Source organism: Helianthus annuus, chromosome 4 (genome assembly GCF_002127325.2).
Source record: "Helianthus annuus cultivar XRQ/B chromosome 4, HanXRQr2.0-SUNRISE, whole genome shotgun sequence".
In the NCBI taxonomy this organism is placed as follows: Eukaryota; Viridiplantae; Streptophyta; class Magnoliopsida; order Asterales; family Asteraceae; genus Helianthus; species Helianthus annuus.
Window position 1 is genome coordinate 20,618,051 of NC_035436.2, and position 144,179 is coordinate 20,762,229.

The 144,179-nt window shown below is 38.9% G+C and overlaps 8 protein-coding genes and 1 long non-coding RNA gene across 25 annotated transcripts in view; 6 read left to right on the top strand and 3 right to left on the bottom strand.

Annotated features, from left to right (window-relative positions):
* The window catches only part of LOC110868167, a 17,802-nt gene extending 8,274 nt beyond the window's left edge, over nt 1-9,528 (top strand). For 3 of the 8 annotated variants that reach the window (XR_004891758.1, XR_004891755.1, XR_004891759.1), the window contains exons 8-11: nt 6,197-6,286; nt 7,367-7,546; nt 7,632-7,682; nt 7,780-8,239. This is a non-coding gene — a long non-coding RNA (uncharacterized LOC110868167). Of the gene's footprint in view, nt 1-6,163; nt 6,287-7,366; nt 7,547-7,631; nt 7,683-7,779; nt 8,240-9,196 lie in introns of those variants that run through there. The other 5 variants (XR_002552260.2, XR_004891756.1, XR_002552262.2 and 2 more) reach the window with 5 other exon arrangements.
* A 20,160-nt stretch (nt 9,529-29,688) lies between these two features.
* On the top strand, nt 29,689-32,549 carry LOC110868166. 4 transcript variants are annotated; one of them, XM_022117273.2, is made up of 4 exons: nt 29,689-29,840; nt 29,946-30,413; nt 30,929-30,979; nt 31,385-32,549. In XM_022117273.2, the coding sequence occupies exons 2-4, from the start codon at nt 30,303-30,305 to the stop codon at nt 31,769-31,771; spliced, it is 549 nt and encodes a 182-aa protein (XP_021972965.1). In that variant the 5' UTR covers nt 29,689-29,840; nt 29,946-30,302; the 3' UTR covers nt 31,772-32,549. The 4 variants fall into 3 exon arrangements, with proteins under 4 accessions (XP_021972965.1, XP_035845508.1, XP_035845509.1 ...); XM_035989615.1 differs by lacking the exon at nt 29,946-30,413; XM_035989614.1 differs by having other exon boundaries at nt 29,689-30,979.
* A 5,724-nt stretch (nt 32,550-38,273) lies between these two features.
* LOC110868165 lies at nt 38,274-70,926 on the top strand. Of its 7 annotated transcripts, none has more exons than XM_022117271.2 (6): nt 38,274-38,676; nt 38,758-39,123; nt 40,807-40,888; nt 69,921-70,099; nt 70,410-70,473; nt 70,659-70,926. In XM_022117271.2, exons 2-6 carry the CDS (start codon nt 38,838-38,840, stop codon nt 70,705-70,707), a joined length of 660 nt encoding a protein of 219 aa, XP_021972963.1. In that variant the 5' UTR covers nt 38,274-38,676; nt 38,758-38,837; the 3' UTR covers nt 70,708-70,926. The 7 variants fall into 7 exon arrangements, 4 of the variants coding, with proteins under 4 accessions (XP_021972963.1, XP_021972962.1, XP_021972961.1 ...); XM_022117270.2 differs by having other exon boundaries at nt 38,276-38,676; nt 38,765-39,123; XM_022117269.2 differs by having other exon boundaries at nt 38,282-38,676; nt 38,773-39,123.
* A 16,062-nt stretch (nt 70,927-86,988) lies between these two features.
* LOC110866731 (zinc finger MYM-type protein 1-like) lies at nt 86,989-88,131 on the bottom strand. Its single transcript, XM_022115876.1, has one exon. It carries the CDS (start codon nt 88,129-88,131, stop codon nt 86,989-86,991), a length of 1,143 nt encoding a protein of 380 aa, XP_021971568.1.
* Nucleotides 88,132-88,209: 78 nt separating this feature from the next.
* Nucleotides 88,210-89,526, bottom strand: LOC110866730 (zinc finger MYM-type protein 1-like). The gene has a single exon (XM_022115875.1). It carries the CDS (start codon nt 89,524-89,526, stop codon nt 88,210-88,212), a length of 1,317 nt encoding a protein of 438 aa, XP_021971567.1.
* A 5,562-nt stretch (nt 89,527-95,088) lies between these two features.
* On the top strand, nt 95,089-99,989 carry LOC110868164. Its single transcript, XM_022117268.2, has 6 exons — nt 95,089-95,288; nt 96,527-96,572; nt 96,815-96,944; nt 97,065-97,129; nt 98,130-98,230; nt 99,658-99,989. Exons 1-6 carry the CDS (start codon nt 95,181-95,183, stop codon nt 99,724-99,726), a joined length of 519 nt encoding a protein of 172 aa, XP_021972960.1. The 5' UTR covers nt 95,089-95,180; the 3' UTR covers nt 99,727-99,989.
* A 1,469-nt stretch (nt 99,990-101,458) lies between these two features.
* Nucleotides 101,459-116,642, bottom strand: LOC110866729. Its single transcript, XM_022115874.1, has 2 exons — nt 116,271-116,642; nt 101,459-101,992 (listed from the first exon to the last, which is right to left on the bottom strand). Exons 1-2 carry the CDS (start codon nt 116,640-116,642, stop codon nt 101,459-101,461), a joined length of 906 nt encoding a protein of 301 aa, XP_021971566.1.
* A 5,090-nt stretch (nt 116,643-121,732) lies between these two features.
* On the top strand, nt 121,733-124,261 carry LOC110866728. Its single transcript, XM_022115873.1, has 3 exons — nt 121,733-122,298; nt 122,357-123,784; nt 123,895-124,261. The coding sequence occupies exons 1-3, from the start codon at nt 121,733-121,735 to the stop codon at nt 124,259-124,261; spliced, it is 2,361 nt and encodes a 786-aa protein (XP_021971565.1).
* A 93-nt stretch (nt 124,262-124,354) lies between these two features.
* Nucleotides 124,355-125,974, top strand: LOC110866727. Its single transcript, XM_022115872.1, has 2 exons — nt 124,355-124,444; nt 124,553-125,974. Exons 1-2 carry the CDS (start codon nt 124,355-124,357, stop codon nt 125,972-125,974), a joined length of 1,512 nt encoding a protein of 503 aa, XP_021971564.1.
* The last annotated feature ends 18,205 nt before the right edge of the window (nt 125,975-144,179 follow it).

The window sequence follows — 144,179 nt, forward strand, 5'->3', positions numbered from 1 at the left end:
CAACAATCCATGAATCCATCTGTATTTGGGGTTGGCTGGATCATGTTATGATGAATCGAACATCAAAACTTAAAACGAACCTGTTACACAGATTGTAGTAGATCTGTAGTCTTAACTATCCTAATAGCAATTTTACTAAGTGTGAATGAAAGCAATTTTAGGGCTTTCCTACAATTGCTTGCATAACAAGAAAATGATAGGAAAAAGACAAAAAGCAATAAATTGTCGTTTGTAACGGTGGTAACGCGGACGGTGGTAACGAGCCTTGGATGCAAATCATTCCCCCTGATGAAAATGATAATGGAGAACAAGAACCACCAGAAGAACCTGGAGGAGTACAATACCCACCACCACAGGATATTTTTTTCCACAACTCAACGCAGAAGATATAGGTGCTGTTTGTTTTTTTGCCAGAAGCACTTCTGGCCACTTATGTCTGCGTCGCGCAGACACACGCAGATCTTTGGGTCCTGCAGCTTGTTTGTTTTCCAGAAGCACTTCTCACCTTTTACCTCTTCCCCACGCAGACATAAGCCTACCTCTTATCTCTTTCAAAACATAGACATTCTCAACATCTCTGCATCACCACTCTCCACCGCCACTCTCTGCATCCCTGCCACCACCTCCACCACTACATCTCTCCCACCACCTACACCCCCACATCTCCGCCACCACCTGTACCATCACATCGGCGGTGATGGGCTTGATGTTCTTCATCTTCAAACAAAACCCCCAAATCGAACGACGACGGCGGTGGTGGGTTTTGATGTTCTTGGCGGTGGTGGAACAACGAAGGCGGTGGTGGTGGTGGTTGCGACGAGGGTGGGTTCTTGGAGTGGGGGCTAGGGTTTGCGGTGGTGCTTGGTTTCGCGGCAGGAGACAGGGGGCGGTGGTGCTTGACGGTGGTTGTTGGTTGTGGTGGTGGCAGGTGGACGGTGGAGGAGGTGATGGCGGATGGTTGTGGTGGTGGTGGTAGATGAGGGCAGAGAGAGAGGAGTGTTCTGTGTGTGTTGTGAAGTGGTTTTTGTAGAAGTAAAAAAACAAACCCTCTTCTCCTTGCAGACTGCAGACCTTTGGTCCACCTCTTCTTCTGCAGATGCCTGCAGATGTGGTCCGCAGACTGCAGACCTTTTGCATCTGAAAAAACTAACACCACCATAGAGTTTATGAATGACTTCTTTGGGGAGCATGGTAAAAACGAGGAAGACAGTGGTAATGCGGGCGGTGGTAACGTGGGTGAGCCACCACTACCACCGCCATTAGTACATTTACACCCGAGGAGGCTTGCTTCAATCATATGTTATCAAGAAGCGTTAACAAGGATCTGTGAAAACATTGCTACAGTGAATGATCACATAAATGCAGGAAAATTGGATTTCGATTTATGGGGCCATTCAAGTTTCAAATGCCAATGCTTTTGAAGATTTGCAAAATGCAGTGCTTCTTATGCAATGGACACCAAATACGCGAAAGTATCTCAATGACAGAGAACATTTATCAGATTATTTTGGGTTGACCCAACCGCAAGTTAGATTACATACAAGAAATAAGACTTTTTTTAGGGTTGCTAGACGAGTCGTATTAGCGGGTTTAACCCGACCTGAATTTTGGTTAATCAGGTCAACCCCGACGGGTTCAGCCCGAACTCCACCCGTTTTGCTAAACGGGTTCAACCTAAAACTGACCGAACCCAATTAGACGAACCCCAAATTTGCAAATTTCGTATTACGTTCGTGTTGGGTTTTCAGGCCGTTAGATCGAACCAGTACCAATGCCGAAAAATTCTGTATTAGAAAAATTCGGTACCGGTACCCGGTACCAAATGCTCGTCCCTATTCTATACTCCGTTCGGTTTTTATGGTGTAACCAACTTTTTTTATTGTTACAGTTTTTTTAAAAGGTGTTGAAAGCGAGACACGTGCAGTTTGGGTTTAACGTGTGGCCTGCACCAGGAAATGCACACACAATGATAGTTGTCATGTACTATGTGCAAGGTTTTAGAGTGGTGTTTCACATAGATAGGCAAGCCACATTCCACCAAATTTGAACTCGGCTGGAACAAGAGTGTAACTTGAATCTCAATACCTATTAAATGGCGTATACGTTTCAAAGGATTTTTGTGAATCTTGTTGATGCGAATGGTTGAGCGGAGTGTATGCAGATGTTTGTAGAGGATCAGATGGTGAGGATTTAGCTATATGTGACAAGGTTGGTGTAAGGTAATTAGTTAATGTATGGTTATTAGAAGTTATTAGCTTTTAAAGAGACTTAATTTATATAAATAGAATTCATTAGATTTGACTAGGGCACATTCTTAGCGCATATTTGACTAGCGTACCTTGTTAGATCATTTTAGGATCCTAGAACGTTTGACGTTTACCTTGTTAACGCGTTTTTGAAAACAACACATAGCTTTTAGAATGTTTGATTTTGACTTAATTGATTATGATAGTCAAACTGGATTTAACTATTCATGTTTGCTGGTATACAGCAACATATAGCTTCTAGAAGGTTTGAATTTGACTTAGTTGATTATGATAGTCAAACTGGTTTTGACTTAATTCATATTTGCTGGCAACAAATAGCTTCTAAAAGGTTTGACTATTGGATTGCTACATTTTATTTTTATTTAATTTAATAAGGTCCTTAAAAGATGACAACAAAAGACTAGGTTTGCATAATTGAGTCACGATCATCTTTTGAAAAGCAAACAATATTCAGACCAGTTTATTTATTCTGCTAGTCCCCATGGGTCATTGTGCTTGTTAAATACGTTGCAGTCATGCATGATCTGCGCTTGATACACACTAACTTGAAGCCTGAGAACATTTTTCTTGTGTCCCCAAAATATATCAAAGTGCCTGATTACAAGGTTGGAATATTCTTTTTGCTATTTAGAGGTGTAACAAAATGGGCTGTAGGTAATGAGTCAAACTGGGTCCATGTTAAAATGGTTATTTTCACGAGTGGGTTAACCCCGAAGCATGGTTTTGGAAGTTCATTTTTTTTGTTGATAATGTACTTTTTTATTAAAATGGTTTATGGGATTTTATGCTATCAAAAACACACTTCAGGTGAGTTTTGACTATTTCACCCATTTGATATTCAAGCCCGGATCAGCCCTTTTTAGTTTATATCATGAATATAACAATTTTTATTTCCAATATGTTGTTTTAGGGTTCATCTAGGTCACCCAAGGATAGTTCTAAAAGCAATTAAGGTTTTACTGAATGAATAATTACATTGGTGAGGATTATATTTATAGATCCAAATAATAAGAAACCCTAATACAAAACAAGGAAAGAAGTATCTCTAGAACATATAACAATATCAATGTCTAAAGAATATACATATGCGCTAATAAGATATGTATATGCGCTAAGACACCCCCTCAGTTTGAGCGGGCGGAGGACAAACGCTCAAGCTGGACCGAAACGATTGGAATAGCTCACGAGATAATCCCTTAGTAAATATATTCGCGTACTGCATAGAGGATGGGACATGAAGAACTTTAATGTGCCCAAGACGAACCTTCTCCATACGAAATGTATGTCAATCTCGATGTGTTTTGTCCATTGATGTTGAACTGGATTATTGGACAAATAGACTGCTGAAACATTGTCACAAAATACAACTGATGCGCGCGTTAAAGGATTGTGAAGTTCGAACATCAAATTCTGAATCCACGTTGTTTCAGTGACTGCATTCGCAACTCCCCTATATTCAGCTTCCGCACTGGATCGGGATACAGTAGGCTGACGTTTAGCTGACCAGGATATGAGGTTGTCACCAAGGAAAACACAATAACCCGATGTGGAGCGTCTCGAATCTGGGCAGCCACCCCAATCAGCGTCAGAATAGGCGACCAAGTCAGAAGAAGCTGATCGCAGGATCCGTATGCCATAGTCAATTGTACCTTGCAGATAACGGATATTACGTTTCATAAATGCGAAGTGAGGATCGCGAGGCTCATGCATGAAAAGACACACCTGCTGAACCGCATACGACAAATCCGGACGAGTAAAAGTTAAATATTGCAATGCACCTGCCAGACTCCGATATAGTGCCGGATCCGAGAACAAAGCCCCATCAGTATCTCTTAACTTAGACGAAAGATCAACCGGTGTTGAACACGGTTTACACGACGACATCGAAGCACGGGCAATTATGTCCTTTGCATATTGAGCCCGAGACAAGAAAATACCATTCTTCTGCTGAGTAACCTTGATCCCCAAAAAATGATGTAACCTGCCCAAATCAGTCATGGCAAACTCCCGAGAGAGTGTGCTAATAATGTTGTTTAAGAGACGATCATTAGAAGCTGTGAGAACTATATCATCCACAGATAACAATAAATATGCAACATTAGACGGGTTCTGTTGATAAACAAATAAGGACTAATCACAAGTGCTGCTACGAAACCCTTTAGAAGTGATAAAATTAGCAAACCGGGTGTACCAGGCCCGTGGTGCCTGTTTAAGACCATAAAGTGATTTCTTCAAACGACAAACGTGATTAGGAAATCGTCTATCATAAAAACCCAGTGGTTGATGCATAAATACCGTCTCATGTAGTTCCCCGTGTAAAAACGCATTCTTAACATCAAGTTGATGAATAGACCAAGCCCGAGATACTGCAAGAGACAAAACTTTGCGAATAGTGGCCGGTTTGACCACAGGGCTAAATGTCTCATCACAATCAATACCAACCGTAGCTATTATTACATTTGCCCCAAAGGAGGATTGCTACAATCATATATTATCAAGAAGCGTTAAAAAGGATCGGTGAAAACATTGCTACAGTGCATTATCACATAAATGCTGGAAATTTGGATTTCGATTTAGGGGGCCATTCAAGTTTCAAAGGCCCATGCTTTTGAAGTTTTGTGAAACACAGTGCTTCTTATGCAATGGACACCAAATACGCGGAATCATCTCAATGACAGAGAACATTTATCAACATTTATCAGATTATTTTGGGTTGATGCAACCGCAAGTTAGATTATATACAAGAAGTAAGACTTTTTTTAGGGTTGCTAAATGAGTCGTGTTAGCAGGTTTAACCCGACTCAAATTTTTGTTAATCGGGTCAACCTGCTAACCCGACGGGTTCAGCCTGAACCCAACCTGTTTTGCTAAACGGGTTCATTCTGAAACTGACCGAATCCAATTAGATGAACCTCAGACCTGCAAATTTCGTGATACGTTCGTGTTGGGTTTTCAGGTCGTTAGAACCGAACCGGTACTAATGCCGAAAAAATTGGTACGAGAAAAATTTGGTACCGGTACAGTTTCTCAAAAGGTGTTGAAAGCGAGACAAGTGCAGTTTGGGTTTAACGTGTGGCATGCACCAGGAAATGCACATACAATGATGGTTGTCGTGTACTATGCGCAAGGTTTTAGAGTGATGTTTCACATAGATAGGCAAGCCACATTCGACCAACTTCGAATTCGACTGGAACAATAGCGTAACTTGAATCCCAATACATATCAAATGGCGTATGCGTTTCAAAGGATGTATGTGAATCTTGTTGATGCGAATGGTTGGGCGTAGTGTATGCAGAGGTTTGTGGAGGATCAGATGGTAAGGATTGAGCTATGTGTGACAGGGTTGGTGTAAGGTAACTAGTTAATGTATGGTTATTAGAGGTTATTAGCTTTTAAAGAGACTTTATTTATTTAAATAGAATTTATTAGATTTGACCAGCGCACATTGTTAGCGCATATTTGACTAACGTACATTGTTAACGCATTTTAGGATTCTAGAACGTTTGACTTTTGCCTTGTTAACGTGTTTTGAAAACAAAACATAGCTTCTAGAACGTTTGACTTTGACTTAATTGATTATGATAGTTAAACAGGATTTGACTTGATTCATGTTTGCTGGTATACGACAACATATAGCTTCTAGATGGTTTAAATTTGACTTAGTTGATTATGATAGTCAAACTGGTTTTGACTTGATTCATATTGTTGGCAACATATAGCTTCTAGAAGCTTTGACCATTGGATTGCTACATTTTATTTTTATTTTAATTTAATAAGGTCTTTAAAAGATAACAACAAAAGAGTAATTTTGCATAATTGAGTCACGATCATCTTTTGAAAAGCCAACAATATTTAGACCAGTTTATTTATTCTGCATTTTTTTTTCTTCTTCTTAGCTGATCATTTCATGGACTTCACAACCATGGCAGGACCAAGCTCTTCCGGCAGAGGGGCAACTGTAAGAAACTTTGTGGTTGATAGCTTCAGTAAACTTGAAATCTGGCTGGCGGATAACTTAGGTAAACTAGAAATTTGGCTGGCTGGAAAGAAAAATATAGTTCCACCTCTGGTTCGCCGATCCGTGCACTTGTCTCTTTCGCCTTTCAATACCGCTCTTGTGTTGTGTTCCACTGTTGTTCGAAACCTCTTCCAGGAGGGCGTCGGCGACGATGTCCCCTTTTCTTGGTTTCTGTTTTTTCCATTTCTCGCACTCGGTTGACCCGTTTTCCATCCCGATGCTCCGTATAGCTCTCGAATAGCTCCTTAAACTCTATTAGACCTGCAAAACACAATTCCAACCAAAAGTAGGTTGTTCGAAACTAAAAGTTATATAAAAACATCAACTTAAACATACTAGAACACCGGTTTTCGACCACGCATCATATCCCAACACTTGTTTTTTTGCTTGCCCTCAAGAAAATCTGTTTTTCACATTCACGCGGGTCGGATGAAAAACACACTTCCCATTCTCGAGACATAAGTTAAGGTCTAATGTCATACCTAGTTCATGATTTTTTTTACAATTTTCGAGATTTTTTGTGGGAAAACGATTAATCGCATAAAGATGGTTACCCAAGATTAACCCGCCCTTAAAAACTGGCACATCATACACATCCCTCACAATGTTCTCTCCACTCGGTTTAAAATTGGCTAATAAATGATGCATTAGCGCTTTTGAAGTAATCACTCAAACCGATTAGAACACGTACCCGCATAGGCCAACAACTCAATCATTCTCCACCACTGAACACGACTACAAAGCACAAGTCAAAAGGTCTTTAAAGGATTGTAATGGGGCTAGGCTAAGGGTATTGAATATGATTTTTTGAAAGTGGCTAAGGTGATGAAAACTCGATTTTTATTACAAAACAACTACACTAAACACGACTAACTACAAACATCAAACTAGAAGGTAACAATTCTTCGCCTTTTATTCAACAGCTATAAACACATATTTTTTTGTTTTTCTCAACAATTTTATACTTTTTTTGTGTTTTTCTCAACAATTTTCAACAACTAAGTGGGTTGGTCAAACAAATTGTTGCTTACTTGTATTTGTATTTGTATTCTGATTATAAAGGATTTGAATAATTAAACAGATCCTGAGCCAATTTCCAGAGGTAGTTCTGGATTTTAGGGCTCACGGGGGGACTCCATTGCTTTGGAATGTGAGCTAACTTGTTTTATGATGCTGCTTGCGTTTTCTTTTACTCACTGCGTTGGTGTCATTGTAAGATATCCTTGTCATCTTCTACAAATTTACCAAGAGTTGCAAACTGGTAGGTGTGTTAGATAATTTACCATGATTCTTACGGTTATCATTGATAAAAGGTTTTATATTACTTGTGTTTTGTTTGTCTGCAGAGGGAGGGTTTGAATATCATTCCTCCACAACGACTTTTGCTGCCTTGCGAGGTAATTATTATTAAATAAATAATGTTTCTAACCGGATAGAACAGTATGACTGACTATGTATGATTTCTCATTTAAATAATTTTCTCTCTTTAAACAGGCTACTACCGGGGATTTCCGACTTGTCGAGAGAGAAATTGAAAAGGCATTACAAGTGGCTGTTGAATCACATGCTATAACTCTTGGTCAAGTTTGGGTCACTTTTGAGAATCTTCATCGTAAGAAGAGACGGCGTTATTAGGCAAACTTAAATCTCATTTTGTTGCTAGTCCCCATGGGTCGTTGTTTGTTAAATAGGTTGCAGTCATGCATGATCTGCGCTTGATACACACCGACTTGAAGCCAGAGGAGAACATTCTTCTAGTGTCCCTAGAATATATCAAAGTGCCTGATTACAAGGTTGGAACATTCTTCATGCTATTTAGAGCTAACAAAATGGACTGTTGGGTAATGGGTCAAAGTGGGCCCATGTTAAAATTGTTATTTTCACGAGTGGGTAGACCCCGAAGCATGGTTTTGGAAGTTCATTTTTTTGTTGATAATGTACTTTTTTATTAAAACTAGAACTACGACCCGCCGCAATGCGGCGGGGATTCTTTAGTTATAACTAAATCGATTTATGACGCGCACGTTATGTTGAACCTGTCAAACGGGAAAAAATAAACGAAACGTAAAAACGTTAAACTAAAGACGCACGTTGCGATGTGTTAAGTCACAAAATTTAGAACGAAGCATAAAGCGGAAAATTTGCGGAAAACAAAAGCTATAAAGGACCAAAGCTGAAAGTAAAAAAAAAAGTTGTGAGGATAGATTGCAAAAAATAAAAAGTTTTGTGTTAAAAGTAAAAAAAAAACAAATAGTTTTGGGTTAAAAGTAATTTATGAAATACTTTTGGGTGAAAAGTAAAAAAATCATTTTTAAAAAAAAAACCCCCAAAAGCGAACGTTTTAACAACCATATGCATAACCATTTTTTGTTTGAAAAACCCCTAAAGCCAAGATTACCACACATAAGTAAAAAAAATCAAAGTGGTTCAATTGCAAAAGATGAAAACTTTTGAATTAGAAGTAAAAAATAAATTTATCAAAGGGGTTAAATCGTATAAGATAGAAACTTTTGAATTAGAAGGGAAAAATTAAATTAATCAAAAGGGTTAAATTACCAAAGATTAAAACTTTAAACTTAAATTATCAAAGATTAAAAGTTTAGGGTTAAAAAGGAAACAAAGATTAAACTTAAAACTTAAATTGTTAGAGATTAAAAGTTGAAGGTTAAAAAGGAAAATTCTATTTTTTTTTTTGAAAAACTCCCTAAGCATATGTTACAACACATATATGCATATTAAACTTGCTTCTTTATAAGAATAAAATAAAATGGTTTATGGGGTTTTATGCTATCAAGAACACACTTCAAGTGAGTTTTGACTATTTCACCCGTTTGATATTCAAGCCCCTTTTTAGTTTATATCATGAAGATGCAGATGGCTAACAGTTTTTGTTTCCAATATGTTGTTTTAGGGTTCATCTAGGTCACCCAAGGATAGTTCATACTCCAAAAGAATACCAAGATGCAATGCTGTTTTGACATTTTTATCTTTGCATTGTAAGGAGACGAATCATTTTAAGAGGAAGTTAACGTTTAAAAATAAGGTTTTTTTTTACTGGTATGTGAAGCTTTGTTCCAAACACATGGGAATCTTGAACATCTTGCTATGATGGAAATGGTATTTAGATTTTTACCTCGGCACATGTTGAGGAAAGGAGTGAGTATTTTCTCCGTTTATATGACAACATTTTTATGTAATTCTTAGGCAAAACAAGTGGGTTGGATATCAATACATTTTACAAATTTAGAGATGCTTATTTTTGTAATAATCATGATTGCAAATAACATATCACTTAAAATAAACTAGTTAGAAGATTGTATGATGATTTTTGATCTATGTGGCTCATTTGACATGTTTCATTGGTAGTTTTTTTTTTTCTATTATTTTGCTCCTTTAAACATACAAATTGGCCGAGAAGTGAACTTTTCTTTTTGATTTTTTTTTCATTACTTAAGTATGACATTTAATTGCACAATGTAAAAAAAAAAGAGTCGTGATTTTACACTAGTAGAGTAATTACATGTTTTTTTTTTTACTTTTTGCAATTAAATGTCATACTCAAGTAGATGAAAAAAAATTTAAAGAAAACTTCCTTCACTTCACATGTGAAGACCATTTTGTATGTTAAGATCCATTTGTAATTGATCTTTACACTAAATAATAAAATCACAACTTGAATTGGCATCTAAAAAGCGGATCTTAATTAGCATTTTCAACCCATTTTTTGACCTGCCTGTCTTTATCATCTGTAATGTTGTATGCAACTAGCATTCTTAATCCCGCTTCGATTCGGTGGGTAATCGAATACACTCCTACTTGATCCCGTATGCGTTTCTTCACGATTTGGTGGGTGATTTATTTTCTTTCTTTGACACACATTTTTCATACAATCACTAGACTCACCACCCTTCCCCTCAATTGACTCATAACTAATCACTCTAGTTTGAACATCAAAGGACAATTTACGGTTCTTTTCGGTCATGGTAATAATCCCGTCTTTACAATTAATTTGAGCATTTGCTGTGTATAGAAACGGTCGACCTAAGATTACCCTTTGTTGTGCTGCCATTTTGGTAGAAGCATAGTCTAGAGCTAGAAAATCCACCGGGTATTCAAACTCTCCCAACTGAATCTTAACATTCCTAACCATTCCCCGTGGACGCCTCCAACTTTCATCCGCCAAGCTCACATGGTGTCTACATCTTGCAGCGGGCCAAAGTCATACATGTCATACAACTCGCCTGATAGCATGCTCATGCCCGCCCCATAGCCCAACAATGCATGAGGAATTTTTAGTTTTCCCACTCGGATAGGCACAAGTGGTACTCCATGCTCTGTCATTTTCAACCTCGACATCTTTTCCCATACCTGCACTCACTTGACAAGAAGAAGTTAGAAATGTTTCATTAAATTCACTATTAGGAACGGTACTTACCACATTGATATTAACACTTGTAATGTTTTTGGAATTTGTCACCGCGTCACTTTGTAGTTGACCTTTTCCTTTCTTCAAGATTGCCACTTCACTTGCAAGTTGACCCATTTGAGTGGTCAAAGATTGGATAGCTTTATCACGGATTTCATCTTTTTGCATGCGAACATCGTCCATTTAATTTCTTCGCTGCATCTCTAGTTGCATTGCTTTGAGCATCTCCGTAACTTCATTCCCACTTGATGAAACAATGATTGTCTAATCAAAAGTCTCATCAGATGGTCATTAAAAGTGAGGAGTTACATTTTTCGTCAGGGTCTACCGTAAGCTACGGTAGCTACCGTATCTTACGGTAGCTTTCAAGTGGCTACGATGGGTCTCTACTGCCTTATGGTGGATGAAAAATGCTGGGGGCTACCGTAATTTACGGTAGCTACCGTAATTTACAGTAGCTACCGTAAGCTACGGTAGGCTTCAACATGCAATTTTGTTTTCTTCGTAACTTTCTCGTTTCAACTCCGTTTTCTTCACCGTTTTCGCATACGTTCTCGTAATTTCATCCTCTATCATGTTATCTTCTTAATTCTTCAATTCTAAAATTTTATTTTTTTTCATTTATTCTCCGTCTTTCAATCTCCAATCCAGTCGTGTCTATTCGAAGCTTTATTTCCATACTTTTAAGCTCCAAATGTACCTGAAACACAAGCAACCATAGTTATCTAATTCAAGACAATTACATGATCAAATGAGGGATTAACTCGTCTTTTAACACACTTAAGGGTTGTCCCATGGACCACCCGTCAATCTCTGGTTTTACCTCTCCTAAGAGCAATTTTACTAAGTGAGAATGAGAGCAATTTTAGGGCTTTCCTAAAATTGCTTGCATGACAAGAAAAGGATAGGAAAAAGAAAAAAAGCAATAAATTACCGTTTTAGTCCCTGTAATTAGTTTTTTGTCATTTTTGTTCTACCCACTAACTTTGTCTAAAAAACGGGGAGTAGTGCCCCCAAGAGACAGCCTTGCCCAACGAGTCATTAACTCATAGTTATTTTGGTCTGATTACAGATATATTTTATTTTTGTCATTTTCATTCAAAACCCTTTTTTGTGTTTACCTTTTTTAATCATATATATTTATCTTTTACATTTTCTTTTATCATGGAAGCTCCAATTTTCGATCAAATGAGCCTGTTGGCTTTTCCTTCGATTGATCCACAGATGGATTTTGATTGATTGTTAACGGGATACTACATTTTACATATGGATTCTGATGACGAGTTAAATGAGCCTTGGATGCAAATCAATCCCCCTGATGAAGATGATAATGGAGAACAAGAACCACCGAGGAGTATAAGAACCACCACCACTACCACAAGATATTCTTTTTCCATAACTCAATGCAGAAGATATAGAGTTCATGAATGACTTCTTTGGGGAGCATTTTTTCCACAACTCAACGCAGAAGATATAGAGTTTATGAATAACTTCTTTGGGGAGCATGGTAACAACGGGGAAGATAGTGGTAACACGGGCGGTGGTAACGCGAGCGAGCCACCACTACTGCCCCCATTAGTACCTTTGCACCCGAGGATGCTTGCTTCAATCATATATTATCAAGTAGGGCTGTAAACGAGCCGAGCCGAGTCGAGCCGAGCTAGACCCAGCTCGAGCTTGGCTCGAACTCGGTTCGAGCTGGCTCGGCTCGAGCTCGAATTTCAAATCGAGCTGAGATTTGAGGCTCGAGCTCGACTCGATTAGAATTCGAGCTAGCTCAGCTCGGCTCGATCTAGCTCGAACTAACAAAGAACCGCAAAATTTACTACTTAAAAATGAATTTCTTCATAGACTAAGGGTCATAATTGCCATTTGATTTAACCATATGGCTAAATATGCAAATATAAATAGTTAATTCACTTTGTACATTGTCTTTACCTTCTTTTATAGGGGAGATCCTCCCTTAGTTTTTGTTTTCTAAGCGATGTGGGACAAAAAAATGAAGAATGTAAACCTTATCAAGCCAGCTCACGAGCTCACGAGCCGAGCCAGGCCAAGCTCGAGCTCGGCTCGTTTACAAATCGAGCCGAGCCGAGCTGGCTCGTTTACAACCGAGCCAATTTCGAGTCGAGCTTTTTTCGAGCGAGCTGCGATCCACGAGTTTTTTGAACACCCCTATTATCAAGAAGCGTTAACAAGGATCGGTGAAAACATTGCTACAATGCATGATCACATAAATGCAGGAAATTTGGATTTTGATTGAGGGGGCCATTCAAGTTTCAAATGCCCATGCTTTTGAAGATTTGCGAAATGCAGTGCTTCTTATGCAATGTACACCAAATACGCGGAAGCATCTCAATGACAGGGAACATTTACCCAATTATTTTGGGTTGACGCAACCGTAAGTCAGATTACATACAAGAAGACTTTTTTAGGGTTGCTAAATGGGTCGTGTTAGCGGGTTTAACCCGACCCGAAATTTCGTTAATCGGGTCAACCCGCCAACCTGACGGGTTCAGCCCGAACTTAACTCGTTTTGCTAAACGGGTTCGCGGGTTCATTCTGAAACTGACCGAACCCAATTAGACGAACCCCAAACCTGCACATTTCGTGTTACGTTCGTGTTGGGTTTTCAGGTCGTTAGACCGAACCGGTATTCATGCCGAAAAATTTGGTACGAGAAAATTTTGGTATCGGTACCTAGTACCAAATACTCATCCTTATTCTATACTCTGTTCGGTTTTTCAAAAGGTGTTGAAAGCGAGACACATGCAGTTTGGTGTCACACCCCGATTTCCACGTGTCTCACCGGTGGGCCCGGTTGGGGATTATCGTGACGTAGTTGGCAACAATATAGTCAAACCACACAATATATGAATGCACAGCGGAAGCACAAAGATAATTATATTTCAACCATTGTCTGTAATATCAAATGTATTACGAATAGTCGTAAAGTATCCACAGGGGATCAAATAAAAATATAAGTATTGTTCAACAGACGTAGGCATCTTAAGCTTGCGAGACTCTTTATGATGCTAAGGAGAAATATCCAGCCAATTACGCATAGTACCTGCATTTAGTCTTTTTGGGAAAATACGTCAGTTTACACTGGTAATACATTCAACCGACACTTTTGTAAAAATGTTTATTAAAATTGATTTGAATGCACAAGGCACAAACTCTTTTATAACTTGGGAGAATTATTTAAATTTATAATCTTGTGAACGGATTACATGTTCCTTATGCGTTCAGTAGCCCGGATCAAGTCCGGGTTAAAGATCAATAGACACACCATATCGACTATTTATGCACTGACGAGTGTACGCCTACACTCCGCGCTTAGGTCGTGGCCATTTCGTAAAATGATGCCAGGGATATCCGGGACATGGTCATTAACCCCCCAAAGGCTTTTAAGTAACAAGAATGTTTAAACGAGCCGATCAAATTTATTCAATTACCCACTCAGCGGTGGAGAATTTGATGCTCGATCAAGCAGTATGCTATATACCGTAACCCAAGCCCGTATAACGGAAAATAAGTTAAAAGTATTTACCTTTGCAAGTATAAATCCTTAATCGAATCAATTGAAAATAGCTTTTACTGGTCTCCTATTCTGGAACGAAGGTTTAAAATAACCTATTAGAATCCTAACGGGTCTTTAATTTAGCCGTAGCTTAGACCGGTCAGTTTCAACGAATAGTTACGGTTTGATCGCGTGAAAGGCGAAAACCGGGAATGGAATGTGATTTTGACCCAACAAGTTTGAAGACTTGTTTTATATGGGTATAATAACCACACTCTGGATTTTGGGGTCAAAACAATATGGTTTGACCTGTCTCAGCTAGTTTATGTAAACTAGTTACAAAAGCCGAACCGTGCGCGCAAAAGGCGTAAGGGTAACCGTAAGAGTCCTACACTGGTTTCCTAAGTCAATATGCTTCAAATAGGTTGTGGTATCTGTAGGATACCTTCCATAATGCCCGTAACGAGTTTAAATCCATTTTATGCCCGGTAGGGGTATTTTGGCCATTTTAAAGATTATAAAAGAGGTTTCTGAGTTCTACAGGAAATCTGGGTTTCCCGAACAGTTTATAAAGTCTAAAATACTTTATTTATTATTTAAAATCAGTAGCAACTGGAATCGGGTCAAAAGACCTTGTAGAACTCAAGTTATGTCCGAAAAGGGTATATTCGGTATTTACCGAACCGTTGCCATAACCGCAGGTTATGAGCAGGTTAAAAATAATTAAAAATCTTTAAAAATCCCAAAATATTATCTTACATCAGTGTGTAAAAGGTTTGGTGTCGAAATCCGGGTTTTGATAGGCGTTATGCTAATTGCGCTATTAAATTACTAAAGTTTCCGTAATTTGCGCTATTTAGCATAACTCCTATTCTGGACCTCGGATTGACGTGAAATTTTAGGGACATGCTTAGAAATTAGTAACAAATGTTACGGTCCTTTCACATGTCCGAAATTCTCGTTTTAAATTAAAAAGGGCGTTACGGTCAACTTTTAAGCATTTAACGGAAATGTGTAAGAGACTCGGACAAACAACGAACCGGTCACAGAGGGTTATACCACCATGTAACCTGGTCCTAAGAGAGTCCTAAGGCATATCTAAATCATACTTTAATGGGTCAGAACTGAAGTCAATGCAAAAGTCAAAGCTTTGCGACTTTCGGCTCCGAACCGGGTCAAAACAGTAAATGGTCGGATCAAACAAGCTTAGACTAGTTAATATACTTATTATCATGTTTTATGAGTGTTTAAACAGGTTACACACCATCTACATTACTGATTATGCATTAAATCGCAAAATAGCATTTCTGTTGACTTTTTCTAAGTACGTTTGACTCGACATTCGGACTAGTTAGAGTGGGAATCAGAGGGTGTCCTTTTAGGGGTTTAAAGCCCACATGATTACCAACATATAACTATCCTTGACTCGACAAATCACTGGACCATTTGTGATTTATCGCAAAGTCAATCGTTAATTACGACGGATTGACTTTTAAGCTAAACTATGCATAAACTAAGCCACAAAAGGGTAGGCACACTTACAGAAGCTTGGTGCACAACTAAGGATGTTAGAAGAATGCTTTAGAGCTCCAGAGATGAACTAGAATGCATATTTGAGGTGTGTTTCAATTGTGTGCAAGGCCTTGCCTTTTATAGTGAATTATGGTGCACAAGATCATTACAACTCACTCTAGGATTGCTCATGGATGATCAGCAGGTGTCCCTGAGTGCTAGGGGGCATGTAGAGGGCGCCCATGCTTCAATTAATGCACACAAGATCGTTTACAAGCTCAAACATTGAATCTGTCCAAGAATTCTGCATCTGGGACTCGTACGCGGCCCGCTTTAGGATTCAGGCCACTTGGACGCGGGCCGCCTGAATCCATAAGTCAGTAAACGAATCCTCAACTGGCGCGCGACCCGCGTTAGCTCACTCGTTTCCTTAACGCGGCCCGCCTGAGGGTTGATTTCCAAGATTTTCAAATCTTTTGTAATCATTAACCTGACCCTTCGGTTTCGAAGGGGTGACTTTGCGATTTGGCCCTCGATTATTTACAATTAAGGGCCTCGTGACTTTTACCCGCATTGTTAAGTCCCCGGTTAGTTTAATTACTATCCAAAAAGCCTTAACTTTTATTGTTGACGCTTTTAACCCCTCGTATACGAATTTGATCATAACTTTCTCGTTTTAAAACGGAACTTCGCGGAATTTATATCGTATATTCTAGTGAGCGTATTTTACTGTTACAAAGCCTCGGGTTCGTCAAAGGGTCACTCAGAGGTAGAAATTAAACATGTTGACACAATTAACCCCTGTAGCTTGTAATCTCTCACTTTCTCCCGCGTTTCGCTCTGTACGATCCATGATTTATTCGTTTGAAGGTACGAGCATCATTTAGGGTTACTATACAGTATATTTACCCCTCGTTGACATTTTTAACCCTCGAATTTACATACTTTCAAGGTTTGTCAACTTTAGTCCTTTATTTAGTATTTAATACCACGTGTAAACTCATGACACGTGTCAACACATTATTGGACACAAAATTTCGAGGTGTTACATCCTCACCCCCTTAAAATAAATCTCGACCCGAGATTTACTGAAACAAATAAGGGTATTTTTCTTTCATCGTGGATTCAACCTCCCACGTGAATTCGGGACCTCTACGGGCATCCCATTTGACCTTAACAATAGGTACATGCTTCCTTCGAAGCTTCTTTACCCGTCGATCTTCAATCGACAAAGGTTTTTCCACAAATTTTAAGCTCTCATCTATGTGCACATCTGTATGGGGTATTACCAGTGATTCATCAGCGAAGCACTTCTTCAGATTGCAGATGTGGAACACATTGTGAATTCCATTGAGCTCCTCCGGTAAGTTTAGCTTTTAGGCAACTGACCCGACACGTTCGATAACCTCGAAAGGTCCTATGTATCTCGGGCTTAGTTTGCCTTTCTTACCGAAACGCATCACCCCCTTCCAGGGTGATACTTTAAGTAACACTTTTTCACCTACTTCGAAGTGAAAATCTTTACGCTTTGGATCTGCGTAACTTTTCTGCCTATCTCGGGCAGCTTTGAGACGGTCTCGAATCTGGACAATCTTGTCCGTTGTCTCGAAGACTATCTCTAGTCCTGATAATTGGACATCTCCAACTTCCGCCCAACAAACAGGCGATCTACACTTTCTACCGTATAATGCCTCGAAAGGCGCAGCCTTAATGCTGGTATGGTAGCTATTGTTGTAGGAGAATTCGATTAATGGTAGGTTCTTATCCCACCTACCACCCAAATCGATAGCACATGCACGTAGCATGTCTTCCAACGTCTGAATAGTACGCTCACTCTGACCGTCTGTCTGAGGATGGTAAGCCGTACTAAAATTCAAACGTGTGCCCAAAGATTGCTGGAAGCTTTTCCAGAAATGAGACATGTATCTAGTATCTCTGTCGGAGATAATAGACACAGGTATGCCATGTAAGGCTACAATCTTATCAACGTATAACTGGGCTAACATGTCGGAGCTATAAGTCTCCTTGATGGGTAAGAAATGTGCTGACTTAGTCAGTCTATCAACTATAACCCATATTGTATCATTTCCTTTCCTCGTCTTGGGTAACTTGGTAATAAAATCCATAGTTACACATTCCCACTACCATTCGGGAAGTTCAGGCTGTTGTAGCAAGCCTGGCGGCTTTTGATGCTCAGCTTTGACTTGCGCACAAGTTAAGCATTTTGCTACATAAGCGGCTACAGACTTTTTCAAGCCTATCCACCAATAATTTGCCTTTAGATCCTGATACCTCTTATCAGCTCCCGGGTGAACAGAATATTTGGAACTATGGGCTTCCTGGAGGATAACATCTCGTAGTCCTCCATAAATTAGAACCCATATTCGTCCATTTAATCGTAAAATTCCGTCCTTGCTAAGAGTTAACTGCTCCTCAGTTACTCCTAGCTTTTCTTTAGGGTAGTTAGCTTCCAACACAGCTTCTCTCTGTGCAGCTAACAACCTTTCAATCAAATTATTCTTCACTTCAATGCTCTTGGCATTGATTCGGATGGGTTTCACCCTTTCCTGTCGACTTAAGGCATCAGCGAATACATTCGCCTTGCCGGGATGATATCTGATTTCACAATCATAATCATTTATAGTCTCCATCCAACGGCGTTGCCTCATGTTTAATTCCTTCTGATTAAACAGATGTTGAAGGCTCTTATGATCCGAATAGATCACAAACTTGATACCATACAGATAATGCCTCCACAGTTTTAGTGCGAACACAACGGCACCCAGCTCCAAGTCATGGGTGGTGTAATTCTTCTCATGCACCTTTAACTGTCTCGAAGCATAGGCAATAACCTTGCCTTTCTGCATGAGCACACATCCCATGCCAGTGTGTGATGCGTCACAGTAAACTACGAACTCTTCGGTACCTTCAGGTAATGTCAGCACAGGAGCGTTGCTCAACTTTTGCTTCAGAATATCAAAGGACTCTTGCTGCTTAGGGCCCCAAACAAACTTTACCTTCTTCTTGGTCAGGGAAGTTAAGGGCGCAGCAATCCTTGAAAAATTTTCAATGAAACGCCTGTAATATCCTGCTAACCCCAGAAAACTATGAATCTCTGTAGGCGTCTTTGGCTCTTGCCAATTCATGACAGCTTCTACTTTAGCGGGATCCACTTGGATACCACGCTCGCTGACAACATGTCCAAGGAATTGGACTTCTCGAAGCCAGAATTCGCACTTAGAGAATTTGGCATAGAGTTTCTCATGATGCAGGAGTTTGAGAATACAGCGAAGGTGTTTCTCATGGTCAGCTCGGTTCTTCGAGTAGATAAGAATATCGTCGATGAAAACGATGACGAATTTGTCTAAGTATGGCTTGCAAACGCGATTCATGAGATCCATGAATGCGGTCGGTGCATTAGTGAGCCCAAAAGGCATTACTAGGAACTCATAGTGACCATAACGAGTCCTAAATGCGGTTTTATGCACGTCTTCATCTCTGACTTTCAGTTGATGGTAGCCTGACCTCAAGTCAATCTTCGAAAAATAACTTACCCCTTGTAACTGATCGAACAAATCGTCGATCCTCGGCAAAGGATACCTATTCTTTATCGTGACTTTATTAAGCTCGCGATAATCGATGCACAGACGCATCGATCCGTCCTTCTTCTTGACAAACAGGACAGGTGCTCCCCAGGGAGACGAACTAGGTTTGATGAAACCTTTAGCTAGCAGTTCATCCAGTTGGGTCCTCAACTCCTTCATTTCGGTTGGTGCTAACCTGTACGGTGCTCTAGCAACAGGTGCTGCTCCAGGGATGATATCAATCCTGAATTCCACTTGCCTATCTGGTGGCAAACCAGGTAGATCTTCAGGGAAAACTTCTGGGTATTCCGAAATGACGGGAATGTCTTCTATCTTCGGTTTAGGCTCATCAAAAATCACCTGTTCCATGTAGATGACACAACCCTTCTTTAGACATTTTGAATCCTTGAGCATAGTCACTTGCTCAGGCAATCCATATTGGGTATCTCCCCGAATGGTAAGCGAGTCACCAGACGGAGTCTTTATCACCACTTGCTTTCTGTTGCAGACGATTTGGGCCTGGTTGTGAGATAACCAGTCCATACCCAATACTATGTCAAAACCGGCCAATTTAAAGGGAAGTAGAGATAGAGGAAAAGAGTGGTTCTTAATGGATATCACACATCCATCTAACACAGTGGAGACGGTTTCTATGGTGCCATCTGCTAGCTCTACCTCATAATTCACGTTTAAGGTTTTGACAGGCATATTCAGCAATTTGCAAAATTTATGATCTACGAAAGACTCATCAGCACCCGAATCAAAAAGTACTCTTGCAAAGATATCATTTACGAGAAAAGTACCTGTGATCACGTTATCGTCTAGCACTGCTTCTTTCGCATCCATCCTGAAGACTCTCGCATTGGTCTTCTTGGCCTCTTCAGGCTTCTTGGCGTTTTTAGGGCAGTTGGTTCTAATGTGCCCCTTCTCGTTGCAACTGTAGCAAGTTGCATTCTTTATCTTTTTGCAATCCAAGGTCTTGTGGTCCTTGGACTTGCATAACCCGCAAGCAAATGACTTCGACTGAGTCTGCGAGTTTGATTCGAGTCTACACTTTCCAAAGTGATGTCTCTTGCAATTCTTGCACTTGGGCTTCTCACCAGACTGTTGCCCATCCTTCCTTGACTCAGACCCTCTCATGTTGTCACCGTTTTCACGGTGCTTCTTGCTCGACCTTCGTGAAGTATCATCTTCACGCTTTCTCTTCTCAGCCTCTTTGTTCCTCAGCGATCTTTGTTTGACCGCATCCAGAGTGAGGGACAAAGATATGTCGGCTACAGATCTAAAGGTCGCTGGCCGAGCGGCCTTTACGCTTGCCTTTATCTCGGGGGCTAACCCACCGATAAAACGAGCTATTCTCTTTGGCTCCGGGGTTACCAGATACGGAACCAACCGGGACACTGTGTTGAAGCTCGTGAGGTAAGCTTGACAGTCAAGGTTCGTCATAACCAACGATAGGAAGTCGGACTCGATCTTTTCAACCTCATGTTGAGGGCAGTAATTTTCCTTGATGAGAGAAATGAATTCTTCCCATGTCATGCTGTATAAAACAGCCTTCCCCGAGGCCTGAACCAAAGATCTCCACCAAGCCAGGGCCTCGCCCTTGAATGATTGTGAAACAAACTTCACCACATCTTTCTCTGCACAACCGCTGATGTCCACCACGGTGTCCATCTCGTCTAACCACGTCATACAATCTACCGCGCCCTTCTCCCCATTGAAATCTCGGGGTTTACAAGATACAAAATACTTGTAGGTGCAGCCCCTGGCGCGAGATGCATCAGTATACACTTTTTCTGGACGGACACTGTTTTCATTGGATGAGTGTTTATCATCGTCCTTTTTAGGCTTAGACGGTGGTTTGCTGTGAGATTTTGAGTGGGTTTTTGGCTTTGAATGTGGTTTAGATATGGTTCTGCTTCGGGACTCAGTGTACTCTTCGTATTGTCGATCCAAGGCTGCCTTGACAGCACCGTCGACAAGAGCTTTTAATTCAGCGCCCGTCAAATGAACCTGGGCGTTATCATATTCATCTCCTTTCGAATGACTATTCTCCTCATTTGGATCAGACATCGTAGCTTGAATCTGCTACAGAAGATAACGAAAAAGTTTTATTTAGGAGTTTATTATGGAATTGTCTTTTATGGCAATTCATTAACCATGGTAAACAGAGACCATATCTGGTTAATTTGTTACTCACTTTTATTTAGGATTTGAATATAACTTATCCTAATTACAAACAATATTGTTAGTGGCATAATAGCCTAGTCACAAGGACGTTTTATAATATAAGCCGGGATTACAGATAATCAAGGCATGAAGGTTCGAACCGTAGTCCTTTTACCTTTTCTGACAGGGAGTCATAGACTACCACTGCCTTTTGTCTTATATGACAATAATTATGGCCCGTAGGCACTACATCACTAATGGATGTTTATAAGTTTGGCCCGTAGGCACTACATCGCTAATGGATGTTTAATAAGTTTGGCCCGTAGGCATTACATCACTAATGGATGTTTAATAAGTTTGGCCCGTAGGCACTACATCACAAATGGATGTTTAATAGTTGGTCATCTTCATTGACGATTTAACCCATGATTTATAAATCATTAATTTGGGCTTTGAAATCCTTAGAAGGATTCTTATATAAGAATGACGCGTGTGATTTTAACGAATCACATCTGCCATGAACGTTAACATGTTTACAGAGGTTAACTGGGAATCTGAATCTTTTAATCAGGTCCTACCATCTTGGCCGGGTCTTATAATGACACCTGGCTAGGTTTCACTCTTAAGATTCTTTATTTAGGCAGATTTAATTTAAAAGGAATGATTTTTGATTTATTTCATATATAATAATAACAAAAATGAAATTTATAACATAACATTCCATAAATTTCAAATATGATTACACGCTGCCCTAAACGGGACTTTTTAAATAAATAAATACCTACGCAGAGGTTTATAGAAAAACAAGTCCACGCAGGGACCAATTACAAGATAGATGTCCGCGCAGGGACTAAAAGATAAGTCCACGTAGGGACTGAAATACGATAAATGGCCACGCAGGGACTAAATTGCAAATACAACAATACATAAGGAGACTAATGGTCTCGTTTCTTCCTCCCTTTTAGTAGGTTTGCTAGGCCCTTGAGGAATCCACGATTACTCTTACGTTCTTGTTCGAAGTCTCGTTCCACATGGTTTAAACGGTGGAGTATTTCTTCTTGCTCCGGTGGAGAAAAACGTGGTTGCTGCGACGGTTGCTGAACCGGAGGTCTAGGAGGTATTGGATACCCATGAGCTGAGTAATCTGGTCTCCAAGAGGTTCCGTGGAAAGCATTGTAATTAGCTGCTACCACGTATGGATCGGCATCATAGTTATAGTTGTAGTGCGTGTGAGTCGGCTGCTCAAACGGATTATATGCGGTGGAACCGCCATATGCTGGTATAGGTTATCATAGCCGAAAGGTGGCGGAGGTGGTGCAACTGGTGCAGAATTCACCTCTGCAGGGTGACCCGAAGGTTCACCTAATTGTGGTTCTTCTTCAGGCACTGATGGAAAGTGACTCGCACTCGAGTGGCGAGGGGTGCTGAAATGGAATTCCCCTCCTCGGGTGGACATCCGCGCGCCTGATCTTCTACGCCTTGGCGGATCTGGAATTACTGGTTGAACCGGTGGCGGTGGCGGTGGCGTAACTGCCACGAACCGCGAATCCTCAGAAGGATCCTGTTGCTGCTGTTGGTCATGAGGCGAGAAATGATGTGAAGGTGTGAAGTACCAATTACATTGGTTAAACCTCGCCTGATAACTGTCGGGACCTTGATAGGGTGTTCCATGGAAGGATGACCCATCAGAGATCTCGATTGGGTGGTTGGGAGTACCCGTTGCAGGCTCGACAGGGTTTGTATCCTCGTCCATATCCACTGCATTGTCTTCAGAAAAGTGATCCTCTGGTCCTAAAGGGTTATACCTTATCGGCTCCTGGACATAATCCGTCGGGTTAAACTGTCCTACGAAGAAAGATGAAGGATCGCCATAAGAACGGTGCGAAGCAGATCGCTGGAGATGTATAAATGATGGTTGAGGGTTATTGGGGTCATTTTCTGAGTTTGGTTCGAAAGAATGACGGTACGAAGGTGTTGAACTATGCGAGGTAGAATGTCTCACAGGTTCAAAGAGGTTTCTTCTTCGTCTCTGTGGTTCCTCACTTCTTGTACTGGAATGAGCTCGCATGTTCGAAGGTCCAGCCTCGTGATCATTGTGAGTAATGATCGGCCCTTTGCCTCTTCCTCCTCTTCCTCGTCTAATTGCTGGTGGCATATTTCCTGCTTTCAAATCTTTAAATAACAATAAACAATAAAAAGGCAAACTGGAATAACAATTCGAATTTGTCCTATGTTCTTGTCTAGACTTAAGTATGTGCAATTGTGTCATTGAGATTAAACACTTAAGGATAGTGTTTAATTCAGTCAACGTTGGCTCTGATACCAACTGTCACACCCCGATTTCCACGTGTCTCACCGGTGGGCCCGGTGGGGGATTATCGTGACGTAGTTGGCAACAATATAGTCAAACCACACAATATATGAATGCACAGCGGAAGCACAAAGATAATTATATTTCAACCATTGTTTGTAATATCAAATGTATTACGAATAGTCGAAAAGTATCCACAGGGGATCAAATAAAAATATAAGTATTGTTCAACAGACGTAGGCATCTTAAGCTTGCGAGACTCTTTATGATGCTAAGGAGAAATATCCAGCCAATTACGCATAGTACCTGCATTTAGTCTTTTGGGAAAATACGTTAGTTTACACTGGTAAATACATTCAACCGACACTTTTGCAAAAATGTTTATTAAAATTGATTTGAATGCACAAGGCACAAACTCTTTTATAACTTGGGAGAATTATTTAAATTTATAATCTTGTGAACGGATTACATGTTCCTTATGCGTTCAGTAGCCCGGATCAAGTCCGGGTTAAAGATCAATAGACACACCATATCGACTATTTATGCACTGACGAGTGTACGCCTACACTCCGCGCTTAGGTCGTGGCAATTTCGTAAAATGATGCCAGGGATATCCGGGACATGGTCATTAACCCCCCAAAGGCTTTTAAGTAACAAGACTGTTTAAACGAGCCGATCAAATTTATTCAATTACCCACTCAATGGTGGAGAATTTGATGCTCGATCAAGAGGTATGCTATATACCGTAACCCAAGCCCGTATAACGGAAAATAAGTTAAAAATATTTACCTTTGCAAGTATAAATCCTTAATCGAATAAATTGCAAATAGCTTTTACTGGTCTCCTATTCTAGAATCTACGGGCCAGGAGACTTATGATTTATGCGAATGTTGTCTAAGTGGCAAGATGACGAAGGCCCCTTTTACCGGAACTAGTGAAAGGGCCAAAGACCTGTTAAAACTCATACATACTGATGTATGTGGTCCATTCAGGACTATGTCAAGGAACGGGGAAAGATACTTCGTTACATTTACTGATGATTATAGTAGATATGGATATGTTTATCTTATGAAGTTTAAACATGAAACCTTTGAAAAGTTCAAAGAATTCCAAAATGAAGTACAGAATCAACTAGGGAAAACGATTAAGGCACTTCGATCTGATCGAGGTGGTGAATACATTAATCAAGAGTTTGATGAACATCTCAAGAAATGTGGGATTATATCCCAACTAACTCCACCCGGAACACCACAACTTAATGGTGTGTCTGAGAGGAGAAATCGAACCTTATTAGATATGGTTCGATCAATGATGTGTCGTACAAACTTACCACACTCCTTTTGGAGTTATGCTCTTGAAACTGCTACACGTCTTGTGAATATTGCTCCTACTAAAAAGGTAGAAAAGACACCATATGAGATGTGGCATGGTAAACCACCTAAAGTCTCTTACCTTCGCATATGGGGATGTAACGCTTATGTTACCAGTGAGTCTTCGGACAAACTTGATCCTCGCGGTGAAAAAGTTCTTTTCATTGGATATGCATATCCGGTTGGTTATTATTTCTATAATCCTGCTGAAAATAGAGTTTTCACTAAGCGTCGAGGAACATTCCTAGTGGATGAGCTTATGGCGCGAGGAATTGGAGATAATCTTGTGGATCTTGAGGAAATTCGAGAACCACAAATTGATCAACCAATAGTCGAATCTGCCTCTCAACAAAATACTGTTGAACCTGAACCTGAGAGGATTCAGGAATCTGATGTAACACTAGGCGTCCGCAGAAGTATGAGGGATCGTCATGGACCTGATAGGTATTCACCTGATAGGTACATCTTGATAATTGATCAAGAAGAGCCCTCAACCTACAAAGCTGCGATTTCAGGTAACGAATCTGAAAAATGGCTCGAAGCCATGGGCGTCGAGATGCAATCCATGTATGACAACCAAGTCTGGGATTTGGTTGAACTTCCTCCCGAATGTCGGACTGTAGGAAGTAAATGGGTTTTCAAGTTGAAAACAGACATGGATGGAAATGTGCAAACCTATAAGGCTCGGTTGGTTGCTAAAGGTTTTACTCAGACTCAAGGAGTTGATTATGAGGAAACCTTCTCGCCAGTAGCCATGCTTAAGTCTATTAGGATTTTACTTGCCATAGCCGCATATTATGACTACGAGATATGGCAAATGGATGTCAAAACCGCGTTCCTAAATGGACACCTTACAGAAGATGTCTATATGGAGCAGCCTGAAGGTTTTGTAGATCCTAAGAAAGTTTGCAAGTTGAATAAATCCATTTATGGATTGAAACAAGCATCTCGAACCTGGAATCTTCGTTTTGATCAGAAAATCAAACAATTTGGTTTTATCAAAAATGAAGATGAGCCGTGTGTTTACAAGAAGGCAAGTGGGAGTTCTATTACTTTTCTAATCCTGTATGTAGATGACATACTTCTCATTGGAAACAATATCCCGATGCTGCAGGACGTTAAATCCTGGCTTGGTAAATGTTTCTCAATGAAGGATCTTGGAGAAGCTGCTTATATTCTAGGAATAAAGATTTATAGAGATAGATCTAAGCGGCTACTTGGACTTAGTCAAAGTACATATATTGATAAGGTCATTCGACGTTTTTCAATGCAAGATTCCAAGAAGGGTCTCTTGCTAATGGCAAGTGGAACCGTACTGAATAGTCATCAGTGTCCCAAATTGGACAAAGATAAAGAGGATATGAAAAAGGTTCCATATGCCTCTGTTATCGGTTCCATCATGTATGCCATGTTATGTACTAGACCGGACGTATCGTTTGCTCTGAGCTTGACTAGCAGATATCAACAGAATCCTGGTAAAAGTCACTGGATTGCTGTGAAAAATATCCTAAAGTACTTAAAAAGAACTAAGGATATGTTCCTGATATTTGGCGGTTTGGAAGAAGAGATGAAAGTAAAGTGTTACACTGACGCAAGCTTCCAAACGGATCGCGATGATTCACGATCTCAGACAGGCGATGTTTTTTACTTTAAATGGTGGAGCTATAACTTGGAAGAGTTCTAAGCAAAACGTGGTGGCCCAGTCGACCACCGAATCAGAATATATAGCGGCTTCAGAAGCTGCTAAGGAGGCTGTTTAGATGAAAAAGTTCATTGCTGATCTCGAAGTTATACCAAGCATACAGAAGCCTATCGAGATATTTTGCAACAATACAGGTGCAATTGCTCAGGCAAAGGAACCAATGTCGCATCACAGCACGAAGCATATTCTCAGAAAATTCCATTACATACGGGAAGTTTTGGAAAGAGGAGACATCGTAGTAGAGAAAATTGATACTGATCAGAATCTAGCGGACCCGTTTACTAAGCCTATACCTCAAGTAAGACACGAGAAGCATGCTGATTGTATAGGTCTTAGATATGCTAGACAGTGGGTCTGATTTTGTAATTTAGTAATTTGGTGCATTTTGAACTGTAAACAGTATTTTATGTTTATTTGAATTTAATGGTTGAATGTCTTTTAAACTATTATATCTGTGTTCAAATATTAGTACGTTAAGTATCTATGAATATTGTATTCTAAAATGTCCGTAGTCTATCAGATTCGTGAGAACCAATCTGGTAAAAGACTATTGTGAATTAGATGGTTGATCCATATAATGGATACTCAAAGTGTTGAGAACCATATTCACTGATATGATTAGTTGAATCATATTGGGCGTAACTCGTTTCAAAATGATCTTCATGGATCTTAGTCATAAGACATTTTGAATAGGTACGATCATTGTATCCTTAGACCTGCGGTACATACTAGAACTAACTTAAATGAATGGTTGCTCTTTGATTCTATCTAACACTGTACGTAACTGGCAGTAATAAGGATAGTTTTGGGAATGATCTGAAGTTTAGTGGGAGTTGTTTGTAGCCAAAGGGATCTGTGCTTCTATACTTAGGAGAGGAACACTCTGGCGCCTTTCGTTGGTTTGAACTGGTGTTAACGCGTGGCCACGCTCGAACTAGTAGTAGTTTGATAAACCACTTCAAATCAGGAACGAAATTAGAAATGGTTGAATAATATATGAGAATGAATTGGATCCATGTCTCATGTTCAACAAGTGTTCAATACAGAGGGATAAATGAGTCGATAACCAGGGCTATAGTATTTGCATAACCAAAGGTTTGATTAGTGCAAAGAATTAGTTGACATAAATTTGTCATACCTTGCCGGGGGCAATATGATGCAGCTAGGCACCCACTATTGTCTACATTGAAACTTAATCGGCCAATCGACCAAGTGGGAGATTGTTGGATATAATGTTCAATTGTCGATTATAATTAAATGTTGCCGTCAAGGTACGACCCAAAGAGTTACACTTTGGGCAACGAACATTTAACGGTGTTTTAATCGTTAATAACCGGATCACGAAATAATAAGCGTAATAAAAGAAACGTGTAATTATTTAGAATAATTACGTAGAGCTGGAAAAATATTATAATTAATTTGTTAATTATAATAAAAAGAGATAATTGTTATAATTATAAGATAATTATGTGGAGTTGTGATTAGATTACAATTCTAATATTGGTTTTAAAATAAAAGATATATATATATATATATATCTTTAATTACTTCCAATTTAATCTCATATGTATCCATATAAAAAGGGATATGCAAAGGGAGTTAAATAGATCTCGAATACTGGTTACTATCGTCGAAAAAAAAGGAACAAAAGGTTTTGTAGTTGGCTGTGGTTTTTTTTTTCGATCAAGAAAAAGAAAATCACAAGGAAAAATTCAAGCTGTTACTTTTTGCATCAAAGGAAGTATAACCGGAGATCCCAGATTTCGGTAGCGAGTACAAGTGAACCTGTTTGTTTTTTTTTTTTCAATTACGCAAAAAGGTAAGTAAAGTTTTTGAACTTTATTTTTCTTTAGTTTAATGGTTTCGTTTGAAATCGTTTCAAACGAACAAATATGATTTCGTGGTCAACGATCATCTAGCGAGATCGTTCGTTGAACCAAGGTGTCTTTCTTGGATGTCACGATTCTTTATTTTATTTTAACCTATTTTGATTGTAACGAGATCACTGGTGGAATCGGTTTAGAACCGAACCTCGTGTACATGCTTTCCGCTGCGCTCAGTTTGTTTGACAAATTGAGTAAAAATTATTTTCTAAAAGTTACACGAAATTTCCAATATATTGTAGATATATGTTTTAAATAAAACTACATAGAACATTGAATAAATAAATACAAAATGGTAAATAGAATTAATACTTACAAAACTAAATGTAAAAATAATTCATAACTCTCTAAATATTTATTTGTATATAACATTTGTTGTTTTAGTTATCAATTGTCACCCTACCATCTCTATCTAATGTTAGTAGTTTAACGTCGTCGCTGCTTTTAACTCTTGACAACACCACATACATGGTAAATATTCCATTCTCTAGTCAATTCCATTACCATGTCCATTCCATTAACCCATACCAAACATAAACTTAATGTCCGACGGTTTCGGTATTGGAAGTACATTAACGTTGGTTTCAAGATGAAGGATTCACTTTCCACATATTCTGATTTTTGCCAAGTGGGGCTAGCTCACTTGGTAGAGGCTCTTGCCTCTTAGTGGGAGGTCTTGGGTTCAATCCCAATCAAGGGTGAGTTATTTGTAAATATAGTAGTTTCGAAGAGTAACGTTAGCCATTCAAAAAAAAAAAAAACATATTCTGACTTATACAAAATAAACCCTATGATTTATAAACTCTTTTTAATCCAACATATTTTGTTATTAATCTGTCTTTTTTTTTTCTTTCGATACACCAATTATAATTAAACGATACTACTTATGTTGTCATTTAATTAATTCACCTAAATCGGACATAGCAAATTCAATATTTCTTTATATTAGGGTTTCCAAAATTCTGTATATTACAACTTCTTCTGAACACACATTCGAATTCGAAGATGGGGGAGTACTGGCCAGAAATCTATCCTCAGAGAAAGGCGTTTTGTCGCCATGGTAGTCGTGGACCCGGTAATAAATTGTTGTTTCCTTGTATTTGTATTATTTGTATTTGTATTCTGATTCTGATCATAATAATAATAATCAAGCATAAGGACGATTTGAATAATTGAACAGATCCGGTGAACAATAAGATACTGTCTGCTTTTCGAAACGTAAAATCATTTCCTTTAGAGAGGATAATCATGCAGTTTTGGCGACTAGTGAAAACCTCTAGCGGCACTAGACTTTTATCTACTTTTAACCCTTATGCCTATTCGTGTTCAAACCATCGTCTCCGGAAATATAGGTCGTCTTGTTGTCAGTATTCCTATGCTCTTAGTGACCGGGTTGTAGTAGATGACGACGCTATGATCATATACGGTGCCATCCACTGCAATCCTGAACCAATTTCCAGAGGTGGTTCTGGATCTTAGGGCTCACCGGGGGACTCCATTGGTGGATCTTGCTTTGGAATGTGAGCTAACTTGTTTTATGATGCTGCCTGCGTTTTCTTTTACTCACTGCGTTGGTGTCATTGAAGTTTCTGTAAGATATCCTTGTCATCTTCTACAAATTTACCAAGAGTTGCAACGTGAACTACTGGTAGGTGCATGTGTTACTTAAGTTACCTACATGATTCTTAGAGCACCTCTAGCGGGGCGCTATATGCCCCAAAAAGCCAAACATAGCGCCCAATGGCTACGACAAACATGATTCTTAGAGCACCTCTAGCGGGGCGCTTAAGTTACAAACATGATTCTTAGAGCACCTCTAGCGGGGAACTACACCGCAACGAGGGGCTTTATCAGACAAAAAAAGATGGCAGCGCCATGACCTTCGCGGCGCTATGGGGGTTGTTTTCAAAAAATGGACCAATAAAAAATAGTTAGTGTTTTTTTAATTAATTAATAAAATTGAAAATTAATATTTAGGTAATGGTTGGTAGGGGCTTTATGACTACGAGCTCTAGTGATATAACGCCCCATAAAGCCCATGTGTGACGTGGCACGACACGTGTTGCATAACACCCACAAAGGGGCTTTATGACTACGGATGGCCTTACAATTATATATCTTTGATAAAATGTTTTATATTACTTGTGTTTTGTTTGTCTGCAGAGGGAGGGTTTGTATATCATTCCTCCATTACGACTTTTGATGCCTTGCGAGGTAATTATTAAGAACCTTCACATTGGAGCCCTCACCTCCATCTATATAAAAACACATATTTCTTTAGATTTTGGTACTTTTTCTAAAACATCTCATATCCAAATCTCTATCTCTATCTATCATTTACTCGGAAAAACTTATTTTATTATTTTTTCTCTTTCCTACACACTCACAATTACAATATAGAGGGTTGAATATGACCCTCTAAATATAAAGTTGTACTTTATTTAAATTTTTCTCTATTCTAGATATTCCAAAGTGATAGTGTTTTTGTTGTTTCCTCTATATAATATAGAATAGAGGCTCCAATGTGAATGCTTTAAATAAATAATTTTTCCAACCGGGTAGAACAGTATGACTGACTATGTATGATTTCTCATTTAATACTTTTCTCTCTTTAAACAGGCTACTACCGGGGATTTCCTACTTGCCGCGAGAGAAATTGAAAAGGCATTACAAGTGGCTGTTGAATCACATGCTATAACTCTTGGTCAAGTTTGGGTCACTTATGAGAATTCTCATCGTAAGAAGAGACGAGCGTTATTAGGCAAACTTAAATCTCATTGTGTTGCTAGTCCCCATGGCGATGATCACATGTCTTTTCTTAAGCATTTCTATCAACAGCTTTTTGTTCTTCCTTTGGAAAAGGCGGAGCGCGGTCTAGTTGCGAGGACACTTGAAACTCGTCAGGTGCACACCTGTGTAGAAACATCTTTAAGTTTAGTGATAACAAGGGGGTCTTGGAGGTACTCTCTGCCGGTGCAAAATGTACTTCTTTTGCTATATGCTTGAAGAGTTCTCACATGGGAGAGTGTGACTACGTGTTTGAGTTTTTTTGGCCCCTAAGTCATAACCCCTTGCCCTTGATGGAGGCTTTGATACTGACACTAAGGGAGTATTTGCCAAGTTTCAGGTATGCTGCTTCTGGGGCACAACTTGGTGATGAATTACTTGTTGTCGATGTTGAGAATTCTTCTTCTGGGAGTGGGAGAAACCCAGCCAAGATTTTCATAAAAACCGAAGTATCCGAAACACCTAAAGCATTAGAAAAAACAAGGCCATTGGTGGGAATGAAGAGAAAGTTCACTACAGATCAAAGTGAGTTGAATGAAGCATATCAATATCCCTTGACCAACGTCAACGATCCAAAAGGTGAGGATGACGAAGACGATGATCTAGTCATTCTAGCAGTTTATAAAGTTGATCACAGTTTATTCTTTCTCCCAAGCTCAACTACATTTGAAAGTTTAATGGAGAAAATTAACCTGGAGTTTAAGTTGAATCCATCTGGTACCTACAAGATCAAGTACCAAGTTCTTCCTAGAGAATGGTATAGTCTAACTGATGGCACATGCTTAAAGAGCTGCATTTCATCATATCGGACATCAAAGAACATTGATCACATTAAGTTATTGGTGCTACCAGTGGAGAAGTAATAGTTAATTTTCATATTATGGTATGGTATTAGTTGAAGAAAAAACTTATTATGTATTTCATGTTTTTAAGACGATGTATGTATCCTGCAATATGCAGTTTTGCAAGTAGTTGAGTCCATAACCCATCAAACCAGATACCCAACTTCTTCAAAATTTCTAAATCTAACTTCCAGAAACACAAAAGTGTAAAAGATAATTAAGGTAGTCGAATAATAACAGACAGATTTTCACCGCTAAACATAACTCCTAGCGTTTCCAGCAAGCGACCATCCATTCCGGCAGTCCGTTACTCCAACAGGACCATCGATCATGTTCCTTTTTTTCACAACTGAACGCAGGACGGCCATCACATAGGGGGAAGGTGCATATGCAGCCACATAGAAGTTCACTTGTCCTGTACTCCAACTAGTTGGCTTGGCCATTAGAAAAAAAAAAGTGTGTAAGCATCCCAACGCGTGGGAACGACCACCATTCCGGACTTAAGGCTGCGATGTGAGGTGGAATCGACCGGTCCGTTCTAGCGGGCTGGTTTGGAGTTGTATGGTATTAGAGCTATATGTTTCAGCGAATTAGGTTTCTATAGAGATACCTAGGCTCTAACCTCACTTTCCTCTGGGGATTTAGATTATTAAGACTTTGGATACATACAGAACGCCTAGGATTCGAATATGGGTTCCAACCGTTGCCGAGAAGAATGAGTCAATTGTTTTGGTTTTAAACATACACACGCCTAGGATTTGAATATGGGTTCCAGCCGTTGCCGAGAACAATGAGTCAATTGTTTTGGTTTTAAACATACACAAGTGTTGTGTTTGATACACGGTACACGAAACAATTACACGCAGAAAGCAAACTTTGAGAGTTTTGGTAACATGCATTTAGGACCTTTGGAAAACTTACGTCGAAATTCATTAAAGGTCCTCACGTAGGAGCCGCGACTATTAACTCGGGCACACACCATTATATTATGTCGTCTATGCTATTTTAATTACCCGAGCAGGTAACCTACGTGGAACGAAACGCTATTGCGCAACTATACGTGAAACTTAAACTATACGTCAGTGGACGTCGAAGTACATCACACACGACTTTCGAGGCGAGGCCTTGGGGAAACACAATTGGGCACGACAACAACGATGCTAATCCCGTCAGCAGGAGAATTACTGATCGAAATGCGGCAATTTGCCACGTGATACTGCAAATGACACGAATCACGCTGAGGTACGTTAAAACAAGATTTCATAACAGCCGGGTGCTTAGTCTAATGAGACTCACAAATATTGGCGCTGCAAAAGAAGTCACATGTCTTCGCATTCCCCCCTACTTCATTAATGGCGATTACACTATGTTCGATATTCTATGGTAATGTCACCTAACAACCGGCCATCACACGAAATTCCAGGTAAAGTCCTTAAATTTCTTTTATTGAAATTCTGACTTTTGCATATAGTGAGTAGATTTTCACACTTCTACTCCCCCTAATGGTCCTTGTATCACGAGGATTTCTTTCATAATAGCAAACACTCATTTGTTTCTTTCTTGTCAAATTCATACGTTACGCATGCCTTGTTTGTTGCACATGTGGTTAGTTTGATTCGTAAAGACCACCAGGGGTTCACTCTAAATTGTTGTTTTATCAACGTTCAGTATTGTCTCGCTATGTGCGAGTTTTGCATTGTGATTTGGATGACTGTATTATTGCAAAGTGTTAACTCCTTGATATCAAGTCAACGAACTCGTTGAAACTCCTTTTCTTTTCAAGCTACATGTGACAACCGGTAATTCCGTACAATCTGATCACTATTTTTATTACATAATCTCATGCATTTTATCATAATTTAAATACGTAAGTGAGTCGTACGATATATAATAGTGATAGGACAAGTTAAACATACTATAACATATATTGGTTTTCGTCACGTCACCAAACAAAACAAACAATGTTCTAAAAGTGTTGGTAGAAAGTGCTGGGCACACTATTCACGGTTACACTATCCATGCCAGCAAAGTTGTTGAAACGAAACAAAATTATGAGAAACGACATACGAAAGACATATTTAAGTCCATATAAACGCAAAAACACTAATTTGGGAACCTTACTTGCAATAATACATAACTTTCAGGTTATAACGCTCGAATCGCAAAATTGTCCGTTTCGGCTATAAAAGTAACAATTTTAATTCGTCCGCAATATTAATTTAGCATTTCTAGGACTCCAGAATTATAACAGAATATGACAAGCACCTTAAAACATTATGAGGATATCAAAAATACATAAAAGACACCGCTTCCGGTATTACGACAAACAATGCACAACTTGATCGGAAAGCGTCCGATTGCCGAACCGACGAAGATTTCACCACCCGATAGCCTCATACAATAATCTAGCGAGCTATTTAAGTTTTATTCGGGATCCGTAACCCCTTCATACATCTCATGGTTGCGGAAATATGACTTGCAGAAATATTTGTCGATAGAATATAAAAATGTCGTTATTGAACCGACAACTAAACGGAAGCCGTTTATGCTATCAAAATACAACTTATACTAGTTTAGTGAACTAGTTAATACCAATTAACATCTTAAACCCCTAATTACCCCCTTAAAGATGCAAGACAACCCCAAAACAACATATTTAATTTAATCCCCTATATATCTAAATAATTAAGACTTTTTCTATAAAAAAATTACATTTACCCCCCCCCCCCCCCCCGCGCCATTTACGGTCAACAAGTGGACCCCACCCACTTGATCTTGGTTGAAAAATTGTTGATCTAAAGTATGGTAGCAAGATATAAGTGATGGCATGAATATTGCAATAATATAACCTAACATCACCACCATATCTTCAACATTTTCACATCAAAAAAAAAAAAAAAAAAATCACCACCACACCTCTTTCTTCTCTCTAAATCTCGGCAGCCCTAAACCCCATATGAACACCATTTTTTCACTTCATAAACACCTAAATTAAGCTATTCCAAGTCATTACAAGATCACCTAAGGAGCTTGCAACATGGAGCATCATTAAGGCCTTCTTTGGAGCTTAATTGTCTTCTTAATCTTCTTCTAATCTTGTGCAAACTTGTAAGGCAATCTTTTAACATTTTTAAGCACATTATTATGTGTAGATTAAGGAAGTACATGTTAATCATCTTGAATTTAAAGAAAAATCAAATTAAAACCCTATTCTCACTTTAATAATCTACTAAATATAACTTATTATGTGTAGAATATATGTATTAGTGTTAACTAGTTAGTATGATTATGTTGATTATGTTAAAGTAAGTTGTTTAAGTATGTGATTTGTGATGATCTAGTTGTTTATTTAGTGTAGTATCTTACATGGGTGATGATGTTACTATAATAAGCTTAAAAATGTGATTAAACAAGTATATGTTTAAATCAATGTTTTCAGAAATAAGTGACATCTATATATTGGTTAGAGTAAATTGCAATTTTACCCCCTAGGGTTTAGGCCAATTGGCACTCTGACCCTCTCTAACGAAATAATTGCAATTTTACCCCACAACGTTGATGTTATGTCGCAATTTTACCCCCTACCGTTAGTCAACAGTTATTTGACTGTTATAAGTAGGGGTATTTTGGTAATCTTACCCTATATTTATTATTATTATTATTATTATTATTATTATTATTATTATTTATTATAAAATCAAATTATCATCATCATCTTCAAATAACCCAGATCCATCATCATCATCTTCAAATAACCTCACAACATACACCAGAATTCAAGATTCATATTCCATATTTCCCTAAATAAGCTCACAGATCCATATTCCATATTCAATTTTCCCCAAAATTCAAGATCCATACACCAGAATTCAATCATGATCTGCGCTTGATACACACCGACTTGAAGCCTGAGGAGAACATTCTTCTAGTGTCCCCAGAATATATCAAAGTGCCTGATTACAAGGTTGGAACATTCTTTTTGCTATTTAGAGGTAACAAAACGGGTTGTTGGGTAATGGGTCAAAATGGGCGCATGTTAAAATTGTTATTTTCACGAGCGGGTTGACCGCGAAGCATGGTTTTGGTAGTTCATTTTTTTTGTTGATAATGTACTTTTTTATTAAAATGGTTTATGGGGTTTTATGCTATCAAAAACACACTTCAGGTGAGTTATTACTATTTCACCCATTTGACCCGTTTGATATTCAAGCCCGGATCAGCCCTTTTTAGTTTATATCATGAAGATGAAGATGGCTAACAGTTTTTGTTTCCAATATGTTGTTTTAGGGTTCATCTAGGTCACCAAAGGATAGTTCATACTCCAAAAGAATACCAAGATGCAGTGCTATCAAAGTGATTGATTTTGGTTGGTTGCACAACGTATGATCGTCCGGACCAGAACTACATAGTGTCAACACGCCATTATCGGGAACCAGAAGTTATATTAGGTATTTTCTTTGTCTAGTTTATTAAAGTAGTTTAATCTTCTTAACTCATTTGTGGATAATGTATGTGGAAGCCATTCAAATATTCTTCTCATCATATTAAAGGCAACCCATACATTGAAGCTACTTTGTAGGCCACTAAAGTATGTTTAGTTTACTGTATTAAATGAAAATGGATAACATACTTGGGTGGTTTATAAGATAGTTTCAGTATATGTTGTGACAACCGATGATTTACGGCTCCTAATTACGTGCAAAACAAGCATTAAGACAATAATAAATAGTGTTTAAAACGCAAATTACCTTAATTAGGTCTTTGGAGTGTCTAGGAACGTTTATCCAGCTTTACAGTACGCAAATGGTGATTTACGGGAAAACTGCTGAACGTTAAACGGTAACGAACTGACTCCGAACGAAATTCTTTCAACTGGGGGAGACTGTAATATCCCCCAAATTTCAGGTCCTTATTTCGATAAACACTATACACACAACATTATTTGATATCATAAATTACTTAGTGTGAATTAGATATAAAAAATCATATCACGAACCACTATCTTACCTGGCCAACTTAAAACCCATTTACACATGACTAAAAAAAAATAATAAACAAATAAAAATCTGGATTCTCCAAGCTTCATTTGGACCAAAATTCATCTTATTTTTCATGTTCACAATACTAGATATAAAAGGCATCATGATAATATTTAAGTCCACAAAATAACACAATGTTCTTTTTTTTTCCTTTTCTTCTTCTTACCTTTCCAACGTAACCCAATCCTTCACACTACAATTGCTTATTTTTTTTCATTTATTTTAACCTCCTAGCACATGCATGCTTTGACCATAGTAATATGCATGCAAGACATGGTTATAATATGAAAGGACGATTATATATTACAAAGAGTTAATTACTGTTTTCGTCCCTATGATTTGTCAAAAATCACTATTTCAGTCCATTAGTTTAAAAATTGCAATTTCAATCCCTGTGGTTTCACTTTCGTAACCATTTCAGTCCACCTCGTAACCATTTCAGTCCCTGTACTTAACAGAATAATGGATTGAAATGGTTACGAAAGTGAAACCACAGGGACTGAAATGGGTACGAAAGTGAAACCACAGGGACTGAAATCGCAATTTTTAAACTAATAGACTGAAATAGTGATTTTTGACAAAACACAGGGACGAAAACAATAATTAACTCTATTACAAAAATCAACTATCATATTTACTACTCAATTGCCTAACAACATCTATGCTCAGCTAGTAGGAAACACCCATGCTTTTCTTTTTGCATCTTGGTTTGATTAGTCAAAAGAAAACAATAAAATAATAAAACAAACACTGTTGACAACTCATATGAATTAATGGATTCTGCCACTTGAGATTGACAAAACAAATATCACATATACATGTTAAGCATGCGTGAAACATTCACCCTTCCCCATATATATTTTTTTCATTATTATAATACATGAACAAAACATGAAAGCTAGTCATAAACTTTTACTCCCATACTCCTGTCATAAACCAAGCCCCATACTTTTCTTTTTCTCTACCAAGATTTATCAAACACACCTGTAGAACCCTATCTACCCCACCCCCACTCACTCGTTCCCCTCTCCCTCACTCTATGATGTTCAGCCGGCCACCACGGTTGGTGGCGGCGCTTGATGGTGGCGGCGACGGGACCAGGGTGAGAGACGGAGAAAGAGCCAATGAGAGAGAAAACGGAGAGAGATAGAGATCCGCGGAGGAGAGGCGACGACATCGCCGTCTGCAGCGGCGGTGGGTCTCGCCGGAGTTAACAGTGGCGGTGGCGACGATGTCTTTTCCGGTAACCCATCAAATCCCTTCATTTTTTTTTCTTCTCATTTTCTGTTGGATCTTCTTAAGAACCGAGTGTTTAAGGTCGTAGCCGGTAGTTTTTCAGGATGGTGGTGGTGATCTAGGTAGTGTTGTTAGTTTTCTGATGGCTCGGGTTAACTTGGTCAGAAGATGGGTTCGAGATTTGGTTCGGTTCGTTTCGAGGGTTCAGGTTTTGGTCAACAGAAGTCAACGGTTCGGGAGTCAACGGGTCAAAGTTTCGGGTTGGTCAATGTTGGTCAAAGTCAGCAGGTTCGGGTCAGATCCAGAGTTGTTCGGGTCAAGCTTCGGCTCAGATTCAGTTTTAGCACGGTTCGGTCGACTCGGTCAAACCGAGTCAATGTGGTCAAACCAGTCAACCAGTCAGCTTTGGTCAACACCGGTCAACTGAGGTTAAACTCAGTCAACACGAGATGCGGTAAAATTTAACAAACACGTTATATTTTTTTTATAGTTAGATTAATGTTAGTTTTACTCGCGAAACCGAGCTCGAACCATCGTAAACGCAGTTTATAAATAGTGACTATTTATGTTTTGGCACTTGACGAATAGAAAAGATTTGATATATTGTGATTGAATATTGTTGCGTTTTGACAAAATAACGACAACTTGTGTTGTCGGGGTTATTCCAAAAACAGAGGAAACTCTGCGCGATTTTCGTAAAAAATATATATATATATATGTGTATATATATATATATATAGGACAAAGATCCGTTAGGAACCACCCTTTATTGCGAGAACCGCGAGAACCAGTGTGAACACAAACAGTAATAGCTAAAAAAATCTAAAAAACACCCAAAAAATTTTTTTTTTATTTTTTTACTATTTTTTATATAAAAATCGCTACTTTTAGTATCCAAAAAAAAAAAAAATTTTTTTTTTTTAAAAAATTTTTTTTTAAAAAAAAAAAAAAAAATTTTTTTTTTTTTGGCTACAAAAGTAGCGATTTGAACATAAAAAATAGTAAAAAAATAAAAAAAAATTTTAGATTTTTTTTAGATTTTTTTTAGATTTTTTTAGATTTTTTAGGTTTTTTGGGGGTTTAGTTTTTAGCATTTTAGCTTGGGGGGGGGGGGGGGGGTGGGGGGGGGGGTTTAGGTTTTTGGGTGGTGGGGGAGGGGGGTTTAGGTTTTTGGGGGGGGGGGGTGGGGGGGGTGGGGGGGGGTTAGGTTTTTTTTAGGTTTTTTGAGGGTTTTAGTTTTTAGCATTTAGCTTGGGGGGGGGGGGGGTTAGGTTTTTTTTGGGGGGGGGGTTAGGTTTTTTTTTGGGGGGGGGGGGGGTGGGGGGTTTAGGTTTTTGGGGGGTGGGGGGGGTGGGGGTTAGGTTTTTTTTTAGGTTTTTTGAGGGTTTTAGTTTTTAGCATTTAGCTTGGGGGGGGGGGGGGTTAGGTTTTGGGGGGGGGGTTAGGTCTTTTTTTGGGGGGGGGGGTGGGGGGTTTAGGTTTTTGGGGGGTGGGGGGGTGGGGGTTAGGTTTTTTTTAGGGTTTTTTTAGCTATTTTAGCTTGTGTTCACATTGGTTCTCGCGGTTCTCGCAATAAAGGTGGTTCTCGCATGAACCTTACCCTATATATATATAGAGAGAGAGAGAGAGAGTATAATGTACTTCAGGGCTTAACCTACATTAACATACATGACAAAAAATATAACGTGCGTTATTATCATAGAACGTGTGTGATTATAGTCCCATGCGTGATTATGTGGTCCCATGCGTGATTATACTCCTGATCCAACGGTTACTATTGTCTCCTACGTGATGTATGATAAGGCTTTTTGTATGTTAACCTTACTCTATATATATATATATATATATATTATAGTCGCAATGCTAACGAAAACGTATCGTGACTCAAATGAAGTTTATAAAATAAATATGATAGTATATTTATTTTTGCGACGTTCAATGAATTACAAAACAAAGTTATAACGTCTTGACAAAAACACAAGCTACTAGTTTACGAAATTCGTATACATTTATAAAATAAATATAATTATTTTATAGTTATTTTAAACGTCTTTAGCGGGCTCCACATGCATTATATCTTCTTATGTTACTTTCTATGCATAGTAGTATCACATATTATTTGCTAAATGACATTCAGACCTGTGTTTCTTACAGGATAGGGATGGAGTTAACGTTGTGACATATGGAGTGTTGGTTGTATCCTTATGGAGTTATGCTCGGTATGTACTGAGTTTCATCTTTCTCTGTATGCTGTTTTGACATTTTTATCTTTGCATCATAAGGAGATGAATCATCTTGAGAGGAAGTTAACGTTTAAAAATAAGGTTTGTTTTGACTAGTACACTTGTAAATAGTAAATGAAAAAAAAATCGTGATTTTACACTAGTAGAGTGATTATGTAATTACTTTAGAGTAATTACAATTACTCTACTAGTGTAAAATCACGATTTTTTTTTTACTTTTTACAATTAAATGTCATACTTAAGTAAATGAAAAAAAAAATAAAAAAAAAAACTTTCTTCACTTCTCATGTTAAGATCATTTTGTATGTTAAGACCCGTTTGTACTTGATCTTTACACTTGAATTGGCATCTAAAAAGCAGATTTTAATTAGCAGTTTCAACCCATATTTTTTGACTCGCCTGTCTTTATTACCTGTATCTAGCTGTAATGCTGTATGCAACTAGCATTCTTACTCACCATATAAGATCACCCGTAGCTGTAATGTACTTAATATAACCTAATCCCCACCCACGTTCATTATACGCCGCCTCCTACCCCTATCTCCATTGTTTTCATCCGACAACACAAGAACATTAACTCTATGCCGAGTTTTGCTTCGTCTAATCGATTAGTTCTTTAATGTGGGTTGATTTTCCACAATGGAGACGAGTTCAGATCCGATTTTGGTTCGAATCGAGGTAAGAACTCGTTCCTTTTTTACTGAATTGGTTCGATTTTGGCCCATTATGATCCGATTTTGACCTCATATTTGACCGACTAGGTTCTTTTTTTTGCGTTTTTGAGCTATTACACTCTATGTCCTTTATCATTTAAATATGACATGTGCTTTGCACATGAGAGTTGGTTAGTAATTCTTCCTATTTCATATTAATTAACAATATATATATATATATATATATATATATATATATATATATATATATATATATATATAGGGTTAGTTTAATGTACAAATGCCCTTATCGTACATTACGTACGCTACAATCTCAGCTGTCCGATCATCTTCTTGCGTTAAATTCGCATGTTGTTTTTTTGTAACAATTTCACATGTTGGTTTTTTAACATGCGATTTCATCAAAATTACCACATGCGAAATTGTTACAAAAAAACATGCTATTTTATCAAAATTATCACATGCGAAATTGGTACAAAAAACAACATGCGAATTCATCAAAAATTATCACATGCGAAATTGTTATAAAAAAACAACATGCTATTTCATCAAAATTATCACATACGAAATTGGTACAAAAAAACATGTGAATTCATCAAAAATTTATCTCATGCGAAATTATTTATCACATGCGAAATTGTTATAAAAAAAACATGCGATTTTAAAATGCGGGAAGATTATCTAACGGCTGAGATTAAAGCGTACGTAATGTAACTTAAGCAATATTGTACAGTATTCTTTACCTATATATATATATATATATATATATATATATACACGAAACATAAACCTAAACTGTCTCTCTCAACATCCACCTTCTCTCTCTCTACACTCCTCCCAACAGCTTGTAAACCTTAACGCCTCACCAGTCACTACCACCACTCCCACCACCACCACTTCAACCCATGAAACCCTGCCTCAGATCTGAAACCCTTGTAGATTCAAGCCAGATCTATGATTCACCATGACCGTCTAACGGTCATAACTTGAACGTTGGATTGAGGGTCACCGGAACCCTAGCCAGCACATGCAAACATAAGATTTTGTTTAGAACATGGGATTTCAGGGGTGTTTCGGAGTTTAAGAGATCAGGGATGCACGGATTTTCCAACCCGATTGGACAAAATAGGTGGTGAGTTTGATCTCATCTGCTCCTATATGATCCTATCTAAATCTTTTTGAGCCAATTTCATATCAAGAGTCCAGTGGCCTTGGGCTCCCAGTTGTGTGATTGAACAAAGGGAGCTGAAGCAGTTATCAGGTGACTTACAAAATTACACATTCGGAGCTGAAGAAGACAAGTGGACTTGGTCGCTGGAATCATGAGGGTTTTCTCTGCCCGAAGTATGAGGAGTCATGTCCAGTGTTGCAGAAATCGCACCTAGATGGCGCCTAGGCGGTCATTAGTCGCTCATCGGAGGTCCGTCGCCTAGATTTTGCCAAATCGCTCAGTCAAGGCGGTCAATGTCCAATTAGGTCAAAGTTTGAAAAAATCGGTCAAAAGTCGCCTATAATCTGACCAAGTCGGGCAAAACTAGATCAGATGCTACTCAAAATTTGACCAAATTGGTTAAGTGAAACGAATTGTTACTCCATGATTTTGAGCCATTGTAGAGATAACTGGGTGCGATATTCTGATGAAGGAGATAGGGAGCGGGAAAAGGCGTATGATGAAAGTGGGGATGATTAGGGTTATTTTAGTTTGGGACTTTTAACATATAACCACCCTCCATCTTCATTAGTTTATATTTAGTCCTCATACTTGTGAATTTATATGTGTGGGACTTTTGCTCCTCTCTTGCGGTATGCGCATATAATGTATATATGTGTGGGTGCTCGGGGGGTAAAAGTGAAAGTGCACTAATTTTAACGTTATTTTACTAATTTCGTGAAAATAATGTTAAAAGAGATGGATGGTTAATCATGCATCATGTCGTGGCATTGATAGCCGAAAGACAAAGGAGTACATACACTAATTGGCCTGTCTTAATTGTCGAGTGTTATGTGTCTTATGTCCAAGGCTTGATGCAAAACTACCCGAGGGTCTCATTGGAAGCAGTCTGTCTATTCCTACAGGGTAGAGGTACGGCTGTCTACATCTTACTCTCCTCAGACCCTGCCTTAGCTTTGTTATGGGTGAGATTTACTGAGTATGATGATGATGACGACTTGTGAATTTATATATAAAAGATATAAAATTAATGGTATATGTATATAAATTCATAAAATTATACACATAAAGTCCATTACGATTAATCCCGATTAATCTCTATTAATCCCGATTAATCCCTAGGCGGTAGCTCACCGCCCGACTAGCGCCTAACGCTTTCTGCCATTGGTCATGTCCGAAGTCATATGTTTACAAATTTGAGAATTGGCTTTAGCTGGAACTGTTGGACACCCTTTTAAGGTGAATTTTTTGGCTTGGCGGATGGCTATGGATCGGGTGTCGTTTACTGTGAATCTTCTGTGGACGTTGCGCAAGATATCTGGAATTGTGTCTCAGTGGTGCAGGTTAAGTTCATTTTTTATACTTGAACTTGAAGACCTGGTCAATTTTCATGGCCATATCAGGGGAGATGGCAAGTGGCGGAAAACGGTGTACACGATAATGCAAACGACAATTTGGTGCTTGTGGAAAAGTAGAAACAACGTGATTTTCAACAAGAAGCAAGTATGCGTGGCGAGGATCTAGGATGAGATTAAAACGCTTGGGTTCTTGTAGTTCAAGAATAGATCACGATATCGAGCTATCACTTGGGCGGATTGGTGTGATACTTGTATAAATGTCGTTACATCTATTTTTTTGTTCGGTTTGAATGTCCTGTCGCAACGTGCGAGTTCTAAAAACTCGTTATATTTTAAAATGCAAGTAGTTATATACTTGTATATATATATTTTGAGCTTTATGTTCAAGTTACTTGAGCATTGTTTTCACTTTTGGCCTTGTTGGGTTTCCTTTACACATGCCCCTCTCTACACTAAATTAGTGTATGCTGATTCACCCACTCCCATTATCCCTGCCTTCCACGTTGCCTCCTTCGAAATCTATTGTCACCTTTTCTAGAAAGTGCATTAAACAAACATAACTCACATATTAAAAACAACTTGAAATCGATCATGTCCAACTAAGGAGAAAGAACAAGACGTATGAGCGAGAGAATCTTGTCGGTTCTCAAAATATGGCAACTCATTTCGAGTCACTCTCCGTCAAGACTCCGATGATCAACCAGTAGTGCCGAGCCATGTGTGGTTCAGCCGATGGAGTGGACAATCAAAGTGAGGCTGAAGATTAATACAAAGGGCCTTCGCTCGAAGAGGTTTCAACAAGAGTGGAACACAACGCGAGAGCGGTATTGAAAGGCGAAAGAGACGAGTGCACGGATTAGCGAACCAGAGGTGGAACTATATTTTGGTTTCCAGCCGGCCAAATTTCCAGTTTACTGAAATTATCAGCCAACCAAATTTTCAGTTTACCGAAGCTATCAACCATAAAGTTTCTGACATTTGCCCCTCTGCCGGAAGAGCGGCGGTCCTGCCGTTGTTGTGAAGTCCATGAAATGATCAGCTAAGAAGAACCAAAATGCAGAATATATAAACTGGTCTGAATATTGTTGGCTTTTCAAAAGATGATCGTGACTCAATTATGCAAACCTACTCTTTTGTTGTTATCTTTTATGGACCTTATTAAATACAAATAAAACACATACCAGCAAACATGAATCAAGTCAAATCCAGTTTGACTATTATAATCAATTAAGTCAAAGTTAAACGTTGTAGAAGCTATTTTTTGTTTTTCCAAAGCGCGTTAACAAGGTACAAGTCAAACATTATAGGATCCTAACATGCGCTAATAAGGTACCCTAGTCAAATATGCGCTAACAATGTGCGCTAGCGAAATCTAATAACTTTTATTTAATAAAATAAAGTCTCTTTAAAAGCTAATAACCTCTAATAACCATACTTTAACTAGTTACCTTGCACCAACCCTGTCACACATAGCTCAAGCCTAGCCATCTGATCCTCCACAAACCTCTGCATACACTCCGCCCAACCATTCGCATCAACAAGATTCACATACATCCTTTGAAACGCATACGCCATTTGATAGGTATTGTGATTCAAGTTACACTCTTGTTTCAGCTGAGTTCGAAGTTGCTCGAATGTGGCTTGCCTATCTATGTGAAACACCACCCTAAAACCTTGCACATAGTACACGACAACCATCATTGTGTGTGCATTTCCTGGTGCAGCCCACACGTTAAACCCAAACTGCACGCGTCTCGCTTTCAACACCTTTTGAGAAAATGTAACAATAAAAAAGTTTGTTACACCGTAAAAAAACCGAACGAAGTATCCAATAGTGATGAGCATGCCGGTATCGAATTTTTCCCATACCGGTACCAAATTTTTCTCGTACCGAATTTTTCAGCATTGGTACCGGTTCGGTCTAACGGCCTGAAAACCGAACACGAATGTAACACGAATTTTGCAGGTTTGGGGTTCGTGTAATTGGGCTCGGTTAGTTTCGGATTGAACCCGCGTAGTCGTTTAGCTAAACGGGTCGGGTTCGGGCTGAATCCATCGGGTTGGTGGTTGACTCGATTAACCAATTTTCGGGTCGGGTTAAACCCGCTAACACGACTCGTTTAGCAACCATAAAAAAGTCTTACTTTTTGTATGTAATCCGACTTGCGGCTGCGTCAACCCAAAATAATATGATAAATGTTCCCTGTCATTGAGATGCTTCTGCAAATTTGGTGTACATTGCTTAAGCAGCACTGCATTTCGCAAATCTTCAAAAGCATGAGCATTTGAAACTTGAATAGCCTCTAAATCAAAATCCAAATTTCCTGCATTTATGTGATCATGCACTGTAGCAATGTTTTTACTGATCCTTGTTAACGCTTCTTGATAATATATGATTGAAGCAAGCATCCTCGGGTGCAAAGGTACTAATGGTGGTGGTAGTGGTGGCTTGTCCACGTTACTATCGCCCGCGTTACCACCCTCCGCGTTACCACTGCCCGCGCCACCACCCTTACCACCGTCCGCGTTAATCATATATGTTTATCGTTTACATTTTCTTTTATCACAGAAGCTCCAATTTTCGATCAAATGAGCCTGTTGGCTTCCTTCGATTGATCCAGCCAACCCCAAATACAGATGGTTTCTGATAGATTGTTGATGGGATAGTACGTTTTACAAATGGATTCTGATGATGAGTTAAATGAGTCTTGGATGCAAATCAATCCCCCTGATGAAGATGATAATGGGGAACAAGAACCACCAGAAGAAGAAGAACCTAGAGGAGTACAAGAACCACCACCACCACAAGATTTTTTTTTCCCACAACTCTAACGCAGAAGATATAGAGTTTATGAATGACTTCTTGGGGGAGCATTTTTTCCACAACTCAACGCAGAAGACATAAAGTTTATGAATAACTTCTTTAGGGAGCATGGTAAGAATGGGGAAGACATTGGTAACGCGATAGGTGGTGACGGGGGCGGTGGTAACGCGGGCGAGCCACCACTATCGCAGCTATTAGTACCTTTGCCCCCATGGAGGCTTGCTTTAATCATATATTATCAAGAAGCGTTAACAAGAATCGGTGAAGACATTGCTACAGTGCATGATCACATAAATGCAGGAAATTTGGATTTCGATTTAGGGGGCCATTCAAGTTTCAAAGGCCCATGCTTTTGAAGATTTGCGAAACGCAGTGCTTCTTATGCAATGGACACCAAATACGCGGAAGCATCTCAATAACATGGAACATTTATCAGTTTATTTTGGGTTGACGCAACCGCAAGTAAGATTATATACAAGAAGTAAGACGTTTTTAGGGTTGCTAAACGGGTCGTGTTAGCGGGTTTAACCCGACCCGAAATTTGGTTAATCGGGTTAACCTGCCAACCCGACGGGTTCAGCACGAACCCGACCCGTTTTGCTAAACGGGTTCGTGGGTTCACTCTGAAACTAACCGAACCCAATTAACGAACCCCAAACCTGCAAATTTCGTGTTACGTTCGTGTTGGGTTTTCAGGTCGTTAGACCGAACTGGTACTAATGCCGAAAAATTTGGTAAGAGAAAAATCGGTACCAGTACAGTTTCTCAAAAGGTGTTGAAAGCGAGACACGTGCAGTTTGGGTTTAACGTGTGGCCTGCAACAGGAAATGCACACACAATGATGATTGTCGTGTACTATGTGCAAGGTTTTAGAGTGGTGTTTCACATAGATAGGCAAGCCACATTCGACCAACTTCGAGTTCGACTGGAACAATAGCGTAACTTGAATCCCAATACGTATCAAATGGCGTATGCGTTTCAAAGGATTTATGTGAATCTTGTTAATGCGAATAAACTTAATAAACTTCCTATCAAGAGTCTCGCGCGAGATACACCAATTTCTGCTCTACGTCGCGCGAGGTCCCGCCCACAAGATGTTCTGATATCAACACTTAGCATACTAAAAGAGAACATGGGCATACTAACCCGCGCGGGGTTAGTTAGATACTCAACAGGAACCGCATAGGAAGGTAGCGCAAGGCTACCTCCAGTGGTACACAAGGTACAAGTGGCAGTGAAAAGAGCCAATGAGCGTCCAGCAGGCTCTGGTCAATCGTGCGCCACGATCGTCTGACGAGAAGTACGTAAGGACGCCTACGTGGCACCAATCAGGGGACGGAGACATCTGTCCCACGATCTCCACTTGTCTGCTGATGGCGGAAGAGCAGAAGGGCCGACAACAACGACACGCGGCTCCAATCAAGGTGCGCCAGCACCGAAGAACTTCTAGAAGCCACTAAACGGTCGACACTAGTGAGACAAAGAGCACATCCGCTGTGTTGTCCTTTCCGGCCCAAGGCCCGTCAGCCCATATCCTCTTACATCTCTCCGGCTATAAATAGAGACCTCATTCCACAGGTTAAACATTCTATTCCCTCTACTCTCACTCTTAACACTTGATTATCCTCCCAAAGCAGTTGCTTATTCTCACGCCGGAGCCTGGTTAAGAGGGAAACCCCCACATTCCCCTCTTAACGAGTAACGGTGTTTCGTTTTGCAGGATTGAACCTCAAGTCGGAGCTCAAATATTTACAAGAAGATTAACCATTATGGTAGAAACATAAACCAAACTGATTAGTCCTCATAATTAGTTCAGTGTTTCTTCAGTACCGGTACAGTTTCTCAAAAGGTGTTCAAAGCGAGATAAGTGCAGTTTGGGTTTAACGTGTGGCCTGCACCAGGAAATGCACACACAATGATGGTTTTCGTGTACTATGTGCAAGGTTTTAGAGTGATGTTTCACATAGATAGGCAAGCCACATTCGACCAACTTCGAATTCGACTGGAACAATAGCGTAACTTGAATCCCAATACATATCAAATGACGTATGCGTTTCAAAGGATGTATGTGAATCTTGTTGATGCGAATGGTTGGGCGCAGTGTATGCAGAGGTTTGTGGAGGATCAGATGGTAAGGATTGAGCTATATGTGACAGGGTTGGTGTAAGGTACTAGTTAATGTATGGTTATTAGAGGTTATTAGCTTTTAAAGGGACTTTATTTATTTAAATAGAATTTATTAGATTTGACCAGCGCACATTGTTAGCGCATATTTGACTAACGTACATTGTTAACGCATTTTAGGATTCTAGAACGTTTGACTTTGACTTAATTGATTATGATAGTCAAACAGGATTTGACTTGATTGATTCATGTTTGCTGGTATACAACAACATATAGCTTCTAGAAGGCTTGAATTTGACTTAGTTGATTATGATAGTCAAACTTGTTTTGACTTATTCATATTTGTTGGCAACATATAGCTTCTAGAAGCTTTGACCATTGGTTTGCTACATTTTTTTTTAATTTACTAAGTTCCTTAAAACATAATAACAAAAGAGTAGGTTTTTGCATAATTGAGTCACGATCATCTTTTGAAAACCAACAATATTCAGACCAGTTTATTTATCCTGCATTTTTTTTTCTTCTTCTTAGCTGATCATTTCATGGACTTCACAACCATGGTAGGACCGACGCTCTTCCGGCAGAGGGGCAGCTGTTAGAAACTTTGTGGTTGATAGCTTCGGTAAACTTGAAATTTTGCTGGCTGATAACTTCGGTAAACTAGAAATTTGGCCGGTTGGAAAGCAAAATATAGTTCCACCTCTGGTTCACCGATCCGTGCACTTGTCTCTTTTGCCTTTCAATACCGTTCTCGTGTTGTGTTCCACTGTTGTTCGAAACCTCTTCCAGGAGGGCGTCGGCGACGATGTCCCCTTTTCTTGGTTTGTGTTTTTTCCATTTCTCGCACTCGGTTGACCCGTTTTCTATCCCGATGCTCCGTATAGCTCTCGAATAGCTCCTTAAACTCTGTTAGACCTGCAAAACACAATTCCAACCAAAAGTATGCTATTCGAAACTAAAAGTTATGTAAAAACATCAACTTAAACAAACTGAACACCGGTATTCGACCACGCATCATATCCCAACACTTGTTTTTTGCTTACCCTCAAGAAAATCTGTTTTTCACATTCTCGCAGGTCGAAAGAAAGGATATTTTGAAAGTGGCTAAGGTGATGAAATAGGATAAGGGTATGGAAATAAGATATTTTGAAAGTGGCTAAGGTGATGAAAACTCGATTTTTATTGTACAAAACAACTACGCTAAACACGACTAACTACAAACATCAAACTAGAAGGTAACAATTCTTCGCTTTTTATTCAACAACTATCAACAAATATTTTTTTGTTTTTCTCAACAATTTTATACTCTTTTTGTGCTTTTCTCAACAATTTTCAACAACTAAATGGGTTGGTCAAACAAATTGTTGCTTATTTGTATTTGTATTCTGATTATAAAGGATTTGAATAATTAAACAGATCCTGAGCCAATTTCCAGAGGTAGTTCTGGATGTTAGGGCTCACTTGGCGGCGAGGGGGGGGGGGACTCCATTGCGTTGGAATGTGAGCTAACTTGTTTTATGATGCTGCCTGCGTTTTCTTTTACTCACTGTGTTGGTGTCATTGTAAGATATCCTTGTCATCTTCTACAAATTTACCAAAGAGTTGCAAATTGGTAGGTGTGTTAGTTAATTTACCATGATTCTTACTTTTATCATTGATAAAAGGTTTTATATTTTATTTTAAACAACTATGTTGTTAATTACAACAATAATGATTAATTAGAAATTTACATCGAGATAGTTGGTAAACGGGCAACAAGCTGCGCCGCTACCCCTTTTTGAATAGCAAAACTAAGCCTTTTAAAAACTACGTCCATAGATCTCGGGGTCATAATATTACTATGCATGACCCTTTGAACTCGACTAAGTAGGTCCACAGCCTCTGGCGCCTGAAAACCAAAAGTATCAAAAGCAAATGGGATAAACACGTGCTGGTTGTCAAGGCACGCTTTCTCATGCTTGATCACTTTACCCGAAGCAGCCTTTAAAGCAGCCTGGCCCACTTTGAAAGCACTACTCCCTAAGTCCACCAGTAGGGAAACCCGAGTTAAATCCACACAGGCGTGTTTTCCTCCTACCCATCCAAAGACCAGAATGTCGGCGGGTTGAAGGGTAGATCTCCCTTCCAACGGGTCCGTTAAGAAATTAACGGGTGCCTCTTTCTTAGCCGAAATACCAGGGCATCTGAATATGTCAAAAAGGACATCCCTAACCAAATCATGTCATGTCGATATTTGAACCCCGGGAGCTCGCTGCAATGAACTGCATGCTCACCAAAAGAATCCAAACACGCCTTATGACAAACTGGGCATACCTCATCAAATGGGAATAAAGGAATCATGAGCCGATACTTAAGGATAGTACGGTACTCCACCGGCGACATATGCTGGCCTCACCCATCTATAGGTATAGCAAGAAGAAAATCTTGTGCATGTGGTGCTCGGAGACACTCAAAAACAGCTTTTTGTCTAACGGTCAAGTCAAACTGCACTTCGATTTCGTGGACAATTTTACTAAAAAGAGCACTCGCCAATGCCTGTTGGGCTTTAGGGGGGCGGTGTCCTTATTAGTGAAACCGCTGAAGTCAAAGCTTGGAATCGTATCACGAAGACAAGCCAAAGCACAAACATAATCAGAATCCATACCGCATATGCCACTGTCTCTTAAGATGTGGTCCTGTAGCACCCACGATTGGGCCCTAGAGGCCACAAAAGCATAGGATGAAGCCTCTACATCTGAATACAACCCCAAACCTCCAAACCTAATTGGTAGTGAAGCAAGTCGCCACTGGAGGTCTCCAAAGAAAGGACCTCCACAAACCACGAATTCGTCAATCGCCTCACGCAAACCTTTGTCAAAAAACAACGCTGTATCTTCCATGTTTGAAAGGCGAAAGAGACAAGTGCATGGATCGGCGAAGATGTTAATACAAAGGGCCTTCGCTCGAAGAGGTTTCAACAAGAGTTGGAACACAACACGAGAGCGATATTGAAAGGCGAAAGAGACAAGTGCACGGATTGGCGAACCAAAGGTGGAACTGTATTTTGGTTTCTAGCCGGCCAATTTTCCAGTTTACTGAAATTATCAGCTGACCAAATTTCCAGTTTACCGAAGCTATCAATCACAAAGTTTCTAACATTTGCCCCTCTGCCGGAAGAGCGGCGGTCCTGCCGTTGTTGTGAAGTCCATGAAATGATCAGCTAAGAAGAACCGTAATGCAGAATATATAAACTGGTCTGTATATGGTTGGCTTTTCAAAAGATGATCGTGACTCAATTATGCAAACCTACTCTTTTGTTGTTATCTTTTAAGGACCTTATTAAATACAAATAAAAATAAAATGTAGCAATCCAATAGTCAAACCTTCTGGAAGCTATATGTTGCCAACAAATATGAATTAAGTCAGAAACCAGTTTGACTATCATAATCAACTAAGTCAAAGTCAAACCTTCTAGAAGCTATATGTTGCCGTATACCACCAAACATGAATCAAGTCAAATCCAGTTTGACTATCATAATCAATTAAGTCAAAGTCAAGCGTTATAGAAGCTATGATTTGTTTTTTTCAAAACGCGTTAACAAGGTACAAGTCAAACATTCTAGGATCCTAACATGCGCTAATAAGGTACCCTAGTCAAATATGCGCTAACAATGTGCGCTAGCGAAATCTAATAACTTCTATTTAATAAAATAAAGTCTTTTTAAAAGCTAATAACCTCTAATAACCATACTTTAACTAGTTACCTTGCACCAACCCTGTCACACATAGCTCAAGCCTCATCATCTGATCCTCCACAGACCTCTGCATACACTCCGCCCAACCATTCGCATCAACAAGATTCACTTACATCATTTGAAACGCATACGCCATTTGATAGGTATTGGGATTCAAGTTACATTTGTTCTAGCTGAGTTCGAAGTTGGTCGAATGTGGCTTGCCTATCTATGTGAAACACCACTTTAAAACCTTACACATACTACACGACAACCATCTTTGTGTGTGCATTTCCTGGTGCAGGCCACACGTTAAACCCAAACTGCACGCGTCTCGCTTTCAAAACCTTTTGAGAAACTGTAACAATAAAAAGTTTGTTACACCGTAAAAAAATCGAACGAAGTATAGAATAAGGATGAGCATACCGGTACCGAATTTTTCCCGTACCGGTACCAATCTGTTCTCGTACCGAATTTTTCAGCGTCGGTACCGGTTCGGTCTAACGGCCTGAAAACCCAACACGAATGTAACACGAAATTTGCAGGTTTGAGGTTCGTCTAATTGGGCTCGGTTAGTTTCGGATTGAACCCGCGTACCCGTTTAGCTAAACGGGCCGGTTTCGGGCTGAGCCCATCGGGTTGGCGGGTTTGCCCGATTAACCAATTTTCGGGTCGGGTTAAACCTGCTAACACGACCTGTTTAGCAACCCTAAAAAGTCGTACTTTTTGTATGTAATCTGACTTGCGGCTGCGTCAACCTAAAATAATCTGATAAATGTTCCCTGTCATTGAGATGCTTCCGCATATTTGGTGTCCATTGCATAAGTTGCACTGCATTTAGTAAATCTTCAAAAGCATGAGCATTTGAAACTTGAATGGCCCCTGAATCCAAATCCAAATTTCCTGCATTTATGTGATCATGCACTGTAGCAATGTTTTTACTGATCCTTGTTAACGCTTCTTGATAATATATGATTGAAACAAGTCTCCTCGGGTGCAAAGGTACTAATGGTGGTGGTAGTGGTGGCTCGTCCACGTTACCATCGCCCGCGTTACCACCCTCCGCGTTACCACCGCCCGCGCCACCACCGTTACCACCGTCCGCGTTAATCATATGTATTTATCTTTTACATTTTCTTTTATCACAGAAGCTCCAATGTTCGATCAAATGAGCCTGTTGGCTTCCTTAAATTGATCCAACTAACCCCAATAACCGCAAATACAGATGGTTTCTGATGGATTGTTGATGTGATAGTACGTTTTACAAATAGATTATGATGATGAGTTAAATGAGCCTTGGATGCAAATCAATCCCTCTGATGAAGATGATAACGGGGAACAAGAACCACCAGAAGAACCTGGAGGAGTTCAAGAACCACCACCACCACAAGATTTTTTTTTCCCCAACTCTAACGCATAAGATATAGAGTTTATGAATGACTTCTTTGAGGAGCATTTTTTCCACAACTCAACGCAGAAGATATAGAGTTTATGAATAACATCTTTAGGGAGCATGGTAAGAACGGGTAAGACAGTTGTAACGCGAGAGGTGGTAACGCGAGCGGTGGTGACGTGGGTGGTGGTAACGCGGGCGAGCCACCACTACCGCAGCTATTAGTACATTTGCCCCCAAGGAGGATTGCTACAATCATATATTATCAAGAAGCGTTAACAAGGATCGGTGAAGACATTGCTACAGTGCATTATCACATAAATGGAGAAAATTTGGATTTCGATTTAGGGGGCCATTCAAGTTTCAAAGGCCCATGCTTTTGGAGATTTGCGAAACGCAGTGCTTCTTATGCAATGGACACCAAATACGCGGAAGCATCTCAATGACAGGGAACATTTATCAGATTATTTTGGGTTGACGCAACCGCAAGTCAGATTATACACAAGAAGTAAGACTTTTTTTAGGGTTGCTAAACGAGTCGTGTTAGCAGGTTTAACCCGACCCAAATTTTTGTTAATCGGGTCAACCAGCCAACCCGACGGGTTCAACCCGAACCCAACCTGTTTTGCTAAACGGGTTCACTATGAAACTGACCGAATCCAATTAGATGAACCTCAGACCTGCAAATTTCGTGTTACGTTCGTGTTGGGTTTTCAGGTCGTTAGACCGAACCGGTACTAATGCCGAAAAAATTGGTACGAGAAAAATTCGGTACCGGTACAGTTTCTCAAAAGGTGTTGAAAGCGAGACAAGTGCAGTTTGGGTTTAACGTGTGGCCTGCACCAGGAAATGCACACACAATGATGGTTGTCGTGTACTATGTGCAAGGTTTTAGAGTGATGTTTCACATAGATAGGCAAGCCACATTCGACCGACTTCGAGTTCGACTGGAACAATAGCGTAACTTGAATCTCAATACATATCAAATGGCGTATGCGTTTCAAAGGATGTATGTGAATCTTGTTGATGCGAATGGTTGGGTGCAGTGTATGCAGAGGTTTGTGGAGGATCAGATGGTAAGGATTGAGCTATGTGTGACAGGGTTGGTGTAAGGTAACTAGTTAATGTATGGTTATTAGAGGTTATTAGCTTTTAAAGAGACTTTATTTATTTAAATAGAATTTATTAGATTTGACCAGCGCACATTGTTAGCGCATATTTGACTAACGTACATTGTTAACGCATTTTAGAATTCAAGAACGTTTGATTTTTGCCTTGTTAACGTGTTTTGAAAACAAAACATAGCTTCTAGAACGTTTGACTTTGACTTAATGGATTATGATAGTCAAACAGGATTTGACTTGATTGATTCATGTTTGCTGGTATATAACAACATATAGCTTCTAGAAGGTTTGAATTTGACTTAGTTGATTATGATAGTCAAACTGGTTTTGACTTGATTCATATTTGTTGGCAACATACAGCTTCTAGAAGCTTTGACCATTGGTTTGCTACATTTTTTTTAGTTTACTAAGGTCCTTAAAAGATAACAACAAAAGAGTAGGTTTTGCATAATTGAGTCACGATCATCTTTTGAAAACCAACAATATTCAGACCAGTTTATTTATCCTGCATTTTTTTTCTTCTTCTTAGCTGATCATTTTATGGACTTCACAACAATGGTAGGACCGACGCTCTTTCGGCAGAGGAGCAGCTGTTAGAAACTTTGTGGTTGATAGCTTCGGTAAACTTGAAATTTGGCTGGCTGTTAACTTCGGTAAACTAGAAATTTGGCTGCTTGGAAAGCAAAATATAGTTCCACCTCTGGTTCACCGATCCGTGCACTTGTCTCTTTCGCCTTTCAATGCCGCTCTCGTGTTGTGTTCCACTGTTGTTCGAAACCTCTTCCAGGAGGGCGTCGGCGACGATGTCCCCTTTTCTTGGTTTGTGTTTTTTTCCATTTCTGGCACTCGGTTGACCCGTTTTCCATCCCGATGCTCCGTATAGCTCTCGAATAGCTCGTTAAACTTTGTTAGACCTGCAAAACACAATTCCAACCAAAAGTGTGCTATTTGAAACTAAAAGTTATGTAAAAACATCAACTTAAACATACTGAACACCGGTATTCGACCACGCATCATATCCCAACACTTGTTTTTTGCTTGCCCTCAAGAAAATCTGTTTTTCACATTCTCGCAGATCGAACGAAAGGATATTTTGAAAGTGGCTAAGGTGATGAAATAGGATAAGGGTATGGGAATAGGATATTTTGAAAGTGGCTAAGGTGATGAAAACTCGATTTTTATGGTACAAAACAACTACGCTAAACACGACTAACTACAAACATCAAACTAGAAGGTAACAATTCTTCGCTTTTTATTCAACAACTATCAACACATATTTTTTTGTTTTTCTCAACAATTTTATACTCTTTTTGTGCTTTTCTCAACAATTTTCAACAACTAAATGGGTTGGTCAAACAAGTTGTTGCTCATTTGTATTTGTATTCTGATTATAAAGGATTTGAATAATTAAACAGATCCTAAGCCAATTTCCAGAGGTAGTTCTGGATGTTAGGGCTCACTAGGGGGGGGGGACTCCATTGCTTTGGAATGTGAGCTAACTTGTTTTATGATGCTGCCTGCGTTTTCTTTTACTCACTGTGTTGGTGTCATTGTAAGATATCCTTGTCATCTTCTACAAATTTACCAAGAGTTGCAAACTGGTAGGTGTGTTAGTTAATTTACCATGATTCTTACTTTTATCATTGATAAAAGGTTTTATATTTTTTTTTAAACAACTATGTTGTTAATTACAACAATAATGATTAATTAGAAATTTACATCGAGATAGTTGGTAAACGGGCAACAAGCTGCGCCACTACCCCTTTTTGAATAGCAAAACTAAGCCTTTTAAAAACTACGTTCATAGATCTCGGGGTCATAACATTACTATGCATGACCCTTTGAACTCGACTAAGTAGGTCCACAGCCTCTGGCGCCTGAAAACCAAAAGTATCAAAAGCAAATGGGATAAACACGTGCTGGTTGTCAAGGCACCATGCTTGATTACTTTACCCGAAGCAGCCTTTAAAGCAGCCTGGCCCACTGTGAAAGCACTACTCCCTAAGCCCACCAGCGGGGAAACCCTTGTTAAATCCACACAGGCGTGTTTTCCTCCTACCCATCCAAAGACCAGAATGTCGGCTGGTCGAAGGGTTGATCTCTCTTCCAACGGGTTCGTTAAGAAATTAACGGGTGTCTCTTTCTTAACCGAAATACCAGGGCATCTGAATATGTCAAAAAGGACATCCCTAACCAAATCATGTCGATATTTGAACCCCGGGAGCTCGCTGCAATGAACTGCATGCTCACCAAAAGAATCCAAACACGCCTTATGACAAACTGGGCATACCTCGTCAACTGGGAATAAAGGAATCATGAGGCAATACTTAAGGATAGTACGGTACTCCACCGGCGACATATGCTGGCCTAACCCATCTATAGGTATAGCAAGAAAAAAATCTTGTGCATGTGGTGCTCGGAGACACTCAAAAACGGCTTTTTGTCTAACGGTCAAGTCAAACTGCACTTCGATTTCGTGGACAATATTACTAAAAAGAGCACTCGCCAATGCATGTTGGGCTTTAGGGGGGCGGTGTCCTTATTAGTGAAACCGCTGAAGTCAAAGCTTGGAATCGTATCACGAAGACAAGCCAAAGCACAAACATAATCAGAATCCATACCGCATATGCCACTGTCTCTTAAGATGTGATCCTGTAGCACCCACGATTGGGCCCTCGAGGCCACAAAAGCATAGGATGAAGCCTCTACAGCTGAATACAACCCCAAACCTCTAAACCTAATAGGTAGTAAAGCAAGTTGCCACTGGAGGTCTCCAAAGAAAGGACCTCCACAAACCACGAATTCCTCAATCGCCTCACGCAAACCTTTGTCAAAGAACAACGTTGCATCTTCCATGTTTGAAAGGCGATAGAGACAAGTGCACAGATCGGCGAAGATGTTAATACAAAGGGCCTTCGCTCGAAGAGGTTTCAACAAGAGTGGAACACAACACGAGAGCGATATTGAAAGGCGAAAGAGACAAGTGCACGGATTGGCGAACCAAAGGTGGAACTGTATTTTGGTTTCCAGCCGGCCAAATTTCCAGTTTACTGAAATTATCAGCTAACCAAATTTCCAGTTTACCGAACTATCAACCACAAAGTTTCTGACATTTGCCCCTCTGCCGGAAGAGCGGCGGTCCTGCCGTTGTTGTGAAGTCCATGAAATGATCAGCTAAGAAGAACCGAAATGCAGAATATATAAACTGGTCTGTATATGGTTGGCTTTTCAAAAGATGATCGTGACTCAATTATGCAAACTTACTCTTTTGTTGTTATCTTTTAAGGACCTTATTAAATACAAATAAAAATAAAATGTAGCAATCCAATGGTCAAACCTTCTAGAAGCTATATGTTGCCAACAAATATGAATTAAGTCAGAAACCAGTTTGAGTTTCATAATCAACTAAGTCAAAGTCAAACCTTCTAGAAGCTATATGTTGCCGTATACCAGCAAACATGAATCAAGTCAAATCCAGTTTGATTATCATAATCAATTAAGTCAAAGTCAAACGTTCTAGAAGCTATGATTTGTTTTTTCAAAATGCGTTAACAAGGTAAAAGTAAAAAATTCTAGAATCCTAACATGCGCTAATAAGGTACCTTAGTCAAATATGCGCTAACAATGTGCGCTAGCGAAATCTAATAACTTCTATTTAATAAAATAAAGTTTTTTAAAAGCTAATAACCTCTAATAACCATACTTTAACTAGTTACCTTGCACCAACCCTGTCACACATATCTCAAGCCTCGCCATCTGATCCTCCACAAACCTCTGCATACACTCCGCCCAACCATTCGCATCAACAAGATTCACATACATCCTTTGAAACGCATACGCCATTTGATAGGTATTGGGATTCAAGTTACACTCTTGTTCCTGCTGAGTTCGAAGTTGGTCGAATGTGGCTTGCCTATCTACGTGAAACATAACTCTAAAACCTTGCACATAGTACACGACAACCATCATTGTGTGTGCATTTCCTGGTGCAGGCCACACCTTAAACCCAAACTGCACGCGTCTCGCTTTCAACACCTTTTGAGAAACTGTAACAATAAAAAAGTTTGTTACACCGTAAAAAACCGAACGAATTATAGAATAGGGATGAGCATACCGGTACCGAATTTTTCTCGTACTGAATTTTTCAGCATAGGTACCGGTTCGGTCTAACGGCCTGAAAACCCAACACGAGCGTAACACGAAATTTGCAGGTTTGGGGTTCGTCTAATTGGGCTCGGTCAGTTTCGGATTGAACCCGCGTACCCGTTTTGCTAAACGGGTCGGGATCGGGCTGAACCTATCGGGTTGGCGGGTTGACCCGATTAACGAATTTTCGGGTGGGGTTAAACCCGCTAACACGACCCGTTTAGCAACCCTAAAAAGTCTTACTTTTTGTATGTAATCTAACTTGCGGCTGCGTCAACCCAAAATAATCTCATAAATTTTCCTTGTTATTGAGATATTTCCGCATATTTGGTATCCATTGTATAAGCAACACTGCATTTCGCAAATCTTCAAAAGCATGAGCATTTGGAACTTGAATGGCCCTAAATCCAAATCCAAATTTTCTGCATTTATGTGATCATGCACTGTAGCAATGTTTTTTTACTGATCCTTGTTAACGATCCATGATAACATATGATTGAAGCAAGTTTCCTCGGGTGCAAAGGTACTAATGGTGGTGGTAGTGGTGACTCGTCCACGTTACCATCGCCCGCGTTACCACCCTTCGCGTTACCACCGCCCGTGCCACCACCGTTACACCGTCCGCGTTAATCATATATGTTTATCTTTTACATTTTCTTTTATCATAGAAGCTCCAATTTTCGATCAAATGAGCCTGTTGGCTTCCTTCGATTGTTCCAGCGAACCCCAAATACAGATGGTTTCTGATGGATTGTTGATGGGATAATACGTTTTACAAATGGATTCTGATGATGAGTTAAATGAGTCTTGGATGCAAATCAATCCCCTTGATGAAGATGATAATGGGGAACAAGAACCACCAGAAGAACCTGGAGGAGTACAACAACCACCACCACCACAAGATTTTTTTTTTCCACAACTCTAACGCAGAAGATATAGAGTTTATGAATGACTTCTTTGGGGAGCATTTTTTCCACAACTCAACGCAGAAGATATAGAGTTTATGAATAACTTCTTTGGGGAGCATGGTAAGAATGGGGAAGACAGTGGTAACGCGGGCGGTGGTGACGTAGGCGGTGGTAACGCGGGCGAGCCACCACTACCGCAGCTATTAGTACCTTTGCCCCCAGGAGGCTTGCTTCAACCATATACTATCAAGAAGCGTTAACAAGGATCGGCGAAGACATTGTTACCGTGCATGATCACATAAATGCAGGAAATTTTGACTTCGATTTAGGGGGCCATTCAAGTTTCAAAGGCCCGTGCTTTTGAATATTTGCGAAACGCAGTGCTTCTTATGCAATGGACACCAAATACGCGGAAGCATCTCAATGACAGGGAACATTTATCAGATTATTTTGGGTTGACGCAACCGCAAGTCAGATTATATACAAAAAGTAAGACTTTTTTAGAGCTGCTAAGCGGGTCGTGTTAGCGGGCTTAACCCGACCCAAAATTTGGTTAATCGGGTCAACCTGCTAACCCGACGGGTTCAGCTCGAACCCGACCCGTTTTGCTAAACGGGTTCGTGGGTTCACTCTGAAACTGACCAAACCTAATTAGACGAACCCCAAACCTGTAAATTTCGTGTTACGTTCGTGTTGGGTTTTCAGGTCATTAGACCGAACCGGTACTAATGCCGAAAAATTTGGTACGAGAAAAATTCGGTACCGGTACAGTTTCTTAAAAGGTGTTGAAAGCGAGACACGTGCAGTTTGGGATTAACGTGTGGCCTGCACCAGGAAATGCACACACAATGATGGTTGTCGTGTACTATGTGCAAGGTTTTAGAGTGGTGTTTCACATAGATAGGCAAGCCACATTCGACCAACTTCGAGTTCAACTGGAACAATAGTGTATCTTGAATCCCAATACCTATCAAATGGCGTATGCGTTTCAAAGGATTTATGTGAATCTTGTTGATGCGAATGGTTGGGCGGAGTGTATTCAGAGGTTTGTGGAGGATTAGATGGTGAGGATTAAGCTATGTGTGACAGGGTTGGTGTAAGGTAACTAGTTAATGTATGGTTATTAGAGGTTATTAGATTTTAAAGAGACTTTATTTATTTAAATAGAATTTATTAGATTTGAACAGCGCACATTATTAGCTCATATTTGACTAGCGTACCTAGTTAACGCATTTTAGGATCCTAGAACTTTTGACTTTTACCTTGTTAACGCGTTTTGAAAACAAAACATAGCTTCTAGAATGTTTGACTTTGACTTAATTGATTATGATAGTCAAACTGGATTTGACTTGATTCATGTTTGCTGGTATACTACAACATATAGCTTCTAGAAGGTTTGAATTTGACTTAGTTGATTATGATAGTCAAACTGGTTTTGACTTGATTCATATTTGTTGGCAACATATAGCTTCTAGAAGCTTTGACCATTGGATTGCTACATTTTTTTTTAAGTTTAATAAGGTCCTTAAAAAATAACAACAAAAGAGTAGGTTTGCATAATTGAGTAACGATCATCTTTTTGAAAAGCCAACAATATTCAGACCATAGTTACCTAATTCGCGGTTCGCTCCGATTCGGGTACGCGATTCGCTAGAGGTGACGTTTTCGGTACGGAGGGGGGTAGGTTCATTTCGATGCGAACCGGTACGGTGTACCATGGAGTCTGGTTCGGTGTACACAAAATAAAACATAAATTATCAAATTCCAAAATTCAAATTACCAAACATAAACCAATGGGGTTGTGGTCCATTGTCAAAGACAAAGTCTTTGAACACCATGGGAGGGGAGGTCTTGGGTTCAAGTCCCATAGACGACAGAAATAAAAGAAATTTACCGTTCAAAAAGAAAAAATTACCAAACATAAACATTGAAGGTTGAAGATAAAATTTGATATTGAATAGGAGTAGAAACTGATGTAATTTGGTTAAATGTTATATATTTATAATCTTAATTTATACCTTTTATGTATAAATTTATTAGTTTAAGGACCAAATGTGAACTAGTAAGGATAGAGAGGGTTAAATGTTCAAATACACAAACTACTTTCACACTTTTTATGTAAAAAAACTATAAGTTTTAGGTTTTAAATGTAAACTAGTAAAAATAGAGGGGTTAAATGTTGTAATAGCTAAACTTATTTAAACCCTAAAAACCTAAAACATACACAGCCGTTGTTTCTTCTTCCCCTTCTTACTTGTTTCTAGCTGAAAACAAGATTCACGTCTGAATTCAGCAAAGGATCTTACTTGTTTCTGGCTAAAAACAAGATTTACTACTAAACAATCACTAACACTATAAGACCGGGTCAAGTTGGGTAAATTTTAAGGTAACTAGCTAAGGGGTAACAAACGATAGGCTTTTAGGCACAAAATTGGGCAACTAAATGTCCAAACCCCCGCCCTTCTCGCAACCATGCTCATATATATAATTTATGAGATCTAACCCCCCAAATCCCACACTCACACACACTAAAGACAAGGCTACCTAAATGCCCTTATCCTTTTCGCATTCATATCCAACTAAGAACTCAAACCGTATCAAGGCACAAGTTCTAATGCACCCCCACCCGTAGCCACTCTCATCAAAGACAAATATTATTTATCTACATGTATGGCTTCAATCTTACCAAGAATAAAGGGTATTAAGAGTTGCCGGTGCATCAATTGGGGTTAATCCAAGGTGTTCAAATTCTCACATTGTTTCGCTTGATTTAAAATTTTTCAAAAATCTTAAAAATTCCCCTCATCCCCACACTTGGGATACATTGACCCCAATGTATGGTTTTGAGAAGCTTTAATCGCTTAAACTCTTCAACACCAACCAAAAGTTCCACACTCAAACCACAAATTTCTTTTTTGGTATTTTTCATTATATATATATATATTTAAAGACATAACACCACCAACTAGCACCAACCCGATACAAAACATCAAAAACTCAACACCACCCAACCACTCGACCATAAGCATATCAAACTAAATAAATATTCACAAAATATACAAAGAAGGAACACGACCTGACTAGTAATAGCATGGCTGCGGAGGCCCAAAAATGGAAGACATCATATCATTCCATTCTCCAAAAGCGAATGCATCGCTACTACTCCCACCTTGTTGAGGAGCTCCTTCTTGTTGGCGCGGGTCGATCCACTGTGAATGATGGAGCGGCGGGGTCGGATGCGATAAACTACCATCGTAAGGTGGTAGAGACGCATAATCCACATGTTGTGGATCCACAACCACCGGCCGCCCGACGTGTCAATCTGCATGCATTCTTCTTGCTTGGTCATCATGATATCGGTTGTTCATCACGAGCTCGTGGGAGTAGGCGTGTGTACGATTCCATGCTTCTTGACGATCGAAGTTATGCTTCAAAGACCGCTCCATACTAGCGCTCATCATCGTTTGTTGATCAAATAACGTGCGCTCCGACCCCGACCATGATTCAAAAATGGGTGCCGGAGGACGTTGGTTCTCAATCACTTCTTGCATCGTGCCGTCATAAGCCCAATTCGGCTCATAGGAACGCTCCGTGTAATCATAAAAAGCACCACCATATCCTCCACCTGGGCCCCCTTGCCCCACATTCACATTTTCACCACCATGAGGTTCATCCTCATAATCCTCATCCCCACTCGGGGCTTCCGCATCACTTTCCGGTTCTTCCTCTTCACCCGGTAAAAGATCTCTCGCACCAACTTTCAATGCTCGCCATCGCTGACCCTCGGACTTGAGTTTATGATACCTTTCTGATTGGGTGTAGGTCCACCCGAAACCCATCTTTTGTAAAGTAAAAGGCTGATGCCTTTTCGGGCGTCCTCTATCTTCCGACGTGATTGCCTTTTGCTGCTTCATCAATCCCGTGATAATTCGGCAATACGGGATAATATCTCTTCCCAACTTGTTTCGGCAAATCCAGAGTTGGTTCATAATCAAATATCGGATTGGAAAACGCGGAGCCCCATGGAGCAACGAATAGATGACGGGTACCTCTGGGTACCTCACTTGCTCCTTATCTCCTTTTCGCGGAATGACATTTATAAGGCAAATAGCTAACAACAACTTCACTTCAATTTTCAAGTTCTTCCGGTACAAGACTCCACTATAAGTACCAGGCAAGAACAACGCCGCTAACATATCATTCCAACGAGGATGCCTCTCCGGTTTTACCAAAAGGTCATCAAGACTAGGGATCATGCAGTCACGAGCCGGTAAATTGTCATATTTCCCCAATTTCTTTAGTGTGTCAAAAGACATCTCTACCGGAACCCCATTCACCTCACCCGTTAACTTCATTTGTGACGGCTTCTCGTATGTGTTGCGCTTGAGGGTTGCCATCCATTCTTGAATTTCATCCATAAATAAATTCTTGCTATTCTTATTATAGCAATTAAGAGCCGCCTCCTATCCTAGGGCACAGAATTGGGCAAACACATTGAACGGCCCAAATTCAACCTCTCTCACCTCTCTTTCACAAATGAATGCAGCTGCCTTGTTTTTCAACCGGTTCATACTATCGTGGTATAGAGTTGGTTGCCAATGCTCCGGCTGCTCATCTAACGGACCCGACTCCGTTACAAAACAAATAAAGTAAAATGCTAACTATTTACACTACCAAACCTGGGCCTCTCATGGTTGTTCCTCATCGACCGGGCGTAGAATATAGCCCACTTTGTCAAGCTCCAAGTTGTTTATGTCGTTTCCCTCCAAGTATGGCTTCAACCTATGACCGTTTACCGTTTGTTATTTGTTCGTTTGCTCATCTTGGATATCTACATCACCAAATCTCCCAACTCGCCGAACGACATACGGGCCCATCCATTTGCTTTTGAGCTTGCCCGCAAACATCTTGAGTCTTGAGTTATACAACCAAACATTTTGACCCACTTCAAAGATTTTCTTCCTCAATTTTGCATCGTGTACTTTCTTGAGTTTGTCTTTGTAAGCCGATGCACACTCATATGCTTCATCTCTAAGTTCTTCGATTTCGCACAATTGCAACTTTCTCATCTTTCCCGCTTCATTGTAATCCGCATTGACCGTGGTGATTGCCCAATATGCCCGATGCGCTAACTCCATTGGCAAGTGACAACCCTTCCCATAAACCATCCGGTAAGGTGTTGTGCCAATCGGAGTCTTGTAGGCCGTTCGGTATGCCCACAATGCATCGTCTAACTTGCTCGACCAATCCTTCCTATCCGTACGAACCGTTTTCATGAGAATTTCTTTTATTTGACGGTTGGACACTTCGACTTGTCCACTCGTTTGCGAATGGTAAGGTGTGGCAATCCGGTGATTCACACTATATCGCTTCACTAATTTCCCAAAGTTGAAGTTCTTGATTATGGGGCTCCGCGTTTTCCAATCCGATATTTGATCATAAACCACCTCTGGATTTGCCGAAACAAGTTGGGAAGAGATATTATCCCGTATTGCCGAATTATCACGGGATTGATGAAGCAGCAAAAGGCAATCACGTCTGAAGATAGAGGACGCCCGAAAAGGTATCAGCCTTTTACTTTATAAAAGTTGGGTATCGGGTGGACCTACACTCAATCAGAAAGGTATCATAAACTCAAGTCGGAGAGTCAGCGATGGGGAGCATTGAAAGTTGGTGCGAGAGATCTTTTACCGGGTGAAGAGGAAGAACCGGAAAGTGATGCGGAAGCCCCGAGTGGGGATGAGGATTACGAGGATGAACCTCATGGTGGTGAGAATGTGAATGCGGGGCAAGGGGGCCCAGGTGGAGGATATGGTGGTGCTTTTTATGATTACACGGAGCGTTCCTATGAGCCGAATTGGGCTTATGACGGCATGATGCAAGAAGTGATTGAGAACCGTCCTCCGGCACCCATTTTTGAATCATGGTCGGGGTCGGAGCGCACCTTATTTGATCAACAAACGATGATGAGCGCTAGTATGGAGCGGTCTTTGAAGCATAACTTCGATAGTCAAGAAGCATGGAATCGTACACACGCCTACTCCCACGAGCTCGAGATGAACAACCGATACCATGATGACCAAGCAAGAAGAATGCATGCAGATTGGCACGCCGGGCGGCCAGTGGTTGTGGATCCACATCATGTGGATTATGCGTCTCTACCACCTTACGATGGTAGTGTATCGCATCCGACCCCGCCGCTCCATCATTCACAGTGGATCGACCCGCGCCAACAAGAAGGAGCTCCTCAACAAGGTGGGAGTAGTAGCGGTGCATTCGCTTTTGGAGAATGGAATGATATGATGTCTTCCATTTTTGGGCCTCCGCAGCCACGCTATTACTAGTCAGGTCGTGTTCCTTCTTTGTATATTTTGTGAATATTTATTTAGTTTGATATGTTTATGGTCGGGTGGTTGGGTGGTGTTGAGTTTTTGATGTTTTGTATCGGGTTGGTGCTAGTTGGTGGTGTTATGTCTTAAAAAAAAATATATAAAATGAAAAATACCAAAAAGAAATTTGTGGTTTGAGTGTGGAACTTTTGGTTGGTGTTGAAGAGTTTAAGCGATCAAAGCTTCTCAAAACCATACATTGGGGTCAATGTATCCCAAGTGTGGGGATGAGGGGAATTTTTGAGATTTTTGCATGATGTTTCTTGGTGTAATAGGTGAGGTAGGTGAACCAGCAATTCTGTTTTCTCGTAATAAAACTCTGTTTTGCCTCAATGTTCTTTCAATTTCCGGATCAAACGATAGTGGTGACAACTTGTGAGAGCCTCTAGTATGCATACACCTGAAAGTACCTGCACACTAAACACAACCAGCGTAAACCTGAAAATAACAAAACAAAACTACTAAATTAACACAAGTTGCGCACTACTCCCCGACAACGGCGCCAAAATTTGACGTGATGTCGTGGTACACGCAAATTTAATCCAAATAACAACTAGTAGATAGTGGTAAATGTGTATCGAACTCAGGGAGTATGTGGAAAATGTGTTGATGTTATAGTTTTGCAACTTAACTACAATTAAACTAAAATACAGAATTTAAAGGTCAATGATTTGGATTGTTGTTTTGGAAAACTAAATTACTACCTAATTTCAAAAGCAAAATTGGATTTTTTTTAATTCAGATTATGAGAACAATGACCATCTTAGGATTCAGTTTCTTTTAACACTTGTGTGAAATTCCAACTAGAAAGAGTTACATAGACATAACTCGTGTATAAACAATTGTTGTGATGAAAGGGAACAAAGTACTCGGATTATATTAATGCGAGGTTGTTTCCCGATGATCAATCAATCAATATCCAACCCTAACCCTTCCCGTGATATCCCTATTGCCAGCGGCACCAAGAACGTACAAATTAGACTAGAATTGCAATACCAATTAACAAGCTATAATCAATTACTCAAACACCATGACAAACAAAGCAATACAAGTTATCATTCTAGAAATTAAGGAACAAACACATAAGAGTTTAAGAAAACCTTCACCTAAGATGATCACCACAAGTTTAGCCGGACATTGTTCGGTTGATCATCATAACATCCAAATTCAAGTTCATACGAATCAAAAACAAGAACTAAATGTTTAGAATTGTTTGGAACCAACAAAAACCAGCCAAAATCGCCCACACTCTTCAGAGAAAACGTCCAATGATGAGATCCTGTGAAAAGGCACCCCAAAAACTGTTTTAATGAGGCAGTTACGTTTTCCTCGCAGCCTCCACCGTAATTTACGGTCTCCACCGTAAATTACGGTGGACTTCAACTTGTTACGGTGAATGTCTACTGAGTTACGGCAGGAGAATGCAAGTTTCAGGGCCACCGTAAATTACGGTGGCCACCGTAATTTACGGTGGAGCTCTGAATGTTGGCTTTTGTTTCTTCTTTCATTCCATGCACGACCCGTTCATCTCCAAACCGTCCAAAGTTGCGTTTTATTCCTTTTTAGCTCCCGAACTGTACCTGAAACATAAGCATTCGTAGTTATCTAATTCAAGATAATTACACGATCAGGTGAATGATAAATTCGTCTTTTAACATCATTAAGGGTTGTCCAATGGACCACCCGTCAGGAGTATGTAGGTTCGGTTTGGTAAAGGATGAAAACCCGTACCTGATCCTTTAATTGGTAAATACATGCCATTACCGACCAAAATATTACGACACACAGGAGTAGAATTAGGGATTACGATTTTACCTTGTTCTTTAGTGACGTGTGACTCGGCTCCTGTATCCATAACATCTGAGTTCCAAGCCATATTTGGAGAATGAACCTGCAAGTTAGCCATGGCAGCACTTAAATCTGTTGGACAAAGCGGGTTGTACATCGGCTGGTTGAAACCCAGTGGGGGATACTGTGCAGGAGAGAACCCAGTCTGCTGAGGAAAGCCGGTGAACTAAACCGAGGGAGCCGACTGTTGATCCGATTGCTTGTTTGCTGTCCACTGTTGCTGTGTTGGGTAAGGGCAAGGTGGAGGCGTCCACCATGCCCAATTTGGATAAGGAGTCGGCTGGCCCTGGTAAGAGGTCCAAGGGGACGATTGCTGAGACCTGCCCCTGCCCCTCCGATTCGAATTTCCACCTCGACCGCGGCTGCCACGTCGAGTGGTGGAGGAATATGGCTGCTCCGATGGCTGATTTTGATTGTTGGAAGAGCCGCCAGTGGGCGGCGCTGTAGTGGCAGCAAGAACGGTATTCTGGGAGCCCTTTTGAGCGTCAATCCTGATTACTTCGTCGTTAAGCATCACAATAGCCTGATCCAGTGGTATTGTATTCGGCCGGGAGGCCACGAACCAGCTGAAGAACGAGTCGTGACTCGGTAATAGGCTGATCAACGTCAGCTGGCTGGCTAAATCAGACAGCTGTTGACAGTAGTCGTCAACCGACGAGCAAGCAGTGAGTGTGAGGTTGCAAAACCTTGTCTCGAGCGCCGCAACGCGAGCCTTTTTGTTGCTCAAGAAAATCTTTTCGAGCTTTGTCCATGCCGCTCTGGCTACAGTTGTATCCATGAGCCGTTTCAGAAGATCATCCGAAACGGTATCCACTGAAGGACCAATGCATCCAGTTCTTTCCATTCATCATACTCGGGCGAGGTAGTGGCTGGAGCGGCTGAATCATCCATGTGGTTTGACACCTTATACGCGACGTCATGAAAGGCGAAACAATTTGACCCAGGCTGAATATGTAACCTTCGATCCGTCCAACGTACGGATCTTGGACTGAATATTCGATACGGAGTATGCGGGGTGAAGGGAGTTGGGTTTGGTCGATGGTTCAGTGGTATCTTCCTTTGGCGGCATGGTGGCAGGACCGAACGAATCCGGTTATGGGTTTTGGAATCGGAAAAAAAGAGGAAAAAGGGAGGGTAATCAGAAGCCGGTTATGGCTTTGATACCATAAAAGCAATTAAGGTTCGTATTTACTTTACTGAATGAATAATTACATTGGTGAGGATCATATTTATAGATCCAAATAATAACAAACCCTAATACAAAATAAGGAAAGAAATATCTCTAGAACATATAACAATATCAATGTCTAAAGAATATACATATGCGCTAATACAGATATGTATATGCGCTAATATTACTGATATGCGCTAAGAAGTTCATACTCCAAAAGATGAAAAGAATACCAAGATGCATTGCTATCAATATGATTGATTTTGGTTGCACAACGTATGATCGTCCGGACCAGAACTACATAGTGTCAACACGCCATTATCGGGCACCAACAGTTATATTAGGTATTTTCTTTGTCTAGTTTATTTAAGTAGTTTAATCTTCTTAATCATTTGTGGATAATGTATGTGGAAGACATTAAAATATTCTTCTCATCAAATTAAAGGCAACCCATACATTGAAGCTACTTTGTAGGCAGGCCGCTAAAGAATGTTTAGTTTACTGTATTAAATGAAAATGGATAGCATACTTGGGTGGTCTATAAAATAGTTTCAGTATATGTGTGGCTTTAAGAAAAACAAGATGAATATTTTAGTGGGTACACATGCATTATATTTATTTGCTATCTGACATTTTGACCTGTGTTTCTTGCAGGGTTGGATGGAGTTACCGTTGTGGCATTTGGAGTGTTGGTTGTATCCTTGTGGAGCTATGCTTGGTATGTACTGAGTTTCATCTTTCTCTATCCTTTATTAATTGAAGTGATTTGTAGTTTCCTACACAGTAAAAAGTGATAAGCACGCAGCAAATAAATGCTGTTTTGACATTTTTATCTTTGCATCATAAAGAGACGAATCATTTTGAGAGGAAGTTAATTTTTTGATTGGTACACTTGTATAACAGGGTGAAGCTTTGTTCCAAATACACGGGAATCTTGAACATCTTGCTATGATGGAAATGGTACTTGGATTTTTACCTCAGCACATGTTGAGGAAAGCAGTGCGAGTATTTTCGCCGTTGATATGACAACATTTTTTTTGTAATTCTTAGGCAAAACCGGCGGGTTGGATATCAATACATTTTACGAATTTAGAGATGCTTATTTTTGTAATAATCACGATTGCAAATAACATATCACTTAAAATAAAGTAGTTAGAAGATTGTATGATGATTTTTGACCCATGTGGCTCATTTGACATGTTTCATTGGTAGTTTTTTTCTATTATTTTGCTCGTTTAAACATACAAATTGGCCTTAATATGAGAAGTGAACTTTTCTTTTTGTTTTTTTTCTTTCATTTACTTAAGTATGACATTTAATTGTAAAATGTAAAAAAAGAAGTCGTGATTTTACACTAGTTGAGTAATTATAGTAGAGTAAACAATTACTCTACTAGTGTAAAATCACGATTTTTTTTTTTTTTTACTTTTTGGAATTAGAATTCATGCTCAAGTAGATGAAAAAAAATTAAAAAAATGTACTTGATGAAATCACTACTAACGTTAACGATTCCGGCCAACACCACCAACATTTCTGCTCCCCCTGCCAAGAAACCCCAAAGCAAACGTTGTTCCCTTTTCCGGCCATTAAGCCCACCGCCGTTTGTCGTCTTGACAGAACACGCCAGATCCCTTCCCCCTCTCGTCAGCTCTCTCTCTCTCTCTCCCGGTGTTGTCTCTGTTGTTACCTGGATTTTAATAATCTAAACCATGACCCATTGGCCGATAATAATTCATACCGAGACAATCCCATATCATGTATTAGAAAAATAAAAATTTTCTTCAAATAAAATAAACAAAAGCTATTACGTAACATTTAATATCATATATTTAGTACCAAAAGTTCTAAAATGTACTGTCGTAGTAGTAAAGTAGTTTGCCTCACTTCACATGTTAAGACCATTTTGTATGTTAAGACCCATTTGTATTTGATTTTTACACTAAATAATAAAATCACAACTTGAATTGACATCTAAAAAGCGGATCTTAATTAGCAGTTTCAACCCAATTTTTTGACTTACCTGTCTTTATCACCTGTATCTAGCTTGTAATGTTTTATGCAACTAGCATTCTTAATCACCATATAATAATGTTCCTTTTCATTGAAATGCCTCCGCGTATGTGGTGTCCATTTCATAAGCAGCACTGCATTTCGCAAATCTTCAAAAGCATGAGCATTTGAAACTTGAATAGCCCTTAAATCGAAATCCAAATTTCCTGCATTTATGTGATCATGTACTGTAGCAGTGTTTTTACTTATCTTTGTTAACGCTTCTTGATAATATATGATTGAAGCAAGTCTCCTCGGGTGCAAAGGTACCAATGGTGGCGGTAGTGGTGGCTCGTCCATGTTACTATCGGCCACGTTACCATCGTTACCACCGCCCGCGTTACCACCTCTCGCGTTACCAACGCCCACGTTACCACCTCCCGCGTTACCACTTTCTTCCACGTTGTTACCATGCTCTCCAAAGAAGTTATTCATAAACTCTATATAATGCAGAAGTTATAGAGTTTATGAATAACTTCTTTGGGGAGCATGGTAACAACGGGGAAGGCGGTGGTAACGTGGACGAGCCACCACTACCGCCACCATTGGTACCTTTGCACCCAAGGAGGTTTGCTTCAATCATATATTATCAAGAAGCGTTAACAAAGATCAGTGAAAACACTGCTACAGTGCATGATCATATAAATGTAGGAAATTTGGATTTCGATTTAGGGGCCATTCAAGTTTCAGATGCCCATGCTTTTGAAGATTTGCGAAATGCAGTGCTGCTTATGCAACACCAAATACGCGGAAGCATCTCAATGACATGGAACATTGTTATATGGTGATTCAGAATGCTAGTTGCATACAACATTACAGCTAGATACAGGTGATAAAGACAGGTGGGTCAAAAAATGGGTTCAAACTGCTGATTAACATCTGCTTTTAATATGCCAATTCAAGTTGTGCTTTTATTAATAAGTGTTAAGATCAATTACAAATGGGTCTTAATATACAAAATGGTCTTAACATGAGAAGTGAAGCAAGTTTTTTTATCTACTTAAGTATGACATTTAATTGCGAAAAGTAAAAAAAAAATATGGTGTTTTTAAACTAGTAGAGTAATTGTAATTGCTCTACTAGTGTAAAATCACGATTTTTTTTTTTTACATTTCGCAATTAAATGTCATACTTATATAAATGAAAAAAAATTCAAAAAGAAAAGCTTCTTTCACTTCTCATGTTAAGGCTATCTTGTATGTTTAAACGAGCAAAATAATAGAATAAAGCTACTAATGAAACATGTCAAATGAGCCACATAGGTCAAAAATCACCGTACAATCTTCTAACAGGTTTATTTTAAGTGATATGTTATTTACAATCATGATTATTACAAAAATAAGCATTTGTAAAATGTATTGATATCCAACCCGCATGTTTTGCCTAAGAATTACAAAAAAAAAAAAAAAAGAAAAAAAAAGAAAAAAAAGCTGTTATATAAACGGAGAAAATACTCACTCTGTTTCCTCAACGTCTGCTGAGGTAAAAATCCAAGTACCCTTTCCATCATAGCAAGATGTTCAAGATTATCGTATTTGGAGCAAAGCTTCACCCTGTTATACAAGTGTACCAGTCAAACCATATTTTTAAACGTTAACTTCCTCTCAAAATGATTCGTGTCTCCTTATGATGCAAAAATGTCAAAACAACATTTATTTGCTGTGTACTTATCACATTTTACTGTGTAAGAAACTACAAATCATTTCAATTAATGAACGATAGAGAAAGATGAAACACAACACATACCGAGCATAGCTTCACAAGGATACAACCAACACTCCATATGTCACAACGGTAACTCCATCCCAATCCTGCAAGAAACACATGTTAGAATGTCAGATAGCAAACACATGGTTGCTAAATGGGTCGTGTTTGCGGGTTCAACCCGACCCAAAATTTTAGACGAATCCAAACCCGAAAATCGTGTCATACATGTACACCCGACCCTAATACTCGCAACCTGACCCGACCCCGACCAGTTCAATCTGATTTTTTTTTTATTTTTTTTCAGTAAGTTATTATTATATGTATTAATTTTAGCTTATGATGAACAATAGCATTAATTTTTATTATATGTTTATTGATTTCAACTTATGATAAACAATAACATTAATTACTATATATATTAAATTATGTGGTTCTTCTCTGTTCAAAACAACAATTTACATAAAATATATTTAAGTGTTTTTAATCTCTCTCAACTAACCATGTTCTTGTTATTATATTTTAAAACTATAACTCTTCACTTTTATGTAATTCAGTTAAATTCCTTATAAAAAACTACCATTTATGATTTTTTTATAAAATTTTGAACTTACCATTGCAACGTACTTATTTTCATCTACGTTTAGTTAAAAGTCCTATTTTGAACGTAACTGATTTTTTTTGTTATTCATCGTGTGCAAACAACTTCCGTAGCCATATAGTGTATCTTTTTTATATCGTAAGCTATGATGAATGGAGCTGATATCGTCCTAACAATGTCGGTTCCATGTCGATTTCAACCGAACAAGATACTTTTATGTTACTTTTACGTAAAACACGTGTTGATGTCCTTTTGGGCATATCATGACTTTTTTGGGGTTTTATCTTTCAGTTGCTATAACTAGGGGTGTTAAACGGGTTGTGTTCGTGGGTTGACGGGTCCAACCCGACTTGAACCCAAAAATCGTGTCAAACACCTAATATCGAACATGACCCATTTGACCCGAATTATTTTATTTTCTTTCACATATTAATATTTTAAAATTTAAATTTTATGACAAAAAATACAAATGTATATTAAATAATTATATTTTGTAAGATTAAATATATTTATTCTATATTTAATCTAGTAGCCATTATAATCATTTACATTATATGGATCAAAATATATAACAATCCTATTAAATAATTAGTTGGTAATTGTTGATGGGCCTAATTACCCTTATTAACTAATTAGGGTTTCCTCCTGGGTGCATATATAAGGAGACTTATGTAGAGGTTCTAGGGTTAGACATATAACCTAATTACTTTCATAACATCAATCGACCTCCTCTCCTAGCCGATTCCCCTTTATCGGTTTCTTATCATCACCATCATTAGATTGCACCCTAAGGAGGAACCAGATCAAGCTGACAATCATGTCAAACACTGTTGCTGCGTCTCCATCTAGATTCTCTGCTGGCTTGTACTGATGCAATCAAAGGTATGTTTTCATGTTTTCCATTATGTTTAAACAGAACTGAACCAACATGTGGTATCAGAGCATATGTTGATTAATCAGTTCTGTTTTCGTATCCATTATTCTGGGATTGAAATCTGGAAAACAGAATTTTGAAAACCTAATAAAAATTCGAAACCCTGTTTCGAGACCTAATAAAATTCCGAAATCATTGATTCTTGAAGATCTGGAAAAAGACTGGTTTATTATATAACTCGAAACCAATAAGGTTAAATCTTATAACCGAAATCTATTTTAGAAGCCTTAATTTCAGGTTTCGGATTCCAGAATCATGTATTTTATTTTTTAAGGTTCATTATATGTTCTTAGGAAATTCGAAAATTCCTTTATGTTTTGGAATGTAGTTAGAATTATTGAGTGTTTTTCCTATTTTGATCCAATTTTATCATCTAAGTTTATTCGAAAACTGTTAATTGATAATTAGATAAAATTTTCGAAATATTTTGATAAAATTAGATCATCACTAAAACTGGAAACCATATCTCAAAATCCCTAAGAATTCGAATTTTCAGTTATGTTTTCACAACAACAGTTGTAACAGGAGTTTCGAGATAAATTTTAACGAGCCGAGACCAAGATCTCGACTCGAGACTACAAGGTCTCGACTCGAAATCATAAGTGTTCTAAAATCCTTACAACTCGAGACAACGATTTTGACTCGAGACCATAAGGTTTCGACTCGAGACCACTAAGGTTTCGACTAAGGGCTTCAGTCTTTACAACTCGAGACAAAGGTCTCGACTCGAGACCATAAGGTCATAACTCGAGACCATAAGGTTGCGACTCGAGACCATAAAGCTACAACTCGAGACCATAAAGGTCACAACTCGAGACCATGGTTGCGAATCGAGACCTCATAAGGAGTCGAGATCTCATAATTCACAGCAGTCGAGACCATGATTACGACTCGAGACACTGAGGTTGCGACTCGAGACCATTAATGAGTCGAGACCTCATAATGTTTACAAGATGAGTCGAGACTTGACTCGAGATCTCACTCGAGACCTCATAACTGACTCGAGATCTCACTCGAAACCTCATTATTTTAGGCTGTTTAATGTGAACTAAGATTTAGCTCGGGGCTCCGCCCCGAACCCCGCTAACAGGTGGTTTGTTATTAAATGATTGGTTTTTGTAATTACTTAGTTAATTAATGAGGATCAAATAATGTTTTACAAAACCAAAATGGCTTAACTTGAATGAGCTTCTGATGTGTCACTTCTGGCCAAAGCTGATTTGATGCATCTACTTATCGTTCAAGTATTACGAAAGCTATGTTAAGTGTGCATCATAAACATGAATGTCTTAATATCTGGCCAAAGCTGATTTAATTCCTTCATAGATGGCATACTTAACAAGTGCATAACTAAAGTGATTGTCTCAATTTCTGGCCAAAGCTGATTTGTTACAACCACTTTGCACACATGCTTAAATGATTACACTTCTGGCCAAAGCTGTTTTGTCTTCGTTTAAGTAGAACTTTAAGTAGTCTATTATTTTGATGTTAGTAATAGACATATCACAACCTCTTCACACAATGATCCTTATATTAATGATCCTCAATTAATTTTATGATCATTTCGTCTGCCTTATTCTTAGTACCCATAATTTACTCACTATAATTTTCTTCTATAAATCTATATCTCATCCACTCTAATTCCTAAATCTACTATGTTTTGCTTAAAGTTTCTATAAGAATTAGCTCTTAAATTAAATCCTTGATTATCTCTTAAGACACGATGATCCTATTGCTCTCTTCTGATAAAGCACTACAGAAGAAAAGTAGAGCATGATGAATAGGACAAATCAAACATGATGTCTCTTATGATAATCAAGAACTCTGTAACATAAGTGTTGTCACTAAAAGGTTATTCCAGATTAGGTCTTTCCTAAGACTAATCTATAATTGTGGAATAATCACTAGAACTCCTAAGATGCATGCCTTCATTTAAAATTATATATTATAAAGCTAAGTGGTATATGTGAATACATAACAATGTACAATACCATGACCCATAAAGTTAAGGGCTTACACATGGAAATAAGTATATTTTTCCAGTACATTACATACTAAGATTTTCACTTGTACAATTTGATGCCTTATAAATCAACTATAACACTCAAAATACCAAAGTATAACGAGTGTGTTGATAAGCAACATATGTACATAGAAATAAATGTTTGAAACTGGAAAATAAGATGTTATTCACCTTACAACCACTAAAACCTTAAGAGAGGATTATTCTAAAGTCCATAGACAAATTACAAGTGCTAATCCCAACGTTAAGGTTCTTCAAGGGAAAATCTCACTGCATAATTATGTCATTAGACTAGGCATAAGCAACAAGACTATCCATTATTCTAAAGAACAGTTGGATAAATTAATTAGACAGTAACTTACTAATGATATTTAAGTCTGATAATTCTTTAGTATTCCTATTAACACATGATTAGTTGACTCTAGTTTTAAACGTTTCCTTACCAGAAGTCAACAAATAACTAACATGAGAGTTAGTGACAAAATTAATTGTTAAGGCTATAAGAACCATAATAAGCAGTTTTCTAACAACGCCTTTCCATACCTTATATATTCTGAAGATTAATTAGAATATAGTATCATGATTAAGCAATGTTATGAAGGTTGTGAGGTTTGCATAGTCGACATAAAGTCACACTTACCTTAAACTCTCATCTTATTTGTTCTAAATATCTGGATATAAATATTACTAAGACGAAACTAGATGATACCTTACATTTTCACAACTTTTGTCATCATGCAAATGAGAATTTGATAAAAGGAAAATGAGACTTATAAATTTCATCCATTAGAACCAAAATTCATGAGAAATCATAACATGGTTAATGAGGATGATTTTTTTTTCATGTAATCTCATTTTAAGTGATTTTAAATCATGACGTTAAAGCCCTAAAATATGACTTGGCTTAAGGAATAAGCATGGGTCCATCATAAGTCATTCATTGACATTCGTGGAACTTATTCCAAATGTAATATTCAGACATAATTCATTTATCATTTAACAGACTATCAACTTGTATCTAAATTTTGTCACATATGGCCCACGGTCTTAGAAGAAATATGTTCATATATATATACTTAATAAGATTTCTATTAAATATGTCCCTAAAGTTTCTTATGATATCTGGACATTAAAGAAATCAAATAAAGTCTAACGTATATGTGATAGGTTCCCACGTCACGTAGCTCATTGAAACTTCTCTTGTAGCATTCTAGAGATATTAAAGATCAGTGGGAGCATTAAGTGTCTTAATAATAACTTGCAATAGTTGCAAGAGGTGGGGGAGTGAAAATTTTACATTACCTAAATTTGCACCTCTTACACAAGACACCGCTCCATCACGACACTGTTCTATCATAACTTGTCTCCTTAAAATCTAATGCTACTATTACAAAAGTTTCATTGTTCTTAATTGTGGGCACACTTAGATTTCTTACCTAAACTAATATAATCCTCAACAAGAGAAATCACAACGACTAACGTCATTAATTTGTTTTCTCTATTAGAATTTGTTGGTCGTTAAATATTGACCCTAAGCATGCTGAGTTCCTAAAGATTTCTAAGGTCAGTGGGAGCAGTCAAAGTCCTTATCATGACTTGTAAGGAATACAAGAGACGGGGGGAAGAGTGTCATTAAATTTCACTCCGAATTTAACTCCGATTACACCTCTTGTACACCATACTGCACCAACTCTTACAAACTTAGAATGAAAATGATAGCAACCTAACCAAGAGCTAATCCATAAAACTGAAACTTTTAAAACCCAATAATCAACTCAGGAGGTCATCTAGATTTAAAAACCTACTAACTTTGATGATTACGTAACCTCCCTAACTGAAGTTGAAATGGATTTTGGAAAAGTTTACTGATCCTATCTCTTCAAATTAAGCCATTAGTGTCAATCAATCTTCTAAATGGAATAAAACAGTTTTCTAATAAAACTGATTTTATGTGTTCAAATAACGTTTGGAATTTGATTGAATTACCTAAGAGTGTTCATAACTAAACCAAATCCTGATATAAGCGTTAAGACACTAAGAAGCATGATTGATTGTCAAAGGTTATACTTAGGAAGAGATAAATTATCAAAGATTTCTTTGAGGATCATCACTGTTCTAGTAGCTTATAATGGTTTAAAGCTACATTAGATGAACATTAAAAACAATTTTCCCTAACAAATGGCTGACACATTTACATGTTCATTAGATAACAACCTAAAGTTTCAAACTGAAGGTTAAAGAACACTTTATTTATAAGCCAATAATATCCATGTATGGGTTAATGCAAACATATTAATGTGATGAAAAGCTAACGTAATTATTTTCATCAACAACCAAGTGGATTAATGTACCTACCTCAAAATGAGTGGGAGCAACTAAGATAAACTTGCCTATATAGATGATATTCTTTTGACAAGTATATGTTACATAAGTCAAAGCATTGTTAACACAAACTTTGATATAATAGATCTCAGAGATGTCTCTTTTGTAATAGATATCATAACGTACCGAGATAGACCCAATGGGACATTAGTTTCGTTCCATAAGTTTAACATTAAATGGGTCCTTACATATGTAACAAACAATACTGCTCTCCTTTAAGAGGATAATATGATAAATGAGATTATTTTCCTTACGCTTCATTAATTAGAAGCCTTATGTAAGTTTAAGTCTATACTCGTTTAGATATTACTCACATTGCAACACACTAGATATGTCTAGATTAACGTGAAGCATCTAATGGAGTATTACAATATCTTTAAAAGAAACGAGAGGCTATAATTTGAAGAAGAAGTGAGAACTCAAACCAGTTTATTACTTTAACTTTGTGATATTCAAAGATTACAAAATGTAATTCTAGGTACATCTTTATGTTAGCAGACAAAACCTCTCTCATGGAGGAGTCATAATGCACTGATATTAACAACCTAAGTTATAACGACATAATATAATCACTAAATGTTGTTGGAAATTTATCAGTGGACTCATATGTTTATTAACTCCATATAATTAATGTTTTGAAGAATTAGTGTGATAAAGTCAGCTACCATGACTCCTTGAACAGTAACAGTTCAAGAGGTGCTGCATTAAATTTCGATACGCAATTAATTATTCGTTTATGAACGAATTGAGGAAACTAAGTTTTGTATCGAATACATTCATGATATGCTTAAGGATCCTATAACTGAAGGGCTATTACCCATAAGTCTTATTAGGAGAGCTCATAGACGGGTATTAATTAATGGTCGTGCGCAATTGCATATCGTACTATGAATGACTAATTATTAGTTAATTTTCCTCATCAGTTTGATTTTGTATGTCTCTAAGAATATGTCAAGCCGGCATAATGGCATATAGACAAATAAAGTTACAAATCAAACAAATGGCTTATGCGTATTTTGATCATAATGATTAGGTTTTAAATTAAGGCTATAGTATGATTAATGGGGGTCCTGAGTCGCATAATGATTCAACGGCTGTATTTCTCTGCTATAGTACTTGTTTAAAGCTAAAATGAGTGTTAACTCCTGATCAGGCTTATCTAACACTCATAGTAAATGATTACTCGGCTAAGTGGGAGAATGTAAGATTAAATATATTTATTCTATATTTAATCTAGTAGCCATTATAATCATTTACATTATATGGATCAAAATATATAACAATCCTATTAAATAATTAGTTGGTAATTGTTAATGGGCCTGATTACCTTTATTAACTAATTAGGGTTTCCTCCTGGGTGCATATATAAGGATACTTATGTAGAGGTTCTAGGGTTAGACATATAACCTAATTACTTTCATAACATCAATCGACCTCCTCTCCTAGCCGATTCCCCTTTATCGGTTTCTTATCATCACCATCATTAGATTGCACCCTAAGGAGGAACCAGATCAAGCTGACAATCATGTCAAACACTGTTGCTGCGTCTCCATCTGGATTCTCTGCTGGCTTGTACTGATGCAATCAAAGGTATGTTTTCATGTTTTCCATTATGTTTAAACAGAACTGAACCAACATATTTTATTTATAAAATCTGATGTCTAAGTTCTCTTGTAAGTTATATAGTTATTGCATAAAACACCCAGTTTAAAATGCAAGTAATTATATAAATACTTGTATAATTATATTTTGAGCCTTATGTTGAGTTTGCTTTACACATGTCCCTCTCTACAACTAAATTAGTGTATGCTGATTTACCCATTCCCATTCTCCCTGCTTTCCACGTTGCCTCCTTCGAAATCTGTTGTCACTTTTTTCTTGAAAATGCATAAAACAGACAAAACTCATATATTTAAAACAACGTGAAATCTATCATGTCCAACCAAGGAGAAAGAACAAGACGTATGAGCGAGAGAATCTTGTCGGTTCTCAAAATATGGTAACTCATTTTGAGTCACTCTCCGTCAAGACTCCGGTGATCAACCGGTAGTGCCGAGTCATGTGTGGTGCAGCCGGTGGAGTGGACGATCAAAGTGAGGCTAAAGATTAATACAAAGGGCCTTCGCTCGAAGAGGTTTTGAACTAGAGTGGAACACAACACAACGAGAGCGGTATTGAAAGGCGAAAGAGATGAGTGCATGAATTAGCGAACCAGAGGTGGAACTATATTTTGGTTTCCAGCCGGCCAAATTTCTAGTTTACCGAAGTTATCAGCCAGCCAAATTTCCAGTTAAACGAAGTTATGAACCACAAAGTTTCTTACAGTTGCCCCTCTGCTGGAAGAGTGGCGGTCCTGCCATTGTTATGAAGTCTATGAAATGATCAGCTAAGAAGAAAGAAAATGCAGAATAAATAAACTGGTCTGAATATTGTTGGCTTTTTAAAAAATGATCGTGACTCAATTATGCAAACCGACTCTTTTGTCTTTTATCTTTTAAGGACCTTATTAAATTAAAATTAAAATAAAATGTAGCAATCCAATGGTCAAACCTTCTAGAAGCTATATGTTGCCAACAAACATGAATTAAGTCAAAACCAGTTTGACTATCATAATCGATTAAGTTAAAGTCAAACCTTCTAAAGCTATATGTGAATCAAGTTAAATCTAGTTTGACTATGATAATCAATTAAGTCAAAGTCAAACATTCTTGAAGCTACGTTTTGTTTTCAAAACACGCTAACAAAGTACAAGTCAAACGTTCTAGGATCCTAAAATGCGCTAACAAGGTGCGCTAGTCAAATCTAATAAATTCTATTTAATAAAATAAAGTCTCTTTAAAAGCTAATAACATCTAATAACCATACATTAACTAGTTACATTGCATCAATCCTGTCTCACATAGCTCAAGCTTCACCATCTGATCCTCCACAAACCTCTGCATACACTCTGCCCAACCATTCGCATCAACAAGATTCACATACATCCTTTGAAACGCATACGCCATTTGATGGGTATTGGGATTCAAGTTACGTCTTGTTCCAGCCGAGTTCGAAGTTGGTCGAATGTGGTATGCCTATCTATGTAAAACACCACTCTAAAACCTTGCACATAGTACATGACAACCATCATTGTGTGTGCATTTTCTGGGTCAGGTTGCGAGTATTCGGGTTCGGGTGTATATGTATGACACGATTTTCGGGTTTGGGTTCGTCTAAAATTTTTGGGTCGGGTTGAACCCGCTAACATGACCCGTTTAGCAACCCTAAAAAAAGTCTTACTTCTTGTATGTAATCTGACTTGCGGCTGCGTCAACCCAAAATAATCTGATAAATGTTCCATGTCATTAAGATGCTTCCGCGTATTTGGTGTCCATTGCATAAGAAGCACTGCATTTCGCAAATCTTAAAAAAATGGACATTTGAAACTTGAATGACCCCTAAATTGAAATCCAAATTTCCTGCATTTATGTGATCATGCACTGTAGCAATGTTTTCACCGATCCTTGTTAACGCTTCTTGATAATATATGATTGAAGCAAGCCTCCTCGGGTGCAAAGGTACTAATGGTGGCGGTAGTGGTGGCTCGTCCACGTTACCATCGCCGGCGTTACCACCGCCCGCGTTACAACCGCCCGCGTTACCACCGTTACCACTGCCTTCCCTGTTGTTACCATGCTCCCCAAAGAACTTATTCATAAACTCTATATCTTCTGCGTTGAGTTGTGGAAAAAAATATCTTGTGATGGTGGTGGTTCTTATACTCCTCTAGGTTCTTCTGGTTCTTGTTCTCCATTATTATCTTCATCAGGGGGATTGATTTGCATTCAAGGCTCATTTAACTCATTAAACATAGTATCCCGTCAACCATCCATGATAAAAGAAAATGTAAAAGATATATATATATATATATATATATATATATATATATGATTAAAAAGAGTAAACACAAAAAGGGTTTTGAATGAAAATGACAAAAATAAAATATATTTGTAATCAGACCAAAATAACTATGAGTTAATGACTTTTTTTGGACAAAGTTAGTGGGTAGGACAAAAATGACAAAAAAAAAAAAACAAACTACAGGGACTAAAACGACGATTTACTACTTTTTTTCTCTTCCCTATCTTTTTCTTGTTATGCAAACAATTTTAGGAAAGCCCTAAAATTGCTCTCATTCTCACTTAGACTTACATGGTGTGGTCAAGACCCTCTTGATCACCATGACCCTCTACATTAGCACCATGTCATCTACTTATAATCCATCATCCAAAACTACTACCCTAAGGGTGTGGTCATGACTCAAACCACTATTATCTTATTTTTATTTATTTTTGTGAAAAGGAAAGGAAATATTGAATAAAGAAAGGAGGCCCATGGTTGCCATGGTTTAATCCATGGGAATCATGGTGGATGAGACAAGGGGGTGGTGTAACAATCCATTAATGGTACTACGTGCCGATTGATGACCTACCCTATAGCCTTAGTAAAATTGCTCTTAGGAGAGTTAAGACCAGAGATCCACTACAATCTTCACTTAGGAGTAAAATTGCTCTTAGGAGTTAAGACCTAACTGGCTATAAGCTGGTTAGCTAGCTATAATCAAATCAAAACTAGTAGAGTTCATTGAATACATGAGATTATGGGAAACAGAAATAAGGAGCATCCAACTCAGTAAGAATCGCAAGAACGACTTCTTGTATGTTAGATCTTCGATCGTGTTGCTCGAATCCAAACCACACCTTTTTTGCTTCTACAGTCACCCAGTTTCATTCTCTAGGGTTTCTTAGCCGTCATATTCCTTTTATAGGCTTTTTACGGTTTCAAAGTTGGTCCGACCCATATTTTCATTTAATAGGTATGACATGTACCTTTAATGGGTACGAACCGTACTCACATGTAGACATGGGGTCCACTATGGTTTTGGATTATATGGTAGTATTCATCTCTTTTGTCTTCTTCTGGTATAGGTCGTACTTTAGTTCCTGCTGTTTTATCCGGTTTCTCTGGTCTTTCCAACTACTCTTGTCCTTGAGAATCCTTCATTTAAACCTCATGCAAAACACCAAAATACAAACAAATAACCAATTCTAGGAGAATTTACAATAAACAACTATATATATGAGGATTTTCGACATTGAAATCTATCTTTTTTATAGAATATCACATACTATCTTATAAAATATATTTTTTACGAGGTTAAAATGCTTAAATTTAGTTGCTAATGGTTATTAAAGAAGGGGACATTTTGATATAATGGTTCACATATAAATATAAATATATAATAAACTTGTATTTAACCCTGCGTTGCCAGGTGGTAAAACGGTGTTACGTAGTAAGCAAGCGACAATCAAAACCGGTAAAAATCTTAAAGAAAACACACGAATTTGTACCGCAACGTGACGTAAAACACAGGCAAAGACAAACATGAACTTATATTGAGACCCGACATAAAGCATAGACAAACTCAAACTTATATCGACAAATATTATATAGTCGAGTGGGTCGACGTGTTTTTATTTTAACATTTTTACGGATTTTAGAAAGTGGGGGCAAAACCAGTATTGCGGGCACGGGTAGTAAGCAAACGACGACCAAACCGAGAAAATCGTAAAATAAAAACATGACGAAAATGATTTAGATTGCAAAGAAACCTGACCTGAAATATCTGAGATTGCAAAAAATAATTGAAATCACAAACCGATGAGATTGTGACATGTGGCGGTGCATATTAGCACCACCACACTATTTCTAAGATCCTACCACATTTGTTAATATATAGTAATAGAAACTTGTTGTGTGTGAAGGTTTAAAGAAGTGAGTAATGTGGGTTTTAAAAAGAAAACTAAAAGAGAAAAATCATTATAGCATTCACATCCAACTCCCTAAAAATATATATACATTCTACTAAAAAACAACTCCTATATCAATATATTTCCATTTAAAAAATACGTTTTCTCTCTCCTTTTTAATTAAATAATATTTTTATATCTTTATCATTACAATTTTCTCTATCATTCACTCACAACCACTTTCAATATATATTAAAAAATTATAGTGGGTGCACAGTGTCCCCTCAAATATACAGATGAACAGTAACATTTTCTCTTTTCTCCACTCACAACCACTTTTTATACTCCTTAAATTTTAAAAATCCCACACACAGATTTTGATTCCTAAGATGTGAATGTTCTTAGAAGACAAAAAGTAGTGTAGCCACTACAGTAAGCTTAAGTTGTGTTTTAGTATGTATTATTATAACTAGATTATCACCCGGGTAGAATCCGGGCTCGAGAAATTTATTTAGATAAATATTAACTGTATAAATAAAATAAAATACGAACAAAGTGCCATATTACAAAAAATAGTGACAAAGTGGAGATACAATTTGAAGATCGTCGAGTCACTTTGAAGATGCATATCCTTCAAGTTGCCAAAACCTTTCCTTAAGTAAATCGAGTCCCTTCTAACAAAAAGAACCAACCAAAAGGTATAGGTATGAAGGTAGTCTTATAATGTACAATTAAAATCATACAAAGAAAGTGACGTATTAACCTATATATAGATTACTTTCGTCCATCCATCAAAACTCATTTTTCTTTTTTAATCTCCATATTAATCAATGATGGGTACATAAGACGTCTAAATTTTTCATACATACTTGATACTTCTATTGCAAATGGTTTTAAATACACGTAATACTCCCCAACATGTATTCGTATTGCAATATTCACTACCATTTCGAACTTATCATAGGAACATAGGTGTTAAATAGTAACCAATCCCAACACAATTTCAAGTAAGACAAATGGTTTCAAGCTGACTAAGTTGATCATCATAGAAATGAATATGGCAGCCACATGTTTTGCTATGGTGGAAAGTCTTCCCCTTTATTTCCTAAAACATTGACATTTTAGGTGGGTTGTAAGTTATATTTGTCGACCAAAACCATACAGGGATTTTACTTGAGCAAGCTCATTTTGTCAAACTCTGCTTGAAGGGTCGAACTTTTCTACATCAACTGGCTCGCCCAGTTTAGCAAAAACAAGTTGCGAACTTACATAATACACAAACCAACCGCATAAAGTTATATTAGTTCTAAAATAAACCAAATCCGAGCTAGATTTTAAAAATGTTTCCCAGCCACACAAAGAGAACACACGATAATTTTTGTGACCTTGTGACTCAGCTGTGAAGTCATTCACATAACTATCTTGGTTGCCCCGCCAAGCCTCTAGAACATCTCATCTTTGATCATATTAAAACTCATCATCACAGCCTCCAAACATTATGTGCACTTATACAAAACGGAGACATCAAACCAGGGCCGTCTCAGAAAATCACAAAAATTTTTTTGGCCCTGTTCGAGATAAAAAATTTGGGCCCTATTCGCAAATCTTCATATAACATAAACTCATCAATCATTCAATCATATATATATAAATACTAAAAATTCATAATACTACGATAATTGTTATGAAATAGATAAAACAAATTAACAAAAATAGTGTAGCAAAAATGATCAAAGTATCGAACTTACTTGCTAAGCAAACAGTGTGGTTCTCCTAGCGTTTTTTGAAGCAAAGCTCTCGATCAACTCCTTGTAATCCATAGTATCTAATATTTCACTTTCAATAGATATTGTCGCCAACCCGTTTAGCCTTTCTTGTGACATTGTAGAACGTAAATAGGTCTTCAACAACTTCAACTTTGAGAAACTTCTTTCTGCCGATGCCACGGTTACCGGAATTGTCAACAACACTTTATATGCATTTATAGAATAAGGATAAGTAGTACTGCGTTGGAAGATATAGTCTAAAACGTCAAAAGGGTTGTCAATGTGTCTCGGTAAAAATGTAGTAATCAACTTCAACTCCGTACACAATTCTTTAGCATCAATATCGGATTCTCCTTCATATTTCAATGCATCTTCAAGGCGATAACAACACTCCTTAAGCTTGGCTTCATCAAGAGTCTTCAACTTTTTAGGAAACAAAAACCCAAATATTTTTTCGAATTTTTGGTATTGTTCAAATCTTGTTTCAAGTGAAAAAATAGCTTGATCAACAATACTTAAAAAATAATTTACTCTAAAATCCTCCTCGGGTGAAAATGTTACTTCTTCTACACTTGACGATTCATCAAATTGTTTTTTCCTATATATCACACGTTTTTGACGAAATTCCGCATTAACACCTATTTCATTTGTAATTTCTCTAGCTTCATCAAGTGCCTTAGAGAACCCCACTTCTCTATAATTCTTAAAGAATTTAATTAATTTGTCCACTTCATCAATAGCAACATCAAGAACAACATCTTTTGCTTGCAACCGTTTGCTCACCACATTCACCTTTGATAATAATTCAAACCAAATGACAATTTGTGCCAAAAATTCAAAATCACCAAGTTCATACTCTTCTATTGATTTAGCTTCACTTATGATTTTAGCATCTCTATCCGTCCCCCTAACTTCTCGCAAAGCTTTTCTTACATCTCCAAGTTGAGTTCTTATAGGCTTAATACTATCTATACGACTTTCCCAACGAGTTGTAGACAATGATTTAAGAGTTAATCCTTTAACATTGTCTTTCAAAATTTGCCACCTATTAATAGAATGGGCAAAGATAGTATATAACCGTTGTATTGTTCCAAAAAATTCCTTAGACTTAGTAATTGTGTTAGCCATGTCACACAATGCTAGATTTAGACTATGACAACCACAAGCACTATAGAAAGCTCTAGGATTTTTTTCTAAAAATCTAGTTTAAACTCCTTTGTTTTTTCCTCTCATGTTTGCCCCATTATCGTAGCCTTGACCACGCATATCACCAATATCAAGATCAAGCGACTCTAATTCCTTACATGTTACTTCAAAAAGTCCTAAACCCGTGGTATCATCAACAACCAAAAAACCTAAAAAGGATTCCTCAATGATCACAGAACTAGAGTTAAAATTCACATACCTCACAATTATGGACATTTGCTCTTGGTGACTTGTATCAGGCGTGCAATCGAGGATGATGGAGTAATACTTTGCTTGCTTAACTTTCTTGATGATTTCGGTTCTAACTTTATCCCCTAATAATTGTATCAACTCGTTTTGAATATTGTGGCTAAGAAAGTGTACATGGCACTCTTCATTCAAAACTCGGCGCACATGTTCTTTCATAATCGGGTGAAACTCTTCCAACATCTCAACCAAACCCAAAAAGTTTCCATTTCCTTTTTGATACAACTTCTCATTTGACCCACGAAACGCTAAGCCATATTTTGCAAAAAACTTCACAAGTGCAATAATCCTTAAGATGACTTGTTTCCAATAATCTTTTTCTTTTCTAAAGTGCTCATATGCCCCTTTGTCAATTGTTTCTTTGCGTTTCAACCTTTGCCGCAATTCAAACCATTCATTCATATTCTTGAAATGTTCTAAACCAACTTCATGTTTTTTAAGTCTACCACTGGCATGTCTCCAATCGTTATAACCTTCATCATCCAACCCACCTTTCGGATGCCGCGTTCTAAAAACTTTACAACAAAAACAATAGAGTTTGTCAAGTTTTTTCGAATACACTAGCCATTCTCTATCGCACGTTTCCATATTTGATAAAATTCTAGTGTACATGGTATTAGAAAAATGTCTTCCAAATTTATCCACGGGGCCCTTAACATCCATATCTCTTTTTGGACCTTTCGTAACCAACTCTTTAATCATGTCATTACTAAGCCCACCCCAATTTCTAGGATCAAAAATATCAATATCCGGAACCAGATTAACATCATCTTCATCTACGATATCATTAACATTATCTTCACCTACGTTCATGTTGTCTTCACCTACGGTCACATTGTCTTCGCCCACATTACCTTCTTCACCTACGGTCACATTGTCTTCGCCCACATTAGCCTCTTGACCCACATTATCGTCACCCAAGCTAGAACTAGAATTTTGAGTTTCTTTTGAAAAAAACTTGTTTATTCGGTTTTGTTTTACGTCGTCCGCCTTTCTTTTCTCTTCCTCTAGCTTCCTCTTCTTACGTTTTTGATGGCCGGATGGGTATTTGTATTTAGGAACGGGAGGCATAATTTCTAAATATTAACAAAAAAACATTCATTCAATATTTCAATCACATTCACAAGACATCACTTAACAAAAAATATACATTCATTCATTATTAACAAATAGCATTCATGATTCATTCAATATTTCAATCAAAAAAACGAAAACAAAAAGAAAAAAAAAACATATGAAATCAAAATCGAAAGGGCCGGCTAAGCCCATGTGCAAACTAACAGCAAACTAACATTAACATACAGCAAACTAACATACAGCAAACTAACATTCATGGTTCAAGATTTCAAGAAATTAGAATTTCCATCTAGAATTTTAATTTGCTTTTTCTGATTTTGCAGGTTTAGTTCCTTTTCGGTTTTCCATTTGTGTTGCGAGTTGTTATGGGTAATGCTTCTGTCTTGTTTAATAGATTTATGATGAATATTCAGATCATTACAGTTTTTATACATATATATAGCATGTTTATTCTAACAGCAAACTAACATACAGCAATATATATTAACTGTTAGCATGCCTCCGATTGAAAACATATGAAATCAAAAACGAATCAACGACTGATATTAAGTTATTAACATACCTCTGATATAAAAAAATATTGCAATTGAAATCACAGCCGGTCAGCGTCTCAGCGATTCAGCGTTGCGTCTTTTTGTTTCCCAGTTCTTTGGTCTTTTTGTTTCCCAGTTCCCTCGTCCCCTCATATCAGGCCTTATTGTTTGTAATTGGTTATTGGGCCTATTTCAAAATTGAATCACTACAACCGTATGGGCTTTAGTATACAACATGTGAAACTGATCTAGTAATTGGGCTATTATATACAGGAATTTTAGTTTTTTTTTGGGCCCCATGCTGGTTTGGGCCCTGTGCACAGGCCCATCCTGCACATGGGCTTAGCCGGCCCTGCATCAAACATGACAAAAATAGCAAGGGATGTAAGGGTAACATGTACCCTTAGTATCAGCCACTTACAGTGATATTCGTATGAGACACGGACATGAAAGAATCTACAAACTCACTGTTTTTTCAGCAGCAAAACATTTTCAATAGCAAAACTGTTATTAAATATATATATATATATATATATATATATATATATATATATATATATATATTTGGCTAGAATCTTTATTGTTATCGTTTAAAACAGAGACGATTACAGAGTAATGGCAGGTAGACGAGCAACAAGTTGCGCCGCTACCCCCTTCTGAATAGCAAACCCTACCCTGCTAAACACAAAATTCTGCCCCTTAACATGCGCGGTGTTACTGCTTACCACTTGCTGAACCCGCTTGAGGAACCGCACCGCGTCAGGGGCGAGAACGCCAAAGGTATCGAAAGCGAACGGGACAATCCAGTTTTCAGCAGCAAAACATTTTAACCTCAACCTTTGAACATGCATAAACTTCAAATCCTTGATTCAAGGCTTCCGATGCTGTTTCTTATACCCAGTTTCTACTACGTGCACATGTATCATACATACAAAGTTATATCAAAACATGCTTCATAAACTTAGCCTATATCTAAATTATATCAAAATCATATTCCAGATGATGATTTTGTTCAAAGAAAATTATCAAAATAGACCATTTTTCCTAGAGAACATTATATCTATATTGTGAATTTACAATATGTGTTTAATTTCACGTATTATTAGATACTATTATATGAACACATACTTTACAAAGCAAATCACCAAAATTATATAGAAAAAGATAAAATAACTTATGAAGGTAATGCATACTAGCTAATTACTTGCAGAATGTAGTTAGAGCAAATATCATTTCATTTTGTTTACTTTTAACTCGTTTAAACATTTTTTCATCCTCATAGCTAAGAAGACCAAAACCATGGGTTCATATCTTATCCGAGCTCAAAATGTCACAATTACGAAGCAATAACATATGTTATCAAAGGTGTAGAAAACCAACATAAAATCACAACCTGATGTATATACGCTGTCTTTTTTTTTTTTTTTAATCTTTTACCTGGTTTTTTAAGGTTTTGTCTCAAATCTAAAAGAAAAAAAGCGGTTATATATCAACCCGGATTGTGGTTGGATCGGGTTAGGCCAAAACGGGGCTTCATTGATAAAAAAGGGCTTCATTAGAAACAAATTAACGGTCTCATTGGTCTAGTTCTTCTCAATGTCGTTTGATCACTCAATTAGTTATCAATTTGAGCTAGTTTATCTTCTGAATCAACGGTAAATTCAATTCAGTGAAACCTCACTCTAATACCAATTGTTGGATCCGATAGTGTGTGTAGTGTGTAGTGTGTGATAAAACAGGATAAATCAAATTGAATATTTAATCAAACAATGTAAACAAACACATCAATCTAATATAACTGGATTTGGGAATGATTGCAAATGTTTCATATTGAAATCATATTATGTAATATAATCACAAGGTACAATAGCATTCCCCTTCACTAGGCGAACACTCTCTCACTAAGTTTTTCTGCCTTTTAACTCTTAATATTACCTACAACAATGAATTGGCTAAACTATATATAGGAGAAGTGAACTGCTGGTGACGTCACCAGAAAAACGACCCCTAAGACCATCCACATTCATAACCCAACTCAACCCAACCTTTAATAAAAAACTAATTTCTCTGTCTTTCATTTACACAACCCAACCTTTCATACCCATTAACAACCCAACCTAAACCAACTTTTTTAAATAAATATTTATTTTATATTAAAAATGTGTTTTTTTTAACAAAGTCTGTTTTTAATAAAATTTATATAGGGATGTTCACAAAATTATTTTAAGAAATACTCTGTAATTAGTTTTTCTTATCTTTCTATACTAATAAACAAAAATCCTTTTTGAACACGTGTCATTCTCTGGTAATTTCTCACCCTTTAATTTTTATTTATCTCTTTTATAAAATAATAATAATAATAATAATAATAATAATATTAAACATCAATTTAACTAAATCCATTTATCTCTTTTGTTTTCATAATTTGAAATTGATTTCTTTTTTAACTCTAAAGTTTCAATCTTTGCAAATTTAAATCTAAAGTTTCAATCTTTGGTTTTTTAACCTCTTTGATTAATTTGGTTTTTCACTTCTAATTTCAAAAGTTTTCATCTTTTGCAATTTAACACCTTTAATTTTTTTTACTTTCAACTCAAAGCTTTTCAATTTTTGCAATTTAATCTCAAGATTTTTTTTACTCAACTTTAGTCTGTTATATATACTTTTCATCTTGCATAAGTTCTTCGTTTAACGTGTCGTTCTAAATTTCCGAGTTAACACACCGTAACGTGTATGTGGGGTTCAACGGTTTTCATCTATTTTTTTCCTGTTTGAAATGTACGTCGCAGCGCGTCTATTTTTCCCCGTTTGATAGGTCTGTCGCAACGTGCGAGTCAGAGATCGACTTAGTTATTTTTTTCTTGGTTTTACACACAGGCTCGTGATCATGTGAGAAACATTTGCTTTTCATCTAACATGATATACAACTAATGAATCTCCGCCGCGAAAGAAACCACTTTGGGGACACATGTCGCTTTATGAGGTGTTATCAATTAAAATTTATAGAAGAGATTTTGATGATAAAGATAACTGATAACCGTATATTAATTATTAAAATTAAAAGATTTTGATGATAATAATAATAAGGATAAATGATAACCATATATTAATTAATAAAATTAAAACTATATATTAACGTTTTTATTATTTATAAAGATAAAAATAGTTTTAATTGTTTATATAAAAGTTTATAATCTTTATTTATTATCTAATAGCCGATAGGTGATGAAACTGATGACGAACCGGACTCAGTTAAGAATTATTTCCAAATTCCAATCAATCACAAGTAGTTCAAAAAGAGCAAAAAAAATATTTATTGCTAATTCCTCTGCTACTACTATATTAACCTAATCAAATATGAAAGTAAAACTATAACATCATACATGAAAATTAAAAAGATAACATTTTTTTTCTCTTAACATTTTCTTTTACTTTTTCCGCTTATTAATAACTATTTAATTGAAAATTTAATCGATTTAACCATGCGTAATACTTAAGTTTCTAACCTATTAATAAATAAATAAAAGAGTAAATTACGTTTTTGGCCCCTGTGGTTATATCACTTTTATTATATTAGCCCAAAATAAGAATTTTTAACATATCTGCCCCCACAGTCTCTATAACTAACCATTTTGGCCCCTAAGTCTAGAGATCATGGGGGTCAAAATGGTTAGTTATAGAGACCATGGGGACCAAAATGGTTAGAGTTAGGGGCCAAAATGGTTAGTTATAAAGACCATGGGGGCAGATATGTTAAAAATTTTTATTTTGGACTAATATAGTAAAAGTGATATAACCATAGGAGCCAAAAACGTAATTTACTATAAATAAAAAATAAAGTAAAAATGTTAACTTGTGTAATACACAAGTTTCTAACTTAACAATAAATAAGTAAAAAACAAAGTAAAATGTTACAATACATCAAAGTTCATTTTTTTTTTCAAAAACATATCTTGACGACCGTATGTGTTAAAAAATTATATTATATTTAATCAACCCGTGTAATACACGTGTTTATTTAACCCATGCAGTACACGTTTTTAAAGATGTAATTTTTTTATAAAGTCATATTTATTCAACCCGTGTAATACAAGGGGTTGTAACCTAGTGGTAGCAAGGGGTCGAACCACGAAGAGTATGTGGTTTGTGTGTGGATTCGATTGAATTAAAACAATTGTCACGTTTTATGAAGCTTGCTAGAATATCTTTATGTTTTTTGTTTAATTGAGAGATGTGAGTTTAAACTAAGTGAATTGATTAACAACTAATGATTAACGCTTACGAGAAAATTGATTACTAGAACAATAATAAGAAAAAGGAATCACACTCGGTTTCGGTAATTGTTAACTTAGGATTTCTACAAGTTTTAGATTCAACTCAAATGCATATGATTAGCGGATTTAGTGTACCGTGACTTAGGTGCTAATAACTATCAACGTTCCGTTCTATGTAATTTTTTTATAATTAATGTAAGATTAATTATAAAAAGTTATTTAAGTAATTAAATTGATAGGGGGAATTAGTAGTTAATAAAAAAAGGTGCACCAATCATGTTTGGACAAGTGGATATGATTTTGGGTCATGACCTAGGTTGCTCCAACAACCTGGTCGTTGGTTTCATTTTCTTTTTTTAACTTTAGTAGAACCAATAATACTTTAACAAGTGGCAACCCAACTACACAAAGGTCACTAATGGGGATAGTCTAACAACTCATGAAAAAGGTGTAACCGCCAGTAGTTGACTCAACTGATGGATTGTTAAACTGTTACATTAAACTAATGCTTTTGCTATATATTGAAAGAACAACTGGATTCTATAGAACAACTAGTTTGATCAACTCTTCTATAAATCGAGCACTTCTATCTAGTCTTTGACTTATTAACCTAATAATAATAATTCACAAAGTATGGGTGACCTTTTGCCAACAAATTTACCTTGTGACCCTGCTTTCTAACAATGACAAAAAAAAAAAAAAAAAAAAAAAAAAAAAAAAAAAAAAAAAAAGAACCTAAATTGTGTAAACAATATCATAAAATTTCACCTTGTTCCCGGGTACTCATAGAGTCAAATATCCTCTCCACCCTCCGACGGCGCAACCGTCATCAACCGCCGTGATGGACGGCCATGCAACTCCGTCGAAGAACCCTAACGGCGCTTCAAAGTTCCTCCTTGATCTCCCCTCCAAAGGCCTCTTCTCTTCCCCCGTCATTTCTTCCAATTTGGTATTTCTTTATAAACCCTAATTTTCCCAATCTTTTTCTTTTTCTTAATAAAATCTTGATTCAATCGGTCTTTTTATAACTTCTCGAAGATGTAAATTGCGTATTGAACTTAGGATTTGACCAATGACGTTAGGGTAAATTGTAAGTGTGTTGTTGAATTAGGGTTTGTTGAGTACGGTTTTTGGTGTTAATTCTGCTGAAATTGGTGGATTACTAAGTTTTTCGTCGATAAAGATTGAATTTGATGAAATGTAACTTTGGTGTTTTGTAATTAGGGTTTGTTAATTACGATTTTTGGTGTTAATTCTGCTGAAATTGTTAGATTGTTAGGTTTTTGGTTGAAAAGGATTGAATTTAATGAAATGTAACTCAATCTTGTTAAATTAAGGTTTGTTGATTTTGTTTTCGGTGTTAATTCCGCTGAAATTGTTGGATTGTTCGGTTTTTGCTTGGAAAGGATTGAATTTAATGAAATGTAACTCAATGTTGTTAAATTAGGGTTTGTTGATTATGATTTTTGGTGTTAATTCTGCTGAAATTGTTGGATTGTTAGGGTTTTTTTTTTTTTTTTTTTTTTTTTTTTTTTTTTTTGTAACGGATTGAACTTGATGGAATGTAAGTATGTAGCTATCGTCAGGTGCCATGTGTTAATCCTGCCTTAATTGGTATATCGTTAGGTGCTTGTTTGGAAATGGTTGAATTTGATGAAATGTAAGTCTGTGCTCTTCCGTTAAGGTTTGTTGATTACGATTGTCATTGCTAATTTTTGCTAATCTTGGTAGATTATTAAGTTTTTTCTTTGACACGATTGAATTTTATGAAACGTAAATGTTTTTCACTTAGGGTTTGTTAATGATGTTTGTCGTTGATAATCCTGCTTCAATTATAGTAGATTATTTAGTTTTTGGTTGATAAGGAATTAAGGATTGAATTCGATGAAATGTAACTCTATGCTCTTTAACTAGGGTTTGTTATCACATTTGTCGTTTCTATGTCTGCTTCAATTGGTGGATCATTAAGTTTACGTTTGACAAGGATTGAACTTCATTGGCTTTTGCAAATTATAGATCTATCATTTTAAACTTGTGATTAGTCATAAACACCTTCCAAATTGATAGTGATACACCACAATGTAACACGTGTATAGAGATAAAACTCGTTGAATACGTTACAAAGAGTGCGTTTTTTCATCTTTGATATGATTTATTTTTGTGGTTGTAATACACGTGATTACGCAGGGTGGAATGCGGGTCTATGTTACTGATCACGACACATCACCTCCAGGTCAGCCTCAACAATCTATCCTTCAACGTTACCATATTCAAACGACACAATAAAGACTCTCATTTCATTTATTATGTTAACATTGCAAATTTTCTATACACGTTTACATCACGGTTGACGGTGATCATCTGTAATATTCGAAAAGTTGTATACTTGTATAGTAAATATGATAATAATGGTAAAGGAATATCGAAGGTGGTGTGCTCACCTATAAGAGTTGACTCGATGTTTTTTTTTCTCAGAAAGTCAACATATAAAGACTGATCAAGTGAACATACTGATTAGATCCCTTCTGCTTAAGCAACAGCAGAAGGGTGGACCAAATTCAAAGGGGACAAAGAGTGTAGGAACAAACGAGAACTCAAGAAAGAGGTATTTAATACTTGTTATACCTACTTTTTTGTTTTAACGTTTAGACATATGCTTTTAAGGTGTTCAGTGTTTATTGATTCTTGTTTACTATTCATCAATGTATTATTGTTTGATCTATAGGGCCCCGGAAAGAGCGACGGATGGTAGGGCTTCTGCTAAGAGGGCGGCATCATCTACCCAAAACGGTATCTGCCAAGATTAGATCTGCAGTGCAGTTATATGATTGTAGCTTAGAGATGGGAAAATGGGTGGGTTGGGTAATGAGACAAAACGGGTTCGGGTCAAAATGAGTAGCTTTATAAGGTGTGGGTCAAAACTGGTTCAGTGTTTAGTTTGGTTTAGAGATGGGATCGGTATAGTACACGTACCGAAAATACAGGTACCGAATCTGAACAAATTGGGTACTGAATATTGTACCGAATATTATGGTATGGTACTGGCACCGGTACCGATATTTTGGTACGGTACTCGCTTTGGTACCACTTTGTTTTTTTTTCTAATTTTTCGAGCACTTGTACGGGTACCAAATAGGCAAAACCAGTACGAGTACCAATACTGCATGGGTACGAAATAATGTAAAGTTGGTACGAGTAGTAATACAATACGGGTACCAAATAGGTAAAGTTGATACGAGTACCATAATACCATAATATGAACCAATCACATAATACAAATTAGTACTATATAAAATTTGGTACTAGTACCCTTTTTTACCATACTGATACCGAAATCAATAAATATGGGTACCGATACATGTACTGAATATCCAAAATTGGTACGGGTACGATATGGGTACATGTACTATGGGTATTTGGGAAAAAAATCTCATCCTTGGTCTGGTTGAGCTGAACTACATTTTACGAAAAAAAGATGATTTTTTTTTCAAATAATTAGGGTTAGTAATATCTTCTATGAAGTTGTATACATTAACATCATACTTTGAGTGGTTTGTGAGTTGTGACATGCTTGACCTGTTTTCCTCAAGCTAGATTTCACTTTACCCATTTGACTCATTAATTGGAGTTGACCCATTCACAAGTAAATGGGTTGAATTTGCCACCTCTACTTTAAATCCTTTTATACCGTGGCAAAAAAATTCATTATGACGCGTTTAGTGACATGGTTAATTGGTTATAATTACTTGCATTTTTTAACCATCTAGTGACATGTTTTTTCATCATGTAGAGGGTTCAAAATCAAAATTACCTGAAAATCTCCAAAGTTTGACCGTTGAGAGACTTCGTGCACTTTTGAAGGATAGAGGTCTTTCTGTAAGAGGGAAGAAGGTATGTAACTTGTGTTACATAACATTGTTGAATATTTAGGTTTATTATTGCATTAGATAATCACATATACAAAACTGCGATAGATGATTTAGTTAAAGGTCGGAAAATAACTTTGACCTTTGATTACGCATGAGTAAAAATATTCTAATCTACTAAGTTCATGAATTACACACAGACAAGGGCGGATGTACCTTATGAGAAGGGGTAGCCTCCGCTACCCCTTGGCGCTCCGGCGGTAGTGTAAATTTTGGAAAAATTTGACATTTTTTTAACGTTTTTTCGATTTCGTTGCCCCTTTCTTTTAAGACATTACCCCTATGAAGGTTTTCTAGATCCGCCACTGCACACAGACACACACACACATATATACGTATATAGGGTTAGGTTCATTTATGAACAACCGCCATGATAGTAAACTGGTGGAGAGTTCAAATGAGAAGAAATTACAAATTAAGAATAAAAAGAATAAAGGATACAAAGGTAATTTGAACAAATCATTTAATGAGTCCATCCTTTATTTATGTTATTCAAATTAATGAACCCTAATTATTTAATGAGTCATGCTATAAAATAGTTTTGCACCTTACACAATAAAACAATCATGCACATGATCCCACATGTTCAACATTTCCTACACCATAAAAACAACGTTTCCTACACCATAAAGACAATGTTTTGGTGTAAGGTACAAAATGTGTAGGACCTCAACACTTTAAAAAAAGTTGCGACTCATAATAAAATATGTGTAGGATACAGAACTTTTAAATACTTTTGTCACTTCTAATAAAATTGGTGTATTAATGGTGGTGAAGGAGAAAATTATGGTGGCATTAATAAGACTTGAGTAACCCTTTATAACATTTATTAATATTCTACATCAAAATGTCTATTCTACCCTTATTAATTAAAACATTAATTAAAAGTAGATAAAAATTATATCTTGATTCACAACCATTGATCAAAAAAATATAGGGCCTAGATTAATTTTTTCCTTCTTTTTACAAGAAGATTCTTCTCAAATGAACCTCCCCCAAACTGTATGAACTAATCCTAGCCCTTGATTATCAATACACAAGTGTAAATCAATGGCCAAGATTTGATGATGAAAATACACTAGTGTTTTTTACGATTTGATGATACAAATCAATGGCCAGGATTTGTTCACTCAGTTCACAAATATACTAGTGTTCACTCCAGAACCCCACCATATATATATGTGTGTGTATATGGTAAAAATATAGATTATTGAACATCAATAAATTCTCATTACAGTCAATATATGTATATATTTTGTTTCAAATTAGAAAAACAAAAACCCCAAGTTTAAACTTGGTTCATGGATTGGTTTTTGGTTATATTATCTTCCATTTTTCATTTTTATCACGATGTTCGCCCATAACTGATCTATATGGGGTTTGTGGTGATAGGATGAACTGATTGGACGGTTGAGATCTACTACTGTTTCAGCAAGCTCATCTGGAGCCAACCCCTTGTAAGGTCCTGCCATTAATGTATGTTGTAAGAGCACCCTTAGACTATTAATGGTCCCAAATTGCTATATAGGCTTTTGGCTGCATCAGTGAAATGGGTTGTCACTGAACTGTTATTTAATTAGAATATTTGTGCATGTGGATTCTGAATTTGTATCCTACTGCTGCTACCTACCTGCACATGGGTCTGTACTGTTCTTTTTGTAATGCATCTGGGTAATACAGTTATTTGATTCTTGTTTATTGAATATTACATTTCGCCTTGTTAATCCGCGTGCTTATATGAAGCATTTTTTTTTAACATGAGCTCGACAAACTTCTCTGAAGGAATGTTGGCCCGACCCGACCCAACCCAACACATAAGGGGGTTTTAAAACAGGAGACGGTGGTTTGATTGACTCGTCGGTACTTTTTGGGGAGGTATAGTATGTGGGGTGACTCAAGTACATGTATTGAAACTACTATACAGTATAATAACTAGGGCCGGCAATTTATGACATGATCCAAAACAATCAGCTTTTGGGTTATATTTAAATCGTATAAAAACTGGTGGCGCTTTGGTTAACATGTTTTAAACGTCTAGTTAAGCAGGTTGATCCGTCAACTTTTTTAATTAAGCAATTTGACCCAACCAACCATGCCGGCCAATTTTTTTTACCACTTATCAATCTGATTACCATGTTTGGATTGATTATTACTCATCAACCCTTTCGAAATGATTTAATAAATGGATTTTTTTTGAGCGGCTTAAATTACATCGAATCCGTCTTCGGTGGGACTCGCACCCTTTACCTCAAGGGGAGCAACCACTAACCTGACTCGATAGGGCATTGTATTTTAAAGGAACATCAAGATATTCCTTGGTCAATTTTTTTAGGCTAAATTTTAAGGGAAAGATGGATGCATAATTGGGTTACCAATAAAGTAGCTTTAATGTAGTTGAGCTAAATATAAAAATAGTTTGAACATGTGTCACTTACACATATGTTATCCTCTTATCTTATCTTCTACATTTTTAATCTGTAAGTGTATAATGTGTTCGCATGATTCAAAAAACCAAAACAAATACTATTCAATGTATAACCTAGTTCATTAGGTAGTGTGTAGGGATGAGCTTGGTATCAGCCGGTATCGGTATCGAAAATACTGGTACCAAAAAATAGGTACTCGTACCGAAAATACCTATTACGTTACGGTTTGGTATTGTTACCAGTTCGGTAGCGATAACAGACCGGTAATTAAAGGAAAAACCGGTAAATACCGGTATCGAACCGGACCGGTACCAAAAATCGAGTTGGTTTGGGAAATTCGATATCAGTATCGGTTCCGAACTGGTACCCGATACCATTTGTTAATCCCTAAGGGGAGGGGATGGTCACTAGTGATAGAATTCTATCACTCCCAATATCCAATCAACTCATATCATGTCATCACCCAATATTCTATCACTAGTGATAGAATTGTAGTGGGGGTGGTCACTAGTGATAGAATTCTATCACTCCCCAATTTTTATAATTTTTATTTTAAAATTAGAAATTAACAATAAAACACTAAATTATAAATTTCATTAAAATTAAAAAATAAATTACATAGCAAAATAAAAAACAACTAAACATTGAAAAAAAAACTAAACGGGTGGCATCTCCCAACCCCACTTTGCGCAAATCTCGCGCTTTTGTTGAATTACAATTGACTTAAACGGTTCGTCGAGATGGGCGTGCTTTTCACACAAGATTTTTCAATCATTTTGTCTTTCAACCGTTTTCAAGTGTCCCATGTAGGCCTGCTCGCGTTCAATTTTTACGGACATAATTTTATCTTTTCTTTCTTCGGCCTTCTGGTATCGCGTCATTTTCTCCTCTTCGATTCTAAAGATCGACTCCGCCACCGCTTCCTTTCCTTTGCTTGACGATTCACCACTTTTCTTGCGTCGTGGCCTTGTGGGTGTATCTTCTTCAACGGGGTCGTCAACGGGTTGATCGGGTTCGTCAAGGGGGTAGTCGTTTAAGTTCATTTGGGGCAAGTTATCCGATGCGGAAGTCGTGTAGTTCCCCGAATCGGATGTCTTTGATCCTTTTCGAACCTCCTCGTTTTTTGGAGCCGTAGGACCACGCATGTCAACCAACTCAACCGGGACCCACTTCGGGTGATTTCTCACAACTTCCCATGCCGTCACGTGTGGAAAACTCCTCTTTTTGTAGAGATCGCAACACTTTTCGATGGCTTGTTGCATGATTGTCGCCTCGCTCGCTCCACTTTGTGGGTTTTGGTTCTACAAAAAATATAAAAGGTAATGTATTTTAAAAAAAAATTCTGTTTAAAAAAAACAGTTTTCTGTTATTTTATAAAAAAAACAGTTTTCTGTATTTTTTTAATTATGTTTTCTGTTTTTTTTATAAAAAATTACTGTTTTTGGTTTTTTTTTAACAAAACTGTTTTCTGTTTTTTTTTTAAACTGTTTTCTGTTTTTTTAAAAAATAAACTGTTTTCTGTTTTATTTAAAAAAACAGTTTCTTTTTTTTAAAAAACTGTTTCTGTTTTTTTTAAATAAACTGTTTTTGTTTATTTAAAAGAAATAACTGTTTTCTGTTATATTTAAGAGTAAATTGCCATTTTAGTCCTTGAGTTTTATCCAAATTTGCCATTTTAGTCTAAATAGTTTTTTTTTTGCCTCTGGGTCCCTGACTTTTCCCTTTTATTGCCATTTTGATCACATACACTAACTCCATCTAAAAACTCCATCTTTAACCAGGGGTATTTTGGGGATTTTCATTTTAAATGTTTTCAATTGCCATTTTGATCCAATTCCAAAAAATCAAAAAAAAATCCAAAAAATCAAAAAAATTCCAAAAAATTCTAAAAAATCATAAAAATTCTAAAAAATTCTAAAAAATCCGTTTCGGCGCGAACCATTTCGAACCCGAACCGTTTCGAGCTGAACCGTTTCGACGCGAACCGTTTCGACCCGAACCGTGTCGAGCTGAACCGTTTCGACCCGTACCGTTTCGACCCGAACCGTTTCGACCGGTACCGTTTCGACCCGAACCGTTTCGACCCGTACCGTTTCGACCCGAACCGTTTCGACCCGTACCGTTTCGACCCGAACCGTTTCGAGCCGAACCGTTTCGAGCCGAACCGTTTCGAGCCGTACCGTTTCGACGCGAACCGTTTCGACCCGTACCGTTTCGAACCGAACCGTTTCGACCAGTACCGGTTCGACCCGAACCGGTTCAGGTCGAAACGGTTCAGCTCGAAACGGTTCGGTTCGAAACGGTTAGGTTCGTAACGGTTCGGCTCGAAACGGTTCGGCTCGAAACGGTTCGGCTCGAAACGGTACGGGTCGAAATGGTTCAGCTCGAAACGGTTCGGGTTCGAAACGGTTCGCGCCGAAACGGATTTTTTGGATTTTTTAGAATTTTTATGATTTTTTAGAATTTTTTGGAATTTTTTTGATTTTTTGGAATTTTTTTGATTTTTTAGAATTGGATCAAAATGGCAATTGAAAACATTTAAAATGAAAATACCCAAAATACCCCTGGTTAAAGATGGAGTTAGTGTATGTGATCAAAATGGCAACAAAAGGAAAAAGTCGGGGACCCAGAGGCAAAAAAAAAACTATTTGGACTAAAATGACAAATTTGGACAAAACTCAGGGACTAAAATGGCAATTTACTCTATATTTAAAAAACAGTTTCTTTTTTTTGAATAACAGTTTTATGTATTTTTTTAAAAAGTGTTTCTGTTAAAAAAACAGTTTTCGGTATTTATTATAAAAAAACTGTTTTTTTTAATAAGAGTTTAAAAAAAGATTTAAACTTTATAAAAAAAACATATCTTTTGAATGAAACAAGCGTTAAACTTACTAATTTTCCCATTCAAATCCATCCATTTCGACGTCATTTGGTCCATGTTTCGTTGCTTTGCACCGGGAAGTCGGCTAAAATGATTAATGACCCGTCTCCAAAACGTATCATTTCTTTGCTCGTTGGCATGTTTCTTGCTCTCCGAGATGTGGAAGTACGCCTTCACCAAGGACACCTCCTCCTCGCTCGTCCAATGTTATCGGACGGTTGGGACAATTTCTTGAACGTCATTATTTTCTTCTTCTTCCTCTTCCTCTTCTTCTTGTTGTTCTTGAACGTAATCATCATCTTCATCGTCGTCAAGACTTTGTTGTGGTTCACGATACGCGTTTGCAAAATGATGGATGACGGTTTGGTTTCTAGTAGTGGGTCGAGTTGGTGGGGTTGGGTTTGATACGTTTGGGGTTGAAATTGATGAGGTTGAAACGGTGGAACAAACGGTTGGTTTTGATACGCTTGCGATTGAAAGGGTGGATATTGTTGGGTTTGAAAGGGTGGGACTTGGTCGGGTTCGTCTTGCAACCTAAAGCGCGTCGGCTCGCCAAGATTCGCTCGAACCTTGGGTCTTACGGGATTTTTCTTCGTACCCTAACCTCTTTTTTTCGAACCCCCACCTTTCTTGCTTGAATCTTCCATGTTTCTTGTAAAATTATTTAGATTGAGTTGGATAGTTTGTTGATTTTTTGTATTGAGTGTGAGAATAGTTGAAGAGTTTGTTGATTTTTTGTATTGAGTAGGTTGGATTTTATATAAAAAAAGGTTTCAAAAATCATCCCAAACGGTCAAAAAAAATAGCCCAAACGGTCAAAAAAACAAGCCAAACGTCCCTTTCCCACGTTCCATTTTCGAAATTCAACGCGTGATATTTAGTACGCGTTGAAAAAACAACGCGTGATAAAGACGGTGGCGACGGTGTTCGTTAATATTCAATGCGTGATGGGGTGGCCATCACGGACCACCCCGCCTCTCCTAAGTGTATGGTTGGTATAGTAAGTTTTAAGACATAATTAGTGAATATATTTTTTGGATGACTCTAAATGTACCCCTTTCTTACCGGTTATAGCCGACTTATTAAAGAAAAAGTGACGAACCTTACCTGTAAATATGTGAAAGAAGACGATACATTTAGTAGCATTTGTTTTTTCTAATCAAAAGTAATGAATTTTTATATTATAAAGGTTTTCAACATATGCTCTCTCTAGTCTAAATAATATACTGCCTAAAGGTAAAAAGTGTGTTCACTATTCAATAATTAAATAAACTATGAAAACTGATTTATTTATTTATTTATTTATTTTGTATTTACTTACCTAATGAATATATAACTGAACGCATTTCTTAATTATATTTTATCCCATCATTATTTCTTAACAAAATCACTCCATGACCCTAAATAAAGAAAGACTAAATTATAATTTTTTGTCCTCTATCAAACTTATAATTATAGATCAAGTCTTTTAAATTTTTCACTTTCACTCGTGTTCTTTATTTGAAAACTTGTCACGTTATTTGTCCTTTACACTTAACTCCTTCCAAACTCAGTAAATGACTAGCTGCACATGAGGGTAGATATGTTAATCCGACTACCACCACCGTCGTCCCCATCAACATCACCATATCGAACAAAGCACCACCATCGTAGGGTGTTGGGTGAACAAAGGTTTCATATATGAAGGTTCCAAGGGTTGACGAAGGTGAATGAGGGTTTTAGCTCTGAGAGTTTTAGGGGATGAAGAGGTGAGAGGGGGGGGGGACAACGGTAATGGTGGTGGTCGGCTTGTGTGGTTCTAATGTCAAATTTCTAATCAAAATGGTGCGACAACGGTGGTAGTGACAGATTTAGTTGCTAGAAACCCAAGGGGCAGCGATGGTCTTTGTTTTGAGAGTCCAGTGGGGAAGTCCAACAGCGGTCTCTATATATATGTATATATAGAGAAAGATATAGAAGAATATGGATATGTGAATATTAACACCCATTTATAATATATATTAGTCATATCATATTTAAATAGCTACTTGCATACTACACTTTACATGGAATATAAATGATTTTTAGAGTTGGGGGTCTAAGTAGTAGTAGCAACCTCTCTAACTATTAGCGTACACGAAAATTTTGCTGTCGTCACATCATTTTCAGACCCTATCATTAGCTTTCATCATGAGTGAGATTTTATTGGATATGTATGTGTATTTGTTTATCGTATTAAGAATCTAATACCAGTTAGTGATTATAGACAAAAAAATATGTCAAACCTTCAAATCGTACCATCTTGGTTAGTCCGGTTAACCCTAACATACCAACCAGTTTTGGTTGATATTTTTCAAAACAACTAGTGTCACACCCCCAAAATCCCACACGCGGAGTACCACCGCTTGGAGGCGTGACATGACCAGGATCAAGCCATCAATCATATCAAACATAGTATTTAATAATCAAAAGTAGTTAATACAATTCATAAAGATATGACTGATGTTTCAAAACCAAACATTGTTTAAATAGCGGAAGCATAGTAATAAAATTCTCAAATGTAGTTATGAGTTCAATTAACGTTCACTATCCAATTCCCACAACGACCTGCTCCTTCCTTGTGCAAGCTCCATTATGTACCTAAGGTCCTGCAAGGCATGCAGCAGATAATCAACAAACTAGTTGAGCGAGTTCACAGTTAATAGTTTAGTTTGGGTAATAGTGCGTTCGTTCAGTTAAGTTTCATATCGTATCAGTTCCATCGCGGCCTCCCAGGCATGTGTGCGAAGATTAGGTTCGTTAGTTCGCGACCGTAGTCTTTACCGACCAGGGTGTGTGCGAAGGCGGTTAATCAGTTCGCGACCATAGTCTTTACCGACCAGGGTGTGTGCGAAGGCAGTTGATTAGTTCGTTCGCGACCATAGTCTTTACCGACCAGGGTGTGTGCGAAGGCAGTTCGTAAGCATCAACAGTTTAATCGTTCGTTATAATATCAAAGTATGCACAAGTAATCATCCAACCCATTCCCACCCTGGGAACCCATGCCTTGGCTCGTGTGAACTCACCTTGGTTTGCTCGGTATGCTAGGCTCTAGGGTTTATCAAACGTCTAAGTCCGTTATACACGACCTAGAATATGTTGCACACAATATGATGTGAGTGTTTGCATGCAATTAGGGTTTGCGAGTGATTGGTAATCAAGCAATTGTGTTCTGTGTGTGTATTGTGTACATGATGTTATCACTTAGAATGGTCATACATGCACGAACATACAATTGTGCTCAATATCATACGATCATATACATAGAATCATATATCACGTAACCAGCTCGTCGTATTCACATAATTCATGCGTCACGCCATTGCTTTCACATCTCAGTCTAGTATTGAGGTTAATCTAATTTTCACCGTTAAGTTATTCAGCATATTGGCAGTGTTATTAAACTTCACAAGTTTAACGAAGTCAAGGATTTAATAAAGTGTCATGCGCAGCTTAACAGATTAATTATCATCAATCATGCAGTTCATTGCTTTCAAGTTGTACATCACACAACAAGATGGGCCTTGCCATTCCACAACTCAGACAAGTGTGTGTGTGGGGGGGGTTCCCCTGTTTAAAAGTTGAATCATGAAACAAGCAATTCAAACTCAGACAGGTGAGGGTTAGACTCAGATAGTTTGTGTGAGAGTGTAAAAAGTCGGGCATGGGCCAAGCCCCTTAACAAACTCGGACTACATAAAAAAAACAAAGTGAAGGTCGGACTAATGTCCATCATAAAGCTCGGACACTAGACATGATAAAAAGGTCGGACCAATGAGCAAAGTAAAGCTCGGACACTTAATGGTTATAACAAACTCGGAGCTTAGATGTTTATATATATAAACTCGGACCCATGCTATGCAATCATAATTCATAATTTATAAACTCATGCGATCATCCTCAGGTTCAAAAGAGTACAGCATAACCAGCAAACATTAGATTATTATGATCCCTAATATACAAGTTAGTTCACCCCATATGCTCATTATCATGGCTTTTATCAATTCCAACATTAATGGCCGACAATTGTTAATGTTCTCATAATGCTACTGGACCAAAATATGTAGTGGCTGCCACAATATATCACATATAATATCACATATGCAAAAAGAAGACCTAATTGCCTAGTGGTCGACACCCTTCACCAACCGTCAATCCTCATTGGACCAAATAGTGCACCACCCAAGCTTCTCATAGGACCAAACAAGTAATCACATCAGTTATCAATTCTCTAACAATCATGATCATTTCAAATCGGCAGTTCCACATATGTTTTAATAGTAACCATAATCTACCAGTCACTTTTCATCGTATCATCAACATCTAAGGATCATTCATTAATTAGTCAATGGCACATGACAAGTTGTCAGATCATTATCATCTTCATGCCAAACAAGAACCAACGACATAATATAGCAATTGTTACTCGACCATCATTTAACAAATCAAGTCATCATAACACCATCAGATCATTCATGGAAAAACATAATAAAATCTCATAACATCAGCATATCGAAATCAAGAATCAAACCACTGAACGAAAGAGAATCACTAACCGAGACTAAGAATGGTCGACAAAAAGGGATTTGGCTTCGGATGCAAAGAGAGTTGCCGTCGTACACATGGAGGCTCTAGGGTTTTGGTTTCTGTTCCTTAAACTTTTACGTGAACTGGGGAACAATATAATTAAAATCAATTACTAATGGGCCAAAGCCCAACTTGTTTTTGCCGACTACTTATGGGACGGAAACACTTTGGTGTTTTTGTGGGGAGAATGCTTTCTGGTGGGGTGTTTTCGGGTGTAGGGTTCCACGATCAAACAATACAATATACATATAACATCTATATACACATCACCCAACACGTGTATTGCACATAAAATAATTATAAAAGCACCCTTAACACCTACCATACGAAACATATTAGTCACACAACGATTTAACATATTACCAACGTGTACAGTTGTGAAACAAACAAGTCGTGTCAATAAACGATCTAAACAATTAACGTGCAATGCTACGAAGATGGAATCTCATAAACTCGAGTTGTCACATTATCCCCAACTTGAAAGAAATTTCGTCCCGAAATTTAGCATGCGGTTACTGAGGAAGCTAGGTAAGTTGTATTGTTTACTGGTTTTCCTGGGGTGTCACATCATCCCCCCGTTGATTTGGAATTTCGTCCCGAAATTCCGCAGTAGTAGCTTCAGTCCCAGTAGTGGTTGCATTGGTTCCGAATAACCGGGGGTACTTTTCTGTCATCTGGTCTCCGCTTTCCCAGGTGTACTCTGGGCCACGTTTGGAGTTCTAACGAACTCGGACAAGAGGGATTCTCTTGTGTTTGAGGACCTTAACATCCCGGTCCGTGATTTCCATTGGTCCCTCGACGAACTGCAACCGCTCGTCGATAGTGAGTTCCTTAAAAGGAACTATGAGGGTCTCATCTGACAGGCACTTCTTCAGATTCGACACGTGAAATACGTTGTGAACTGTACCGAGTTCAGCTGGTAGGTTTAGTCTGTAGGCTACTGGGCCTATTATTTCAGTGATTTTCGAACGGTCCAACATACCGTGGATTGAGTTTGCCTCGTTTACCAAATCGAACCACACCCTTCCAGGGTGAAACTTAGAGTAAAACCCGGTCCCCGACCTGAAATTCCAATGGCTTCCTTCGCTTATCTGCGTAGCTTTTCTGGCGATCACGAGCTGTCGCCATGCGTTGTCGTATTCGTGCTATTCGTTCAGTAGCATCAACTACCATATTCTGGTCCTGTAATCTGACTATCCCCCACCTCTGCCCAACAAAGAGGTGACCGGCATTTACGCCCGTACAATGCCTCGAATGGAGCGGCTTGTATGCTGGTGTGGTAACTGTTATTGTATGAAAACTCCACTAAAGGGAGGTGCTTTTCCCAGCTGTTGCCGAAATCGATAACACACGCCCGAAGCATGTCTTCTAGAGTTTGAATCGTGTGCTCAGATTGCCCATCCGTCTGAGGATGATACGCTGTGCTCATGTCTAACCGTGAGCCGAAAGATTTGTGCATCGCTTGCCATAGCTCTGACGTGAATCGTGCGTCCCGATCCGAAATGATGGAGGTGGGCACCCCGTGCCTCGAAACAACTTCCTTAAGATAGGTGTCTGCGAGAGTGGAGAACTTATCCGTTTCCTTTATAGCCAGGAAGTGTGCAGACTTGGTGAGTCGATCCACGATCACCCATATCGTATCGTTCCCACGCTGAGATCTAGGTAGTCCCGTAACGAAATCCATGGAAATTTCTTCCCATCTCCATTGTGGTATCCTGGGTTGCTGAAGTAGACCCGCTGGTTTCTGATATTCGACCTTGACCCTTGCACAGGTCAAGCATTTACTGACATAGGTAGCAATGTGGGCCTTCATGCTAGGCCACCAATATGTGGTTCTGATGTCGTGGTACATTTTATCCGCCCCGGGATGTACTGAGTAGCGAGACTTGTGAGCTTCGTCCATCACAAGCTCTCGTAAACCGCCATAGAGTGGGACCCAAATACGCCCCGTTACATAGTATGCGCCGTCTTCCTTTTGTTCCATTTGTTGCCTTGAGCCGCGTAAAGCTTCAGCTTTGACGTTTTCGGGTTTCAATGCTTCCACCTGAGCATCTCGTATTTGTGCAGGAAGACTAGACTGGATCGTAAGCTGTAGCGCTCGCACGCGCTTAGGTAAGGTGTCTTTCCGACTGAGAGCATCAGCCACAACATTGGCTTTGCCTGGATGGTACTTGATGGCGCATTCATAGTCGTTCAGTAGTTCAACCCATCTTCGTTGACGCATGTTCAAATCCTTTTGCTTAAGGATATGCTCGAGACTCCTGTGATCGGTGTAAATCGTGCACCTGGTACCGTACAGGTAGTGTCGCCATATCTTAAGCGCGAAAACAACAGCTCCCAGCTCTAAATCGTGCGTCGTATAAGTCCGTTCATGAACCTTGAGTTGCCGAGAAGCGTAGGCTATCACTTTATCACGTTGCATCAACACACATCCAAGACCCTGGATGGATGCATCACAGTATACCACGAAGTCATCTGTGCCCTCTGGCAATGAAAGAATAGGTGCGCTGCAAAGCCTATCCTTTAAGTACTGAAAAGCGGTCTCTTGCGTATTACCCCATCTGTAAACGACACCTTTCTGTGTTAGCATAGTAAGTGGTTGCGCGATCTTTGAGAAGTCTTTGATAAATCGCCTGTAGTAACCCGCCAAACCCAAGAATTGGCGTATTTCTGTCGGTGTACGCGGTGCTGGCCAGTTTCTGATCGAATCAACCTTGGATGGATCGACATGAATCCCATCCTTGTTCACCACATGGCCTAAGAAGTGGACTTCACGAAGCCAGAAGTCGCATTTTGAAAACTTGGCGTACAGTTGCTCCTTCCGAAGAAGTTCCAAAATAAGACGTAGGTGTCGCTCGTGCTCTTCCTGACTCTTGGAGTAAATCAGGATGTCGTCGATGAAAACAATGACGAACTTGTCGAGATAGGGTTTGCACACCCTGTTCATAAGATCCATGAAGACTGCAGGCGCGTTCGTAAGCCCGAATGGCATGACCAGAAACTCGTAATGACCGTAGCGAGTTCTGAAAGCGGTTTTGGAGACGTCCTCATCCCGGACTCTCAGCTGATGATACTCTGACCTCAAATCTATCTTGGAGTGATAACACGACCCTTGCAACTGGTCGAATAGGTCATCTATGCGTGGAAGAGGATAACGGTTCTTCACCGTCACCTTATTGAGTTCGCGGTAGTCGATGCACATCCTGAACGTACCGTCTCTCTTCTTTACAAGTAACACTGGAGCTCCCCAAGGCGAAGAGCTTGGACGAATAAATCCCTTATCCAAGATTCCTGGTAGCTGCGTCGATAGTTCTTCCGATTCTGGTGGAGCTAAGCGATACGGTGCTCGAGCTATGGGTGCTGCTCCTGGAGCGAGCTCGATTTGAAATTCGTCCTGATGATGCGGCGGTAGACCAGGTAAAACCTTGCGAGACACCTGAGGAAAGTCGCGTACAACTGAATGGTCTTCCAACTTCTTTTCTTTCGCTGATGAGTCAGTAACGAGAGCCAAAGTTGCGGTGTGGCCCTTCCGCAAACATTCCTGAGCCTTCAAGAAAGAGGTGATGCCAACCACGGCACCACTCTTGTCGCCTTGAGCTTCGAGAGGTTCTTGACCAGAACGAGGAATGCGAACAATCTTTTCTTTGTATAGGATTTCTGCTTGCTGTTGCATGCTGGCGATTCCGATGTGTAAGCCGTGGGCTCCCGAATCCTTAGCTTATGCTGTGCTCTGGCGATCACTATTCTTGTGCTGCTGTTGTGCTTGAGACCGAACGGTAGCTGAACCCTTGCTGGAATACCCATCCCATTTCCGCTTGTTGTCACTAGGAGTAGCGGGAGTAGCAGAAGTGGTAGCGGTAGTAATAGCGCTGATACAACTAGGCAGCCTGTTCTGTTCCACTGCCTGATCCGTGAGGCGATGAGCAAGACACTGAATGTCTTGGATTTTGTCGAGGTTAGCCGATGTAGCTTGGCTCTGAATCTCTGAGGCTAGACCCTTGAGGTACAATTCGATACGCTTGTTTGGAGGGTCCACCATGGTTGGACACAAGATGGTCAATTCGTTCGACTGTTTCGTATAAGCTTCAATTTCTGACCCCGTCATTTTCCAATGATAGAGCTCCACTCCCAACTTGTGGATGTCATCACACGTGTAGTATTCCCTTATAATGTGTTCTTTGAATTCGTTCCATGGGGTGGCGTTAGCAGCTGCCAACCCTAGTACCCGTACTTGCGCGTTCCACCAGATTAGCGCGATTTCCTCCAAAGTACCAGTGGCGTACTTGACCCTGCGAGTCTCAGGGCATACACACATCCCGAATACTAACTCGAGCTTCCCAAACCAATGGAGTAGTCCCACTGCTCCTTCTGTGCCACTGAATGTGCTTGGACGATAGTCCATGAAGTTCTTGAATGTGCAGACAGGTTGCTATGCGTTCCGACCCGTTGCGCGAGAAAGATAGGTCAAGGTTAAGCGCGAGAGTTGGGTCATGAGAGTAGGATCAACATCCTAGGATAGGTCTGGGTTAGCAGGTTATACCTCCTGCTTGTGCGGCTGCAAGTGCCGCAGCAACTTGTTCGTTAATGAGAGCCGTCAACTGGGCTTGAGTCATGTTAACACGTCCAGACATGATCGAACAGTAAAGGTAGCATAAGTATGAATGGTTCGCGAGTAGTGCGATGATAGAAAAGTGTAGGCACATAGGTGTTCTCAAGTAGTATCTAGTAGTGAGCAAAGTAAAGTAAGCATACTACGAGCAAAGTTCTATGCAATTCTAGCATGTAGGCAATAAACATAAACCTTATTACCTAGGATGTCGAGTCTTGCACGTGGAGCGAAGCGTCGTTGTGGATCGTTGAGAGCACTGTTCTGGTTATAGTCTGGTTTTAATAAAAACGTTTTCCCCATATTAAAACCAAGTTCTCTATAACCAATGGCTCTGATACCAATCTGTCACACCCCCAAAATCCCACACGCGGAGTACCACCGCTTGGAGGCGTGACATGACCAGGATCAAGCCATCAATCATATCAAACATAGTATTTAATAATCAAAAGTAGTTAATACAATTCATAAAGATATGACTGATGTTTCAAAACCAAACATTGTTTAAATAGCGGAAGCATAGTAATAAAATTCTCAAATGTAGTTATGAGTTCAATTAACGTTCACTATCCAATTCCCACAACGACCTGCTCCTTCCTTGTGCAAGCTCCATTATGTACCTAAGGTCCTGCAAGGCATGCAGCAGATAATCAACAAACTAGTTGAGCGAGTTCACAGTTAATAGTTTAGTTTGGGTAATAGTGCGTTCGTTCAGTTAAGTTTCATATCGTATCAGTTCCATCGCGGCCTCCCAGGCATGTGTGCGAAGATTAGGTTCGTTAGTTCGCGACCGTAGTCTTTACCGACCAGGGTGTGTGCGAAGGCGGTTAATCAGTTCGCGACCATAGTCTTTACCGACCAGGGTGTGTGCGAAGGCAGTTGATTAGTTCGTTCGCGACCATAGTCTTTACCGACCAGGGTGTGTGCGAAGGCAGTTCGTAAGCATCAACAGTTTAATCGTTCGTTATAATATCAAAGTATGCACAAGTAATCATCCAACCCATTCCCACCCTGGGAACCCATGCCTTGGCTCGTGTGAACTCACCTTGGTTTGCTCGGTATGCTAGGCTCTAGGGTTTATCAAACGTCTAAGTCCGTTATACACGACCTAGAATATGTTGCACACAATATGATGTGAGTGTTTGCATCCAATTAGGGTTTGCGAGTGATTGGTAATCAAGCAATTGTGTTCTGTGTGTGTATTGTGTACATGATGTTATCACTTAGAATGGTCATACATGCACGAACATACAATTGTGCTCAATATCATACGATCATATACATAGAATCATATATCACGTAACCAGCTCGTCGTATTCACATAATTCATGCGTCACGCCATTGCTTTCACATCTCAGTCTAGTATTGAGGTTAATCTAATTTTCACCGTTAAGTTATTCAGCACATTGGCAGTGTTATTAAACTTCACAAGTTTAACGAAGTCAAGGATTTAATAAAGTGTCATGCGCAGCTTAACAGATTAATTATCATCAATCATGCAGTTCATTGCTTTCAAGTTGTACATCACACAACAAGATGGGCCTTGCCATTCCACAACTCAGACAAGTGTGTGTGTGGGGGGGGGTTCCCCTGTTTAAAAGTTGAATCATGAAACAAGCAATTCAAACTCAGACAGGTGAGGGTTAGACTCAGATAGTTTGTGTGAGAGTGTAAAAAGTCGGGCATGGGCCAAGCCCCTTAACAAACTCGGACTACATAAAAAAAACAAAGTGAAGGTCGGACTAATGTCCATCATAAAGCTCGGACACTAGACATGATAAAAAGGTCGGACCAATGAGCAAAGTAAAGCTCGGACACTTAATGGTTATAACAAACTCGGAGCTTAGATGTTTATATATATAAACTCGGACCCATGCTATGCAATCATAATTCATAATTTATAAACTCATGCGATCATCCTCAGGTTCAAAAGAGTACAGCATAACCAGCAAACATTAGATTATTATGATCCCTAATATACAAGTTAGTTCACCCCATATGCTCATTATCATGGCTTTTATCAATTCCATCATTAATGGCCGACAATTGTTAATGTTCTCATAATGCTACTGGACCAAAATATGTAGTGGCTGCCACAATATATCACATATAATATCACATATGCAAAAAGAAGACCTAATTGCCTAGTGGTCGACACCCTTCACCAACCGTCAATCCTCATTGGACCAAATAGTGCACCACCCAAGCTTCTCATAGGACCAAACAAGTAATCACATCAGTTATCAATTCTCTAACAATCATGATCATTTCAAATCGGCAGTTCCACATATGTTTTAATAGTAACCATAATCTACCAGTCACTTTTCATCGTATCATCAACATCTAAGGATCATTCATTAATTAGTCAATGGCACATGACAAGTTGTCAGATCATTATCATCTTCATGCCAAACAAGAACCAACGACATAATATAGCAATTGTTACTCGACCATCATTTAACAAATCAAGTCATCATAACACCATCAGATCATTCATGGAAAAACATAATAAAATCTCATAACATCAGCATATCGAAATCAAGAATCAAACCACTGAACGAAAGAGAATCACTAACCGAGACTAAGAATGGTCGACAAAAAGGGATTTGGCTTCGGATGCAAAGAGAGTTGCCGTCGTACACATGGAGGCTCTAGGGTTTTGGTTTCTGTTCCTTAAACTTTTACGTGAACTGGGGAACAATATAATTAAAATCAATTACTAATGGGCCAAAGCCCAACTTGTTTTTGCCGACTACTTATGGGACGGAAACACTTTGGTGTTTTTGTGGGGAGAATGCTTTCTGGTGGGGTGTTTTCGGGTGTAGGGTTCCACGATCAAACAATACAATATACATATAACATCTATATACACATCACCCAACACGTGTATTGCACATAAAATAATTATAAAAGCACCCTTAACACCTACCATACGAAACATATTAGTCACACAACGATTTAACATATTACCAACGTGTACAGTTGTGAAACAAACAAGTCGTGTCAATAAACGATCTAAACAATTAACGTGCAATGCTACGAAGATGGAATCGCATAAACTCGAGTTGTCACAACTAGTTCTTTGGCCAAGAGTATTCAATAAAGTTATTGAATCGATGTTAGCTTCGAAATTAGAAACAGAGTACAGAAGAGGAATTTCGCACAATCAAAGCTACTTCATTGATAACCACCAACTAATCATTTATACACGGACTCAACTAACTCACCTGCCTACTAACCGATTCCAACTATCTAACAGAAACTTATTACATTTTTGACACAATTAGTCCCTATACTTCTATTTATTACACTTCTATCTAAAACAATAGTAAGACAACTCCCCTCCTTAACAAATTTCTTTTCCTCAAGAAATAAAGCTTGGAAAACGCAACTTGAACTCATCTAGATACTCCCATGATGCTTCTGAAATAGGAAGATCTTGCCAATGAACCAATATTTGCTGAACTATCTTATCATTTCGACGTACCACTCTCTTATCCACCACAGCTCTTGGTTGTAACACAAAGCGATGACCAGTTGGTAATGGTAACACAGGTACATTGTTTCCATAAGCTTTTTTTAACAGTGATACATGAAACACTGGATGAATTTGCGAAGTTGCCGGCGAATCCAACTTATAGGCAACACTACCCACTTTCTCCAATACTAAGAAGGGACCAAAGTAACGAGGCCCTAGCTTAGAATATTTGTTGACCCGCAGAGATGTTTGAACAAACGACTGCAACTTCAAATAAACCCAATCCCCAACTTCAAAAGATCTCTCACTTCTATTCTTATCCGCATATTGTTTCATACGGTTCCTTGCCTGCACTAGAGACTGTTTTAACTGAGTTAACATCACTTCCCTATCTCTATGTAACACCTCTACTGCAGCCACGGTAGTATCCCCAACAATATATGGAATATGTATAGGAGGGGGAAACCATATAAGGCTTCAAAAGGACTGATCTTGATCGCAGAATGATAAGTAACATTATACCACCATTCAGCTAAGCTCAACCATTTCACCCATTGTTTCGGATCATGCATACACATACACCGCAAATACGTCTCTAAACAGCGATTAAGAACCTCCGTTTGCCCATCACTCTGTGGATGATATGCAGTGGAAAAAGACAACTGTACCCCTTGTAAACGCATGAATTCTTTCCAGAACTGACTCAAAAATACTGAATCTCTATCAGACACAATTGTCATAGGACACCCATGTAATTTGAACACTGAATCCATAAATACCTGAGCCACTTGAGGAGCAGTATATGTGTAGGATCGATTTATGACCCAAACGAGTCGATCAGAAGAGATCTTAGACTGAATCAGAGGCGGAATTCATTGATTCAGTCTTTGTTTAGCTTGTATATCACTAGAATCACTATTAATTGTCTCTGTTTATTGATCTAATCACAATTTACAAGCTGGAGACACTTCGACAGAGCTTCGCCGTCGGAAACAAGACTATTACATCTGATCTCGCTTGAAGGACTATTTATAGGCATGTGATTCCGCTTGAACATGCTCAAGCGGAATTACATCTCAAGCGGAATCACCACTATTTAATTTCAAGCGGAATTAGAAGCTTGATTTCGCTTGAAATGACCATGTGTCATTTCAAGCGGAATTACCTATAAAAACCCATTTCTCGTTTTACGTGCACTGATCTATCAGTTCTAACCTAAGACTCGAACGAAGATGAAGTCGACAGACAACTGCACCAACAGACTCCCCATTGAATGTTGACGGAATCTTCAGTGAGAGTCTTCAACATGACGAATCTTCAATCTTGATCGGTCTTCTTTCTTTCTTAGCATGTACCAGGATCTTCTCTTTGGCTCAAACCTCGTCAGACTCCCCCTTTCATCATGCTGGGATCGCTGTCTGGAATTAGCTATCACCTTGAGATCAATCCCTGGCTTGTTCTCTGATTAAGCTCTCCACAGGTTCTGAATTGCATCCTGGTTTTCCGTAGCAACAGGATCAGAAACCTTTCTTTCACCTACACACATCTCAACCACTTATAAACAAAATTTATCTCATTTAAAATCTTATCAAAAATTGAAACATTCTAAATTCTGATTCAAATTAACGAATCATCTAAATATTTCAAAATTTCCAACTCAAACACTCTTTTCCAAACCATCAGTTCGTCATGTTTAGCCTTTAAATTTTGAAAATCAGCCCTTCATCATCAGTTGTCGAAAATCTTTTTGGATTTTTCAAAATATGTAAACTAAACAGAAATTTAAATGCAGGAATAAAATATGTACAAACATTATTTTTGTGAGTTTGTGAAAGAGGATCATATCAGTTTTTGATACAAATCACTAGCACCGTTAAGCTTTAATCATTTTAAGTTCTAAGCGATTCACATAGATTGACGATATTGTTGTCCACTTAAACTCAATCTAAAAACTTTCGAAATGCTTACCGATAAGTTAAGGTATATTAATTATGCACTAAGTTCTTATGGACCCCACGATCTCAGCATATCCCCTCATCATGCAATACACTGACTCAAGTAATGCCTTTAAACTTTGATCAACTGTGATTTGTGCGAAAACAACGCAGAATGTTTAAACATTAACAATCAGGTCGATACTTCCGTATACGCAGAGAAAGTCCAATGTTTAAACAAAATAAGAAAAAATAAAAACAAGTTGAAATTGTTTAGGCTTTAACCACCAGGTCGATACTTCCATATACACAGAGGAGGTCCAAAGCTTAAACGAAACACCAAAGAAAATAAAGCAGAACGTTTAGGCACTAACATCCAGGTCGATACTCACATATACGCAGAGGATGTCCAATGCTTAAACAAAATAAAGAAATAAAACAAGTTTAAATCTTTGCAAAAGAAATACACAATCACAGTGTCATTTTTAGCAAAGTTGTGAAAGCTCACAAACTTAACCAGTTTTTATGCTTTTTGGCATTCAACGATTACTGAGTAGGCACACAATCAAGAAGGACAAAACTAAGTACTATGCTTTCAATCATGTTTCCCACTAGAACTAGGCTTTTTCATTTATGTTTGTATCGTTGTCGCAAATCTACTAGTCTAGCTGAGCCTATCGTCACATCCTTAGTGAAATCATTTATCACGTTTGTCATTACATTTCTTTAGCATGATGTGATAGTTCATTGATTTACTATCATTTATTCTTGTATCAACAAAACTCATTTTTTGAATTTTTCAATGTTTTTACCTTTTTCAAATTTTCTAATTTTTTTTAAAATTTTACTCCCCCTAAAATCAAAATATGTTTCAATTTTGATTTTCTGGGAAAATTTGAAACAACCTGTACAAACTTGACAACTTGATGAAAATCGCTTCAATTCTCCATCCACTTGGCGTAAACAATCAGAACTCCCCCTTACAACAAAATATTTTCTCATTATGATTTCAAAACACTTAAGTTTGTTTTAATCAAAATGGTTTTTCCAGAAAAATTAGTTTGTTTACCAACCACTTGTAGGTACGGGGTCACTTCATCACATTGTTTTCTTCATCCACATGTAAAGATTTAGCATTTCCTAATTTTCTCAACACAACCACTTGAAAGAAAGATAAATCAAGTACAATTTAATGTCCTTGATTAATCTTTAAGATCGAAATATCACCGAAATGAATTTCTCAAGAAATGTGCCGATACCTGCTCCTCGCTTACCAACCTGGGAGTTCCGGCATAGTCCATCACCTGTAAAAAATTTTAACAATTTTAAAATTTTTCACAAAAAAAAAAACTATTTTAACAAGAATGATGCCGATTCCTGCTCCACGATTACAAACTTGGGAGCTCCGGCAAGTCAGGTTTTTCATTTAAACAGATTCACCCAAGCCTGACGATCCTTGTGTGTTTTGGAATTCTTGTTCAACAATGGTGGAAAATTTGCATCATCCATTGTTAGACCAGAATTCTCATTGTTTACCTCAACACATGGCTCTTCTGGTTTTGATGAACCAGATTCATCGCCTGAATGTGGCTCCTTTGACTTTGATGAGTCAACCTCATTGCCAACAACTGGCTCCTTTGTTTCTGAAGAAACAAATTCATCACCAGTTTTCATTGGTACCCAATTCTTTCTGGATCTAGGTTTTCCAAACTTATTAGCCTATGACATGAATAATCTTTCACAGTCTCTTTTATACTCGAAAACCTTGATAAAGATTTTGTCTGAAAAATTAACTTTCTTTGACTGTTTATCATTTTGCTTAGTTAATTTTTCTTTCTTTATCTTCTCTTTTTCCTTCCCTTTTGTCCTCAGATTTGCATCCAATGACTTTGATTTACTTGACTTTGTAATCGAGTTAAGCGATTCATCAGCACTCTTATTTGAACCAACTGGTGTACCCGAGGACAAAATCCTTTCGAGATATTCTCTTGCTTTCTTCCTCTTTTTCCTCAGTCTGTCTTTCTGCCCTTGTGAAAGCTTCACTTTCTGTTCTGGAACTTTTTGTTCCTTGGGCTTTTCTTTGAATTTGACTGATGACGAGGCATGACCCGCATCGGCTAACCCGACCCTGTCATTACCTACTATTTTATTATAAACAAATAATTATAAACAGTTATTCTAGAATATTCCATCTTTGCATGGAAGGTTACACAACCAAATCTCCAACTTTTTGGGAAGATCATGCAAATCCCTAACTTATCGGAGCCCATCCTAAGTTAAGAGAAACCCTAATAGTAAACTATAAATAGAGGTAAACATATAAGGTATAGATCCATCTACTCTCACACTATTTCTCTCTCTATACACATTCTTTTACTCCCAAAACCGAGACTTATTCTCACGCCGGAGGGTGGTTACAGGAATAACCCCATTCCTGTAACGAGTCCTAACGGTGTTCTGTTTTGCAGTTAAGCTGTTCGGATCGCCAGGTGTAGAAGTCCTTGTTGGATACTACCGTGAAGGTTAGTGTTTCTTCATTGGCGCCATCCGTGGGATCAGATCAGTAGCAACAACAAGACCGAACCCCAATGGCAAGTGATCAGAACATAGCAACAACACCGAGTTAGCGATGTTAACTGGCAATCCGTTGGAAGAAACAAACCCCGCTGTCTTCACGCCGGTCTCACCCATTGTAACCAGGTCACTCGACCTGGAGTTTGAGGCAGAAGGACCCCCACCAGGTTTTGCCGATACCGTCGCTGCTTCTTCTGGGACAAGAGCAACAGATTTATTTTCGTACACTCCTTTACAGCTCCAATCAGATGGACCAATCACAACGGGCATAAATGTCTTTGCCTCAACCGTAACCTCTAATGCACAGACCATACGTCACAGCACTGCGCCGGTTATCACATCTGCTAGCCCTAGCACCACTATATCGCAGGGCAGCACACCCTTCTACTATCAGCCTGCAGTTACTTACGCCATGCCGCCCTTGCATTCGGCGGCTCTTACAGCGGCGTTGTCCACGCCACCTCACCAGCCTGTGGTCATGCCCACGGGAATCATGAATGCCCCAGTAACCGCGGGAAATCAGGCTTACTTTCCCGGATATTACTTCGCACCCCCATACGGGTACTTGCCTCCATATAACACGCCAATGTATGCTCCTCAGGGAGGACCACAAGGTTATTCTCAACAGCCACAATATGCAGCGTCTATGCCGCCTTGGTGGGCTCTTCCAGCATCCCAACCAGTCTACAGTCAGACCCCTCCCTCGGCGGAGCCTTTATATGATAGAGGAAATACATCTAGACCGCGTTTCTCCCAGGAAGTGGCCCAAGCTCAACAGTCAACGTTACTCCAATCCCACTTACTGTAACCCAAGGTGTCAGCCAGGGCGGGATAACCCCTCCTGTGCAACCCATCAACGTGGAGGAAGACGAACTTACCAGGCCATATAAACCAGGAGATGCTACCTTCAAATCCAAATGCACTCGAAGGATAGCGGAAGCCCCTATCAAGGAAAAACCCAAGATGCCCCAGACGGTAGGCAAGTACGATGGGTTAGGCGATCCAGACGATCATCTCAACCTATTCAAAAGTGCAGGAGAAGTAGCCTGTTGGCCCATGCCCCTTTGGTGCAAGATGTTTGTCCAAACGCTGGTAGGCGCAGCTCGTGTTTGGTGGGACAACCTGCCTACCGGGGAAATTGACAGTTTCGAAGATCTAGAGGCAAAGTTCATCTTGCAATTTAGCCAGCAACGCAGACACACAAAAGATTGGAACGAGCTTCTCCACATCCGCCGGCGAGACAACGAGACGGTGGAGAATTTCATCGTTAGGTTCAATAAAGAAAGCTTGGCAATTCCAGGCGTTACAAACGTTCTAGCATGTGGAGCTTTCCTACAAGGAGTAAACGACGATGAGTTGTTAAGGACACTTCATGGAAGGGATGGCGTACCTCCCACCATTGACGAAATACTAAGGATCGCTAAAGTATACGTTATACAAGAAAAGGCCGTGGCCGCCAGTCATGCAGCCAACAGGAAAAAAGAGGCCATGAAAAACCAGGAAGAAAGAGAACAACGATGGGGCCAAAGGTAAAGGCAGAGGAGATAGATACCACAGGAATGATAGGACAGATTCGCGGTATGATAGACCCAGAAACACCTATTCAAGGAACGATTCCACTAAACCGCGATCCGACTATCCCAACTTGAGCAAAACACCCGCAGAGATCTTGGCCTCGGAGAACCTCAAGTTTAATCCTCCAAAGCCGCTGAAAGATAATCCTAACAAAGACACAAGTAAATATTGTGAATATCATAAGGGAAGCGGCCATGATACGAATGATTGCTTTCAGTTAAAAAAGCAGATTGAATATTTCGTGAAAGCGGGCAAATTGGCACGTTTTAGTGAGAGACATCAAGCAGGGCCCACCCGTCGTCAAGGAAGAGATGATAAGGCGGCAGGAAAAAGACCGCGAGAACTTAATATGGTACACGCCGACAAGGGAAAAGGGGCAAAGCGGAGTTTCTCCACGCTCGAACCCTGGATGTTAGCAACCATGACTATTGAACCTCGCGTGGAAGATTTACACCTCACTACGGATGCCCTGATCATATCCGCTGCAGCAGGGGATTACCGCATGAGAAGAATCCTGGTAGATACCGGGAGTTCAGAAGACATTATCTACGAGCATTGTTTCAATAGAATGCAGCTGGAAGACAGAAAGCTGCTTGAATCAGTGCACGCCCCCATCAAAGGTTTTACAGGAGAAAAGGTGGACCCAATTGGTCAGATTACCTTTCCAGTTACATTTGGACAAGAACCCAGAGAAAGAACCATACTCCTAACTTTCCTCGTGGTACGCGCTGAGTCATATCACACTGTGATCATTGGAAGGTTCACTCTGGGGAAATTGGACGCAATAGTTTCTACGATGCGAGGTTTTATGAAGTTCCCTACCCCACGGGGTGTTGCAACAGTATTTTGTAACAAGATAGGAGAGGTATTAAACGCCAAAAAATGTCGCCAAGGCCCCACCGGAGCCGTTGGTCCAGAAAGGTGGGTATTAAGCACACGCCATCCGGATCAGACAGTTACAATCGGGGACAGCCTCTCTCCCGAGATTAAAAACGATTTGAAACAACTGCTGAGAAGGAATGTCGATATCTTCGCCTTTGAACATTCTGACATGACAGGAATACCCCACGATAAGGCAGAGCACAAGCTAGCAACGCTCCTAGGCATTAAGCCAGTCGCACAGGGTAAACGCAGTATGGCTCCAGATCGAAAGGCAGCGGTTGTTAGAGAGGTACGAAAATTGGTGGAAGGTGGAATCCTCAGAGAAACACAATACCATACGTGGGTATCCAACCCGGTGATGGTAAAAAAGCCCGATAGAACTTGGCGAATGTGCATTGATTTCAAAGATTTAAATAAAGCATGCCCCAAAGACGCGTACCCACTGCCTGAAATTGACTTCAAGGTTGATTCCCTGGTCCCTTACAATAAGTGTTTCTTAGACGCTTATAAAGGGTATCACCAGATTAAGATGTCCAAAGAAGATGAAGAAAAAACGGCGTTTCACACTGATGTGGGCATCTTTTGTTACACAAAGATGCCTTTCGGCCTACGAAATACCGGGGCTACTTATCTGTGACTCATGGACAAAGTGAAACACAAATTGGCAGAAATTTGGAAGTATACGTTGATGATCTTGTAATCAAAAGTAGGGAAGAGAAACAAATGCTAGAAGACATTGAGGAAACTTTCCAAAAGCTTAGAGAGTACAACACCAAACTCAATCCTAAGAAATGCTCTTTCAGGGTAGAAGAAGGGAAGTTCTTAGGAGTGATTGTCACCCGGGACGGTTTTAAAGCTAATCTGGAAAAGGTGGCCGCCATAACGCGGATACCCTCTCCAAGAACTTTGAAAGAAGCGCAAGCATTAAATTGGCATTTAGTGGCGATCAACAGATTCTTAGCGAGGCATGCTGAAAAATCTTTGCCATTTATTAAGACGTTGAAAGATTGCCTCAACAAAAAGAATTTCAAATAGACCGGCGAAGCGGAAGAAGCCCTGCAAGACATGAAACGTTTCATAGAAAGATTACCCATGCTGACAGCGCCACGGCCTAATGAGGTGCTCAAAATGTATTTGGCAGCAGCCCACAACGCGGTAAGCGCGATACTCATGGTGGAAAGAGACGGGAAGCAGACGCCCGTATATTACATCAACCGAGTATTGGCGGGACCCGAGACGCGGTACCCGACCCTGGAAAAACTGGTCCTAGCACTAGTTCACGCCACCCGGTGACTAAGAAGATATTTTCAAGCACACTGTGTACAGGTCTTGACGAATTATCCGCTACAGCAAATTTTGCACAAGCCAGAGATCTCCGGAAGATTGGCCAAATGGGCAATTGAACTAGGCGCCTTGGATATTGAATACCGAAAAAGAACAGCAGTCAAAGGGCAGGTAATCTCCGACTTCCTAGCTGAAATCCTTGAAGGAGAAACTATAGTGGACCCCATCCAAGACATCCTAGAATCCAGCACTGCCCGACAGACCTGGAAACTGTACACAGACGGGTCATCAAGCGTAAAAGGGTCTGGGGCTGGTTTAATGTTAATAAGCCCAGACGAGATAAGGCAGATGTATGCCTTACGTTTTGATTTCGAATGTTCCAACAACGAAGCAGAATATGAAGCACTACTCACAGGTTTAAGAATGGCCCAATCTATGGGAGCCACAAGGGTTGATGCATATGTTGATTCGTTACTGGTCAACAATCAAGTGAACGAAACATACGAGGCCAAAGATGAATCAATGGCAAGATACCTGGCAAAAACAAAGGAACTCATGGCTTCCTTTGATAACGTCACACTCAACCACGTCCATAGAGGCAAAAACCAGATAGCGGATGCTCTCAGCAAACTCACCACTTCAGGCATGGAAAAAGAAGTCAAAGTTGAGACGCTACAGGCACCCTCAATCGAACCACGGAATGTTTCCGTCGTCACAACGGAAGAGCCTTGCTGGTACACCCCAGTGCTGAAATTCCTCATCAATGGGGAGTTACCTCCCGCGAGGGGCGAAGCACAGAAGGTACAAACACAGGCATTGCAATACGAAGTCAATAACGGCGTCCTGTATAGAAAGTCATACTTGGGACCACTTTTGCGGTGTGTCCCCCCAACAGAAGGAAAGTATTTGATCAGCGAGATTCATGCAGGTCTATGTGGCATTCATGCCGGACCCCGGGCGGTAGTGGCCAAAATCCATAACGCTGGGTACTATTGGCCCGGAATGCACAAAGACGCCGTAGTAGAACTCAGAAAGTGCCGTAGTTGCCAAAAATTCGCTCCCCAAACACTCAGGCCCAAGAACAACTTAATACCGGTTACAGCAGCATGGCCTTTTCAAAAATGGGCCGTGGATATTGTTGGACCTTTCCCACCCGCTCCCAGAAAGCTAAAATACTTAACCGTGACAATTGATTACTTTACCAAGTGGGTGGAAGCCAAGCCTTTGGCTAAAATCACGGCAGATAACGCCAAAAAGTTTCTTTGGGAACACATAGTATGTCGATTTGGATTGCCGCTATATCTGGTGAGTGACAATGGAACACAGTTTACAGACAGGGTTTCTCAAGAATGGTGCGCCGACCTCCAAATCCAGCAAATCTTCACATCAGTAGCGCACCCCCAAGGAAACAGCCAGGTAGAGCGGGCGAATAGAAGCTTGCTGGATGGTATAAAAGAAGATTAGGTTATGAGGGTAGCTCCTGGGTGGAAGAACTGCCAAACGTCATCTGGGCACATAGAACAATGCCAAAGACAAGCAATAATGAAACCCCTTTCAGCCTAACCTACGACGCGGAAGCAATGATACCGGCGGAAGCAGGATTGCCGTCAATACGCCGCCTTACCACAGGCGGTGACAATGATAGGCTCTTAAGGGAAGGCCTAGACCTACTAGAAGAAAGGCGAGAAGCAGCCGCCATCAGCGAAGCAAAATACAAGAAGTCATTAGAAAGGTACTACAACAAACGCGTGGCCAAGCATAGTTTCAAAGAAGGTGATTACGTCATGCGCGATAATGAAGCAAGTAGGGCGGAACCCCTAGGCAAACTGGGACCCAACTGGGAAGGCCCTTACGTCATTCAAGAAGATCTGGGCAAAGGGGCCTATCGCTTATCCAGACTAGACGATACTACCATGCCGCGTAGTTGGAACATAACCCAACTGAGAAAATGTTATTTGTAGTGCCTTGCTCCTAACAGCAAGAGTAGACGTTTCTTTGGAAAACAAATGTAATCAATCCACAGCGATGTCACTTCGTTTCATTTAAGTTTATGTTTAATAAAAGTTATTTAACTTTGATTTTCATCATTACTTAACAATATAAATTACCATCGCATTATAACTGCACATAACGGTAAACCACAAAAAGTACCCTTAAACACGAAATATTTTCAAACACACAAGTCATGGGGTCAATACATACAGCGCTGACAACGGGTATCTTGGTAATAGATATGTTAACCGCTACAAAAAGATAGGCATTTTGATAATAAATGCATACGAACAGTCTTAAACAAACCAAGTACTTGTCCCTGTTGCTAAAAACCAACACATGGGAACCAAAAAGAACATGTTCTAACACCTACTTGTGGGAACAGGTCGCCATCACCTCTGCAGGGGTATGCAACACCGTACCACCACTAACCAACACAGGAGGATCAACGACCAAGTCACCGGTCGATCCCCCAATCACCAAGGGAGCTATTATCCCCGGATCATCCACCGGATTCTTCATGGAACAACCACCGCGATGACGTTCGTACACCAAGCGGCAACGTTGAACATGATCAAGTGGTATAAGCTCTGTCAAGACGTCAGCTGATAGTGATGCTACATCAGGATTAGCTGGCTGAGGATCTTCATAAACGACACTTTTACATGCTCGATTCGCCCGGGCTACGACAGCAGGAGGAGGCGGCCCTCTCCTCTGAAGCATCGACCTCGTTACCGGAGTCTGCAATTGAACCAGGCCGTCAGCGGCGTCCAAACGCCGGAAGATATCGAAAAGCCTTTGTCAATAACTCTTTCGACTCATCCTGTCAAGTTACCAAATCAGGAAAAGCAAACCCAATTTATAGAAGGGTAAAAAGTTAAACAGTCTTGACAGTGATGACGATAGCGGCATTAATGAAAAATAATCATTACACGTCACATAGCCACATTTCAGAAAAACGGCGGCGTAAGCGATCATGACATTAGCATTAAAACGTCTGACAAATCATGCAGATATTTTCACAAAACCCAAGTCAAACAGTGTCATTACGAAAGTTGCAAGGAAGTACAATACATGTCAAACAAAGTAAAAAAAATTATTCTTCTTCAGACTCCTCTGCAGGGTCCAGCAGCAAGCACAACGAATCTATGCCATCCTCGTTCATTTTATCCATTAAATCCTCATACGAGGATAGCGGTTCAGTGTATGCCGCCTCGAGGGCGTTAGACATGTCACTTTGAAATTTACTCCTTGCGGTGTGGAATTCAGGAGCAATCTTTTCCAGCTGTTGGCACTCCAGGTAGCCCTAATAAACGCCATCATGATGACCAGACTGATATGCAGCGGCGGACAGGCGATCTATCAAAGCTGTAAAAGGGGGCGATTGTCGGAGATACTCAAACGCCCCCACCAAGCCATTACATATCAGCCAGTTCCTATCGCCTCGCATAGCCGCCAGTTGACTAGTCAGGTCATCCACCTCAGCATTTGATTGCTCCAGGGTACTTTCCACCTCCTTCAGGCGGGCGGCAGAGGACTTGGTAAGCGCGTTGTTCTAAGAAACAAGGGAGTCGCAGTGGTTCTGAAGTTCTTTAAGTTTCTCTTCTCGCTCCTCCACCTCCGCTTGTAGCAACTGGGCTTTGGCATGGGAGGCCTCTACCTCCGCAGTCAACCCCTGGTACCGCTCTTGCACCTGAGACACAAAATCAGTGTCAATTTGGAACTTTTCCAACCAAACAGACATTTCAGATCTCACCTTTTGAGCTTCAGCAATGGCCTTACGCTCTAACTCTTCTTGCACACTCTTAGCCTGAGCGAGGACCCGGTCTTTCTCCGTTATATTGCGGGCCCACATTATTTGCTCCTCGGTAAGGTGGGCGGTCACCCTTTTCAAATCATCCTCAGCTTTGTTCTTCTCCAACAAAAACCTAGCTTCTCTTAGCCCGGTGGCCTGGAGTTGACTCTCCAAGCGGTACTTGTCATCTTTCAGTTCTTGGATAGTAGCCCACGCCTGGTGAAGCTGGGTGTTATCATGCATCCACCTGCGCCGGATCTCCGCTAACCTCCGGGGTTGACTGACGGAATCTGCCAGAATGGAGTTCATCAGATTTTCGTTGTTCAAACTTTCAACATATGCCACTTCAGCGGGGGGATAAGCCCGCTCAATCCAGTGTTGAATCACTGGGGGAGATTAGCCTAGAAGACTTGGCAATTTTCCATCGGGGCTGGAAGCGCTTATCCTGGGCATTGGGATCCCAGCTGATAGTGGGCAGGTAAAGGTCGTCGACCAGGCGGGCACCATCGTCAACAATACCACTACTAGACCCTCCAGCGTCACTGGCAGCAGCGCCCCCGGCACTGGTCGCCTCTTGGACAACGGGCACGGCGGACACCTCCTTGTCGGCAACAGAAAAAATACTCAGTGGTGAATCAAACAAAGTGGAAGGAGCGACGCTGGAAGTCAGCGGTGTGGAAACTAGTTAAGCTGTTACAGTCACAGCGACGGTAAGTGTAGGCGGAGGCATGGTACAACTAATAGCGGCAGTAAAGCTGGCCTGAGGTATAGGCTCTGTAACGCTGCTAATGCCAGAACTGGGAAGCACTACCCCCACAGATGGCAAATGGGTTGGTGTAACATTTTCGGTTTGAACCCCGCTAGGAGTACCTACATACAAAGTGGCAAAGTTCAGTAACACGAAGCTCATGATTTATAATCACATTTGAAGACAACAAGTACATACCAAGCGGCAGGGCATAGGCAACTTGCACAGCCTCAAACGCGCTCAGAGTAGGAGCAACAAACGTTTTCCGTTTTTTCGGCACATGACTATCATCCCTAGTGAGCGCTGTCCCACCAACGGAAGACGTGGCGGCACCGGCCGCCATGTATTTCCTCCCGGTAACCTTTATCCGGATGGGTCTTTTCTCTAAAGCAGAAACACCGCTACTCAGGACGAGAGGCAGGGGAGAAATATATGCAGCAGGATCCGCTGGCAAAGCGGGTAACAAAAACTGCTCCAAATGCATCCCCAACACATCCGGCTCCCCTTCGTCGAGCATGCGGTCCGCGGCCCTCAACGCAAGATGCCGCGGAGGGTCAACAAAGTCAAGTAGGCTCCATACCCCTGTGAAGTACATACATATTATTTCCAAAATAGTAACATCAATGACCAAAGATAAACAAGTATACCTGCATCATCCCTTTGAAAGGAAGGGTACTGCCTGATGTCATGCCACAACAAACTCATACCTGCCATCACCAGGGCCCCTTCCGGGATTATTGTGCACTCGAAAGGGCGGCCACACAACTTCGTATATAGGGCGTTCGACACATACGCATCCTCAGAAGGACCATCGTCCTTAACCTTGTCTTTTGGTCCCTTTTCCCTCCAGTGCATCTCGCCAGGAATCACAGAGGCATCGATATAGAAAAAATTCTTTTTCCAATCCTTGTCTTTGGAACTGGTAGGAATATCCCTCAGACAAGAGACGTCGGTATCCCTTCGGTCGAAGGTGAAAAAGGGGGATTTCCACACAAGAACAAAGAAAGCCCTAAACACAATAAGTTCCGGAATGTGACCTAGGGCTACACAAGCAAATTCGAACTGACGAAGTTTCACTAATCCAAGTGGATGTAGTTGGGAAATGTGAATACGGTAATAGTCAAGTACCAATTTGAAAAATCTGGTAACGGGCAGTCGAAAATTCCAAAATATGAAGAAATCACTAAACAATGTGATTTTGCCCTCCTTTAATGGAAATGTTGTGTCCGTTTTCGATGGCAGCACGGGATTCCATTCAGCCCTGATGCCGTAATCTTGCACAAGGTTGTTGTAAGACACAACACCCCACTTGTAGAACAGGGCATCAGCGCTGGCGGAGACGGAGGAAGAAGATTCACCGGTTTTAGAGGCCATTTTGTTGAAATAAGGAAGTGCAAGAAAAAGATGTGAGGAAATGGAAGCGGAATTTGAACCTCATAGAGGTACTATTTATACACAAAGGTAACTTTTCAAATTCAAAAAGGCGAACGGACGGAAATATGTGTCAGAGCAGGGTAAATACAGTTGTCATCTCAATGATGATTTAACTGTCACGTCCTATCTTGTCGCCGCCATTTTCTCATAACGGCACTTCACTCGATAAAATTAGCCCCGAACAGGACACGCTAACTTTTCTTTCTCTTAGTCCAATCTCATGAAATTCATTTCATAACTTCGGACTGGGGGACATAACGAGGTATGACCCGCATCGGCTAACCCAACCCGGTCATTACCTACTATTTTATTATAAACAAATAATTATAAACGGTTATTCTAGAATATTCCATCTTTGCATGGAAGGTTACACAACCAAATCTCCAACTTTTTGGGAAGATCATTCAAATCCCTAACTTATCAGAGCCCATCCTAAGTTAAGGGAAACCCTAATAGTAAACTATAAATAGAGGTAAACATCTAAGGTATAGATCCATCTACTCTCACACTATTTCTCTCTCTATACACATTCTTTTACTCCCAAAACCGAGACTTATTCTCACGCCGGAGGGTGGTTACAGGAATAACCCCATTCCTGTAACGAGTCCTAACGGTGTTCTGTTTTGCAGTTAAGCTGTTCCGATCGCCAGGTGTAGAAGTCCTTGTTGGATACTACTATGAAGGTTAGTGTTTCTTCAACTAATTTCTTTGCCATTTTCTGAGATTCAGCCCTCGATCTTTCCTTTGATCTCATCGGGCAGTCTCTGGCAATGTGACCTTTGATTTGGCAGTTATAGCATCTTCTCGTCTCATAACTCCAACTCTGGCAGTTAACAGCAATGTGTCCTTTCACACCACAAGTGTAACACACTCTGTTATCGTACCATTCACCACTTTCACACCAAACACTCAGATCATAGCATTGTCTGGCTTTGTGGTAATCATCACTCTTCCTGAAAACTGGATTTGGCTTTGAAACATTGTGGTCAAACCTGCACCACTCATTACCAACTGTTTTTGAGTTTTCATTTTTCAATTTTTGTGATTTTTGATTGCGATTGGATGATTGATCTGATGAGCTTTTATTTTCTTTTTGAATAATTTTCACATTTTTCCCTTTTTGTTTTGGTTCTGCATTCTTTTCCAAAGGTTTCTGCTTTGAACATTTACCTTTTTCTGTAGAATGCAAATTAGTTTTCTGAAACTTTTCTTTTAATTTCAAAAATAATTTCTTTTTCTCAATTTTTCCATTTTCATCATCAGATTTCTCATCGCAATCTTCAATTTTGACTTTGTAAAAATTTGTGACATTGTCACTTATTGGTACAGAATTGATCGGTTTTGGACAGGGATGATTCAAAAATTCTGATGAAATCACAAAACCTTTCAATTTCTTTTCAAGCTCATCAATTTTGGTTCTTGAATTCTCAGCTTCATTTTCAAGTTGAGATATTCTTTCAAGATGAGACTTAATTGTCTTTTCATTTTCAATCTTAATGCTTTCAAGAACAAACTTTTCATTTTCCAAAACTTTTATCTGTTCTTGAAATTTTGTTTCATTTTCTTTCAAATTTTTGTTTTCAAGCTTTATCCATAAATCTTCATTTTCTGAAGATTTCATTTTGCTTTCAAAAACATTTTCCTTTTCTTTCAAACTTTTGTTTTCTAATGTCAAACTGTTCAAATCACTTAACAGTTTAACATTTTCAGATTTCAGCTTCTCACAATTTTCCTGTATTTCAAGAATCTGTTTATCATCAGATTGCTTCTCATCTTTCAACTTTTTGATTTCCAATGTCAAACTTTCCGCATCCTTCAAGAGTTTGACATTGTCAGCTTCAAGTTTATCATATTTAGAGCTCACTGATTCTGAACTTGAGGATCCAATCTTCACAGATTCTTCATTCTTTTGAACTTTCTCTGTCTCTGTCCTTGTCAAGAATATGCCTGCACAAATAGTTTTAACAAAATCAAGAGGATTCCAATTGTTATCAATGTAAGATCCCCTCTTATAGTCATATCTCATGATCCTTTGTGCAGCAACGCATATACATATTCTTCTATCTATTTCAGTAATTACATCCAAATTTATTTTATCTAGATTCCCCAAATTCAATTCATCTAGACTTCCTTTTATTTTATCCATCAATTTTTTCTTCTTCTCATAATTTTCATAACTATGCGTTTGAAGTTTATCGATGAAATCAGATGGATGTAATTTTGAAAATTTGGACTCTTGTTTGTAACACCCCGAAAATAAAAAAAAAAACCCTTACCTTGAAACTTTAAAGAATTAATAAACAAGAAATTACTAACTAGGAATATAAACTAGTTAAGTTCAAGTCTTGAAATAATGCATGATATGGCTAAAACACATTAACTTAAGAACAAAACAAAGCTGGGGGACTAAACTTGTCAAATTAGAAAAGTTGGTTACTAATAGTAACAAAACCAAACCAAACACACCAAAATTGGTGTGTCTGGTCGATCAAGAGAAGAGGGGCGACAGGGGGGTTCTCCAAACCCTAGCTTCATACCAAAATCCTTTAAATTGAAGCCCCAAATCTGTCTCAAATCAAGTTCTAAACACAAATTAATCATCACCTCGCTGTAGGGATTAAAGGTATGTAAAATCTTGATATTTTGTTCCATCTTGAATTCTAGGTTAAGTGTGAAAAACAAGAAATTCGACTTGATTGTTGATGCATGGCTGTAATTAGAAGGGTTATGAGGTTTAGGATCAAACCCTAGATAATTTCTTGACATAACCTTGTATGATACTTGTAGGGTTACATAATCACCATTGTAGGTGAGTAGTGAACTCCAAGAAACTTGATAAATGCAGAAATTAAAACTCTTGTTCTAGCACAATCTGAAATTTAGAAGTGATTTCTGAAATATTAATGATAAGATATGTGCAAAGTTGTTTAATTAAAGTGAAATTCGATGAAAATTACAAGATATGAACTTGGTAATGATTGTAGGAAAATCTGACCCGTTAGGTGTTTGTTGAAATGCCTAAGTGAGGATTTAAATGTAAAATGTTGATAAAAACGCAGATTTGATAATGGTCCATAATGATGTGATTGTGGTCATAAAAAGAGTTCTAAACATGTTGTAAACTGAAATTTCTAGGCAAAGAGTCCGGATCGTCAAGCGGACAAGCCGAAGGGAATCCACAGGGAAAGGGCGTGCTCTAAAGGTACGAAAATACCGTTTCGTTACGTAAAGGTTAATTATTGTTTTCTTTATGTCATAGTATAAAGCATGGTAAACAGGATAGACCCTTGTGTCACGAAAGAGACTTTGCGTCTTAAACAAGTGAACGGGTCAAAACAAGTGATAAGCATGAAATCTTGCATGTCCTGAATGGTGTGTAAATTCAGCACCCAAACGGGTCAAACAAGTTTTAGTAATAAGCAAGAAGCAAGACACTATTACATAATGCACGATTTACATGACGTGTAAGCCGTGTAGCTAATACCATAAGCAAGTTAAGAAACTTTGCTCTTAATATAGGAGTTAAAGTTTAGATATTTGATGCATGACAATAGCACAAATGACTAACTAAATGCCTTGTAATTTAGTTTGTAAGCTAATCCGTAGACATGCCCTCATGAGAATAGTTGAGTATATCATAAGTTAAATACAAGTATGGAGAAATTAGCCCAGCCGCTTAACAATTTATGTGAAATTAGGCTGATTGAAGCTCGAAAATAACCAGCAAAACTGCATTTGAAACAAGGGGGTTTTGTACAGGGCACACCGTAAATTACGGTGGTACCGTAATTTACGGTGGCCAGTATACTGTTACGATGGGAACCTACTGGTTTACGGTGGGTTCCAAATTGTCCAGAAGCCACCGTAATTTACGGTGACACCGTAAATTACGGTGGAGCCCAGCTTGATGTGATTTTTATTTTAATCTCTTGAATAACGTGTTCGAATTTGGTTGAATACGTAAACTTTTAGAACCATAATGCTAATGCTTGTTTAAAATATTTAGTTTTCAGGTACCCAAGAAAAAGGATGATGATCAAGCAATCGAGTCGAACCGAACACACATATTATAACGCTTCCGCACTTGATCTTTTGTTTTGTAACTATGTAAACACTCGTAGTTTTACCTTGAACATCGTTTGGTAGGTTAAACATGTGAATGTTGTAACTAGTTAGTTTTTAAATCTTCAAAACATTTTGTAAACTCTAAAGTTTTGGCACGAAATGTATGGTTCTAACTTATAAATAATTAGTATTATAAACTGGGTCTTACAAGTTGGTAATCAGAGCCCAAGGTTGCCAATAAGTGTTCGGTTCAAGCTTGATCAAGCATCCGGTAAGAGTTAATCGTTTAAGTAGAAATTAGAGAATATAGAAATAAATCATGAACAAATATGCATGAAAAGGGTGTGTAAGCTCACTCAAATACAAGAAATACATGAAACTAGAATGATTAAATCAAGTTATGAACTTGATGAAATCAAAACAAGTAAAGCATGTGTTACAAATGGAACGTTTAACAATATATGTAAACATTTCAGTACTAAAGATGGCGGGCGGAGGTGATGGTGATGCGGTGCCAAGAGTCACCGAACAAATGAGAATAGTGATTGCCGAGGAGGTTGGAAAGGCGATCGAAAACAGTTTATCGAACTTCATTGATAAAATCCAAAATACGGTTTTATCAGTAGTAGAAGAAAGAATCAAGAAGCTAGAGGATAACTCGAATCTAGCAAAGGAAAAATCTGGAGGACGAAAGCCTTGTTCGTACAAGGAATTCATGGCTTGTAAACCACCCATATATAATGGGGAAGTTGATCCAATTGTGTGTCAACGATGGATAGGCGATATCGAGGGAGTATTCGAGAGAACTCATTGCGATGAGAATGACTACGTAGCTTATGGTACGGGTCAATTAAGAGGTCAAGCAAAAGACTGGTGGGATAATAAAAAGAAGGAGATTGGAAGTGAAGTGGCTAAGACCATGACATGGGAGGAGTTTAAGACGCCGTTTCTTAAACACCATAGTCCCAAAGCGGTCATAAACAAGATCAAGGAAGATTTCATGCAACTCAGACACAAAGGTGAATCCATAGACAAGATCACGGGAATATTTATGGACAAGATGAAGTTCTGCGATGATCTGATAACGAATGAAGAGCAAAAGGTTTATTACTACCATAACATGCTAAGTGCAGAGTATAGGGAGTTCATCCCCCCTTCAAAATACGAGACCCTTACCGAGATTGTCAATGCCGCTCAGGAAAGGGAAATCGAACTGAAAAGAGTATAGAACGAGGTGAACGAAGGGCACAAGACGTAAATCCAAGCCCTGCCAAGAAAGCAAGAACGAATGAAACAACGAAGAAATCAGATACAAAGGGTGGTACACCAAGTTGCAAGATTTGTGGCAAGAATCATAAGGGTGAATGTCGCTTCAAAGATAAGCCTTGTCCCATATGTCGAAAAACGGGACATATGGCTATATCATGCCCGGAGAAAGTGACTGTTTGTTACAACTGTTACCGAACGGGTCACAAGAGATCAGAATGCCCGGAACTGGTTGGAAAGAAAGAAGGGCAAGACTCGAAAGGTGAAGCCTCGAAAGCAAAAGCAAGATCTTTCCAATTGACCGCTGCTGAAGCAAAGGTCGAACCTGACGTGGTCTCAGGTATATTCACTGTAAACTCAATTCCCGCACGTGTGTTATGTGATACTGGTGCGAATAAATCCTTTGTTTCATATGGGTTTATTCGGCACCCTTCATTTGTTCTAACAAAATTACCTATGCCTTTAGAAGTAGAGATAGGTAATAACAAAAGCTTTATTGTTTGCGATGTATGTGAAAACTGTACGATGAACATTGATGACGAGGAATACGCAATAGACTTGATTCCGATGTCGATGGGAGAATTTCAAGTGGTAGTGGGAATGGATTGGCTATCCCGTTACCACGCGAAAGTGGTTTGTTTCCGAAAGGAAATAAAACTAACGTCTCCTAGCGGAAAACAAGTTACGATATATGGAGAAAAGGGAGGTAACCCGGTGATATGCACAATGCTAGAAGCCCATAAACTCATGACACATGGATGCAAGGCCTATATGGTATATTCAAGCGAAACGGAAAAAGAACCCCTCAAAATTGAGAATGTACCGGTCGTGCAAGATTATGAAGACGTGTTCCCGGAAGAGCTACCAGGGATACCACCAGAACGGGAGGTAGAGTTCGGAATCGAGTTGATTCCGGGCGCGAAACCCGTGGCCAAGGCGCCATACCGACTTGCACCGTCGGAGTTACAAGAATTGATGTCTCAAATTCAGGAATTTCTTGACAAGGGGTTTATTCGACCGAGTGTGTCTCCGTGGGGCGCACCAGTCTTATTCGTGAAAAAGAAGGATGGCAGTATGCGCATGTGTATCGATTACCGAGAGTTAAACAAACTCACGGTGAAGAATCGATACCCACTTCCAAGAATTGATGATTTATTTGACCAATTACAAGGAGCAAGTTGGTTCTCCAAAATTGATCTCCGATCTGGTTATCACCAATTGAAAGTCAAGGAGGAAGACGTACCGAAGACGGCCTTTCGTACACGGTACGGGCATTATGAATTCCTTGTAATGCCCTTTGGATTGACAAATGCACCCGCGGCTTTCATGGACCTCATGAACCGGGTTTGCAAACCCATGCTAGATAAGTCGGTAATCGTATTTATCGATGACATTTTGGTATATTCGAAGAATGAAGCTGAGCATGTGTGTCATTTGCGGGAAGTATTAGACACCCTCAGATGAGAAAAGCTATATGCAAAATTTTCTAAGTGCGCTTTCTGGCTAAGAGCGGTGCAATTTCTTAGACATATCATTAGTACCGATGGAGTACTAGTGGATCCGTCCAAGGTGGAAGCAGTGTCAAAATGGAACCCTCCAAGAAACCCCTCAGAAATCCGAAGCTTTTTAGGGCTTGCGGGGTATTATCGGAAATTCATACAGGATTTCTCCAAAATTGCCTTGCCATTGACCAAATTGACTCGCAAGGTGGAAAAGTTTGTATGGGGCGTTAAGCAAGAGGAAGCTTTCCAAACGCTCAAAGAAAGGTTGACCCATGCTCCGGTATTGACATTACCGGAAGGGACTGACGACATGGAAGTTTACTCGGATGCTTCCTATTTAGGGCTCGGGTGTGTTTTGATGCAACGAGGTAAGGTCATCGCCTACGCCTTGAGGCAATTGAAGGTTCATGAAAAGAAATACCTGGTTCACGACTTGGAATTAGCGGTGGTGGTGTTTGCCTTAAAGATATGGAGGCATTATTTGTACGGGGTAAAATTTACAATTTTTACCGACCATAAAAGCTTGAAATATTTCTTCGATCAGAAGGAATTAAACATGAGACAAAGGCGGTGGTTGGAAACAGTCAAAGATTTCGATTGTGAAATACATTACCACCCTGGGAAGGCCAATGTAGTGGCCGATACGCTGAGTCGCAAAGCAGATTATACCCCGATACGGGTAAGATCAATGCAACTTGTTATGACTTCAAGCTTACTAGAACGAATTCGAGAAGCACAGGATGAAGCTGTAAAGGCGGAAAACTGGAAAAAGGAAAGAATTATCGGCCAAGTTAAAGACCTTGAGATAGGCAGTCACGGCCTAAAGACTCGTTTTAATAGAATCTGGGTCCCTAACACATGTGAGGTTAAGAAGCTTCTACTTGATGAAACTCATAAATCCCGTTATTCCATTCATCCGGAGCGACCAAGATGTATAATGACTTGAAGCAAAACTATTGGTGGCCCGGAATGAAGCGTGACACCGTGAAATACGTGGAAAAGTGTTTGACTTGCCTACAAGTTAAGGCGGAACACCAAAAGCCATATGGTAAACTTCAACCGTTAGAAATCCCGGTTTGGAAATGGGAGCAAATTACGATGGACCTATTGACCAAACTGCCTAAAACAAGTCGTGGTTTTGATGCTATATGGGTAGTCGTGGATAGGTTAACTAAAAGTGCTCACTTTATTCCGATCCGTGAGACTTATACATCTGAGGAAATGTCGGAGGTATACACCAATGAAATCATAGCAAGGCATGGGGTACCGATATCCATTGTGTCAGACAGAGATACTCGGTTTACTTCGAAATTCTGACGTGAATTCCAAGAACAAATGGGAACTAAATTGTTCCTTAGCACTGCTTACCATCCACAAACGGATGGGCAGAGCGAAAGAACAATACAAACGTTGGGAGATATGTTGCGGGCTTGCATTATTGACTTTGGAGGTAGTTGGGATGTCCATTTACCCTTGGTCGAATTTGCATATAACAATAGCTATCACACGAGTATTAAAATGGCCCCGTATGAGCTATTATATGGCAGAAAATGTCGGACTCCGGTATGTTGGGGAGAAGTGGGTCCGCGGGGGCTAGCACCTGCTGATATAATCCGAACTACAAATGCGAAAATCGACATAGTTCGGGCACACTTGAAAGCGGCTCAAGACCGGCAAAAGGCATATGCAGATAAAAGAAATAGGCCAATTGAATTTCAGGTTGGCGATATGGTTATGCTAAAAGTTTCCCCATGGAAGGGTATTATTAGATTCAGAAAAAGGGGAAAACTAAGCCCAAGATTTATTGGGCCATTTAGAGTCATTGAACGGGTCGGTAAAGTAGCATATCGTCTTGAATTACCCGAAGAGTTGAGTGGAATACATAACACATTCCATGTGTCACATCTTCGAAAATGTTTGGCTGATGAGACCGCTCATATTCACTACGATGATATCGAGGTGGATAACAGCCTCAACTATGCGGTAAGACCTATTGAGATTTTAGATCGTAAGGTGAAAATCCTAAGGAACAAAGAGATCAACCAAGTGAGAGTCAAATGGGAACACAAGAAAGGGGCAGATACCACTTGGGAATCCGAAGAGGAGATGCAACGGCTATACCCTTTTTTATTCGGTACGTAATTCGGTTTCGGGGACGAAACCCTTTTAAGGGGGGTGGACTTGTAACACCCCGAAAATAAAAAAAAAACCCTTACCTTGAAACTTTAAAGAATTAATAAACAAGAAATTACTAACTAGGAATATAAACTAGTTAAGTTCAAGTCTTGAAATAATGCATGATATGGCTAAAACACATTAACTTAAGAACAAAACAAAGCTGGGGGACTAAACTTGTCAAATTAGAAAAGTTGGTTACTAATAGTAACAAAACCAAACCAAACACACCAAAATTGGTGTGTCTGGTCGATCAAGAGAAGAGGGGCGACAGGGGGGTTCTCCAAACCCTAGCTTCATACCAAAATCCTTTAAATTGAAGCCCCAAATCTGTCTCAAATCAAGTTCTAAACACAAATTAATCATCACCTCGCTGTAGGGATTAAAGGTATGTAAAATCTTGATATTTTGTTCCATCTTGAATTCTAGGTTAAGTGTGAAAAACAAGAAATTCGACTTGATTGTTGAAGCATGGCTGTAATTAGAAGGGTTATGAGGTTTAGGATCAAACCCTAGATAATTTCTTGACATAACCTTGTATGATACTTGTAGGGTTACATAATCACCATTGTAGGTGAGTAGTGAACTCCAAGAAACTTGATAAATGCAGAAATTAAAACTCTTGTTCTAGCACAATCTGAAATTTAGAAGTGATTTCTGAAATATTAATGATAAGATATGTGCAAAGTTGTTTAATTAAAGTGAAATTCGATGAAAATTACAAGATATGAACTTGGTAATGATTGTAGGAAAATCTGACCCGTTAGGTGTTTGTTGAAATGCCTAAGTGAGGATTTAAATGTAAAATGTTGATAAAAACGCAGATTTAATAATGGTCCATAATGATGTGATTGTGGTCATAAAAAGAGTTCTAAACATGTTGTAAACTGAAATTTCTAGGCAAAGAGTCTGGATCGTCAAGCGGACAAGCCGAAGGGAATCCACAGGGAAAGGGCGTGCTCTAAAGGTACGAAAATACCGTTTCGTTACGTAAAGGTTAATTATTGTTTTCTTTATGTCATAGTATAAAGCATGGTAAACAGGATAGACCCTTGTGTCACGAAAGAGACTTTGCGTCTTAAACATGTGAACGGGTCAAAACAAGTGATAAGCATGAAATCTTGCATGTCCTGAATGGTGTGTAAATTCAGCACCCAAACGGGTCAAACAAGTTTTAGTAATAAGCAAGAAGCAAGACACTATTGCATAATGCACGATTTACATGACGTGTAAGCCGTGTAGCTAATACCATAAGCAAGTTAAGAAACTTTGCTCTTAATATAGGAGTTAAAGTTTAGATATTTGATGCATGACAATAGCACAAACGACTAACTAAATGCCTTGTAATTTAGTTTGTAAGCTAATCCGTAGACATGCCCTCATGAGAATAGTTGAGTATATCATAAGTTAAATACAAGTATGGAGAAATTAGCCCAGCCGCTTAACAATTTATGTGAAATTAAGCTGATTGAAGCTCGAAAATAACCAGCAAAACTGCATTTGAAACAAGGGGGTTTTGTACAGGGCACACCGTAAATTACGGTGGTACCGTAATTTACGGTGGCCAGTATACTGTTACGGTGGGAACCTACTGGTTTACGGTGGGTTCCAAATTGTCCAGAAGCCACCGTAATTTACGGTGACACCGTAAATTACGGTGGAGCCCAGCTTGATGTGATTTTTATTTTAATCTCTTGAATAACGTGTTCGAATTTGGTTGAATACGTAAACTTTTAGAACCATAATGCTAATGCTTGTTTAAAATATTTAGTTTTCAGGTACCCAAGAAAAAGGATGATGATCAAGCAATCGAGTCGAACCGAACACACATATTATAACGCTTCCGCACTTGATCTTTTGTTTTGTAACTATGTAAACACTCGTAGTTTTACCTTGAACATCGTTTGGTAGGTTAAACATGTGAATGTTGTAACTAGTTAATTTTTAAATCTTCAAAACATTTTGTAAACTCTGAAGTTTTGGCACGAAATGTATGGTTCTAACTTATAAATAATTAGTATTATAAACTGGGTCTTACATTGTTTTATCTTTTTCAATACATCATCCCATTCAGCAGGTAATGCATCTGCAAGCTTTGATACCTTTTCAGCATATGTCAACTTTATCTCAAACGTTTTTAATTTGTCTATTAAGTAATCAAATCTTTTTTTCATCTCTTTAACGGTTTCATTCTTATGACACGTAAAATTTTTAAGTCTGAGCGTCCAAATATTTTTATCATCTTGTTCATACACACTCACTCTATACCAACCATAACCACTATTTAATCTTTCAATAAAATCATTTTCCTTTTCATCAAACATGTTTTCCATAATTCCAAAACAATCCCGACAAATTTCACACAACACAAACTTTCAAGCAAAATACTCTATGGAGCGGAATCACACTTTGAAGTGGAATAACCCTTTCAAGCGAAATAACACCTGAAGCGAAAATACACTCTCAAGCGAATCACCCTGAAGCGGAATCACAGATTTCACTTGAAAGTATACACTTTCAAACGGGATAACAACTTGAAGCGGAATCACCTAATTTCAAGCGGAATTAGGTGTATTTTTCAAGTGAAATAAAGATTTCAAGCGGAATCAAGTGCTGATTTCGCTTGAAATGCTGCTGACGTCACAAGTCCGATATGAATTTCAAGCGGAATTAACTAATTTTCCAGTTTAAGATCAAATTAATGTCCAAAACTTTCCAGGATTAGTTAAAACATTGTTACACATAATATGTGAGAAATTTGTTCGATTTTAACCGTGAAATCAAGTTCAAATTAGAAAAGAAGGTGTAGAAATCAGAATTTTCCAGCGAAAACGAGCTAAACAGTAAGAACTCTTCCTCCTGAGCTCTGATACCACATGTAGGATCGATTTGTGACCCAAACGAGTCGATCAGAAGAGATCTTAGACTGAATCAGAGGCGGAATTCATTGATTCAGTCTTTGTTTAGCTTGTATATCACTAGAATCACTATTAACTGTCTCTGTTTATTGATCTAATCACAATTTACAAGCTGGAGACACTTCGACGGAGCTTCGCCGTTGGAAACAAGACTATTACATCTTATCTCGCTTGAAGGACTATTTATAGGCATGTGATTCCGCTTGAACATGCTCAAGCGGAATTACATCTCAAGCGGAATCACCACTATTTAATTTCAAGCGGATTTAGAAGCTTGATTTCGCTTGAAATGACCATGTGTCATTTCAAGCGGAATTACCTATAAAAACCCATTTCTCGTTTTACGTGTACTGATCTATCAGTTCTAACCTAAGACTCGAACGAAGATGAAGTCGACAGACAACTGCACCAACTATATGGATGCGACAAGGGCTTAAAATGTGCATACTTAGTCATTCTGTCAATGACTACAAAAATAGTATCTTTCCCTTGAACTTTTGGTAAGCCACCAATGAAATCCATCGACACATCAGAAAAAACGTGAGCAGGAACAGGTAATGGCTGTAACAATCCTGGGTTTGCAACTGGTTCATACTTGGCTTGTTGACATATGTGGCATGCTTTAACAAAGTTATAGACTTGTTTCGAACAACCTCTCCAATAACAAAGACTCTTAAGTTTTTTAAGAGTAGGAATAAAACCTGAATGTCCTCCCACAGGTGAAGCATGAAACAAATGTACAATATCCTTCTTCAACTGATCATCACTACCAATCCACAATTTGCCCTTCCGTTTCAACAACTGGCCATCCCAAGTAACTTTATTCCCAAATTGCCCTTGTTGCACCTGCTGAATAATGTTCTGAATATGAGAATCATTCTGTCATGAACCTTTAATTCTTGTTAATAATAAAGGATCCAACGAACTCATGCCCATTTCAAACAAAGCTAACCCAGGAATCCTAGACAACCCATCTGCCACTTTATTATCAACCCCTTTCTTATAAATGATCTCATAAGTGTAACCCGTCAATTTTGCCAACCAAGTCTGCTGCAAAGGAGTTGTAATCTTCTGTGTTAATAAATGCTTCAAACTTTTATGATCTGTTTTGATGACAAATTTCTTAGTGACCAAGTAACGATGCCACTGTTTAACTGCTAACAAAATAGCCATCAGTTCCTTCTCATAAACTGATAATAATTGTTGTTTGGTTGATAATGGCTTGCTAAGAAAAGCCAATGGATGACCCTCTTGCATCAAAACAGCACCTAATCCTCTTGAGGACGCATCAGTCTCCAAAACAAACTCTTTATTGAAGTCTGGTAAAGCTAACACAGTCCACACAAATGCATCTTTCTTTAATAGTTCAGTCAATGGCTTTGCAATTAATCCAAAAGACTTTATAAATCTTCTATAATACCCAGCTAAGCCTAAGAATCCCCTTAGCTGTTTGAGATTACTAGGAACAGGCCATTGTTTAATTGCTAAAATCTTATGAGGATCTGTCTGCACTCCATTGCCCGAAATAATGTGGCCTAAATACTCCACTGATGACCCACCAAAAGAGCACTTAGACCTTTTCGCCATTAATGATATTTGTCTTAGCAATAATAGCACTTGTTCTAAATCCTCAATATGTTGTACCATATTAGGACAATATACTAGAGTATCGTAAAAAAAAACTAAAGTAGTCTTTCGCATCAAGACTTAAATGTGGAGTTCATTAGTGCTTGAAATGTAGCCGGAGCATTCGTTAGACCAAACGGCATTACCA

Bases quoted from the DNA above. Each gene is read 5' to 3' on its own strand.
- LOC110866729 (XM_022115874.1), bottom strand. From the start codon at position 116,642: ATGTTAACTCAGTTAAAACAGTCTCTAGTGCAGGCAAGGAACCGTATG. The intron at 101,993-116,270 runs GTACGTCGAAAT...TATTTTTTGTAG, and splicing joins CTGTGGTGGATAAGAGAGTG to AACCAAAACCCACAAAGTGG.
- LOC110866731 (XM_022115876.1), bottom strand. From the start codon at position 88,131: ATGGCTAACACAATTACTAAGTCTAAGGAATTTTTTGGAACAATACAA.
- LOC110868164 (XM_022117268.2), top strand. From the start codon at position 95,181: ATGGACGGCCATGCAACTCCGTCGAAGAACCCTAACGGCGCTTCAAAG. The intron at 95,289-96,526 runs GTATTTCTTTAT...GTGATTACGCAG, and splicing joins CCGTCATTTCTTCCAATTTG to GGTGGAATGCGGGTCTATGT. The intron at 97,130-98,129 runs GTATCTGCCAAG...TTCATCATGTAG, and splicing joins GGCATCATCTACCCAAAACG to AGGGTTCAAAATCAAAATTA.
- LOC110866727 (XM_022115872.1), top strand. From the start codon at position 124,355: ATGTATTTGGCAGCAGCCCACAACGCGGTAAGCGCGATACTCATGGTG. The intron at 124,445-124,552 runs GTATTGGCGGGA...CACTGTGTACAG, and splicing joins CCGTATATTACATCAACCGA to GTCTTGACGAATTATCCGCT.
- LOC110868165 (XM_022117271.2), top strand. From the start codon at position 38,838: ATGGGTTCGAGATTTGGTTCGGTTCGTTTCGAGGGTTCAGGTTTTGGT. The intron at 40,889-69,920 runs GTATGTACTGAG...GCGCTAATACAG, and splicing joins TCCTTATGGAGTTATGCTCG to ATATGTATATGCGCTAATAT. The intron at 70,100-70,409 runs GTATTTTCTTTG...TGTTTCTTGCAG, and splicing joins GGCACCAACAGTTATATTAG to GGTTGGATGGAGTTACCGTT.
- LOC110866728 (XM_022115873.1), top strand. From the start codon at position 121,733: ATGCCCCAGACGGTAGGCAAGTACGATGGGTTAGGCGATCCAGACGAT. The intron at 122,299-122,356 runs GTAAAGGCAGAG...GCGGTATGATAG, and splicing joins GAACAACGATGGGGCCAAAG to ACCCAGAAACACCTATTCAA. The intron at 123,785-123,894 runs GTTTCACACTGA...ACAAATTGGCAG, and splicing joins GAAGATGAAGAAAAAACGGC to AAATTTGGAAGTATACGTTG.
- LOC110866730 (XM_022115875.1), bottom strand. From the start codon at position 89,526: ATGCCTCCCGTTCCTAAATACAAATACCCATCCGGCCATCAAAAACGT.
- LOC110868166 (XM_035989614.1), top strand. From the start codon at position 31,783: ATGGGAGAGTGTGACTACGTGTTTGAGTTTTTTTGGCCCCTAAGTCAT.